Genomic DNA, 123,726 nt, shown 5'->3' with positions numbered 1-123,726 from the left:
CTTCCTGTAAAAAAAAATATCCCGTGTGCTTACGTAAGCTAGAACCAACCAATTTCAACCAATCAATCTGCAACATTTAGCCACAGAGCACCAAGAACGCTCGTCAGTTAGCTAGCTACTGCGCTGTGGAGAACGTCTGTCTACGCCCACTTCTCAACGATCAAATCAAATCCCTCCAATGATATGTCCCGCCTGCACGTCCTGTTTCACTCGGAAATACGTCACGATACGGAAGCTAGATACTCTGGAGATGCTGTTTCATCTCGACTTTAAAAAAGAACAGTAGCACAGTAGCAACCTGCCAATCACATGCAGCCACGCCCTCTGTTTTCCCCTAAATTAGACCATAATATGCAAAATGAACATCATGCTGTATTGAAGGAAATGTGAAATAAAAGTGATTGAGACCATCAACCTATCAGGAAAATATACACTGGGGTATCAACGAGTGACAACAAGTGAGAAATATACTCTTTTAAACATACAAACAACTTGAACACCTTTTTGCAACCAGTGGAGTCGCCCCCTGCTGGCCAGAAAAAATAATATAGGTTTAAGGGACTTCACTTTCAGACCCAGAAATATGCAGTCAATGGTGCATTGTGCATTACACTGCAACATTTCCTCTCTGTTGAACAATTCGATCTTTGCTTGAAGCAAAACAAACAGTTAAACTCTGATAACTTTATTACATCCCATAAACGTTGAAAGTCTTGTTGCCCTACAAGCCACTAAATCATTTCCCCTCTGCATCCAGTGACCCTGCTGCCCACATAATGGCTTCATTTCAGCTCATCTCTGTATGCATCACATGAGCCAAAAAGTCACAAACATCCATCTCCGCTGTCATAGGGCAAATTAACATGGAAATTGGTGTGTTGCATTTTGGAACGAGGGAGTGGGGCTTTAAACGGCGCACTCCCCTCCCTTTCATCCGTCCTTTTCGATCTGTCTCTTTTCCTCTCCTCTCAGGCCGTCAGCCCTCTTCCTTCAGGCTCGGTGGGCGTTTCGGCCCTGACACCAGCCTAATGAATGAGGGGATGATTTATAGGTGAGGGAGAGGGAGAAGAAAGGAGGGATGCAGAGATGGAGGGGGGCATGGAAAGGGTAAGGGGTGTCGGGTCACACAGTAGAAGGTCAGTAACGTAAATCTTCTCATTGTCTTATCTGTTGTCCTTTGCTCTTTTCAACAAGCTGCCAACATAATGTGCATTATAATCTCTGTAGGGGCAGATGAGGACTTCACTGTCAACACTGCAGCTACTACAAGGAAAAACATGTTTAAAAAGCTTTGACAGCCTCAGAGTGACATTTAAAGACCGAAAATATCAGACTGGATTTAGAGGAACATCTAATCTTGTCTTAAAGATAGTCATCACAGTCAGTGTCTTTTAGTCCCTTTAAACAATCTCATTTCAACATTTATTTTAAAGACAGCAGTGGAAGGAGTACTCTTATGTTCTGGCCATGCCATCAGTTGTTCCTCCTGTTTCTTTGTACCTCCCTGTTTTCCCCTGTCTGTCTGTCTGTCTGTCTGTCTGTGTCTGTGTCTGTGTGTGTGGGGCAGTGGCTTCCTCCAGTGACACTCTCAGACTCCCTCCTGATTGCTGCTCATGCAATCTACCTGGTCAAGCCTGCACACCTGCTCTCCATCTGCTCGTCAACCAAACAGTATCGGTGTGTCCGAAACCGCATACTATCATACTAATCATACTAATCATACAAACCGTGACCTAAAATTGTCACGTGTTCCCATCGCATAGTATGCAATTTTGTGTATGCGAGAAATGCCCGGATGTATACTAGATCAGTCCGGATATTTGAGTATGAGACGGGAGCTCACTGGTTGTACTCAACCGCCCCAAAATGCATTGCGGCTCTTCAGCTTCTAATATGGCGAAGATGGACCGGAGATCAGACCGGACATACGTAAACGATTAAGTCACGTGATACGGAGAAGACGGCTCTGAGTATGATGCCAACGGCATCCTAATAGTCAGGTTAGTAGGCAGTATGCAGTACTACTGTATGTAGTAGGCAGCACGTTAGTATGCGGTTTCAGACACAGCATCAATCTACCCTGGTTCTCCATCCACTCATCACCAGATCGTAGTTTCAGCTATTGCCGTAGACTACGACCATGTCCACATGTACACGGGTATTTTTCAAAACGTAGCTTTTTCTCTGCGTTCTGACTTTTCGTCCACACAAACGCCGTTTTATGTCACTGAAAGCAGATCTTTTATAAAAGTCCGGCCAGGGTGAAGACTTTTAGAAACTCTGTGTCGAGGGAGACGTGTAGACGGGGTAATGTACGGTGGCCCTGAAGTGCAAATCACAACGGCAAAACAGAAAACACAACGGCAAATCAGAAAACACATATCAGAAAACACGAATCAACAAATCAGTTGTGTTTTCTCTTTTGCCAGCAAAACATCCCTCATGGGGGTGATGTTGATAAATAGAGATGAGACTGGGTCAAACTGAACAGGTCACTTAAATCAAGCCAAATGAGAAGATGATGAAAATGTGAAAAGTCTCCAGAGATATGGTGGCTCAAAACATAAGCCTGTTTCTGCATCCCACAGGCTGGCTGTCGATTCATCATTCGACTGATAGAGCCCAGCCAGTATGACGAGCACCAAATACGGATGTAAATGTGTTTCATCCACTTCTCCCCGAAACCACGTCTTCCTTCTAGATTAGTAATTTCCAGAAGGATTTTCTGTATTGAATTGGGAATGATGAGCTCAGAAGCTGACTTGATGTCTGTGCCATGAGTCACTGCGATTCTGGTGCGACCTGGCACTGTCTGTATTATGTATTTTGCAGACAGTGTTGTCTGATGTATATTGGGAGACGAGGACCACTGTATTTCACCATTTTTTGACATGAATGTCTTGCTTGTAAGAAAAGGAATAGATATTTCCTTATCTGACAGTTTATAATCAGAATAATCTGAATCCGAATGGACCTCAAGATGGTCTTCATCTTCAGACACATCCTCGTCTATTTCACTATGTGCACATGTCTGCATGCGGGCGTGTGTGTGTGTGTGTGATTGGGTGAAATATGGTGGGAGTAGGAGATACCTTCTGTGTCACATTTGCAAAGATAGAAATGGTGTAAATTTGATACTTTGACCCCTTTTAGTCTCCACGCCAATGAGAGGCCAGCAGAAGAAGTTTCATACTGAAAAAATATATTTTTCCTACATTTTCAGACTAAAAAAGTCATTTTGACCCGAAACATAACAGGAGGGTTAAACAAGCCAAGAAAATGAATACAGATGGTGTGGTGGAGTTTTCTTTTCAATTCCACCACATACTCCCTCTGCTTTAGGACCCAGCTTTGGTTTATGTCCTCTGTTGGGAATCCTCTTACTGAATAGAGCTACTATTTCCACATAAGAGACATTGATGTATAAGAGAACAAACTAATATATTTATATTAAATATTATTTAACACTTACTTGGGCCATGTTTTTCAGCACCCACTACTTTTACTTCTAATCCTCATAGTCGATTTTGCTGATCACACACATGTAGTTTAAGTTAAGCAGGATTATAAATGATGCCTTTCACTTGTATTATCCACTGGTTATGATGGGATTTGTTGTGTGGGGGCTCTATGGTTTATGGGTTGCTGTGGGTGTACAATCTGATTAATACTGTTTGACAAACTGTTTTTAAAATATAACAAGATGAGACAATCCGCTGCAAACAGTCATTCGAAATATTGTTGTCTGCTTGAAAATAAACTCCAACACCAAAGAAGCTTCCTTATTGCTTCACTGGTTTCTAAACTAACCCTCTATAATAATACGTAGAAAATTCATGTATGCAAACACTTCATCCAAGTGAAAATCCCAATTCTGGACTATGGTGATGTTATTTATCAAAATGCAGACCTTGTTCTTCTTAACACAGCATACAATAAACTTTCTATTTAAATGTATTCACTTCAATTATCCTCCATAAACCCTTTTCCCACTGGTCAAAAAACCCGCTATCACTCGGCTTTTTTGCTTAGTGGGAAAGGCTACAATCAGCATTCAGTCAAATGACTCTGCAGTAGACCCGGGTAATTATCGCCTTGTCTCCGATTGACATTGATGGGAACACAAAACCCACGCCATCTTGACACACTACTCTCCGTCCCCTGTCTTCAAACATAAAATAATAAAGCTTTAAATAATAAAGCTGATAGTGTGTAAGATGTGCAAAGTTAAGCTTCCCATTATGACGTTAAATCTCATTCTCCTCCTGCCATCCCACAACCCTGACTTAATTTAACCCTTGTAGTATTGGAGTGATTTTCACATTGTTGAATCAGGCAGGGTGTTGCAAGAGCAAACACAGTACGCAGACAGACAGAGGAGATAAGGTGAGTTTAACATGGTTTATTATGCAGACTGGTAGATGCAGAATGACAGGCAGACTGAAATTGCACGAGGATAAGTTGAGGGGTTACACTCGGCGGGACTCCCTTATGTTACGTCAGGTTGTCTGTTTCGATGCAGAAATATAAGAAAACATACAAAAACTGACTCCAGAAGCTCTTGTAGTGTATTAATTCATATAGTTAGTTGGAAATATAATTACTAAATCATTTTCCAACACATTAATTCACTGGGGTCTCCAAGTTGCAAGTTGCTCTTTAAGTATAATGTAGGACAAAAGCCTTTCTCAACACAGTGTAAATATAATAACTATCCAAGGCTGTGGTGTATTAGAATAACAAAGTATTAGTGGTCGTTCTGTAAGCTGTCTCAGTATCAGACCCTGAAAAGGCCTGTCGTCTCAGTACATTCATCAGGTTCCTCTACATGTTCTTTTAAAGCTTCGGTTTTATGTTCTCACTCTGCTGCCACCTCCATCACCTCCATCTGTGAACCTCCACAAAGCTGTGCAGCAGCATCTGATCACAGAGCACTGAGAGGAGAAACACACCCGAGGCATTCACGTACATGTGTATCCGAGTGTGTGTCTGAGCCTGTGAGTTAGTGAGCTTGTGTATGCCCGGACACGGAGAGCATCTGCAGAGCACTGGAGGGTAATGCACGCCTCGTCTCAGGTGGACAGAGGGGAGAGGGAGTGTGTGTAGCTCTGTCAGAGGAGAGAGCGCAGCAATTTCATGCTCCTCGGCACATACAGCAGCACTCAGCCAGGTGCAATGCACTGTGAAGTTTGGGGAAGAATGAGGCAGAGGGGATTAAGAAACAAACAGAACTTCAGCAATAACGCTGTTTTTTATTTATTTATGAACTTCTGGAAACACACTCACACCTAACAGGTGAAGCCAACCTGCAGTCTTTCTAATGGCCGAAGGGGGGCGAAGTTAGTCCTCTCACAAGTTGATTTATTACCTCAGTAAACATTTTCCTAATTAGTTAATGGTCTCAAATGCCAGCTTCCTGTATTCATCAATACAGCAGGATGTTCGTTTTGTAAGTTATGGTCCCATTTAGAGTCAAATAGACGATAAAACAGGGGATGCTTTGGGCTCCCTGTGGTTGACAAGTCTCCACCATGGTGCCTTGTTATACATGATAGAGGCTGAGCGATGGGTATCCGTGCTCTCTTCCAAATACGGTCACTTGTGGCTCCAAAAAAGAAAATAAGATTTGGCCAAAATGCCAGAATGAAGGCTTCTAAACTGTAGTTCACAAACAAATGGGCGAAGTCATGGAAGGACAACGCTTCTTCGCCTCCTCTTATTGTAAAAAAAGAAGTCCAAATACCCCCTGTGCATTTGGAGCCAGAGACTGTGCAGTAGACTGTGCGGCTGTGGCCCAGTGGTAGAGTCGGTCGTCTTTCAATCGGAAGGTCGGAGGTTCGATCCCCAGCTCCGTCAGGCTACATGTCGAAGTGTCCTTGGGACACTGAACCCCAAATTGCTCCCGGTGGCATAGCCAACGGGTATGAATGTGATATCTGATTGACAGTTGGGCACTTTACGTAGCAGCCTCTGCCATCAGTGTGTGAATGTGATATGTAGTGTAAAAGCAGCTTTGAGTGGTCGCAAAGACTAGAAAAACGCTATATAAGTACAGTCCATTTACCATATCAGCTGATGGAGCCACGGTAATGACGTCCTGCCCCTCCCTCTACCCTAAACTTACCTTTACCTTATGGCCTTGACATGTTGGACCCTCAGGTGGGCTCAGTCTGCAGCAGAACAGCTTCTTGTGTCGGTCTGAAGCAGATATTCACGCTTATGGAAAGTTCAATGACTTTCGTGTTAGTGTTAGTTACGTCTTCTCTCGCCTCTTCCTCGCCGCTTCCTCTACTCTGCTACTCGGGAACAGAACACCCCCTTTTTACAGCATCAGATAACTAATTAAAAGCAAACGTATCAGGAAATTGAACACTGTGACATAAATCAGCATTCACTGGAAATCCTTGGATGACCTGCTTTCAAAAAGGTACAGGCACTTTGGGGTGAACCTGAAACGTGTCAGTGCATCTTCAAACATATGTGAAATTAAGCTTTTCATTAATGTTATAAGCAACACTTGCAAAAACCACCTGTACATGTATTTGTCACATTCTCTCTCTCTCTCTCTCTGACTCTCTCTCTCTGACTCTCTCTCTCTCTCTCTCTCTCTCTCTCTCTCTATCTCTGTCATATTAATGCAGCTCATTAACTCTGTATCTTCTGGTCCCATTAACATTACTAACCACATATCTTCCCGGGAGTTCTCGTGCTCCCTTGTCTTGAAGGTTCCTGAGGATCGTTGCTGCAGACCACCTGCTGCTGTGGACCTGCTCGACTGCAACAACTACTAACATCAGCCTTCCCCATAGTATCATTATTGTTGCTGCTAATGCTAATAGTAGACCTGTTGACTTCAACTGTTACAATTACGATTACCTCAGCCTTTATCATTACTCTGCTTCTCTCACTAATTTATTTATTTATTTAGCCAATCTTCACCCTAGTCTACCACTATTATTGGCATTGTAACCATAAGTATGTGTCTGTTGTTGTTCATGTAACAAGGACATATGTTGTTGTGGTAACAAGAACATATGTTGTTGTTGCTCTCTTTGCCTGTCTCTATCCTGCATCTCCTTCTATCCCATGTTCGGCCCATCCAGTCGAGGCAGATGGCTGTTCAACATGAGTCTGGTTCTGCTCGAGGTTTCTGCCTGTTAAAAGGAAGTTTTTCCTTGCCAATGTGCCGAATTGCTAAGTGCTACTCATGGTGGATTGATGTTGGGCCTCTCTTTTTTTTTTTTTTAAATAACTTAAAGAGTCGGTCTAGACCTGCTCTTTCTGTAAAGTGTCTCGAGATAACCCTGGTTATGATTTGGCGCTATACAAATAAAATTTGATTGATTGATTGATTGATTTAGTGATGTATGTGATACATCTGTATTTTGCCTTTGATTTGAAACACAGGTTCACATTTTGTATTTTGTTGCGAACACATTTTCCACATACTTGGCTGGGTGGAAGACATGGAGGAAAATCCCACAAGTCTGTTTTTCTCTTTAGTTAAACTGAAGTTAAACACCAGTTACTTAGTTTATCATTGTATTATTTTGTCTTCACCAGAGCTCATCAAATAAACATGTCGGAGGAAACAAAAAGGTGTAATTTCATCATAACACAGCACTGAGGATTTTGTTCCCCATTGCTTTCCCTGGAATCATGTTAGGAGCTCTCTTGACAGGAACCAGTACAGCAATGAGCAAAATTTCTGCAAGCACAAGGTCCATTCATGACAGTGTTGTTTCAACAGTGAGTTGAAAATGTGAACTTATTGTTTAAAATGTTTAAAAGACTTTGAAACGTTTTTGCATTCATTTCTCTCCTGCTAACTTTTATTTTGAATGAGCTTTTGCAGTATCAGTTGTTTAGGAAGTCAGTTTGTCAGATGTGTCCTCCAATATGAAATGCCAGATCCTCACTAAGATTCCAGTGTTGTCCTTGTAATGGCCACCAGATATTAAACAAATGTGCAAAATGTGGTTAAAATGTCAAAATAAAGCGTTCCAGTTAATGTTAATAATTTCGAGGTCGTCTTGACCATGTCTACATGCCTAAATTGTTGCTGAGTTGCTACCACGTGATTGGCTGATTAGATATTTGCGTTCAGGGGCAGTTAAACAGGTGTATATATATATACAGTATATGTTACCATATGTTACATTACTTTACAAAGGTAGGTTTTGTAGCTTAAAAATAAGGTTACAAAAATCATATATAAATATAAATAAGATATAAATAAGTCAACATCTTCTTAAAAGAAAGTGACATTGACAACTGGATTTTCACATGGGAATAGAAACCCTGTCTTCTGGATGAAATTCCTGCATTTCTCCAGCCACCCCAACCTGACTTTTGTGCTCTTTATATTACATCAATTGACTTTAACGCACATAAAAAAATAAGCTAGAGGACTGTTTCCAGTAATGATACTAGAAGGGTACCTACAGCATCATATCTGAGGCGTTGGGCCACTGACCGAGCTGCCTTATTTGACGAGTTGGGAGTGAGCACAGGCTGTAATGACAACAGGAAAAAGTTCTTGAAAGCTGCTAAAATGAAAAAAGAAGCTTGGATCAGCAAATGTATTTTATTTTACATTTACAAAACAACAAGAGTACAAAAAGGTCAGTCCACAGACATTTTTTCGTTTGTTTTGGAGGAGTATATGCAAATTTTATCTCACAACTGCAGCAAAGAGTTCCTCAGACGAACAAGGAGAGAGGGGCGGGAGGGGTTACAATCAAACTTTTATAAAGCCTGTCAGTCTGCTGGCACACGGGAACATTTCGCTGCAGAGAAACGGGAGGAAACATAGAAAAGTTTGACATTCTTCGCGGACTACATGGGCGCAGGGAGAACCCGCTCGTTTTGGCTTTTCCGACCAGCAAACACACTTTGTGCTTCATATTTTCTGTTGTTTTGCCATCACAACAAGAGAGTGCAACAGTAGGTAATGCTTTTCCAAAAGTATACATTTTGACAAAAAGGTTGGCACATTCAAGAAGACATGAGCGTTTTTATAATAACAGACTTTTTTTTTTTTTTTTAACATCGTTTTGTTTTTATCCTCATAAATACAATATACGTCTCTTTCCCTGTATCCAGAGCCCACAAAAGAAGAGTACAGACACAGGTATTTACAAATCAAGGAGAGCTCATAAATAATCATAGTAATACCAAAAACAGGATGTAAAGTCCGTCCTTTCTTTCACAGCATTGACACAGAGTCTTCCTCTTGTCCAGCTTATTGTGTCCACAGTGGGAGAATGGTGGATGATGGAGGCATCGAAGGTTCACTGACAGAGTCACGGGTGTCCTTATCTCATTTCCTGAGGAGACAGAAATATGTAAAAGATTAATGAATATTCAGAACATTGACTGATTTTTATAAACCAAGGCAGCAAGAGTCGGCTCATGCACTGAAGTTTTTAACAGATATACACGTCTTGGTCAGACAGTTGCTTCAGGACAAGAAGCATTACTCAGTCACCTTCTCTTCTTAGATGTTCACAGCCACTTCTGGGATTTTAATAATCTACATAAACATATCAGATTATGTAGGCGAAAGATCCTGGTGTCAATTCTGCTTTCTGTTTGTAGTTTAAGAAAAATACATTTGACCAACGGTCCACTTGGAGAGCAGAACAAGCGGTTAACATTGTTCATTGTCTGTAAAAGGTCATGTTGATTAAACATTTAATCCAAAAGGCTGGACTGGACTTGGTTGAAGGTCTTGAAGACGTTTCACCTCTAAACCGAATTGAACTGAAGAAGCCTTTCGGATGAGAGGGGAAACGTCTTCAAGAACTCCAACCAAGTCAAGTCCAGCCTTTTGGCGTAAGCTAAGAAGCACTGAACATAATGCAATATAATATAATGCTCTATAAACAGATTGAAACCAGTCGTGGACATCGTCACTCAACTCCAACTCAATTCTTGCATCTCAAGTTTGTTGTTCTGTAACCAATGATCAGCGAGCGGAAGAGGGAATCTTTGCCCCGAATATCCCATATGATTTAATTTGATATCCAATGCTGCACCGGAAACCAGGAAAAATAAGTCGTCAAACCCCAATGGGATTGATTGTCATCACGTTCATTAGGTTCTAAGACTGCTGACTTTCTGCTCCTGAGGTTTCTTGACATTCAGCACAAGAGGAGACAGATTCTGTCCCTGGTTTGGTGTCACAATGAGTAAAATGTGTCACAACTGTCAGTTTTGTTTAAAGCTCCTGTCAGGAGTTTCACAGCGAGAGATATGTTTGAATGTTAAAAGAAAGCAGAATGAGATTTCTGTTAAAAAACACTTTTTATACATGTACATGTCCTCGAGAGATAAGAGGTACCACTTTGTCCACAGGGGGCGCCAAAATCAACACAACCCAAAAGTTCCTCACAGGAGCTTTAACATGGATCAATAAGACTCTGAAGTCTGGGGTAAAACTTTAATCTATTTCCTCTCAATCTGGGCCTCGTCAATCTTTAAAAGTTTTACACCTGTTTCCCAAAGAAACACTTGAGAGAACGTGAGACACTGTTTGGTTTAGTTTTCCAGAGGACGCTGAAACATTTCAGTGTGGTGTAAGTTATGTAATATGTCGAATGTTGACGTTACAGAAAGTAAACTTTGGCTGTCGCTGTGGCATAAATTTGAGGATTACTATATATTTTTCTTTTAAATATTTTAAGGTAAAATAAAAAGTATAAAACCTTTTTGGATTGCTGCAGTAGATTGCTTCAGCTGGCAGCTTTGAGACAATCTGTAACGTCTGCAAATGAATCCCTCAGAGCAAATGTGTCCCAACAAAGTGTGTCCACTAAAAGCTCTTTTTACCACTGACAGGCTCAGATTGTTATTATTGGTATTAAGTGTCTGACAAAAATATGGAATTGATCCATACAGAGATAGACCTTTGTAAAAACTAAACAGCTGATGTCTTCAAAGCCACCAGATTCCACTGATAAAAACACTTATTTTACCCTGCAGTTTTTGTGACTTTTTAAGGGTTAACTCTCATAAAATAAACAACAAACACGCCTGTTGAGGCAATGTTAGACTCCCGTGCCCCCCCGGCTTGCCCCCTGGGTCAAAGAGACAGATAGCAGTCAGCAGCACCACAGGAAGTCAGGGAAACCTAATCCAGACTTCCTGTGGAAACACCTCAGACTTTATGGCTCAGGAGGTCGAGCTTTCATGTTCTCGTGAAGGCGTGAAAAGACCAGCACGGGTCAGGTAGGGTCAGTTTGGGGGGACCCTGACTTCTCCGCAGGGGGCTGACCTCAGAGGCGCAAGATTGCGAGATACAAGCGAGCTCTGTGTGTGTATGTGTTGTTGACAGCAAGAGAAAAGAGCAATTGTGTGTCTGTGTGTCACTTTTACTGGTTGCTTTGCTACATTCCCATGTCAGATGTGCGTCGAGGTCGGCATGGAGCGACCCGTGACAGTGCCATCCTTTATTTCTCTGCTTACACAGGCAGCTTTATGGGCTTGCCTCAGGTTACAGTGTTAAAACTTAACAACTACAGCACTAAAGGAAGCATCAAAGCTGCAACACTGTCCGTTTCTCATAAACACAAAACTCAATGTTATCTCACCTACAGTACAAGTACATTCTGATGCTTTACAATACATGTCAGAGAGATGCTATAACTCTAGTATATGTCAGCTGTACTAGACACTTAACAAATTCAGATTCTACACTTTATATTCTAACACATATTATAAGTATTGAAAGTTAAAAGTCTTGCTGCATACTATACTTTACTCAAACCAACCAGATATGAAACCCCAGGGCCAGATTGTGGGGTCTCTCCATTGCAGTGAGTCAATACTTTCGTTTTATAACTTGACCAACAGGGGACACTATTAAAAAATGGAGTACACTCATTCTCCAATTCACTGAGGGCAACAGATTTGCCAAGCAAAACCCTCACGTGCACATCAGGAAAAAGTAAGTATTGAAATGTCTCTAATAAAGGCAATAGCCCTTTTTATACTGCCAGTTCAGGACGGGATTATTACGCCTCTGTTTCGTCTCATCTTCTATGTAAAACGCACGGAGGTGGAATGGTGGGGCGAAGTTGTTCCTCCTCTGAGCCGGCATCGGAGGTAGTAACAGTGGCGAAATGGCAGAGCCGGCAGGGCAGAACAGCGCTGTGTGTGTATGTGGATGCAGTGTTCGTTTGAACTTTACACATCGTGCACGTTTTGCTTCCGCCACATCAGAACGCTGTGTAAAAACACACACTGGGGTGGCGTCGCTTGGTCCAATGTAAAATGGCAAAGGCGGCATAACGGTGGAGCTTCGTTACGGCGCTGAGGCGGAACTGCAGTGTAAAAAGGGCTAATGTGGATAATGTAACTTGTTTTCGAAGTATTTCTTGCATCTTTCTCGTATGAAGATGTTTAAGTACTATTTACTATGTGTATACACTTGCTTATTTCAAGACAATGGTACCAGCAGTAGTTAAATTTAAGCACATTTTACTCCATATTGAGAAAATACTTATTCAATGTTTTCTTTGTATCACACAAATGTGCTTCTTTGTACTAATTCTAAGTTACCCGAGGGTTCCTTGAAGATAGATACAGCTCTGGAAAAATTAACAGAGCACTCCAAATGCACATCTCTCTACATGTCATGAACAGCCCAATCAGATGTGAGCCATTGAAAACCTCCTGAATGTGATCAAGAGGAAGATGGATGGTCACAAGCCATCGAACAAAGAGCGGCCTAGCGTCACCCAACAGCACTGTGACAGACTGGTGGAGAGCAGGCAGAGATGCATGAAAGCTGTGATTAAAAAGCAGGTTATTCCACCAGATATTGATCTGTGAACTCTTCCTGAGTTAAAACGTTCTGTTGTTAAACATGAACGTGAACTTGTTTTCTTTGCATATTGGAGCTCTGAAAAACATCTTTTGGTTTCTTAAACTGGCGTCATTTTCTGCAAATAAAAGACCTCAATGAGAATATTTGATTTGGAAGAAGGAGACATGATGTCTGTTGGATAATTTAGCTTGTTTTATTTAATATCTTTCCTACTTTATGTCTTTTTCTTGTGATTGTAAGCTGAGTTTTGCAGCTTGTGGTTCAGTGTTCAGTCCCACATGCATGCAGAAAGAGCTAAGGGATCGACCTGCAAACCCTGTGATTATAAGCACTCTACCTCCTGAGTCACAGTTCTGCAAGCTCATGCACACTTTAAACAACTTTCTGTGTTTTCTTTCAGCTGCTGCCTCGGTCTACCTACAGTAACGTTGAGGGACACTCTTCATCAGTGTTGCCTCTCTCACTCTAATCCCCCGCAGAGCGTCCCATTCGGCTGGCTCACCTCGCTCTGCCATTAAAGACAGCAGCTCGTTGTGAGGGAGCCTGCGGGTGGTGCATTTAAAGGAGCGCTCCCACCGTGATGAGCGGCCTCTGAAGTGCATCGCAGAGAGAGAGAGAGAGAGAGAGCGGTGGGCGTGCACACTTAACATTGTTTCTTACTGTAAAAGCCATCCTGAGTAATGGCAGATCTGTATGTTGGTGTGTGTGTGGGCAACGAGGGAATGTGAAAGCTCTTTTCATGCACCCACACATATACGATTATGTGTGTTTTATGGAGCGCGGGTAATGATATGTAGATAAAACTAAACCACATGAACGTCTCCATGGCAGGCTTTGTTCCCCTGCCTCATAAATATCTAAAAGCATCAATTATTCAGCCCGTTTGAGGTGAAAAGAGAACGTTCTGCAGAAGTTATAAAATCATTAGAGTGCTGTAACCGTACCTCGTTGTGTTTTCTGGCTGAGTTGAGCCCTCGGGAGCCCGTCGAGCCTCTGGACGAGGAGCTTCCTGTGGTCGAGCAGTTGCTGGACATCTGACTCCTGGAGAGGTAAACGGCCTTACTGCTGCTGTACATCAAGTCCTCATCTTGGGAGGCAAGAGGGAAGGAAACAAGAAGGGGTTAAAAGTGAGTCTGTTTAAAAGGGAGCACCAGGTCTTTGAAGGAAAGCCAAGGTTGCTTGAGTTACATCCACCCTGCTCCTTTTTATGTTTGAGCCTCCCATCCACACTACTCCAGCATTTTAGAGCCCCTAAAACTGAGACATTTGGAGTCACTTCTGACTCTGTTTTCGTTTGAAACTCTGAGGTTGATTGAGGTTGAAAAAAACAACTTGACTTGCAGGGATTAAATCATCATAAATAACCAATAACAGGCTCTGCTGATCTTGTTGTCTATGCTAGCTGCTGTTGTGCAGTTAATGTCTGCATTTCATAATGCTACGACTTACTACATGTGTAGGAGGGAAGCTGTTACTGGAGCAATTTCCAGTATCCAGCAGTGTATTCAGCCCTACTGTACACAGAGTGCTGCTGTTCCGGTGCGGTAAAAAACAGATAAAGATTTTCATGTAAATAAATGTCTGTTCAGTCTCTATCTATCTATCACCCAATGAGGTAAAACAATGGTGATTGAGTCTATCAACACTGTCTGGACAACTGGGAAGTTTGCTCCCGCAATTACCGTTTATCGCCATAGCCGCGAAAGAGAACGAACCTGAGATCTTAAAGATTATAACTTTAATGTTGCTGTTGGGTACGGTCAAACGGTGTTATTTTCGGCTACAAGGAGACTTTGGGCATTTCTACGCCCCACCTTGTGTTCTTATTTACAGCAGCATCTTGTAACCTATGTGTTTGTAATGAGCTGTGTGTTATAAATGTTGTAGTCACTAAGAAGGAATGATCTGATTGTGCTCTAGCCAGTCCCTTTTTACTCTTGTGTGCAACACTGGAGGAGAAAGTACTGCAGTGCAGCAGTGGGGCATGATTCAGAATAAATGTTGGAAATCTCAGAGTGGTTACAAGAGTGAACTAAACTCCTCTCCACTCCTGTGAAATATACAAGAGTTGTCTTTTTCATTCCTACAAGGAGTGATGTATTTCAGGAGGAACCAGCTCTCTCTCTGCTGAATCTGATTTTGCTTCCTTTAAACTGAATTATGACAAACTACATTCTGCAAACTTACTGTCTGTGTGTCTCTGTCCCGATCCTTTCCGCTGGTGGCTGCTGCTGCTGTACTCGCTCCTCTCCAGGGAGGACACAGCTCCGTTCATAACATTACTGCCCTCCATGCTGCCTTGAGGGGCCCGCAACCTGTCGTCCTCTGGGGGAGGCTCCGGAGGTGGGGGGAGGTCTGAACAGACAGGAGTGGAGAAAAAGCATGCATGAAGAATTAGGTCATTTTTAGTGGCTTTTCAGCTGATGCGTTTTAGCTAATTTAAGTGTCAGGTTTCTGTTACATAACAGCGTCTAAAAAAAGATCTTTTTGTTTGTTTGTTTCTCTTCACATAAAATGACAAATTCTGTGATGCTACTCACAGTTCTCCTTCAGAAAACAGGGTGAATGAAATTAACACTTTCTGATCATAAAATGAGGGCTTTGATGAACGTGTCTATTATCTGGAACACAAGGCTCACATCTCTGTACCACAGCTGTAGATATTCAGTCACAGATTACTGTTGCAGAATATGTGTGGGTACAAACTGATTGATTATGGGGTGTATCTCCTCACTAACTGACAAAAGAGTACTGTATAGTTACATAATGTGAAATTACTGTGAACATGATTTTCTCTTTTGCAGTAGAGCTGCAAAAATCAGCTACTGAGAATGTCTGAGGTTCTACAGCAGAGATATTGTTACACGAAATGATAACTTTATCCCTTATAGTGATGTCTGCACTGGCTGTAATTAAGGACAAAAAGAAACGTAGATATCATTAACTGGATTTCACTCACCTCCTTGTATATCTCTTCTGTAGGCTGAACTCTTTGAGACCTTTTTCTTCACTCGTGATTTCTGGTTGGGAGGAGTGCATGAATCTGCCGGGGAGCGACTGTGGACTGTGTGAGGGAGGAGAGAAAACAGGAACATCAGGAAGTGTTTATTGTCTCAGTACTAAACAGCCATGTACGGAGTCCTAACAGTGCCATAAAAATAATTAAATCTGTAAAAAAAAAAAAAATAATAATAATTTTGAATTATGGATAGAATTAAGTTAATAAATAAACAATAACTAAAGATTAAATAGGTTAATGGACAAATAAAGATTAATATACAAAATGAATAAACGTAGAAATCTAAACATAAATAATAAAAAAAGAAAAGAGCATTTTCATTTGTTTTTATATGTATTTGTTTATTTATCTCTGTGTATATTTATCTATTTAAAATAATTAAAATAACATTTATTTATTTTATGCCTGTAAAAGTTAATTTAATCTATTTTTTCTTTTTATTTATTTAAATTTTTACATTAAATAAACAAATATTTTGTTACAAATCCTTATAATTCCAGCATGTTTTCTGCATATTCTTGTATTAAAAACTTTTTAGAAATTAAAATTACATTTTTTTAAAATTACATTTCCTTTTTTTTTATTTGTACTTATTTATTGTATAGCTTTTTTTTCTTTTTCTTTTACAGAATTATTCTGTTAATGCCACCCCTATGACTCCATACACATGGACCATTTCAGTGCATATAGATTATTTCCATTACAAACAGTAATTCAACACAATTGTTGGGTGAATGAATTCATTCTACTCAGCTTCATGATCTTGTTTACATGTATGAGTGTGTGTGCGTGTGTTCCATGTGCAGGTTTGTATGTGTGCAGACATGCTGCTGCAGTCTCTGTACCCGGTGTGGTGGCGCTGACGCTGTCTTCATTCAGAGCTGGCCCCGGGCCGTTGAGGCAGCGGTGAGCAGGACTTTGGCACTGCAGCGTGCCAACCTCTGATGAGCCGTGATGCTGTTGGCCCGAGAGGTTGGGGTTGGACTGGGTGAGCGGCGGGCTCGGCGCCTGGGGAACTGGCACTGGACCGCAGGGTAACCTTCTGCTGCGGGAAGTAAGGACAACATGTTACTGGAGAGGACAAACCGGAGGAATCGGAGGCTAAATCTGGTGCAGAGGGAGGTTTTGGAATCAAAATCAAAATAAATATTGTGCATTTATTTAATCCTCTGTTTGGGTGCTCTTGATCTTTTGCCTGTTATGATTTCTTCTAAATGGAATGTAAAATTGTTCACCATGTAGCAAAGGGATTAACAGTTTGGCTAACAATGGAGCATGTATAAAAATATAATCTGCAGATTAAACAATAACAAAAAAGTTAGTAGCATCCCTGGTTAGCTAACTGCAGCTAGTGGTCACACCAGACCAAGAGAGGCTGTGCCAGCAAAACCCATGAGTGTGTTGAATTGCCGATAATGTGTATTTTTGGATTTCACTTGTCATTTGTTAGAGAAATATGTTGTTATTTTGTCTTTCAGATTTGACATCAAGGTGTGTCCAACAGTGGAGAAAAATGTAAGTACACATACCGTGACAGCTGCTGGCTGTCGAGCTGGTTGAGGCGGGCGAGCTCGTGGGGGGCTCGGGTCTCCTCGTGGGGCGATGGGGTGAGTGTGGCTGTGGACTGGTGGCTGTAGGAGGTGGCTGGAGAGGAGGCGTTGTTCCTCTGCGGGGGAGGGGGTCCGTCCTCACATCCCTCCATCAGATAGGTTCTCTCTGGGAGGGGGGGGCACCACTCCTCATCCGAGCTGCACAGGTTTTCAGAAGAGACAAGTTATTAGATGAAACGGTGTAAAAGAGGGAGGAGGATCTTATCTGTGTGTGTTTTTCAAAGGAGGAGCAGCCTGTTGTCTCACTGCTGCCTTTAATTCCAGCTCGCTATGAGGCCACTAAAAGATTAATGCTGTTCTTTCAGGCTCCACTCGAGTTAGAGGGCCTTGCCGTTGGCAAAACTGCAGGAGGCTAAGCTTCCACTTGGGTGGCATCGCTGCTGTGATCCTGAATGATAGTTTGCTCTGAGGTTGCAGAGAGAGAGACTGGTGAGGAAGAACACAGCTAATTCTGTTCAAAGGGAAACTGCTAACTTGCTAAAGCAATTGACCGCGGCCACCAAAATCATTTGCTAAAGCCAGAGGCATAAAAGAGCAACACTGTGTTCGATACTCGATGTCCCTGCAGCAGAGTAAAATTAATTTAAAGAGAAGAGTGTGTGACTCACCCGATGTCCATGTCCTCCTGCTCGAGGGGCAGCTCATCCTGCTCACACTGATCCAGCTCTCCTACAGGGGGAGGAGGGGGCAACGACTCCATCCAGGTCAGAGACGGGGTCTTCACAGCCTTACCCATCGCCTTCTGCTTGGGCTTACCTGACAAACCAAAAGAGAAGCACAAAGGTTTACGTGAAGAAGACACTTTGATTCATTTAAGACTGAGTTTGATACATCTCCCTGCAGATTTATGAATATGGGTGTGAAAGAAGGACAAACAGAAGCAGCTTCATTAGATTAAATAAGAAAATATATTTTCATTTAATCCTTCAAGAAAAGCTCCTTCTTCCTCTGTGCAGTCAAGTCAACCAGACGAACAGAAATTGAAGTAGTTTGTAGAAAATAAGTAATGACAACTATACCAACAACTACTGATTATACTTTGTTCTCTTTTCATCTAATGGAAAATGAACTTTCCCTCAAGCCTCAGGTGACATCTTCAAATTGTTTGTCCTCATCCAAACTCTAAAAGTTCAGAATCAAACAAAACAAAGAGAAAGCAGAAAGTCTTCACATCTTGAGAGCAGAGACGAGGCAACTTATCAGCATTTTTGTAAGGTACCTAACGTAGCTTGAACATCATTTTCTACACCGCAACAGGAACACAAACTCAATTTCTCCCTCTAGAAGCTTTGCTGTAGTTCAACTTTTTTCACTGTTAAAGGAGCAATTTGTCCTGGAAAAAGCCACTGTCAGTCAAAGCTGGTGTTCTCTGTAATCGATAGAAGCAATAATATTTTTAATTGGCGCCATAGCTGTAAAGAAAGTTGTATAAACAGCTCGTGGTTTCGCCCATTCTACATTCCTACAACACCCGGAATGCATTGCGCCCCTCCCTCTGAAAGGAACGGCCCAGCGAGGGACGCTGAAGTGAAATACTACTGTTTTCACTGCAGGCTGAGAGCGGTACAGAATCTGAAATATGACGAGAATATACCGGTGGAACGTCTAAAAAATCTTACGGTCTGCAGTCTACATTTCAAACCTGACGATTTTGAGCGAGACATGACATCGGAGGCGGGCGTCCTAGATTGAGGAAGTGAGAAAGGCACAGAGCGAAACTGCATTTTTTGGGGGAGTTGAAAATTGGCCAACTGGCCCTTTAAGTAAAGCTAGCTAGCAAAGCGGGGATGAGGAGGATGGAGATGAAATTGCATTGTGTGAAAAAAAAAGCAAGCACTGCAGGCTGATAACTTAACACTGTCTGAACATACTATGTTGGTATTGCACAACAACAACAACAACAACAACAACAACAACAACAACAACAACAACAACAACAACAACAACAACAACCACATGTGGAGACCTTCCTCACCATTGCAGCGGTCCGGCTGGGCGTACTGAGCACCCGAGGGCCCCGGCTGGGTGATCCAGTGTCCGTCATCCTGCTGCTCTCCACTATGGGCCGACGTCTGCGTCTGGCTGGTGTAAGGCATAATGGAGGTGGAGGCGTAGGGGGTGGTGGAGGTGTGCTGGGCGTAGGTGAAGCTGTGCAGGTCCTCGCTGGTGGCGTCGATAGTGCTGTAGATTGGACCTTCGGTGGAGCCGCCAATGCTGTACTTCTCTGTCTGATTCAGGTAGTTGGAGATACCAGCATCTGCGCATGGAAGGAGGGGATATTTTTCATATTGTGTTGTTATAGTGTTTTGTTATACTGAATGTCCCTGCTTTGAAGACTTCCCCACAGGAGCTATTAAAGAAGCACAAAAATACAAAAACATGGAGCATACTGTTTAGTGTAAGCAGCATCCTACCGTTGTAGTATCTCTCTGCTGTGCTGTGGTTGGTGCTGCAGCAGTTCACCGCCTCTTTGCCGCTGTGGACCAGGTTGGTGGTGGGCCAAGAGTCTGCCAGCCACGGGTAGTTGCCCATGTTTCCTCCCAGCACGCCCGGCCTGCAGAGACATTCTGGCGTTAATTTAAAGCATGGAGGGACACGGTGCAAGAGCAAACAATAACCAGACGGAAAAACAAAATTCAGCAAAGAGATAAAGACTATTATCAGTCCATCATACTGCCATGCATGACTTTGAAAATTGTCAGTTGAACTGGATTTGGCTATTCAATATGAAGCTCCAACAAACCCCTATATCGGCCTTCATGAGTCTCATGTTTTACCTGTAGGACTCATATTAACTTAAAGAGTGGTTATTATGCTGTTTCACATTTTAAGACATATACTGTATGTATAATGTTACAATGTTGGATGTCCAGACTAAACATGGTCGAAGTTTCAAATCTGCAGGTAAAAGTATGTTGGAGTAATCCCCAGACTTCTCAGCTCAGTTTTTTCTACACACCGCACTTTGTGACGTCACAAAGTGCAGCCTCAGCAGGCTATGGAGAGCTGGACAATCAGAAGAAAGGGGGCTTGTAGGGGCGGGGTCTCTTAAAGGGACAGAGCTGACTGAGTCGTTTCAGGCAGAGTCTGGATGAGGGCCTGCACAGAGCACCAGTGTGAGAAACATGGTGTTTTTTTAACTGTAAATTATGCTAAGCTACTTCACAGAGTTAAATATAAAGCTTGAAATTAGCATAATACCCTCCTTTAATTTCTGTAGGACATACATTTACATGCATTCTTAGCTTAACTGAAACTGAAGTCAAAGTTAGCAGTAGATCAGCTTGCAGCCCCTGAAGCTCCGCCTAAGATCGTTACAGAGACACTGATTTTAAGCATCATAGAGCTTTATTCAGTGTTTCTATGGGCTGTAATCACTGGGCTACATTTGTTTTGTAGAGGAGGAGGCCCCTGTGCATAACTTACCTCTCTGCAAAATATCATAAACGACAAATATGAGAAGAATCAAAACCTAAAACCAAGCTGAGCACGGTGATATATGTTAGCGGCAGCGCGACGTCCAGCGTCTGCCAGAGAAAGGTGTCGGAAAAACAGATGTATAACGTGAAACAGCTTTATTCAGTGTTTTTTAACCAATTTTTAATGACCAGGTCTGTTGTTGTTTAGAGATGATAACATGCATTGTTAAGGATAAACACTCGGAGGTAATTATGAGACTGTAAATTCCTAGTCCTGCCTATGCATGATTGTGAATTTAGACATCATGCAGACACATAAAAGAATAAGGTTATGGCTTCAATATAGAAAATGTTATTACCTTCCATTGAGTCCTGATGCCTCTCCGTGAGGGAAACCCACTGCAGAAGATAGACACAGAGAGAGAGAGTGATGAGGAGGCGTGAACTGACTGAAGGATGTTACATTTTAATGCCCTACTTGGTGATGATCCTTACATTATCCATCAGCTGTACCCATTTCAATACAAGGCCAATACTGCCTGTTACAGTAGCGCCAGTGTTAAGCAGAGAAAACACAGCTTAATCATGCATCTATGTTGCTTTGGGCAACAATCTGAATATGGCTTTACTGTAAGGTATCATATAAGACAGCACCCATATAGAGCCTCAGGTAACCAACAACACATCTCTTCACATCTTCATCCCTCATCCTCACCTGCTGGTGTGTAGGCAAAGGAGGCGGTGTAGTGGCTCAGCTCCTTCCTCTTCTTGCGCCGGCAGTAGATCCAGACGCTGAAGCCCATGAGGATCACCCAGCAGGCTCCGCCGATGCCTGCGATGAACGCCGGCTGTTTGACAACATCGGTGATCTGCTCGGCCAGGCTCACGCTGCTCTCCTCGCCGCTGTCGCTGGTGCCACCGCTGCCTCCGCTGCCCGGCACAGAGGGCTGTTCAGCTGGCAACTCTGGAGGGACAAAACGGGAGGGATGAGGGCACTGTTAGATTAACTGAGGAGAAGTACAGATCATTAAAAACCACTGTATTTGTTTGACTGTTTCATCCATCCAGTGTGTTTCATACAGCTTTAAAGTGATAATGTTGAAGATTTTAATTTAAATAAATCTCTGTTAAGTCTCTATCTATCATCAAATGAGGTAACACAATGGTGATTGAGCTTATTGACCCACTGATGAATGCCTTTGCGTTTGCAGTATTACAGACTGGGTGTTCAGTGCGACTTTCAAAAATCCCAAGAGGCGCCCAGTTAGTGACGCGTTTTCCATCACCCAGCAGTGGTTGGTCTGCCAGAGAGGGTAGGCGGAGCTAAGCGGCCACTCTGCAAATGTTGCGAGTAAACAGTAATCTACTATGGCTGAACAAACAAAGAAAAGATGGATGACTACAGATACAACTTCAACAAGAAGTGAAAATCCAGAGAAAAAGAAACAAATTCGACGCTCAGATGAAGCAAACAGTCTGAAAAGGAAAGCGACCGTCAGCCAGGAAAATCAAGAGTTACAACCGGAGCCAACCGTGGACATCACACATGCAGCACTGTCTGGATATCTGGGAAGTGTGCTCCTGCAATCACCGGTTATCACCATAGGTGCCGCCATTGAGAACGAAACTGAGATCTTCAAATTGCTAGAGCTTTATCCTGGTTGTCAGGTCGCCTATATAGAGACTAGTTAATCACAAGGTAGCCACGCTCTAAATCATACCCTGCTGAGACGATAAGTCTCTTTGACTCTAAATGGGACCATAATTAACAGCGTAAACATCATGCTGTACTGATGAAGACTTGTCCATGATTTGACCCCATAATGGTGCTATATGAAAGGACGCATCCTCTGGGCAGCGTGTCAGTTTGTCTTCAGCACATGTGCATCTTGTCCCGCTCTGTTTTTGTCACTGTAGACTTACTGAAGAGGACGGACACCGGCTGGCTGCGAGTGCCGACACCGGCACTGGTCACCGCTGCCACCTCCACCTGATAGAGCACGGCAGGCATCAGACCCTTCAACACCGTGGACAGCGTGATCCCGTCCACCGTCTTGTTGATGTAGTATCGAGTCTGGTTGTCTCCGCCGCCGCTGCCCACACACCAAACCTGGTCGGGAGACACACAGATGAATTTATTATGCAGATGATTTCGTTCCCTGGTGTGATACTTTAGATACTTGTCAGTCTATACTCCTTGTTAGAGAGGGAATTTGCATTTTCATTCACTGATGAAATAGTCAACTATAGGCTGCAATATCTGATCTGTTGGAAACGACATCAAAGCTCAGGCCGATATTCCCTGAGCTGAATGTACAGTCGTCATTGAACTTGGCCGCTAACCAAAGTGCTGTACTCTCTGTTTGAAGTCTTACAAACACAGCCTTTAGATTTATTTTTCAGACGAGGATTTATTTTTGCATGAACACTGAATGAACAAAATATGAGGGTCATGTTCCTGCACTTTCATTGCAGCCTCTTTTGAGCCGTCCTTAATAACCACCCGCTTTCCTTCAATCAAAAGGTGATTTTGTGAGTATACGTTTGAATTTAATTAGAGAAATGTTATTTTTATTTACATTTTACCAACTGAATGCACGTTCTGTGTGAATGGATGTTGAGGTCGAAGGATTTATCTACTCTGCCACTTTATTAACAAGACAAACATTTCATATTTACTTCACTCATAAACATTCACTCTTGAATCTGTAACACAACACATGCAGCTATTTGTTAACGATACAACGATACAACGATACGACGAACGATAAGACGAGAGATGTTTTTTACATTAGCCGGTTTAAATGTATCTGAACTAAAAACCATAATAGCTAGAGCATAATTTACAAAACTGTCATTATCTTACAGATTCGGTGTTAATTTCATGAATGAAAATTATGATAAAAAATGTTCGTCAACGCTCATTTTTCTGTGATGAAGACAAGACGTTGACGAGCTAAAAATACATCGTTGACAATGTAACTCTGTCGACACGTATGCTTTGTTCCCGTTAAAAAGACAAGATGAGACTAAAATGTTTGTGGTCGGCTGTTGAACATTCAAATCCATTATATTTTAAAGCTTCAAGCACCAGTTAGAGCTAACAAGTATCACAAAGGTGGTGATGAACTTTCTCTGTTAACTCAAGCTTTCTGCTTCAGGCTCTGTGTGCGCTCAAAGAAAGGATCCGTGTGTGCTGTGGTTCTGGTCTGTCACACGGCGCACACCCTACCCCATAGGAGGCGTTTCTGGACCGCAGCGCAGCGGAGTGCTGGCCCATTAAGTTTGCACCTCCATACCATAATACCATACTAAACTAGCAGTACGTACCGATTTGGCCAAAATGTAGTATGAATGAATTTGAAGAGCTCCTCCATACTACATACAGTACTACCACCGAACGCAGTATGCAGTATATATTATGTAGTATATAGTATGTAGTGTATAGTACAGCATTTTGAACACCATAAATTACCTGTTGTCCATGGCATAGAATAACCTCTGGGACCCTCAGACCGATTGATTGGCTTCTGGCCTCGAGCCACCAACGTAATGTTGATATTTTGATAGGATAAAAAAAAGGGAGTCTGTACATGGTGTTTTATTTTGAAGTGACCGGCTGCTCTCTGCTGTTTTGGAGTCTGACTTCCTATTTGGAACGATCTGCTCTGTTCAGCTTGACGCATGCTCGAAACGGCCCTCCGTCAAAAATAAGGCAGAGCGTGCTGTGGAAACACGAGCAACTAAACTGTTTTGAGTTGTCGTCGACTAAAACGTGACCAAAACTAAGAAGCATTTTCGTCCTAAGACTAAGACTAAATCTAAAATAGCTGCCAAATTAACACTGTACAGATTTTAAGGATGCAAAGCTGTAAAAAAAGGTTGCTTGAAAACTGTTACTGAAGCTCCAAGAAAGAACATCACACTAAGCAAAAACACCAACACCGGTGCATTTATTTCTATTGCAGAGTCAGCCTTTAAAAGGAAACTTGTGTGTGCGATTTGTGCTGTATCGTTTCCTCTCTGTGTTTTCTCTCAGTGTGCAGCTTCATGGTGTTTGCGCGAGTGTTCATTGCTTGTTGCCTCCAGATGAAACACTGTGACTCTGCTCATGTGTCAAACATGATGAGGTGTGTTTACCCGGTACTCCTGGATGACGCCGTTCTGCATCTCGCTGGGTGGAGGCTCCCAGGAGACGCTGATGCTGGAGCTGTTGCTGAGCTTCACTGTTGCCACTGTGACTCCTCTGGGTGGGGCGCTGGGGACTGAGGGTGATAGAGACAGCTTCCATGTCATTTCATCAACATACAAAGCATCTTAACTGCATAAAAGTCCCAAGGCAGTAAAATTGAGGTGAAGAAACATGAAAGTGAGCTGTAGCAGGATGGGATATTAAGATTTATTGAGTGCTCTAAAAAGTTAATGACTTTTTTTTTTCCAGGCTCAGCTACTCAGGCAGGTCGATTCGAAGTCTATAAGCGCTGATGGCAAAAAATAAATGTCTGCTCCCTTGTTTTTAATCTACAGTTTGGATCAACTGATATAAACCTGCTGAGAACCTCAGGCTGCCGGAGCCGCCGTGTGTGGAGGCTGAATTTTATGAAAACAGCAATCAATATAAATTAATGTTAAATCACAGAGGATATAAATTAACCCCAAAATTAGATAACGTTATTGAGATGCATGTGGTGTCAGACGGGCTAATGAAGATTTTCAAGGCCCCACAATGTCAAAGAAACTTATTAGAGAGGTTTTCTTTGAAGCTCTTACACTTCTTTTAGAGGTCAAATGATTTGTATACCTTCTTCTGGGGTTCGAACCAGTAATGTCCGGCTGTCTTTGCCCTGGAATTCATCAAAGTAGGGACGGATTTTAATCTCGTACTCGGTCCCTTTGAGCAGGCTGGTGAGGACGGTGTGGCGCTCAGAAGGGGAGTTGATGTCCTGGAGGAGCCAGTTTCCCCCGCTGGGCCGGTAGAAGAGACGGTAGCCCTGCACGTACTGAGACTGACGGTCCACCTGGAGGACAAGAAACACGGAGATGAAGTCAAAGAGTAAATTTCTCTATCACCGAGCCCTAACAGCATCTTCCCTAAATAAAACAGAGATGCACTCACAGTCCAGGACACTCGGATGGACGCTGTTGTTAGCGTGGCGGGCTCCTGCAGCTGCACTGCCACCTCTCCCAGCTCCCTCTGCACCTGCCTGTGGTCCACTCCCTGACCTGTAGGACTCACATCTGAAGAGGGAAAACACATATTTTCACTTCTCCTTTCGAGTGCTGCTGCTGCTAATGCATTAGCACGCCGTGGTGTTTATTTTTACAATAAAAGGATATGAGTCATGTTTTATTTGGTGTGTCGAGGTGCTGACTCACCTTGCGTTCTGACGGGCTCGGAGATAGGGCTTGGGTCGCTCAGGCCGTAGGCGTTGACGGCTCGGACGATGAAGAGGTAGATGGTGTTTGGTAGGAGGCTGGTGATGGTGTGGGTTTCTATCTTGACCATGTCGGCTACAGTCTGCCAGGTGCTGCCTGCTGATTGGCTGTAAAAGAATGAAGAAAACCCATTATTCAGTTTCTGACAGCAGTACAATATAGTACCAACCATACTTAATCCTCCCGTTCATTGGTGACTATAAATTGCCCGCAGGTGTGAATGTGAGCGTGAAAGGTTGTCTGTCTCTGTATGGCAGCCTTGTGATTGACTGCCGATCAGTCCAGGTATAACCCCGACTCTCGCCCAATGACAGCTGGGATAGGCTCCAGCCCCCCGCGACCCAGGAACAGGATAAGCGGTATAGATGATGGATGGATGGATGATTTGTGAATAGTACAGTTACCAAAAACCAGAGCCAAAGTCCAATCCTAACCAAGAGTAAGACGACACAAATAATCTCATTTTGTGTTTGTTAGCGAAAAAGTTACACTTATTGTAGCTATAGCTGCTAAAGAATTGTAGTAGTGGGGAAAAATGTGCAACGTTGGTCTCTGAAATCGAGTCTAACATAATGATGCACAAAGAAACATCTCTAATTTGTACTCAGGTACAACACTTGACTACATTTCATCACAGAAAGAGCACAGAGAAATGTGCATAAGTTTAATCCTGCATTCAGCAGATCTTTGCAATGCTGATTTGATGTGCAGCTACACAATTAACCAATGCATGAGAAAATCTCCAGGCGATAGGGATCTATTTTTAGCTTCCACTAATACGTCTTATCTGGTAAACAATAGCAGATGTGAGCAAAGTCACTCAGCTCAGAGAAGTTTGTGCTCACCACAAGATCTCCTCCAAATGAGACAATTTACGCTCCCGATGAATAATGTAATGAGGCTTGTATGAAGGCACAGCTGCCAACAGGAAACGAGGGCATGTTTTCAGCCTGGTGGCACTCCAAAAGATGCCTTACCTCTCAAACCCAGGTCTCTCTATACTGTCTGTTTACTGTCACCGTTGCAGAGCAGCAGTCACAAAGGCCTCCCCAACCATTTGTTTCACACTTTTAGATTCTTCCCAAGGGTACTGCGGGGGTTTGTAGTGAGCTTCAGCCCGAACATCATGAATACTCATCTCTTGTGTGTGTGAGTGCAGGCCGCCCGGTGCCAGCGCTACATTCAAGGTTGTGTAGGAGACGCTCAGAGGGAGTTCACACACTCACTCACGAGGCTGCGGCCTCAAAAAAGAGAAAATGAATTCAAGCTCCCCCGGAGAATGGAGAGCCTCCCTTTGTACATTAAATAAACACTATAACACTTTTCATACACACACAGCTCCTCTCTGTGCTCCCACAAACACCCCTCAGCACCTCAGGCAGGGAAATGTTATTGTAAACATCCCAGCGGTCCCCTCCAGCTGCTTTATACCGAATCAGTCTGCGTTACTTGGAAACGCTCGGCGGCTGCTCGGGGCCACAGTGGACGTCTGGATCTGATTAAACTCTGCCGGTGTTCTCCTCCTTATTGAATTGAAGGACACATTTCCCCAGAACACTGCCTGTCTTCATCTGGAGGCCTCCTTCAATCCAGTGAGCCGCCCGACCTGCTCAGCCAAATCTAGTTTTTACTCTTAATTAATCCAAGGTGGACTCTCTCAGGTGGCAGTGAAGCTGAAGGTCTCTGTTGAGGTGCATTCAGGTTCATGAAGGTCTAAATTAGCTACGAGGTTCAAGAAAGACACGAGTCCTTCATGTCTGTCACTATAACTACCCTTTTTTGTATATCATCCAAATGTTTGAATATTTTGCAGAGGTTACTTGACTGAAATTATACCCAAGTCAAAGTAAAAGTACTACTTTACATAAGTAAAAAATGACTCAAGTAAAAGTAAAAAGTAGTGGACTTAAAAAGTACTCAAAGTACAAGTTACTTAGTTATTTTCCCACCCCGCTGATCTTTATAATAAACACATGTTGCCATGGTTACCTTACACATGCATCCTATACAAATTAAATAAAATTAAACTATTATTTTCAAACCTGGGCCCTGTGAAAATCAACCGGCACCGCTATTTTGTTGCGATGCATGACACTTTGATCTGAATGGCTTGTTTTTGACTGGTTTCTGATCCAAGTCAGTTTTTCTTTCTATCTCAGAATATCCATAGATACATATTTTACTCAGTAACAGATGGATGTACAAATGTAGCAAGAGATTTCACTTAAAACATATTTAAAGTAATAATCTAACTCTGGCCCACTGATGAAAGCCTTTACATTTATACTGCATAGTATGCGGGAGCTAAGTGTGCTCCCGCAATTACTGTTTATCACCATAGGTGCCGCCAAAGAGAACGAAACTGAGATCTTCGAGATTACAACTTTTATGTAAAAGTAAAATTACTGGCTTTGAAAAATACTCAAAAAAGGACACAAAAAAGCTACTCAATTTACAGTAAGGTGAGTACTTGTGAGTCCACCTCTGTCACTTTGTACTTTGTTTGGCTTGTTATGACATTTATTCATGTGTAAAACCTGCATTATTTTCACCCATCTAGATTTTATCCATGGAGATGCTCTGTATGTTTTATTGCGAACTGAATCTGATTTTGTCTCATTATGACTTAATAAATGTGGTTACTTTAATCACTTTAAAGGTCTGCAAACCAAATTTCCAAGAAATTATTCTGTGATTTAGTGAAAGTGTTTTTACAGCCCTGAAATGTAAAGGTTTTTGCGATAAGAAAAATACAGATGCATTAAATTGCCAGATTTAATATATTAAATGGGAAAAAACAGCCTTGACTGCTCACAAAAGAAGAGTGATTATTTGTGACAAAAACCATTTAATAGAAAGCATGTAAAACGTAGTCCTATTAGACATTTGTGAGATATAGTCATAATTATCCTTTATATAATGGCTGAAAAATGTTTTTTAGAGTTCACATTGACATTTGACTAGCAAATTCTAGTCAGTTCATCAATGAGTCCAAGTGGAAGGACAACCTCTAAACCTCTCATTTGTCCTCGAGAAGCATGACGATGTTCTGAACTCAGGAGGAACAGGGCAAAGTGTTTGTCCACTCATGTTTTTTAGGTTCTGCAGAACTCACCTGAAGGCCTCGACGATGTAGGAGGTGACGGCGGCTCCTCCCTCGTGTGCGTTGGGTTGCCAGGTCAAAGAGACGCTGTTCTTTGACACGTCTGTGACGATGGGTTTATGTGGCGGACCAGGTAGCTGGAAGGGCTCTGTGGTCTGAGCTGCTGATGAGTCTGCGCTGTCTGGATGGTGAGGAGGATACAAAGATGGAGGGAGGAGGGAGAGAAATAAAAGCACATCAGATTAAACTGCAACATTTGCCTTAAGCACTAGTGTTTCATAATGTCCTCTGTGTAATCCCGCTAATGTTGACTGCACATTTGCATCACTGTCGCTTCAGGCTGACTTCCTCACTTCTAACAGAATCTAATCACAATTTAGTTTTTCAAGACAACTATTAGATCTTAACTAACCATTACAACACTAACAGTCTAATAACAAACCCTGGTGTCATCAGAGCAGCTTGTTAAGTCATTACTCCTTCATTTAAAGCCACTAATGAAATCTCTACAATGAGATATTTGATGCACTGATACCTGATGGGCTGTGGAGAAAATAAGAGGGCACAGCCTCACAAAGCACCGCGTGATACAATAGACTGCGTGCTTTGAGCTTTAGGCTGACGGTATGTCACGTTAGCAAGTTTTAACCTTTACTCATATTATTATAGAAGAGTGCATGGTCCTTTTAAACATCATGCTTCACATTCAGGCACTAACAGAGCCTGAAGTCTGCCTGGTAACAGCCTCAGGACCATAGACTCTATAAGAACTGGATGTAGCCAGCGTGACATCTCCCACTGGTTTGTGGACAACTGTTTTAAAGTGTCATGTTTGCCATTTTGACCATTGCCATGTTGTTTTTATTAGAGCCAGTAGTGGCCATATTTAGAAAAGAGGGTGGATACCTTTCTACACTTCTGTCCTGGTTGACAGGTTGCGCGTGGTAGTGACTTGTCAATCACTAGTAGACACTCCCTAAAGCATACCCTGTGCGAGGACTTCAACCCGTAATTTAATAATTTATTATGGTAATTGCCAAAATAAACTTCATTTTATTTTAGAGAGGGGGTATTATGCTGTTTCACATTTTAATACATGTATATATATATATATATATATATATATATATATATATAAAAATAATGTTACAATGTTGGATGTCCAGACTAAGCGTGGGTGAAGTTTCAAATCTGAAGGTAAAAGTATGTTGGAGTAATCCCCAGGCTTCTCAGCTTCCATTTGCACAACAAAGGATTGCACTTAATTTCGTTGTACCTGTTACAATGACAATAAAGATATTCTGATTCTGATTCTGATTCTCACTCTGCAGGCTGCTGTGAGCGCCAGGTTTCACACAGTTTATTCTTCCTGCTGCACTTTGTGACGTCACAGAGAGCTGGCCAATCAGAAGAAAGTGGGCTTGTGGGGGCGGGGTTTCTTAAAGGGACAGAGCTGACTGAGTTATTTCAGGCCTGTATGACGGCCCGCACAGCGCAGCAGTGTGAGAAAAATGTTTTTTGATGTGAGAAAAATAATACATTTTGTTAACTGTAAATTATGCTAAGCTACTCCACAGGTATCACAGAGTGAAATATGAAGCTTGCATTAGTACAATACGCCTCTTCAAAGAAGACTTGAAACTAGCTAACTAAACTAAATTCTCTGAGAAAAAGGTTTGTGTTCTTATTGACTAACATACAATAGGACTTCTTTTTTGACCAATGGCGTTAGCCCCTGCTGGACATTAGAAAGATTGCAGGTTTAAGCTACTTCGGCTTTACAAACAAAGACGATACATCTACTAAGAGACTGAGCTACTTATTTATAATTTGAGAAGTCAGTGAACACCAGAAATATCACCTTGTTAGACTTTTTAAGGAAAATGTACTTATTATGAATCACTTCTACTTTTTCTTATCTGCAGGTCACACTGTAATCTTGAACTGATAATTTCATGGTTGTTAACTAAGAACTTTTACCCAAAATGAATAGTAGTAAGAAATAGAAGTCTAACATCCAGGATTACTGTTTCAGATGCTCATTTTTCCAGCTCCATTTAGGCTGTTTTGTGATGATATATCCCTTTGTTCTTCCATGTTGCTTCATTTGCATGTTTTTAAATCACACAGAGACAATTTACCTTTAACTGTGAGCACTCCACTCCAACTTGTCTCTCCACTGGAGCTGGAAGCCAGGCAGGTGTAAACCCCAGAGTCCGTTTCCTGGCAACAGAAAAACATGTATCATTAGTTCAGTGTGTGTGTGTGTGTGAGCGGGACCCTGATACTATGTTAATGCACCCATTAGCAGTGATTGAGACTAAATGTCATATCTCTCACAGCAGAGTGTTTGTAGTGAGAACACAGAGCAGAGGGAGGTTCAGGTGGATGAAAGCCGGCAGAGCAGAGAGCTGTTATTCACACAAAGCCGCCCAAGTGACTCTTTACACTTTATCATCAGAGTAAGATTGGCTTTTTAGTATCAGTGCAGAGCAGATTGAAGCTCCCTTTTGAGGCAATTTAATATATTATATATTCTAAATAAAAAATGCCTCTTTAACGCTGTCAAAAGTCATTATATTCCTTTTTTGTAAGATTATAGAAATATATTTCAGACAAGCACCCCCTGACCAGCACATAATATTTTTGGTAGAAATAAAAGCCTATATAGAGAGGTTCAACATTGCTATGCACCGTCAGTTTCTGATGATTAAACAACCTTGTAGCTCAAAAACACTTCATGAGGTGCCCTAGCTTCATGCAACTGTTGGCTGAATTCTCCCCAAAACAAAGCAAACAAGCCTGGGGAGGGTTTAAAACAAGCATTAAAACGTATTCTGCCTGATGACGAGACTATTTTTTGTTTCTAATACTGAAGATTTGTTAAGTGCTTCGCTTTTATATATAAACATTTTTTTTTTTTTGCTGCCTGCAACATTTCAACCACAAATCCATTTTCTTCGTTTTAGTCATCCAAGAGCAAAAATGGCTTCTGCCCCAATCAGAAGAAAGCGGGGTTTCTGAGTTGTTTCAGGCAGAGGCTGTATGAGGGCCTGCACAGAGCACCAGAAAAATGAGGAGTTTTTTAACTATAAATTATGCTAAGCTACTCTACAGGTATCACAGAGTGAAATATGAAGCTTGAAATTAGCATAATACCCCCACTTTCAAACAGATTTATTGGATGTGAAGAGACATCATGTCATGTCATGATACTTTTCATGTAAATTTCAGCCTTGTTTTTTTTAAGTAAGATGCAATAAATTGGGCATGTTTATCTAAATCTGTTCATCATTATTCTTAAATAGTAATAAAATGCTTCTCTTGGGCATCAATTATTGTTAAATGCTGCATTTGTATTCTAATGACCTCACTATAACAACTGCTTTAATTAACTGCTTCTCCTGTGACATTTTGTTAATTGTAGTCATTTCAATGTTTTCTGTAAATGACATACTGTATTCTCAGTGGACTGACTTGAAGTCGGGGTAAAAGTGGAGATGGTGTCTTTCACGCTCTTCGTCTGATTCGTGCACGGAGGAGGAGGAGGAGGAGGAGGAGGAGGGGAGTTAAAGGATCAAAGCGCAGAATTTTAATGACCAGCTCGAGTCTGAAGTTTCTGAGGAGCCGGTCTTTATACTCAACAGCTACTTAGCATTCTGGACGGGCTACGAGCAGATGTAATTAAGGTGTGTGATAGATGTGCCTCTGTGTGTGTGTGTGTGTGTGTGTGTGTGTGTACGTGAGCGCTGGCTGTTAAATGTTTGGGGAGGCGAGCCAAAAGCGAGACGGGCTGTGAAATTGCCTACAACAGAGGAGATGTTGGGGGTCTCCACACAGGGGAATCTCTCAATGTGACACTGAGGAAGTAACACCTCGCTCTGAACAGCTTTCTGTTGCTTTAGCTTCATTGCTGCAGGTCGTTTTTGTTTCTGTTTCATTTCTCTCTTTCATTTTCAAGTTTAAAGAGGCGTTCAGAAAGACAGGGGCACCGTGTGTAAAATGTTACGTTTCACACGAAAGGCTGAACAAGGCTCTGATTTAGCTGCACGCAATGTCATTGAGGGGCTTCATTTGCTGATCAAATATGTGCATTCATTCATTCCTGTAGAATAACTACCATGATTCTTCACTTCATAATCATCCCAATGGTAACAAAGTAAGTTGGAAAAATCCACAGATTTTAACAGCTGGGCAGTGCCTACATGTCTGACCAGCCTTCAAAATCATTGATCACTGCAAACAGACTTAATGTCTCTCCGATCACCTGAATGCAAACAACCAAAGAGCCTGGAATGTTCTTCCTGAACGGTTGCTTTCAGTCTGATGTCAGCTAACATGCCAAGAAAGGTAACAATGCACGGACACGGAAGTCATACGCCCCAGCTGATTGAATCATCATTTCTTATCAGTAACACACCAATCACAGCCGCTTCTCACAACAAGCGGCCCATTTAAATGCAACTTCCTTCTCTCTGCTACATCGATGCTGCAAACACACTACTACTGCTGCTGCTGGCAATGCTTTGCCTTCAGCAACTCAGCCTCCTCCTCTTTATTGTCTAAAGCCTTTTGCCCATTCTAAAAACCCCAGGGCTTTGCGCTCCCTGGGAAGTCGTAGCATGCTGCTCGGCTAACCCAGGGAGCAACTTAAGAGCGAAGCCGAGCGCGCCAAGCATAACTGTATTTCCATTTGGCAATAAATGGTTAAATCCATGATGAGTGTTCCTGACTGAAAGAGTGGGGGAAGTGAAGTGCCACCCAATAAACACAGCAGGTGACAAAATATTCCTGAGAGCTGGCTCTTTAAGTTATTATAATCATCCTTGTTTGTTTGCTTACAATATAAATTTGAGGTTGTAAAACTTGCTTCACAACATTAAAAGCGTGGGATACATTGGCTGCATTTACAGATCATTGTGAGAGCAAAGACACCGACAGATACATTCACCTGTACGGGCTGCTGGCTCTCTGAAAAGTTATCTTGTTCTTGTTCTCTGTGTTTATGTGTTTATGTGCGTATGTTTGTGTGTGTGTGTGTGTGTGTGTGTGTGTGGTTGCACAGGTATGTGTGGGTGTGTTTGGGACATTTTAATTAGTTTTTAATCTCTTTTGCTGGAAGATGTTTCCCTCCTCTGTACTTCATCAATTTACACGCAAACACAATCTTCTCTTATTCTCTTATTCTGCGAGCACAGCCCACATTACTCCCTTTGAAAACCCCATGCATTATGCAGACGATGTGCAGAGCACAGCCTATCATGACTGATGCCTCGCTGAGCCGCTCGGCCATCCTCCTTTGCTGAGTCTGAGCCGGCTCATCAGTAACGCTGACAGAGGAATTACTCAGGACTAAGTGGCTTGTCAGAGCGTCCTGCAGGACAGGGGACAGGTGACTCTCCTCCCATTCAACATCCCGCGCTGCTCCTCCTCTCTCTCAATAGGCCCTGACCTTGAGTTGACCCATGGGCCGGGCTGATGGTGCGTCTGTCTGAGGGCTAGAAAGCAGGTCCCCAGATGGTGGCGTTTGATCGGTGGATGGGGAATCAGCACGGAGGGGGAGGTAAGGGGGGGTAAACAGCCGGGACACCTGACTATTAATCAAGGCCGGCAGCTTTGGGCGCTGTGAGAAACAGATTGCTAAAAATGGATGAGGGGAGAGGAAGAGGGAGAACAGGAGGGAGGAGCGAAAGACTTACCGAGGAAATCTAAGAATATTAAAATATTTATTTTGCTTTTGCAAGTCGCATGATCAAGACAGGTGTGGGATTGTTTGACTGGTGAGGGTTTTGCGGGCTTGTTCGGTTCCGCTCAGGATGCTGGGTATCCATTCAGTGAGGAACTTGAAGGGGTCTTCCTTTAGTCCCACAAGATGTACATATTAAGGTCTGCTGTGATTGTCCAGAACATTTGTATTTTTAACAAATTCATTGTCTTTCTGCTGTTGCTTTCTGTGAATCTCATTTACGTGTCCTCTGTATCACTTAAGCACTGCCCAGTGGCCTTGCTAGCAAGCCCTCTGTGGTTCATAAAGTGTCACTTTATCATCATCCATAGCATCCTCATGGGGGCTAGTGCTAGCTGACGCGTAACTAGCTAAGATATTCCTCTTCGCTCTTGCAGACTTTCAGATTTTGTTTTCCAAGCATCTTAGATTAAAACAGCCCAACGTGAAGTCCAATTCAGTGTTTTTATCAGGGATATTTCTGCACTTTACCTCCAAGAAATCATCTGCCAATCAAACAGAGTGATGTGACCTTTGGTGACTTTTCCTTCTCTTAGTCCAGCACCTGCTAACCACCCAGTTAGCACTGGGATCAGCTGTCTGCACAATAGACGCACACAGAGGGTTGTTAATGATGTCAGATCTTTTTTGGGAGGGTGTTTTGGGGAAATCTGATTACAGACTATAAAATGTGTTCACTGGGGTTTAAAGTCGACACATGAACTTGATTTCCTGCTTTAACCTGATTACTCACAGTAATCTGTTTTCTCTGGGCCATGCAGTCCTCCGGCTTTGTTTGGCCTCCTCTGTTTCCCAACTGTTCATCACCCTTGATTTTCTTTTTACCTTGCTGTATACACACATCCCCTGCCCCACGCCCACATCAACCGTTTAGCAGGACGGCAGCACGGACCTCTCTTTAACCCCCCGCCAGCAACACGCACACACATACACACACATTCATACACACACAGACTTCCCGTCTGTCCAGGACGTCTTGGCACCGGTGAGGGGCAGCGGCAGTGTGTGTGTGTGTCTGGCAGAGATCCCGGGGTAATGGCATCTCCTCACTGCCAGGGATGGAGGAACAAACAGACCATCTGTCCCCCTCCAGGGGCCCAGATGAGATCGACTTATTTAGATTGATAATTTCAGGGCTAAATGTGTTTCACGATGCTAATATCATTTATTTCCTGTCATGCAGAAGGAAGACTGTGGTCAGAGTTTTGTGCTCAGTGTGTTTCACACTCTCTTTTGGGATTATTCCATTACAGGGCTACAATGAAAGGATGTTTTGACGTTTTTAGAGATAAATCTGCTAGATTTTTCAAGAGAACATGTCAGGAAACAAACAAGGCAAAAACAAAAGCTTTAAATAGTTTGTTATAGTAATACATTTCTGATAATAATGACTTTGTTTATCTAAATAAAGAGTTTACATAAATAATCTCTAAATAGTTAGAAACTTTTTCACATGTTGGGGAAAGTTTTTTTTAATATTTTGAGATATTAAAATTATTTAGAGATATTGAGTCATTATTTTGAGACAATAAATTATTATTTTTAGATATCAACTCATTAGTTTGATATATTAACGCATTATTAGAGAAACTTATTTTGAGAAATGTTTTTTAAGATACTTATTTTGGGAAAGTCTCTCATTACTTTAAAAAACTTTTAAACCATAAAGAAGAGATAAGGTCTTTTTTTTAAATGCTGTCATTACATTGATACACTAACTCCTTCTTCTGAGAAGCTGTGCTCCAGTCAGTCTCAGTTTCGCTTGCATTTAGTGCTAGCGTTTTAATTGGGAACGTATTAGAAGATGAGAATGGAGCTCAAAGAATCAGTGTGCCAAGATACAGCCTCACAGGGTCATCAGCATGGCTTTCAACTGTTCGTCAGGTTTCCTCCAGCGTTACAGCTTACAGAAGGAAACACGTCAGTGTTACAGGGATAGTTTGGTTTGTTTGAAGTGGAGTTGTATGAGGTGCTTATCAATAGTAAATGTACTACGCACAGTAGAAAACAGTCAGCACAGATCCTGTTAGGATCATACACGGAAGCTAAGCTAAGCACGGGTGCAGACAGGGTCAGGAGTACCATTTACTTTAGCCACTTAAAAGAGTCGTACATATAAACTAACACTTCAGTTTAAGTGTACGCTATATTTTAGGCAAAAGAAAAGAAAATATTATGGAAACAACGAAATGCCGTTTACTTTAGTTCTTGATTGTTTGTTTTACAGTTGGACTCAAGTGTTCAGGTTCTGACAAGTTGGAAACTTAAGAGCAACAAAAAACCTTTTAAGGGAAGAAACATTTTCTACATGACATGTTGTGATCGCGTCTATGAAATCAAACGCCATAAACACCATGTTGTTGTTAGTTTGCTGTGAAACAAAAGCCCCACCATCACTGAGGGCATCTCTGCTCACTGTGCAGAATCAGATCAAACAGAAGCAGAGAAACTTCAACGTGCTGTTTGACAGCTTCAAATGGGCTCCAAAGCATGAGCACATCCAAGTCCTCAGCTGTCAGCTTCCTTTAATTCCCACATGAAGCAGAAAATGTACGTTAGGCCTCAGACTCCTGACTCTTTATCCTCAATCTACTCAGCCTCGTGCTCCTCCATCCCTCTCCCTCTCTCATTCATCCAGCCCTCACTCGCACTGATGTATCGAGGATTTAATTACAACTCTCAGCGATCGTTAATCATTGAGAACCCGCAATCAATTTATGTGCGGGCCTCCTCGACTCTCTCTGAGGCTGCGGTGACCTCAGGTGCTGCTTCGTACCCAGGAGGGAATTCTGGGTAGAAAGGGTTTCATTAGCAGAGAGTAAGATGGTGCTAACGACTGCTAATGGCCTTGCACGCTCATTATCATGGTGATCACGCCTCACAGATGCGGCTTTGCTACATTCCCCACCTCTCCTCCTCCTCTCATAAAGTCTAATCATTTGAGTCAACCGTGAAAATATCCTCTCTTTAAGTGCTCCATTCTTAACGTGTAATTAAAAAATGTGTTTTATCATGTTTATCTACTGTGGGCCGCGTGGTGTTTGATGTGCAAATAGTGAAACATGTTGATAGTGAAAACATTTTAATGAGTGCATTTGAATGTGTTCTGCGATGGAATGAAAATATACAATTAATTTACTAAAAGTTGAAGGTCAACTCAGAAAAACTGAGAATTAAAAGCAGTGAAATGGCAGGTATGAATAAAAAGTTCTAATTGGTTTAGGAATTCATCGACAACAGAGCTACTTTTGGCTCATATTTGTTTATTTATTCCTTCTTTCTTATTTTTCATGTTCAGATATACACTTTAAAATCATAACTTATTATTTCTGTGATATTAAACAAAACCAAACTTCCTGCTTCCTCCACACTTGGTCCAGCTCTCTGCCACTAATCCAGAAACCAGCTCTGACTCCTCTAGAGATGCACGATATTATCGTCACATTATCGGTATCTGCAGATTATGGCTTAAAAATAACATATCAGCACCGGCATATCAGCACCGGCAGATATGCCATTTTTCTGCCTTCATTTTTCCGCCGATAAAACAAGGCTTTAATTATGCTTGATGATTCCCAAAAAAAGCTTACCGTAATGACATTAACTCAGCTTGAGTGTGCGCACGTGCTGCCTGCACCACGCCCTCTTCAGTCAAGCATGAAGAAGGGTTCAAGATGTCTGCGTTACGGCAGTTTTTGGCCACTACAATAAGAGGAGGCATGATATCAATTCCACTACAGGGGAGAATTGATGTTCTCTGCAATTAGGTGGAAAAAAACTTACTTAATATATTAGTATTGAAATCTGCAGTTGACAAAAAATCCAATATCGTGCATCCCTAGACTCCTCCACTTTCGGTTACGCTTGTTGCTTCGAACCCGAACACTAACCTCAGAGACGTGACGTGAAATACCTCATAGTGAAGGAACACATTTCCATATAACACAGACGAGTTTCAAAATTTAGTCTACAAATGGACATGTGTGTGACCAAGCTGTGTTGTTTGCATGTACTCTATCCTTTCTACTTTTGCCTTTCTACTGATGTTACCGAGGCAAAACTCACGCAGCAAACAGATACAGCACCGGAAAGAATCAAGAGAGCACTCCAAATGTTCCTTAAATCAGCATCTTTCTCTACATGTCATGAACAGCCCAGTCCAGATGTGAGCCCCATTGAAAACCTCCTGAATGTGATCAAGAGGAAGATGGATGGTCACAAGCCATCGAACAAAGAGTGGCCGAACATTACCCAACAGCACTGTGACAGACTGGTGGAGAGCAGGCAGAGATGCATGAAAGCTGTGATTAAAAAGCAGGTTATTCCACCAGATATTTATCTGTGAACTCTTCCTGAGGTAAAACGTTAAAGTTCCTTTTACACAAACCTGTAAATGTTTTTTGCAGTGGTTTCTCCATTTTTTTCAGAGCTGTACACCTATATGCCAGCACAATCTCCAACTAGATCTGGATACTGAAAGTCTTGTGAGTTTGTTCTGTCTATTAAGCTCTCTTACATCAGGGCACAGAGCTGCCCCACGACACGGCATTTTGCCCCTGATAACATGTATACCTGCCTGTATACGCCTGCCTCGAGCATTCAGGTGACAGTTGCATGCATGTTTATAGTCAGGTGATACTCAGACTCTGCATAGACAGCAGACAATGTGCTCTGGTAAAGGAAGCACTTAATCAGTATATCAAACAACCAAAACAGGAAGAACAAGAATGAATTCTGTGATATCAGACAGACTTCTCTTGTAGATTAACTTTGGTCATGTAAAATGAGAACCCAGCAAGAATCCTTTTGGAATCAAGCAGCAAAAAGTTGTAGTGAAGAGTGTGAAATTGTAGACATTTGTGTCCTGCAATGTGACTATTGCAGGTACATGATTTTCTTATTCAAATACCTGGAGGTTAGTGATCTGGAAGGTGCCGTTGTCCATCAGGCTGATTCGACCATCGTTTCCCAGAATCCTCTGTCCGTCTTTCTCCCACTGGATGCTGGGGATGGGGTTCCCCATGATGTGACAGTGTAACTGGGTGGTGGAACCGGGAGCTAGAGTGTGATTGGCCGGTCCCTGACGTATGATGGGCGGGACGCGGTCTGAAGGCGCTGCAGGGACAATCGAGTCAGATGGTTCAAGATAGAAGACAATAACTGCGCTCCACGTCTTTAGAGAATCAGTTTTTCCCTTTTTGCAAAGAGATAATCAAGTCAGCGACCTCACAGTTTTACAGCTGGCCCCAGAGACACAGAGAACAATGACTGCAGGTGTATTATAATACTAAATACTTAACTTGGAGAGATACAGAGAAGGTTAAAAAAAGGACAAATTTACCCTTCAGTAATAAATCCGATGCATCCTTTCTACCTGATCTCTCTGGTTCTAACCTAACCCTACAGAACGTCACTAGAAGAGAACATTTGGTCCCAGCGGCTCTGAAGGACACCTCTCTGCGGTCCTGCCCCAGTTCAACATGCAAATCGATGACATAGATTCCTCTCAGGCAGGAAGATGTTGATACAGTTGTCTCCTGTCAGCGTGAGGGACCACTCAACAGGATATTGAGTGAGACCTCAAAGAATACAGTATCTAATATGTAAACGAGCTGAACGTGTCATTGCAACCCACACTATTCCTTTGGGGGAACATTGATAATTTTGGTATAAAACCCAACAGCTTCATACAGTCATGACTATAAATAAATCTGTCCTCCCTATCACATGTAGTCACTGAGATATTGAGGACTTTAACACATTTATATCCTGATTATTTACCATTTATCATGTCAAACATCCACAGCTTCTCTGCAAGGAGATCAAGGGATGTGTGTGTTAGCCTATGGAGTCATAGGAGGGCAATAAAAGAAAACACATTTAAAATAAATAAAAATGAAAATATAATAATAATAAAGAAAAAGAAAATATAAAAGTGAAAACACAGAGAAGAATACATAATAGATTAATTAAGTAAATAAAACATTGGTAAATAGGCTCAGCCTGGGAAGGAAGACCTGCCCACAGCCATTTGATTCCCCGCGTGGCCTTCAAGGTGTAGCATGGTAACAGGGATGAAGGTAGCAGTTTGGCAATTTGCCTTTATAATTCCTCTTTTATTTATTTTGTATTCATACCTCTTTATATTCCCACAGTTTATTTTCCATTCTTTCACAGATTCTTTTTTTTTTTATCGCACCCTTGTGACTCCATCAGCCCAGATAAATCATAACACACACGTTTTGGTAGCAGGGAATTGATTGCTGGCAGATCTTTGGCGAAACACTGAGGGTGAATAAGGACTAAACTTTGCTAAACACTTTGTGAAAGTTAACAAAAAGAATATTTTATGAAAGCACTTTAAATCGAGGATGTGTAAAAATGACAATTGTTGAATGCTCTGTTTATACCAGCTGCAGCACTGGGCCTCCCATCAGGGAAATAGGACGTGCAAAGAAACTTGAACAGCAATAAAAACATCCTTATTTGATGTGCAACTGCAGCTACTGCCTGTAAAGGAGTGGAGTAAGTGTTTCCTAGTGGCACATTTAAGCTTAGTTTGCAGAAGTCAAATAAACTCCTGCACATTCATAAAGGGGGGGAAAGATAAAGACTCTTTGTAACTGAAAGTCCTTGGATTTGTCTTCTTTGTTTCTCTCAAAGCTGTGACCGAGCAGTGACTGAGCAAAAATAGAACATTCACTGCATTCACCTTACTGTTTCATAGAAAGGTGAAACATGTCCTCATTATTATTCTGTGCTCTGATACTGTATCATCAGCTAACTGAAGCTAACTGAGAATGTGTAAAGTTTACTCCCTGAACGGGCGGCTGTGAGGAGGGGAGAGTATGTTGCAGCACGTTCTTTGCATACAACCATCACCAGGTGTCCTCTTTGATCACATCAGATCAGGACTCCTGCCGCTCGCTCATTTGGGGGAAGAAAATTTTAATTCAAGACGGAATTGAAGGGTTTTTCTAATTTGCATCGGCGCATGTGTGTGAGGGAGGGAGGAGGTTAAATCAGAAGATTGTGAGAAATTAATCAAATAAGAAAGAGAGTAGTTGTACTGTTGTTAAAATAAGGAAAGTTCAAGCACATAATTGGTGCATTCTCTTCATCTAGTTCACATGGGGCAATTTAACAATTGTTCTTTTGTCTTAACAAGAATAAAATCATAAAATGTGTTGTTACAAGTAGTCAAATATCATATCAATGTGTAATTGCATGTATTGTTGTGTTATTTACTTCTTATTTGGTGTAACATGTGCGGGACACCCACACCCCTCCTCCATGTTTTTGTGTGTGTATTACACTCACCACTTTCCACCTCCAGCAGGGCTTTGGTCAGGATGCTCCCGGCCACACTGATGGCCTGGCAGATGTAGTAGCCCGAGTCTTCCACCTGGACGTCTGTGATGGTCAGCTCACCACTCAGCGACACTGAGAAACGACCCGCCTGTGACGGCTCCTGGATGGGGAACAGCAAGATCTGCAGAAGAAGAACATCACACAGATTAGTCTTTTTATTTCTCTCCTTCATCATCATTTACTCGTCTTAAGCATAAAGTGAGATTACGCGATCTGTTTTGTGTTAACCATTTCTCATCATTAGCTTAATATTCACACATTTGTGTCAGTGCTTTTACTCAGCAGACTGAAAGAGAAAGAAACCCTTCAGTTCAAACATAAAGGAAGTTATTTCAGCTGCAGACAAAAGCTGCTCCGCTTGCAGCTTTATTAACACCCTGAAAACTCTTGAATGTTCAAGGATAAGGCATTTGTTCACGTGCTCAGCTGGAATAAAAAGATACTTTGGGTCTCTTGAAAATAAAGGCGCGGAAGACTTGGAAGTCGGATGATCAAAGAAAAGTATTCCAATTCAATGTAAAGAGGGAAAATGAGTGAGCAGCAGCTGACCACAGAAGATAGATGGATGAATAAAAGTAATTTAAATGGTGGACCTCAGTTCAACAAATTACTAGAACTTCATGTGCATATGAATGCTTGTCCTCATCTAAGATGATAACAACATGAGAGAGAAGTAGATGTTTGATGGAGGAACAGCAGTAAACAATGGTTTATCAATTGACCCTTCGCTAAGCCCCTCCCTTAAATGGCTACTGTTTATCCTACGTTAGCAACCGTAACTAGGCGCAGGACGCCTGTCAAGCTTTCAGAAGAAAGAGAAGTAAAACGGTGTGCATATGGAATCTGCAGGTCTGACAGCAGATATCCTCTAAGTTGAGAGGGGGGTGTCATATTTTTTTTCCTGAAGTAAAAACCTCGAGAGGAGAGATGTCAGACATCGATTAAAAATTGTGGAAGACAGTGAACTGGTCTTCGCTTGCGATCCTGTCTGGCCTTCACTACCAGCATCGGTGATATCAGCACAGCCTTTATTTGACCACCCCTTGGTTTGTGCCGTTGTTGTGGCGAACTTGTACATTTTGTTGGACTTTCCTGTTGAGCCTTAAGGAGATCCAGTGTTTGGATCAAGGCCACAATATGTGAGCAATATCCTGACACGCTTTCAACAAAATGAAAAAGTGGGATAATTTAGTTTTGCTGGCAATGGACTAAAACATTTTAGATAATGAAAGTGATGGAGAATCATAACTAAACTTAGCTTGCTGTGCAAGAACATTGTTGTTCCTTTATATGATCGTCCTTAACATGAATTGTCAAGAAGTAGGCTGCCTGATGCTTGCATTGAGACCAGTGAGCAAATTATATTCTGGATGTAGCTTTCAAATGCGTGTTGTCGTCCTTTCTGTCGACTTCTCGCTGATATTTGGGAATCAGAAATTTGCTATTATTTCCCTCGGAACATCTCTCACTGTTTTAGTTGAAAACGCCATAATATTTACATGCCGGTGCGAAAGCTTGACAGGCGTAGCAACAGTACCGAAGGGGGTGGTACCTAACAAAAAATAGCATCTAAAACCCCATTTTCAGTGTCAGTTTTCAGCGTGCATCGAAAAAAACAAAGAAGAAAGAGAAGAAAATAGTCGACAGAGCTTATTTAGAGCTTATTTCTTTATTACATCATGCACACCCTCCGCTGCTCTTTTCATCCGGTAAGTCAGAAGTTTACTCGTTTTCATACCAAATAATAATTTGTTAGCTTGCCTTTATCTGCAGGATCATTTGGGTTTATTGGATTTGTGAAAGCACAACCTGCAAATATTTCACCCTCCAGGTATGTGGTAAAACCAAACCCTGTCCTGGTTTATTAATTGATCCAGAGGCTAACAAAGCTTGTTTAATTTCACTGCTTTCTCCAGTAATGTGTCTTGATTAATTTTACTGCTGCAGGCTGAGCAGTACTCGGTTTAAAGCCTCAGTAAAGGCTGAGATCTGGCTTACTTCACTGAACCGGAAAATAAACTAATTTTGCTGTGATTTAATTGCAATAAACAGATTGAAAGGATGCTGAAATTAAAAGATGCATCCTGCTACAGACAGGTAACAAGTTTGACATCCTGCTTTGTCAGATCTGCTGGCAAAATGAGAATGTGTGAATTTCTCACACGAGTTAAAAAAAATTAAGTTTCACAAATGTGCAAATGACGGTTTGGAAAGCAGCTCGCCTTGTTTCTTTTTCTGTTCAGTTCTGCACACTTGGATTTCGTTTACAGAAGAAGAAACCATAACGAATGAAAGAACAATCTCTTCCCCTCCTCGCCCTGCAGCATCGCTCCTGTATATCCTGTTTTATCTGAACAATTTTTTGCACTCCATCCGCTACAGTTCGCTTGCTCACTGTACATCATGAGGAAGTGTTACCCCTAACCCGAACCATGGAGCTGAACAGATGAAATTGGCCTGTTGGATATCATCTCTCATGGGAGCTTCAACTGCATTAACTATTACCATGTATAACCCTTTTTCCACCTACTGTTCACCTGTACGCTGAAACCATTAACAAGCATTTGTACAAATGTTGTATTTGCTTTCACTTTCTAATACAATATAATGTCACCAAAAGCGTGTTTTCCCTCGAGCTGTTATCCCTGATCCTCTCTACTTTCCTTTTTCATTTCACAGTGTGAAATATGTTCCTCTTTCCTGGAGGTTTTTTCACAGAAAGCAAGCCACTATTCACAACATGCTACCCACATATATCCTCTCCCCTTCGTCGTCCTCCTCCATGCTTTCTCCTCTTTATCTCCCTCCTCTGCCCTTGTTCTCCTTCTCCCACACACCTTCTCCAGGCCTCTTTTTTCCACTCTCACTCTCCCCCCTCTAATCTGTACCTGGGAGCCATGCTAACGGCACCCACGCTCTCTCATCAGGCCTTTCAGTGCATTCCAACAGGCTGCAGTGCTTATCACACGCTCGCCTTTCCCTCACACACATACTTTATGCGTGCACAAACCCACACTGACACACACACTTCAGAAGACGTGTAGGCCTGTGCAGACTCACGCTTTGGTGAATAATACCCTGTGTGGATGATGGGAAAAATGAGGTGTGTATGAATGTGTTGTTGTGTGTGTGTGTGAGTCACCCTGGCACTGAACTGAAGCACACAGCAGTAGAAGCAAAGACGGCAGTCAAGAACATGACAGTAAGAAGAGATGCAGCCAGTCAGAATGGCATGTAAAGAAACTAGCTTAGCATAGCATTAGAATAGGGTACCTTTAAGGCTTATTTTTGACACCTGACCAAAGCATGTCCACTAAAGTGCTTATTTATGCCACTGACAGGCTCTGATTGTTATTCCAAGTGTCTGACAACATTACAGAAAGGAGATACACGTTTTTATGTATGAGGAAGATGCTTTTTCCAAACCAGAAACAGCCGTTACGTCCGTCTCCTCAACGCCACCAAAACCCATTGACAAAAACAGTAGTTTTAAATCCAAGAACAGGGGAGTTGTTACAATTGTTTGTTTGCAATCTCGTGTGACTTTTGTGTTTTAAAGGGTTGGTTCTGATGCAACCCAATAACACAACCAAACCAACCAGTGGAGGCATCAGTAGACCAGGTATACTCACATGTTCTGTGAGGTACAATTGTTATTTTTGTCAATAGAGTCTGGTGGCTTTGAATAGAGCGACATAAAATCTGTAAGCATTTTACTCTTTACCAAAAAGGTCTTACATATACAGTATATTCCTTCACTCTGGCCCATTTGTAAAATTACATAGCTTCACTATTCTAACTCCATTTTTGTGCCGGTACAGACTTTATTCACCAGTCGGAGCCCTGTTAACCACAAGCCCTGCCTGCCACTCAACACGGTTCTCCCGTACAGCCACTGTCAGACACAAATTGACCATGAAAGTGTGATGGATGCCTCAGAGGGCAGAACGACTGTCATCCTCTGTGAAAAAGAAGAGTTGACTTCAATACATGTCAGAATCTTCCTCACCTGGCTGCCTTCTCTCTGCCAAAACACGGCCGGCGGAGGGTTTCCTTTGGTGCCACAGAGGAACGTTACGGTGCGACCTGGAGCCGTAATCTGGTCCCGCGGCCGGACCACAATCTGAGGGGGCACTGCAACAAAGAGCAGAGAGAGAGAAATGGTTATCAGTCAGTTACATAGATGTCTTTGTCTGTCATTCTTTGTTTGTGGTGAGTGGGCTTAATACAGTGAGAAGGTGGCAGCAGTGGTGATGAGTGCGTTAAGCAACAACAGATCACCAGTGATGACAACAAGTCATCACTGACAACTCTCACTCAACCTCTCCAGGTCTCTTTATCTCTCTATTACATACACCTACACACCTACACACACACCTACACACACACACACAAACACACACCTACACACACACACACACACACACACACACACACACGCACACACACACACACACGTACACACACGCACACACACACACGCACACACACACACAGTCCCATAGTCACATACCTGTATCTCAGCAGATCTCAGCTGCCAATTAAAACCATATTTTATGACTGTGTTTGATCGGCTGTTAATTAACAATTTTCCATTGACATAGATAAAATACGGTCAAATATTAAATCAAGGTTACTAACCAATTATGTTTGATTATCCCTTCTTATCATAAGGTGTCAAAATGGGCCCTATTTAGACGGCGGAAGGTGCACAGTCGTATGGCGCTAAGTGATTCAGGGCGTGTCTGACGCACTTTTGCTCATTACGCGGCGCACAATCTGGGCACAAACCGAGGCGCAAGGCGCAAAGAGATTGGCTGAAGTCCCTGGCTTATTCATAGATGTGTTTTCGCCATAACATGAATCAAACCGATCAGAGTGTCAGCTGTCATTCTCTTTAAGAGCCCGGTGCGCATGCAGGCAGGCGTGTTGCTATTTACACAGCCGATTTCAGTCATTCTTATATGAACTGGGCTGGCATATTTTGCCGTCTCACAGTCCTCTGTCCCATAAACAATTTAATTTCACTGTATCTGCAAACACACTGCTTTTTCCTTATGAGTTTTCCTTAGTAGTAGTGCGTCCCTGTGTGAGTGACAAGCAGAGACTCATGTTGTGAACTCACCGATGTGTGTCCCTAATGCGCCCTCTAAATAGCAGAGATAGACTGCGGCGCAGTCATTTGCTGCCTTCTCAAGATCGCAACGCACTACCCGTTTGCCTGACCACACCTCATTTTAAGACCAACACGCCCGTAGGCGCTAACGTGGGCACAACATCACTCGCTGTTTACACAACGTGGGCGCTGGGCGTGAAAATGACGACTGAGACGGGTGGAAGATATAGCAATGACACACGCTGGGTGTACGATAAGGCCCAATGTGTGAAGGCCAGAACAGACAATTAATTATGTTTGATACTTTTTACTATTTTTTTAAGTCCACATACAGGGATGTTGTCTCACTGATGTTCTGAGGCTGCACAGAGAAAACAAAGAATCCCCTTTTAAGGATAAGACTTGGGTCAGACTCAGGTTCACGTTACTTCTCTCTTCCATAAACCAGATAATGAAATATTGTGAAGCGTGGATTGGGTTTGTATCTGCTGCACTGATCCCACCAAAGCAGAAAATACAAGTGCATCTCCATTAAAAGACACATTTAAGCATGAGGCAAAGAGGCCTTCAGGTGGAAGACGAGTTCCTGGTTCCTGACTCTAGTTCCTGTGGCTCCTTCATGCCTGGAATCACAGAGGCATACGGCTCTGCGTCTCTACCAGGACTAGGACTCAGAAAAGATTGCCCTTGACCTTGATTCATCTCGCTTTGAATGATAAGGCCGGCAATAGACGATTATTGATTAAGCTATAGGCCATGATAATCAATCTCCTCTGTTTAGGTGTGGAGCTCAGAACCCACAGGAGCACACAGTCAGGTTTGTGGGTCACCTTTCTGATCCCAGGCACCAGGCTAATCACAAGCCTTTGAACATAGATGGAAGGCAGGAGGGCGTGATTGTGACTCTACACACACACACTCACACAGCACACACCCAGAGACCTCTTTGATTTCTATTGATTCTGCAGCAAGTGACAGGCCTTTCTCCACAGAGGGGGGTGTGAATGCATAATCATGCCCTCCACCAGCAGTCCTAATTGATTTCTCATCTTCCCACCTGATCTCCTGCTTCTCTTTCATTCTCCGTCTCAATTAGCATCGAGACAAACAGAGAGAAAGAGAAAGACAGGAGGCGGAGAAGCTTCCTAAAGAATAGAAACAGGAAAACACTCACAGCGACAGCGAAAGAGAAAGTCGTGGAGAAGTGGAAGAAAATAAAGGGGAATTTCCAACCAGGTTTTTGATGCCAATTACATTTCTAAGGGTTTCTTACACAAATTACTTGATTGTGTGCCTTCCCTACAATATAATGTATTTGATGTAAAAAATATACATCATATAAATATCTTGAATTTTGCAAAGCTGACCCCAGTGACAGAAAGATGGAGCAAGACAACAAACAAACAAAAATAAACCATGGCAGGATGACGCACCTTTAAGCCTGGATTGTTTTTCTTTCAGTTCGACTGTTGCAGTTCAAACGCAACAAAACTTTGCCTCAAATTCAACCCAGAGCAATCACAGTTTGAGAAATGTTGCTGGGATAAGTGAGCTAAGAGGAGGCCGATTTGTCTTTCTTTTGGTTGCAAGGGTTAAAGATGGATTGAGTCCTCAATGAGGAGAAAACAGAATGGAAACCAAAGCTGTTTACACATATGAACTCATTCACACATGCACAACATAGCATGAGAGTGTCCATTTAAGACGGAGTTCTCAACTACTGGAAATACTAATTTGGTTTATGCCAGGGGAGGCAACTGGGTAGAGCATGCAGGAGGAGGAGGAGCTCCGTAATGGTTTTTTTTTTTATTATTGATATCATAACAACATGTATAAGGACGTATCTGCAATTCAAATGTAAGAGGTAACCGGAAGAGTATGAAGCTGAGAAACTCATGCAACATGAAGGACGTCATCAACACGTCCACTCGCTTGCAGTGAACGCTCTGGACAATTTAAAGTCTGTTTAATGTCAGGGTCAGCTGATTGGAACACGTGTGAAAGGTGCTTCAGATAAACAGAGGAAAGTTTGTCAGGAAAACAGGTCGGCACTGAGAAAGCAGATAACTGTGAAGTACTGAAAGTCTCTCTGATGTGACATGTCGGTGCAGTGACTGGATTAAGAGTCTCTGTCTGCACATCTCCAGCCCTCCTCTTTGTGACTCGCCCGCTGTAATCACTCACCTTAGACGAGTGTGCGAGCTTAATTTCATGCCCATCATCCACATTTTATTCTGCTGCCTCAGGGATTACGTTGCCTTTTGCTAACCTAAAGTCTGCTTCCACCACGGGCCCCTTCACACAGCGGGAGGGGATCCATGCGTCAGCAGCAGCATTAATCACAGCTAAAGGGGGCCTTGTGTGAGGTGGACAGGGTCATGTCCATGTAGACCCCAGCTAACCCTAAAGGTCAGAGCCCAAACATGCGCCGAGTGTTTTGCATTTGAAGCACAGAGTGAGATACGGTCCCTGCCTACACTTCCTAGATACCTTCAGGACTTCCTGATGAGACTGATGCAAGGCCTGAAATATGAAAGAAATGCAGTGTAATATGACGACTTCTTATGTAATGCGACTGCACATACAGCTGTGATAAACCCACTGGAGGAAGGACACATATCAGAACACACTGACAAGCAGGTAATTTGACAAACAGTTGTCAACACCTGAACATTTTCCCGCTGCGCCTGTAACAACGACATAACTCTGACCCAAATACAGCGACTTTCGGAATATTCAGGCTATTAAAATGCCGTTTTTGGCGCGCTACACAGCCTGTCTGGAGAATAACAATGTTTGATTTGAGGAGGCAAGTCGGCACATTGCCTCGGGCTGTAATAAATAATTAGCAATAATGGGTGCACTCGGCGCGACACTGAGCTTTAGATTTAGGGCAGGGAGGAACATTAGCATCCTCACATGGGACGGAAACAGGGAGATGGATTGCAACAAAGCAGCTGAAATATACATGACAAAAATCAGCGAACAATGCCTGCATGTCGCTCGTACAGTGGTTTAATATTCCGTGCTGCCGGCTCGTAGGTTTGACAGCCGCTTGAAGTGTCCTTTAAAAAAGAAAGAAACTATTTTTCTCTTTATCAAACACAGTGGCACCTCAATTTTCCTGCTTTATAAAGTATATAACCGGGTCTGCAGAAATGACGGCACATAAACCGATAACTGCGGGGAGGTGACAGCGAGGTAAATTGGGGAACGTCTAAATAAAGAATGAGACACTTGAGATAGGAATTCAAAGGACCCTGGAGACATCTTTTATATGCTGGATATTGCCGCAGCTGAAGAACACATAACAAGGCTAACATGCCAAGAGGGAGGCAAAAATAGACGAGGACTGCAAGTCGAATTTCCACAGCTTTACGATAAGAGCTGTCAGGTTGAAGGAGGAGAGTCTGCTCTGAGTGTGAAGAGTCTGAACTCTCTGAATGGTTCTGTGTGCTCTCCTGTAAAGTGAAGACACATGGTCAGTTCTGACTTTTTGGACTGGACCTTTAGGTTAAGGCTTCATGGGTGAGGTTAGAATATGTGGTGGGGGTTAGAATGACTTGCAATGCAATCAGACAACCCATTATCTATGTCCTTCCAGAAGGCTCTATGGCAGATTAGTTGGGCAGTCACTCAGCCAGAGAGAGTCCGAGTAAGATGTTTTGAGCCTCTATGTAGCAGGCTTCAGAAACATACCAGTCAAAGAGATCTTCTCTATAAACAGATATCAGCAGAAGAAGGAGGAATCTGTAGGCCAGGGATGGGATGTTTGAAATTAGAAATATTCTGTGATGTTTGAAGTCAGAGTAGTATTGATCAATCACATTTGAGCTGGCTTTGGTTTTATGCATGAAGACTGTGTGGAGGGCAAAAGAGGGGGATAGCAGCGGCCGAGATGTAATCCTGGAACTAGGGCTGGGCGATTAAACAATAACGATCATTATATCAATATAATTTTTCTCGATAGATAATAGATAGAGATAGATATATTTACACCACCCAAAGACCGGAAAAGAGGGGGCGCTAATGTGCCTTAAACGCTAGTTGCCACCTGCCATTTAAGAGAAGAAGAAGAACAGCCAATCATGTCGCAGGGATAGAGGTAGGCAGGCTTACAGCTAGACTTTTGGAGCGGAATGGAAAAAAGCAGCGCGAAAACATCATCGACAAGAAAGGCCACTCAGCTTCAGTAGTTTGGAGAATTTACAGTCCGACCCAAAACAGAGCAGCGTGCACGGCAAACTGTGCTGAAGACTTGCCAGCTATGACGGGCAACACCACAAACCCTTGCCATCATTTGAAACAATATCACCGGTTAGAACACACCGAAAGCAACATATTACAGTCCAAAACGAGTGTAAGTGTACGCTCAACAAGCACCGGGCCAGTAAGTGCGACTCCCCAGCAGCAAACTATCATATCAGGGTTTTTCAGCACCGTGCCTTACGATACAGCTTTAAAACCTGAGACTGCAGACAGACCTGCCTTTCTGGCCTGTAACCTGTAGGGTGATGGCTTTTTTTGTTTTATGACATTTTGACAGTTGTCATATTTATTTTGTGTATTTATTTTGTTTGTATTGTCAGGCAGCTCAACATTAAAAAATGTCTCTGCACTAAAGGGTTTGACATGTTTCTTTATAAAGACATATCTTCATAGGAGTGCAGATAACAATCCAGATGTAGATGTCGTCTTTCAACTCCAACTCCCCTCTCATCTCTCAAGTTGCTCAGATTGTAAACATGACTATTGGACAGGAGAGGGAGTCTTGATATCCGATATCAGTCATAACGGTACACTGAAGCCCTGAAATGTTGGATGCTTCCCAAAGAGGCTCCACTGTCGTCAGGCTATAGCTAATGGCTGTCCTGACTGGAAAAGAGAAGGAAACCATTCTGACATGCTAGCCTAGAAATCATCTTTGAGTATGACACAATTTGTGTGCCAAAACGTTCTATTGGCTGCCCCATGTGTTTTGAATTTAGCCATTTTTGGGACAACATCAGTGTTATTCCAGCCCAGTAGCTGGGGTTCATGTTTATAATGGACAATATTCTGTCAGTGCTAATACAGGAGTAGTGTGCTCCCTGTAGCAAGGTAGATGTAGAGGGAGTGAAGGTTGAGGTAGTGGATGGACATTCGACAAGTTTGACTTCCAAGCAATAGAAAGTTCTTTTAGTTGCCCGATCTTGGGGATTGGAAGAGGCCTAACCAACCAACAACAATGGAGGGGAATGGATGGAAAGATGGACTGAATCTTAAACATACCATGTTTGCCCGAAGCACCATCTTCTCTAATCTAAACCAAACCATGCTTGCCTCAAAACATTGACAATAAAGGTTATGCAACGCTCTGCGGAGCTGCCAATATTTATGTTCTGTTTAGTTGCTGATCCCAACTTTAGTTTGTTTTGGGAAGGAACATGATCAATGGAAAATCTCCATAAACAAAATAAAGTAGACAAATGTATCTCCCCGCTCAGCTCCTTACCCCATACTGTGCTCAGTGCGACACATCAGAGACTGATTTGTTCCACTGCCGCTGTATGTAAACAGCATGTTTTTCACTCACATAGCAAAGTTAGACAAAGTGCTTACAAGCAAAGCCTCTAACATCCTCCACTCCCCCATCTGCACTTGACAAGTGATTTGCACCAACATACTGAAGCTATCACACACGGGGGATGGGGGCACAAATACACACACACACATACCCGGCAGGAGGTCCTCGGGGGCCTCGATCTGACAGGCAGCTGTCACAGTCCCACGCTGATGCAGACAGCGAGTTTCACACACGTACACTCGAGTAAACACACTCACATCCTGCTGCGGCTGCATGAGTCTAGAGCTTCATCCTCTCACATCACATCCTCTCTGTCTCTACACTCAGTCTTATTCCTGCTGCTGTTTTCTTCTGCAGTGATGATTGAGGAGGAGGAGGTTGTTTCCTGGGCATAATGTATTACAGCTGAACCATAACTCAGCCATGCTTTTATTCAATTTGGAGGTGGACCTTTGTGCCCACATCTCCCGCCGCCTGTTTATCCAACATCCATTTATAAATTAGAGGGGTTGGTAGAGCTTAAAATAGACTGACAATAAGTTATAAAGGCAGCACTGTAATGCTTTGCCTTAATAATATCGAGCACCCTCAGGCTAGACAATGGAGTGAACCCCTCCTACAGGAGAAATGACACAGAAATTGAACTACAATTCAAAAGGACGGCCACCCTGCCTCCTGTCTGTAGATTTAGTACAACTACACAACTTATAGTTGTATAGTTGTACCCCCTACCCGACTAACCCCCAACCCCCCACTGCGAGAGCTTTGGCTTGCCCCAGTTTAATCACTGTCCTTTGCAAGCTTGATTTGTCCACACTGCTACATATTTAACTTTTCCATATAAAACCCTGTTTTTTAAAAACAACAGATAACACTGATAACTCTGCTGGAGATTCAAATCCCTTACATAATCATTTAAAGGGGCGTAATATGCTAGTAATTTCAAGCATCATATTTCACTCTGTGATACCTGTGGAGTAGCTCAGCATAATTTACAGTTTAAAAAACTGTGCAGGCCCTCATATAGCCTCTGCCTGAAACAACTCAGTCAGCTCTGTCCCTTTAAGAAACCCCGCCCCTACAAGCCCGCTTTCTTCTGATTGGTCAGCCCTCCAAAGCCTGCCGAGGGGCAGAACTCAGTGTTTGAGGCACGCTACCCTGTGGCCATGTTGTTGGCAAAAAGTTAACTTCACTTGTTCGATGTGAAATGAATGTCTGGAGCTCTCGTCCTTTGGAAAAGTAAACACTGATTTCCTTCCTTAGTAGACAAACAAACACTTTCTCCAACACATTCTTAACCAACCTGACGAGCAGAGTAGTGTGGGGAATTACGGGTCTTTGAAGGGAGCCAGATGTTATGGCTCTGTTCCTTTTCAAGAGCCGTTCAAAACTGCTCATCATTCTTTATGATACAACTCTGTATGACTACAGAGGTGTCAACAAAAAAAACCCCCAACAAACTTGGCGTAGGGTTATAATGTTGCTCAGCGTCGGCACTATATTGTGGTAATATGATTGTGCTGCACGTGACCTAGCATTGCGGAGTTGCAGTTGAAAAAAGCTGCCTGTGGTAATTCAGGATAAAGGGGAGTGGATCTCGTGCAGGCAGTGAAATTTGGGCACAACTATAAAAAGTACGGCAATCAACCACAGTGAAGAAACAATATTTGCACTTCTATGGTAAAAGGCCTTTTTCCTATTTTACACACTAAAGAATCCTAAAATGATATCGTAGCCGAGCTGCTTGCTCTTATATGACAGCTTTAATACTGCACTGCTCTGATTTCTGAGGAGGAAACACTGTTAATTTAGTTTTTTACAGAAGTGTAGAGGCACAGTTTTCCACAGAGGGAATTAAATTGTCAAAGCATGCGTGATTAATCAGTATCCAACTGCAGAACTCGTTTCTTTTATAGTGTTTAGGATGTTTAGGCTTTTATCGGCTGTACTTCTTTTTCATTATATGTTTTATGCATTCAGGAGGGTTTGTGGGCTAAATATCCCCAGTATTGATGAAAGCCGGGCTCTTCGTTGTAATGGAAACTCCACCTCGGAGTGCTAAAGCATGACTGGAAAATCAAAAGCTTCCTACTCCCGGTGCTTCCAGAGGTACTTAAATACTAATTGATTATCCTCTATTCCTAATCGGTAAAAAGAAACAGTGGTAGAGAGCGGGGTGGCCTCCAACATGGCTATCTTAAAGTCTGCATCAGTATGACTCACTGTCTCCGACGCACGTTCAGTCTCTCTCTTAAGCACACACACTGACACACACAGAGACACTCATATATACATGCAAAGATGGGATGAAATGGAATACTTACAGGATGGTCCGACTGCAGTGATGGGATGCAGAAAGGGATGAAAAAGAAAAGAGGACAAATAAACAATGAATGAGGACGAGATGATGAGCGCATGATGATACTGGTGGAAACATTTGAACAAGACAGAGTGAAACTTTAGAGCATCTCAGACACTCTGGTCAATTTAAATTGAATAATCTCAGAAGTTAACTGGATGTCAACGGAGTTAAGTGGAGTTTGCTATTTAAATGAAGTGCTCCCAGAGGAGGGGCGAGTGCAGGAGCAGGAGGAGAAATGATGTGCTGACATACAGGTGAAGATTGTGTTCTGATTGATCTGTGGTTTGGTGTAACACGGTGTGTGTTTGTGGGTGTGTGTTTGACTCCTATTATTCTTAATACTGCAGCTGCATGCACCAGCCCACAATCAATCTCTATTTGCCTTGAAGCCGCCGCTGGGAATGACTTCTCCATTATGCTGCAACATTTTGTGAGTGAAGCACAGCATTGCATGTTTGTATACGTGTGTTTTCTCTTGCACCAACAAATAGCCTGTGTCTGTTTGTGATTGTAAGCATATGTATGGTTACAGTATGCGAGTGTGTTGACAGATGTCAGAAGTGTCGGCGCAGACTGGAGGGCTCGCTCACAGAATCAACTCTTCCAAAGTCAAACTCTAAATATTCCCTTTTATCATCACAAATGACAGATTTCTCCTCAACACGCTGACTTTATTCTAATGCAATTTCACTGCTGTTTGATCTCGGCTCTCTCTCCACTGGGATGACGAGCGGAGGCTTGAAAGAAACTTAAAATCCATTTTTCACTTCTTCTTCTCCTACAGTTCCAGTGAGCAGCATGTAGCCAGTGGCATGATATAGAGGGTTTTAACCAGCCGCAGCGTCCACCCATCTCTCTCAACTCAGTGGTTTCCCTGACTTCTTATGGCTCAAATCTCCTCATTAAAACATGCTGGACATTAATGATAACATTCAAAATGTTCTTAAAGAGACTCGATATATTCCACAAAAGCTGCCAACTTTAATTTATTTCATCAAAAAGAAAGAAATGAGAACATGCTGGTGGGTGGGATGTTTTGTGATGCATCACAGCAAAACTGTCCATCTGTGCAAATTATTTTCTCATGTATTCAGTGCTACATCTTTTGACAGTGCACAATTTCCTCCTTTCACTTGTTAAATGATATCAAATTAAAACAAGCAGGATACGACTTAAAGTAATAATCTTTAAGATTTTCATGTAAATAAATGTCTGTTAAGTCTCTATCTATCGCTGAATGAGGTGACACAATGGTGATTGAGTCTATGGCCCACTGATGAAAGCCTTTGCATTTGCAGTATCACAGACTGGGTGTCTGTGGCGACTTTGGCGGAAAAAATCACAAGCGGCGCCCAGTTAGTGACGTGTTTTCCATCAGCCAGCAGTGGTTGGTCTGCCAGAGAGGGTGGGCGGAGCTAAGCGGCTGCTTTTCCGGTCTCTGCAAGTGTTGCGAGTAAACAGTAATCTACTATGGCTGAAAGAAAACAAAGAAAGATGGATGACTACAGATACAACTTCAAAAAGAAGTGAAAATCCAAAGAAAAAGAAACTCGACGCTCAGATGAAGCAAACAGTCTGAAAAGGAAAGCGACCGTCAGCCAGGAAAATCAAGAGTTACAACCAGAGCCAACCGTGGACGTCACACATGCAACACTGTCTGGATATCTGGGAAGTGTGCACCCGTAATTACCGTTTATCACCATAGGTGCCGCCAAAGAGAACGAAACTGAGATCTTTGCGTAAACAAGTTTAAGTTAGAGGACAGATTTTCTATTGTTGAGAAAATTGCTTTTTTGTTTTTTACCTTATACAAACTATGTGCTAAATTAAATGGTAAAACGCCACATTTGACTAAAGTATGTTTTGACGCATGTATTTGCAGTTTGCTTGTGTGTGTGTTTGTGTAGTGATGACTGAGGCAGTGAGTAGCCGATGTCTCACCGTGCACTTGCAGGGTCCCCGACGCCTCTGCTTTGCCCACACTGTTCTCTGACACACAGGTGTAGGTGCCCTCATCTTCCCCTCTCACCTGGGTCAGACGCAGGCTGTTGTCACTGCGGATCTCAAACCTGTAAAGACACCGTCACACAAAATTTACTTTACCTTTACTTCAATGTTGAGTTATCTGCTCCCATAATCCTTTGAAAACTGCAACTGCGTGGCACAAAATGTCGAGCTATCAGGCTGTTTTTCTTTCTTACTGGCAGGTGATGTAATGGAGGTGACAATATGAGACTTTTATTTGATTGGTAAATCTCATATAAGTGTCTACATTTTAACAGATGTGAAAAGAAGAAGTAAAGAAGGTGTTTTAAAAAGAAAAAGTGTATATAATCCAAATTTTCACACACACACAAAGACATGCATGTGAAGGCAGAAAAGCTTCCTGGAACGCAAAAACAAGATCTGTGTAGATCTGATCGAGCTGACAACAAGGGAACATTTTACTTGATTTCCCCTGGGGGATCATTAAAAGTTTCATCCAATCTAATCACAGTAGCGGACTCTCACAGTCGCACAGTTTTATCCGGTACTATAACTGGCAGCAGAGAAAGTACAGACACAGTCTTAAAAGGCACGCAGCTTATTCGAGGGCTGTTTATTTATTGAGTTGCTTTTTATTTTAGCAAGTTTCTATTGAAATACAAAATCTTTTTATCATGAGAGTCCCGGCCAAGACAGGAGCATAAAAAGAGTTTCACATTAAAGAATGAAAAACAGATAGAAATGAAATCAAAGAATGAAGAAGTTCAGCAACAGGACAACGTGCCTGTTTGAATAATTGTCTCTGTACTGTTCATGTCACTTACACAAGCTGCTGAGCCACATGAAGCACAAATCTGATGTCTGCAATCACTTTGTATCCTTGAACAGCATTTATATAAACATTACTTCACTTACTTGTTGATGTAGACATTAAAGCAATCGTTATGTCATTGGGAGCTGGAATTTACTTCAATTTGTTGCCCATTACACCTCCAAAACATCTTGCACTTAAAAACTTCTGCAGAGTGGAAATACAGCCACTTGATCATCTTGCCTATCTTAGCGCTGATGGAAACATAATCAGGATAATCAAAGAGGCAGACAGTAGTTCTTTAAACAGCTCGTATCCAGACATGTTAAAGGTTGCATAAGTAGTAACTAACACTGTGGCACCCAGCACATCTTGTTGATATAATCACAGCAGGGTGGCACTGACGCATTGTGCTGTTCCAACACACACTACATTGGAGTCATTTCTGTCCTACCTGCCCCGGGGCAGCTCTCCCTCCTCTCTCCGCCAGCGGACAGTCGGAGTCGGGTCCCCGTGCACCTCGCAGAAGAAGTCCACCGTGTCGTCTGCCAACACCACCTGGTTCACTGGCTGTTTGGTGAACACCGGCCGCTCTGAAATCAGAGACAGACAGAATGGAGAGAGGATGATGAATGGATGGGGTACTACTCCTTAATTGCAGATTGACTTTACACAGTTTTCATCAACACATAAGCCTAGGAGACTAATTCTGCTTGATATAATACTTTTGATACAAAGTCCAAACTTTAGGGTTTCTAATTTATCTTAAATGCTCTTTGTAAAACTTGGTATCGAAGAACCAAAGTAAGCCAGAGAGAGATGTGGGAGTAATGAGATAAAAGCTGGGAAAAAAGAAGGGAGTAATGGAGCAGAAGAGCAGGAGGTGAAGGGTTGGAGGGGTTAAGCATGCTGTGGAAGGCTGTGCAGGAGAGCTGCATTGCACCAGAGCTCACTTTGAGTCTGAATATTTGATCCGAGTGCCAACTGAGCCAAGAGATTTCTGGCCAAACTTTCACCAACACAAAACATTTCAGGATCAAGCTGCAAAAACGTGCAGGTACAGATGGTGAATCTTTAATGGCAGATTAGAAGAAATGAGTTTCAACTTAAATGACCCCTCCAGGCTTATCAGACTGTTTCAGCAGCTGAGGATGAGAATAACAAGTGACCGACAAAGATATTCATTGTGAAAGCTAAAACCAAGCCACCACAAGTGAACATAATCAAAAAAGAAGATTTCATGATTACTGATAGAGTTACAAGCCTGGTGCAGGTGAATACAACATTAGGTGGAAGAATCAATACACCAGGGACATATGTGCACAGAGATAAATATGCATTGTAAGCTCTTATCATGGTCATAAGCTGTGATAGCCGAGAAATGAGTGCAGATGTGCACCACCTATTATGTTGCAAATTTCACAGATGGCAGTAATATCAAATATAATGGAAAGTGTCAGGCCATGCATTTTCAGCAACCATAAATTGATTAATTAGGTGTTTTATACACTGAGTTAAGGTTTAATATTGCAACACAGTGTGCAGAAGGAGCAGCATCTGGGCTGCAGTGAGGATTGAAAAGAAAATATCAATTTTCTATCTGTTTCCTGGAATCAATACACGCTTTGAGAACGCTTATTCTGCCGCTCTGCTAGGAGAAAAGCAGATAGTCAGAGAGAAGGGAAGGATCAGAGAGGTCAGAGAGCAACGCAGAGGGCAGCTGAAAGGAAACATTCATCTTCTGCTACAACATCAGCTTACGAAGGAAAGCGAAGCCCAAGAGAACAGATACCCAGAGGGAGACAGAAACCACACGTTACTTTCAAACCTGGGCTCTTTTATTACATATATTAGGGTCCAGACAATCTCAAATCACATCAGCTATAATCTGACAGCGATGTAGCCTCTGGGCACAAAGGTGAACATGGCTGGGCATGTAGCAGGCAGTTAGCGATAAACGACTTCCTTTTCTGCTGCATTGTTTTTCTTGTGATTGACTTTAACGGCTCTTACCTTTGCTGAAATTTCAACATGATGATGCAGATAAGCGAAAAGTCAAGATGAAGCTTTGTCGGGTCTGTCCTCAAGAGGAGAGTAAACCTAGTTTAAAATGCTTGTTTGTTGCACAGAGGTCGGATCCATCATTTCTGATGCATTCAAGGAAGTCGGGAAATCTGGACGGCTTTTGTGACACAGCGTCAGGGAATTTATAATTATTATTATTATTATTTAAGTTGAGTTTTTGATCTAGAACAGATTGTTAGCTGTTAGCATGCAGGTGTTTGTTTATAGAGGTTAACAAGAAGCTAAATTGTCATCAGATCACGCTGATGGGAGCCAGGATGTCATCACGGCACATTACGTTCTGCCTGCTTTTGCTCTCCACGCGGACTGTTCTTCCTGCATACGCCGCAGCCTGCTGATACGTGATTGGTCAATATTACTCGGACTACAGCGTAATGTTAAGCGTACTACAAACGGAAACCAGAACACTTGCCGTCCCGGAAATCCACGTCCCTGCCTACTGTAAATAGAGATTAGGGTCCATATGTCTAATAAGTACAAAACGTTTTGGAATTGTTCCAAAATATTGCTTCAACCAGACCGGTAGCAATGTTATCTAACTTAAATAAGTGTTTGACAACATTATAGAAAGGATCCCATATAAAAAAGACCTTTCTGTAAGATGCTTTTTTAACCAGAAATAGCTGCTTCATTTCTCTCTTGAAAACCTTTTGTACCCATTAGTCATTTAGACCATAATATATGTAAAAGAAAAGGGCCCGGGATTAAATTCCAATGCATTTTACAAGGTCCATTAGATAAATGATTACCTTCACCTTGGACAATGCACAGTGTAACTCAAATATCTTTTATCACAGTTTACTGCATTTTAATGATGCAGTTTGTAATAATCCTTTCATTGGGGTTTTTGATTCGTGGAATGTGTTTCATTTCCTGAACAGTATTTGCAAACTGACTATAATGATGAAATACAATGCAGTAAAAATAACTCACCAAACACCACCAGTTCAGCAGGATCACTGTCTTTCTCTCCAACCATGTTGGTTCCAACACAAACGTACATGCCAGCATCACTTTTCCTGGTGTTGGAAATCATCAACTTGCCTCCTCGAATCTGAAAATGAAGAGTTAAGGGAGGAGCAGAAGGGTGAGGAGAGGAGAGGGAAAGGCACAGAAGGACATGGATGAAATGGTAAGAAGAGGAGGATGACGGTGAGGAAGATAGGGAGGAGGAGGGGGAGCAAAAGTGGGGGTGAAGGAGAAAGAAAATAGATGGAGAACAGTTAGAAACAGGATATTGAGGCATGTTAGGCAAGAGAGAAGACACTTTGTCATTTTCAGTGTGTCATGACAGATGGCTCCTCTGCTAGTTCTTACACTGTTTGACGATGGGTCTAGCTCCAGGCCAATCGTCATAGTAACATCTTCCATCGCTCAGTTTGTAATAGATGCTGGCATATTGTGCACAGATACTAACATGCTCCTGGTACATGACTGGTTTTATTGTCTTCTTGAGTCTGATGGCCTTATACTTCTGGAAGAAGTGTTCTGATCAATATGTTTGACCTTTGATCAACCTGTGGTTGTTTTATTCTGTTGTTGGCTTTTACCCAGTGCTTTTTTGTTAAGTGTGTTGGGACCAAGCTGCATGATGATTCTGCACTTTGATTGATTGATTGATTGATTGAATGATTGATTGGTTGAAGAATTCAATTAAACAAAAACAGTACTGTTCAATAGCAATGTTTGTCAACACTGATAGAATTGGTCTGACTCTTAATCAGGGGCTTCCCATGAATAATCAAAACTTCAAATGATTGATTGGTAGGTGGTTGTTGTGAAAAAAAGGAAGGTCACTCAAAAAATGAGTCAAATGTTCTTCTATGAATATAAATATTACAACGAAAAATCCAAATGAAGTAGACTAATAACATTTTTCTCAGAATAAGGGGGAAGGAATCAGTCAATAACACGTTTTATATTCAAAATACTTCAACTTGTCAATACAAAGCATTCCAGTGAAGTAGCAGCAGACTTACGGTGATCCTCTCATCACGGTCATTGACCCGGATGTTGTTTCTCTTCCAAGAGATGGTTGGCTCTGGGTGGCCTCTGGGTGGGATACACTCCATGACGGCCGGCTCGCCTGCTGCTACCACCACGTCACTAGGTGTTTGGCGGAAGTCGTCTCTCAGAACTGGGAAAAAGAGAGAAGATGTAGAGGCACGATTAGACCCTGTGTAAACTTCTTTGCAGATACTGCCATGATTTATCTGACATAGCCAATTGTCTAACTTTTTGCTAGTATTAAGCTTGTTAATGATACTTTATTTTATCTGATCAGGCATACCTAGAGCTCTTTTGTTTTTTTACAGGAGCCTGACCAATAAATCCGTCAGCCAATATCACCAAGGCAATATGGGCTGATATATCATTATCAACAAACGTTTTGTCATTTTACAGAACATATCTTACAGAAATAAAGAATGTTTGAGGTGATATAGAAATGTTTTTATCACAGTCTGTCCAGCAGAGCACAGATTAGCCAGGTAGCTGCTCTACCTGTTTGGCTGTTTGGAGTTTAATAACGCGAAGCAGAACAGGACATTGGTTTAGACTGTGCGACTGTAAATCAAACATGGTGTTCACGTGTCCCGATGGTCTTCATTGACTCTCTGTGTCATGTGTGCTAGCACATCAATAATGAAGGCTCCTGTAGCTGACACACACACAGTAAATTAATTATTCAATCTGACTCACACACACGCACCATTCGCTTAAGCACGTGCATAAACACACGTGGATACATGAAAAAACAAGTCACCATTCAAACAAGTACATCAACAACATCAACTGCAGAAGGCCTCTTTGAATAAGACATCAAGAATATGACTACCCCTCTTTTTGTTGCTTTCTCTCAGCCTGTTCATAAAACATTTGTCTTCCAGTCATCCAAGCCCCTTTCTTTCCAAATCCATCCCCCTGCAGTCGACATATTGTGCCTGTTACCTGAAGGCATTGGGATTTTCTCTCTCACTTAAGTCCCTAGAGCTCTGTGACCTCTCCGATTACAGGTTTGGAGGATGCTTTTGTAGCGTAGGATGATGAGCTGACATGACCAGACGAGGAGGAAGAGGCCAAAGCCATGCAGGCCTACAGGCAAGAAGTTTGGCCTCAAGTCAAGCAGCAGCCCTTTCAACATAGCACTGAAGAGTTAGCATATTTCTACCCGCAAATTTTCCACTAAGTTATCTTTGAAGCTATGGGTATGGATGTGAGATTTGGACATCAAGGAGTTGGTGGATGATTAACTAATGCAAGGGGATAGCTTAAATTATAGCAACCTCATTGATGATATCAATAAGTCATATCAATATAATAACATTCCACTCATGCTCTGACTCAAGTCTCTCCTGAATGTGCTGAGATCTGCAGGGAGACTGCCATAAAGATGAGAGGAGAGAACCCAAAGAGTGCAGGTCATGTCAGAAACCGGTGCAATAATTTGCACCTTTCACACACTTTTGAGCATCCCTACTAAAAAAGCTGTCGAGCAAATCACGTATCTGTCAAACCACACGCTTCTACATAAGACCCTTATATAGAAGCGTGTCAGACTGTCAGAGAAGTTTGTCATGTGTGGGGAAAAATAGATCTTATCGTGTTGTCTTAATACAACATAATGTGTATGTCTGTAATAGCTTGTAACTTCTGATTCAATCAAACAGGGCATTGCAGGTTGAAGTGCAATTTGATGGCAGCAGTAATATTAGCAGCATTTCCACCTCTGGGAACACTGTGGAAATTAAGTTCCCTGCACATTATTCAATACCCACAAACCTCTGCTCTGGGGTGCAGTACTTTATAAAAGTGAAGGAACTCAAAGGGTGGGACTTGCAGAGCTGAAGGTTTTATTTCAGCATTGTATTGTCCGTCTTCTTGTGTCAACAGAAGTAGTTTCTACATGAGTTATACGTACAAATTAGACAAGTAATAGCGCTGCTTCTTTTACGTAATATAACTCTTTCCAACCACATTGAAGACTGAGTAAAAAAAGACCAAAATCACTGGTTCTCCCTGTAAAGCCAAATGTATTTGTCATATATTTGGTTGACCTTTTTTGACATTTGTAACAGGTAAACTCAAGAAGTGTTCTGTTAATTAAAATAGTATGTTAGCTGTTGGCTAACTGTCCATCCATAAGAGTTTATGTTCATGGAAAGCAGCACGTGTTATTGTTGTCCAGGCAGATTGTCCTTGGTATCAATCAATGCTGAATGGATCATTGGAACGTGTGCAATTCACGTGTTCCTGTATATTTCATGAATGCATGTATATCTTTATACAAGGATGGGTATGCACGTCGTGTGCATGTGTGATAAACAGCACCAATGTCGCTGTAATGTCACAGGCCAGCAGGGGAGGGTCACTGCCTCATCTGATTAATGACACACCTCCCCATAATGACAGCACCGACAGGCCAACAAAGCCCCAGGACATTACCATTATCATCACCTCCATATATCTATGAGTCCGTCCATCCATCTATCCCTATGAACTCAATTTCATTTAGACTGATATCATTTATTTATCTGAAATAGCTGGGTCTGTGTGAGAAATACTTGGTATCTCAATGTCAGACTGTTCGCTAAGAACGCTCATTTTTCTTGCTGTCAAGATAGCGTGGCGTCCTCTTTGACTGAGGGTGAGCATGAGGAGATAAATCAGCCTGTTTTGTTTGTAATCAAGGTCATGGGAGACGGGCACATCAGTGTTTAAGGATAAAAGGAGGATATTTTTCATTTCCTCATTAGCTAACAGAGCCTGTGTTGCCTTTGCTCTGATAAAATACAATTCATTGTGGGCTCTTGAACCACTATGTTGCTATCTGTTTTTATCTGTGTCTCTTAGAAGGATCAGATCGCCACTTATGGCTTTAGCTGGACCTATATCCTGACGGCCAATTACTTAGCCATGGAGCATTTGGGGCTCTCCAAATCCCATTGGCCACTTCATCGTGGAATGATATGCCAAACCACACCCCTGACCCTATCTATACCTGCTGCTGACATCTCCCCCAATCACTATTCACGGCAGATTACAGAACCTTGACTAAATTGTTCAGGAACCTGTCCAATCACGCAAAGCGAGGAGGGAAGTCGGACAGATTGTTGCACCCGGGGTCTGAATTACCATGCCATGGGGTTAAAGGACCACCGTGATGACCTGTCACACACTATTCTAAGATCATGGCTCCAGGGGCCCCTGATCTTTCCCATTCTGTCTCTGCAGATCTGAGCGGAAAAGAGGGTATCTAGAAGTTTATTAGGCACTAGCAATTACCCACAAGGCCCTTTGGGGCCCATATTAAGTGGGTGCACTTTGACCCTTTCTTTAAACCCCTTCAACAAAGCCAGAGTAATCCCCACCACTGGGCCTGAACGGTGTGCTTTAATCAGAGCACGGACACACAGTTACACACAGTTACACACAGTTACACACAGGCAGAAAGATAAGTGCATATATTTGAAATATAGATGTCTGATTGGAAATGAAACAGAAATGGGGTAGCGTAACATCCATGTTTTTCCGACTCTGATACTTATAACTAGAGTCAAACGCAACACATTCGGATTTGCTAAGGATTTTTTACACCTTTTTTTGATGATTTTCAAATCACAGAGAATAATCAAAGCATCATCTCGTTGGCCTGTCATTTTAACAGATATGTTCATTTTGGTCGATGCAGATATCGAATTTAACAGATGTAGTGCCAATATTATCATATTTCTGTGGACATATAATCTGTAATTGTCATGTGTCAGCAAAAAATACGCAGAACATTTTCTGGTTATAGCATCTTTAGTACGGTTTCTTTGTCTTATAATAGTGCTATGGCTATCTTTGGCTTTAAACTGTTGGTTGAATCATCCATGCTACCTTTACAGATCATCTTAGGCTGTGGGAAATTTCCACAGGCATTATCAGACGTTTTATAAACAAACAAAAGAATAATCAGGAAAATAATCATCACAAGCTCTTTAGTTTCACGGCCTGAGTCAGATTTCTGTCAGTCTGTATCTTTACACAATGACCAACACATTAGTCACACAAACACCAATAAATGACACTCGTCTGCATGTAGCATTAATCAGCTTGTGTTGCTCGGTACATTGATGGATGTGCGAATTGCAAATTACACTGAATCATTACAAAAATTGAAAAACACCCACAAGTTAATCTATTCTGTGCCAAACACAGTGTGTGGTTGTATGGAAGTAATATTCATCTGTGACTGCTAGACTTGTGTGATTTACCACAAATGCAAAGTATCAGGACCCCGGCTGTATCTCAGGGCATCATTTGAGCATTTAATTGGACATAAAAAACACCTTTGGGGCAACTCGGGCTCACTTTTAATTAAATGGCTTTATCGCTGTCGTTAATGTTCAAAGGACTGTGTGTGTGCGTGTGTGTGTGTGTGTGCGTCTGTGAGAGTGTGACAGCTCCCCCTCAAGAATAAATATTCAGATGGCAGAGAGAGAATGACGGATGGTCCCTCTGCTGTCAGAGCAAACAGAGGGATGGAGGGAGGGGAAATCATGGAAAGCATCCTCGGGTTCAGGCTCTGTTGTGCAGACTGAGCTGGTCATCTGTCCGTGCAATCAGCTGACACCTTGTCTTGACATAAAGCAATATGCTCAGGACTGACCCTTTGTGCCCTCAGGGTCTGAAAAGTGTATCCAATGTGGAAGTGCCTTAAACCTGCATCCTTTCTGGCCTGCAGGGGGCGACTAGTATAATACCAGATCAGAAAATGAGACTACTTCTTTGTTTGTTGCTACCTCTGTGAACATTTCCCCAACGAGTTCCCACTAACTAGCTTTAAGTCTAAAGTTCAATACAGCATGATCTTCATTTTGTAAAAGATGGTCCCATCTTGCAAACAAAGCTAGCGTTAGCTTTAGCTAATAACTAAGTGTTTGCTTACTCCTTGGTTCATCTGAATATAGTCACTTCTGGCTTCAAAAAACAAAAGATAGAGGCAGCCAATTTGTCAAACCGGCCGTCCACAAACCAACAAGGAGTGCCACGGTGGCTACGTCCACTTCTTATGCAGTGTATGTTTTGAACACACACACACAAAAACACAATGATCTGCTCTTTCGACCTGGAACATTCATCATACTTATCCCTTTATCAAACCTGCTTAGACGTACACATAAAACACTTTCTCTTCTCTCTATAGGTGTTGCCTGATCTCCAAGGAAATAGTAGTCCACACCCTTGGGCCCTGCTGAGGCCCCCAATCAGAAGCCACCTTCCATGAGTCACTCTCATTACCCAGAGTGGATCCCCTCCGATCCCTATCAGCCACCCTGAAACAGCTTGCACAGGATATTGGTGTGTGATTGTGTGTTTTCAGTGGTGATAGCAGGGTCTGCAGAGAATGGAGGGGAGGTGGGGAACTCACAGTCGGAGACAGATGTCGGGGCTACGTCTGAGCACCCACCGCCTCCCAACCCCACCCAATACAAACACAGACACTTGGGCAGATACGCAGCACAGCAGCTGTAGCAGCAAATAAAACAGAACACTGTCTGCATCCAATATGACTACCTAAGCCCAATATATAGACCGACTGGAGATTGTAACAGCCCCCTCATACACACGCGCACACACACACACACACACACACACACACAGTCAAGAAGCCCTTACCTTTCCTTTATCAACATTTTCTGACAGCTGACCTAAAACGTCCCCCCTTCTAAAAAACGACATGCTTTAAAAAGTAATTCCATTTTTCTCATGGTGCTGCTGTCATTTGGCTCTTTGGCCTGAGAGTATTTTATGGCCTTGAGTAAATGACATAACATGGTTTAGCTCTCTGGAAATGCTCATATAGCCAGCAGCTAAATGGACCCGGCGCTAAAGCTGAATGAATGGAAATCGCTGCAGCGACGAGGCATTTCAATTACTCCTTCCATGAGTCCAGAGGGGTCACCTTCTTCTTCCTCCCAAGCGTTACTGCCTGCCCTATACTTCAAGCACACAATCACACACACATATAACCTGTTCATCAACGTCTGATGTATTTTTCCTCTCTAATTTACTCCCTCCATTTTCTTTTGTCCCTCAGCAGGTCAGCTGGAGAAGCCATTTAGGCCACCATCGCTGCTGCTGCTTAGTCCCCCTAAGCTGAGTCCATTTAGCAGTCGCAACAGCTGCCCCCCGACCCCACCCATACACCCACAGCAGCCCCAACCAATGGTGCCAACAAACCTGGGCTGATGGTTTAAAAGCAGCTGGTGTCACTAGTCATGAGTCATGTTTGAGAAAATCTTCTAGATTGTGTTTGTGTTTAGATTGCTAGGGAGAAGATCAGGCAGTAAAATGAAAACAATCAACTTCATATAGCACTTGAATGTAGCGCGACTATAGGCCTACTAGTTGGCTAATATTATCGGATCTATATGGGCCTTTCACATATGTATTGGCATATATGTTATCTGATATGCGTATGATAAAATTTGCAGAAAATAATGCTTGAATGGATTAAGAAATGATTTCATCAATGTTAAATATTGTATTCTATTTAGTGAATGAGCAGCCTTTCGATGACCATTGCTTATTCAAGGTCTCGTTTCATTAGAAAACCAATTATTCGCCGCTGGCCTCAGATGACACTGAAATGAAACCAACAAGTCAGCGTGATGCATTACAGGCTGATCATAAACCTGGTATTAGCATAGATAAACCTCTTCTTACAACATAATCAAATGGCCGACCAAAGAAAATCATATTCAATTTAATATTTATGCCGTCCTCTGATGCAGTTTTACGATGTGTAATAAAATAATAAAATGTGTTGTCACTGCCGCTTCATGCCCAAAATTGAATCAAGTGATAAAATATGACTCGTCCCTATCACCCCACCAGTGCTGCTAAGACAAAAGCGATGAGGTTATCTGTCAAGGTGCAACATTTCACGCCTTTTTAAGCACTCATAAATGCCGGGCCTGGCCCCTCCACAGTGTCTTGTCACACCCACACGTGCTGCACGGGGGGGGGTTGGATGAGGAGCAAGCAGAAGGGGGGGGACTAATACTTGGCAGAGGTGCAGCCAATATGACCGTGGGCCCCACATGCAGCAGGGGGACGGCACAGGAGGCCCTCATTAAGAGCCACACAGACACTAACGGGGAAGAGGGGCGCTCATATGGTTAGTGGCTTTTCTATGTGTGTGTGTGTGTGCATGAGGGTGTGTTATAATGAAGCACATGGCCCGTAACATGCTGAGGAACAAAGGTGGAGGATGATCAGGCCAACTAGCAGACACCCTGTTAGCATGGAGCAACAATCATGTGACAACAAGATTACAGGTTTAAGCTGCTTCATGCTTTACATGGGACTGTATGAAGCACAGCACATGTGGGAAAAATTATGTAAGTGCTAGAAAACCGACTGGGAACTAGGGAGGCTTAAAGGGTTGTGCACGAATGTGTATGATACAGATATCTTGTTGTCAATGGTTGTAATCTACTGCATAATTATCCAATCATTTTTTTGGTGGAGATTTACTGAAGTCATTCAAAATGAAAGGAAAGTATAGCCTTGTAATGTCTGCGATAAGTGATACAGTGTGTGTAAATTGTGATAAGAGATGCTCAACTCAATATATTCAGTGTTCAACTACTACAGGTGCCAATGAAGAGCATGCGCTGGGAGAATAGAATAGGACCAAGGATTGAACCCTGGGGTACACCACACATAAGCCAAGCATTGCAATGTGATACTATGTTAAATTTCATAGTTCTAAATATTGTTTATAGAATCTAAAAACTTTGCACTCTCTGGATGAAAACCACCTCATTCCAACAATCCTACTGTAGGGGTCAAGCATCCAGGTTTCCTTTAATTTGTCACCATCAGTAGTTCTGCAGAGATGCATTTAAAGTGTGAAATCCAACACTGAACTTTAAACTCCCTTCAACCCCTTGCTTCAAGCATACATCCAGCTACTAAAAGGGGCACATTACTGCCTGCACTGGCTCAGAGTTTGGCACTGGATGTATATCATGCCCGGGAGAAGTGTCCAATAACAACAGGATTCCTATGGATTCTGGGCTGCACCCAAGATTTTCTCAGGGAGAAAATATTTTATTACTTTGGCTGTGCAGGAAGAAATGAGGGCAAAACAAGCCGCTGCCAACATGTGTTTACTTCTCCTAAATTCACCATCAGTCACTGCATTAGGTAATGTGTGCTACTTCATCTGGTTCATCCTGATAGTTCTGTTAAGAAAAACTTTATAGTTAAAATGTTAATGGTATTTGAAATGATTAATGAGTACATGACTTTGTGCATATTTGTGTATCTCTAGAGAGCTATTAACGGCCTTAGCTAACCTCCAGCCCCTCCAACTGGATCTACATTCCCTCATTATCCATGAATGTATATTCACACATATATGTGCACACATTTCACACAGACCGGTCACAGCCTAAGGCACAGCAGGCTCATTTGATCAAAATAGCCCTAGTTCAAATAGAGAGAGTGTATTAAAATACTACTTGGCAGGGGAAATCTTCTCACATCAAATCCCCTGCACCTCGCATTACCTTTGTGCACACACACCAAGAAAGCCAATCTAGTGTAAACACAAATGGGTGTGAATCCATACACACAGAGACTCAAATCCAGGCAAACTTTTGCTCGTTTGCGTGTAAATCCTTCCAATCTCCCGGCTTGGGGAGTGTTCACCTATGTATGTCTCAGCAGCAGGTTCCCATCCCATGTTTGAGCGGGTGCTGCTGCTCAGGCTGTGCTCACCCATCCAGCAACCTTGAGGTTAATCCACCACAAACCTCCTCTGGCATGCCCTGCTGGTGTGTGTGTGTGTGTGTGTGTGTGTGTGTGTGTGTATGCGCGTGTGAGAGAGAGAGAGAAAAACGAGAGAGCTGATGTGTTTTCTGCCAATTTTTCATCTATGTGTTTCATCTCTGCAATTTCTGATGGGCTTCACATACGACTCCCGCAACCAATGACGACCTGCAGACCAAACCCAGCAGAGTATGGACTCTGTAATTCTCTGGGAATTAAAGTAACACTGTGGCTGCCCAGCTCTGGGATTTTCCTCCAAGAACGTAAAAGTAGGGCTGTATCCAACTCAGAGTTTTGTCAGTCACATTAGATTTGCCTGTCCAATATAAAGCTTTGAATATTAACGACATGAGTAGCATGTTTGAAACTCTCTCTTACTGGCGGTAAGACAGACGTCCCTGTCAGTGCCACAAACACGCAGCATGCTGCAGTTTCCTTGGAAAGATGGTGATTTGTTTCCTTCTCCAGGGCGCCGTCGGGTAGCTGACCCTGACTTCTGACCTCATGCAGTGAGGAGTTTGGATCAATGTTATCACATTATCAAAAAGCTGTGTTTAAGATTTATTACTCCCTTCCTATAGTCTCTTAATGGAAACGGATTATAAAGTGTAAAGGCTGCTGACCTCGGAGGACGGAAGACATGTTGGATGGAGTACAGTGAATGGTTGTTTCATGTTCACATGTCAAATCCATCAACTAAATGAACCTGTGTGCTTATATTTTCACAAGTGGAAGCTTTCGGTACAAACATTTATACGTTTCATGACAAAAGAAATGGCCTAAATGTTATGAACCGGCCAGCTGGATTGTCCTCTTTAATTGAAACTGGCACATATTCTTCAGGGAGCCTGCAATGATGCATCCAAAAGCACCACAACTCTGTGTTTCAAAAGCAAATGAATGCACTTCTCATGGACACCATGATGTAAATGACAGAGATAGAGACATAACCAAGCTATTCATGAAAAATTCAAACTCTTTGACAATACTTAATTCCGCCTCAGTGGCAGCCCACTCCTCATAAAGCTGAATAAATAACCAGGTGAAGCTGTTAGCGCTTGATTGACAGGCTTGCAAAAACAGCTTATGCCCTTTTGACAAAGAAAGATCTGTCACAAAAAACACACTGACACTTTGAAGCAGATTTTAAAGGACCACTTTTGCTTTACTTGGAAATGAGCCATGCCTTTAGAAACTGAGGAGAAGAGGAGATGAAACAACATTTGGATGGGAGTCTTTGGCAAGAACAAGCCAGTGGAGAGATTCAGAGAAAAATAATCTGGACCGCATGCTAAGAGGGGAGGAGAAGGGGAGGGGGTCTGCAAACCTGCACATCCATACGTGCACCTAACTGATTGAAATTGATGCCATATGTCACATTTTATGCATTACAGTGTGAGGTATTACCATCCCAGTGAAAGATGTGAGGTGTATTCTATAAATATTGTACACATTTTTGTACTTTATTTAATAAAAAGTGTATCAAAGTATATTATAGCGTGTATATTGTTTTTTTATTCTTATACCTATTGGTGTATTTTCTTGTTATCCTGTTTTTCAATGGCTGGTGGAAAGAGTTAAACAAGGAGAAGTAAAGCAGAAGTAATGTATGCATGACACTGCTGAGGAGAGCTGAAAAAAACAACAACAATACTCCACCCGCCTCCCTCCACCAATGACACCCACCTCGGGACCCCGAGGGCCCCCTACAACAATACCATTTCAGAGGTGGTCAGACTTCTGTGTGTGTGGTCAGCTAATAAAGCAATTGTCTGGCCCTGAAAGAGGATTACTTTAATCTAGTAATGGCTGACGTTGTGCGGCCTATAGCAGCGGGGTAAGAGGGTCACTGAGAATTGCTGAGAAGCCCATTGTCAGGCAACTGAAGCCCCCCACCCTTCATGACCCTCCAACCGCCTGCCCCAAACTGCCCTCAGCTGACCCTTCGGCCCAATCCAGGCTACTGTAGTTCACCCATCTGGAACACCAGAAACACTCTTTAACCCGACCTCGAGGGGATCGGGTCGGAAAGGTGGCTATGGACAATGGGTGCCCCCACCCAACACTCACATGGACTATTAATTATTGACCACCTTCAAGAATCCCATTCAACAATAAGGCAATTTAAAGGAGGTTTTAACAGGGTGATTTAGACAAGACACACTTTTACCCCTTTCCCACCGAAATTAGTGTGTTGATGTGGGTTTTTCAGACCGGGAAGACCCGCTTATAGATGCCCATTGTCTCTTTTCCCATTGCCAGTGAAGTACACTCCTGTCAGTCTCTTTTCTACTGCGTCATTGTCTGACGTCACAAACGTGCTGTAGACAGGGTTAGTAAACAGTGAAGATGTTACGGTGGTTAGGTCTTTATTGTATCTATTACTCATTCAGTCTATCTATCAAACTCAGGACTGACAAATTTGGAACGATGCTCGAGCGCTGCTTGAACGGAGACGGGCGGAATTTGTAGCAGAGAAGACATGGAGTCACAGAAGTTACCGACGGAGCATAGCATCGCGCCAGAAAGGGGGTGAAGAATAGCCACCCGGGTTTTGTGTTCCCATCAATGCTGATCGGAGCAGAGGCGATAATTACCCGGGTCTACTGCAGAGTTATTTGACCCAGGTCTGAATGCCAATTGTAGCCTTTCCCATTAAGCAAAAAAGCCGGGTGTTGTCAGGTTTTTTGACCAATGGCAAAGTGGCTTAAGGCACTATGTCATAATGTCCAACCCTTCACTTGCATAAAAAAAACTGGGTGGGTATTCACAAATGACGACACCTGGTACCATTTAAATCTCATAATCATTGGAAATGATTGGAATACATTTGCAAAACCTGGTGTCGTAGTGTTCAAAGTCCTGGTTCATTGTTTTGGGATCTGTTAAACAACATTATGTAACTTTCTTACCTTAAAATAACAGCTTCACAATCTTTTTATTGGTGACTTGTAATGTAAGAATGGAGCTTCTAGTATTTGCACTTTGTTCTGATTTCCTTTTCTTGCACTGTGAAAGTTGAACAACACGGCTTTCTGATCATTACTTCTTCCTGTCTTAGCTAAGTATTCTCAGAGTGGACAACATTGCAGGGGCGTCAAATGGTTAAAAAAATACCAAACTAAAAGCCAAATACAGAGCGGGAAAACTGCCAAGCAATGCTCTCTCAACATCTTGTAACGACTCTCAATTTTCTCAGCAGGATAAGGTTAGGTCACCATTTCTGACACTTTCCACCTACTCCAGCGCCTTGAAAGGTGAAGAAGGTGAGTGGTCTCTCCGACATCAGCGTCTTCCTGCTGGAGGTGAGATAACAGATGACCCTTCAGCTGTCCCTGTCTGCTAACACAAGTTATGGCGGAAGTCCAACCGATGCTGCAGTACTTTTTGTAACATACGAATGTGTTCACATGGCTGGAGCAGATGGTCAGGCCTTGTATCCTGCCTCGTGCCCAGCACACTTTTTATCCATGCATGTTCATACCCCTGCACCGAGAGGGGAGGAGGTGGAGGTGGTGTGACTGGGGGAGGGAAGAGCAACAGTTCCAATTTTCCACCCTGTCAACAAACTCCAAAAACAGATGGATCTTGGAGCAGAAATCCATTTAGCTCCACTTGAATGACTTAAGCCCCTGCTTGCTGACCTTTTCTAACTCTGAGGTTGGAGCGTGTCTTAAGGAGAAATGAATCTTGCACAAATACACACGAGTGGAAATCAATAAGCATTCTCTACAGCTGTTCGCCCTCATATTTACCATTTGCAGACAGGTCAAATACACCTAAATACCTTTTTTAGAACAGAAAGCTTTGAACCAGTATTAATTGAATCATAACACACTCAAAGGTGAATGCATCTGATTGTACCAAAGGTCCAAAGGCTCATTTTAAATCAGAATCTATCTTTAAACAGTGGATTTTAAAGGTTGAAGTTAAACTGTGACACAACTGAAAAAACAAGTACAAACTAAAAGATCGTCAAACAAGGCCGACATTACAGATCAAGCAACAGATCTCTATTGTTAGACACGATCTCATTGCTCGAGAGGATGCTCTTGATATGACAGCAGCAAACAGTCCTGAACACACACAAAGGAACAACATAAGCCGCTTATTGATATGCAGAAGGGGAACTGTGTCGATTAACATAATGCTTATCTAACATTTACCTCCTGAAATTTGGAATAGACTGATATTTTCCGCCACTCGAATATTAATCCTTCACCAAGAGATTACTCGTTGTTGCTTTGGATTTGAAAATATTGCTCAAAATGTCTCTCAATAGAAACCACATCCTTTATCAAATTACACCAAGATTAAGCACCAGGGAGGCCACAAGAAAATGTCCAATTACTGGATTGAGTTGTCCTGCAAGTAAAGAATCGACCCTGAAGTAGTGTCCAACTTCGAACAGCTCCATCAGTCACTTTATACACTGTCTGGCTAAAGTGAGAACTGATGACACAATAACTACAAAGAGTTTCCCACTAATTGGAATTTGTCGTCTAAATGTTTCCAATTCCCAGAATAGCTTGGCACGTATTAATTGCACAGGTCTTCGACTAAATGAAGTTGTCCACAGTGATAACAACAAAATGTTCAGTTAGCCCCGCAGCCACATGTGGTGGTGCTACTGTACGCTGAGCGGTGTGTTCAATATATGAGCTCATAAATCAACTAAACTACACGATCATTTTTCTGTTAATGCCACTGATTGGTTCAATGATTACAACATGTTTTCAAACGACTTCTACAGATTAAATGGAGATCATTTTGATTCATAGTAAAGTCCCCTTCACTGCTTCAACAATCCATTTCTATACTGCTTTTCCTTCTTAGTAACAAAACTGACAGCACGCTTGTTCCTCTGTTGCTATAATGTCCTCCCGTTTTATCAGCTCAGTAATGACGCTCTGATTGTGTTCAATTGATTCGTTTGAACCACGTATTGATCGTGTTGCCCCCTCATTCTCACTGTCTGTCATTAATGATGCCTGGAAGTCCCCAGATGTATCCTGCTTCACAGGTTTTAGTGATGAATTGATGGATTGTTTCTGAGCTATCCTGTGCAAATTTAAATTTCTTATGTCCTATTGTATATTTGGCACCACTGTTGAATTTCCTACCTGATCTCATCACATTGAAGTTTAGTCTGTTGTTCTCTCTGGTTTCAGGTTAATGCCCCCTCATGCCCCCTACAGGTGCATTCAGTCCAACATTTACAATTCATTAAAAAACAGGCTCCTCAGTCAAACCTAGAACTCTGCAACACAAACAGTCCACCATCATGTCTTGGAGCATCTTCAAATGCCTTTACACCTGGAATCTGTATGGCTTGGTTATATAAGTAATATGTTTTGTTCTCAATATTTCAGTTTTTATTTTAGATAAATCTAATGAGGATTACACAAACTACAATCTCCTCCAGCCTGATCGCGGTTGTCCACCTACTTCCTGCTTCCTACTTAGCGTTACATAATGGTGTCATTAATAAACGTATGACTCAAAAAAGAAAAGGGAAGTCTCAGCTCTCTGTTGATAAAGGAATGGATGCTCTAGCTAAAGTTTGTATCTAAGATCAATTCAAACAGGATTATGCAAAACAATCTCCTGCAGCTCCTTCAGCTGCTGCAGAGGGTTGTATCTGTTAATACAGAGCAGACTGATCAACTGCATGTTAGCACAAATTACATCTGGACTAACTTGTTGCATGTTTAGCTGACAAACACTGAGACAGAGGAGCAAATCATGTCCACTGTGAACAGAGTACTGAGTGTTGTGGAGAGTCTTTGTGTGTGATAAGGCTTCAAACCGGACTCAGTTCATATTTCCTTCTCTTAATCTCCACCCTGAAGCAAGGCACCAACACCAAACAGCCCAGAGGGCTACTGTTGGCCTCAATGAGCCCAAGCAGGGGGTCATTTGCATCCTATAAGACCATGACAAATGACTCTCAATTAATCATGTTCTTAATCACTTATATCCTAGGCTTACTGCGTATTTCAAATTATATTCCATATATTAAGATTGTATTTGTTTTAATGTCCTTAAAACACATTATAAGACAAAATGGTTCAATAGAAATGTTTTAGTCTCTGTAGATCACATTAAAGTGATCAGAAACAAAATCTTACAACAAATAAAATTATATTTACAACGAGTGGGGGCAATGCGATCATTTCTTGTTGCAATCAATGGTGAATCCACACTGTGTATCTTCTCAGCCCAGCCTTCCCAAATTGTATGGAGCAACAAGTTAATTTAATTCTACCTCGCTGCTGCAACAAACACTTATTTCATCATCTATTGATCTACTTCTTAGTCTAACCTCTTATTTAAACAGTCAATCAAGCATAAGTTTGGTATATAAATGTCAAAAAAAAGGATGAAAAACGCCCAATGTGAGGTCCTCAAATTGCTTCTTTTGTCAGGCACAGAGTGATTTTTTATTTACCATCATAACTGGCAAAGAAAAAACACATCCAAGAAGCAGGATTCTGAAGATGTTAGAAACGTTGATAATCACGACATCCTTTCGGTCATTTTTCAAACAGTATGCAATTCACTTTTCTTACAGTTGACGAGGCTAATCGTTGCAGACTGACACCGACAGACACCACAGACTGCTGCAACTAAAATGGCATAGGAGCTGAATCACCACTTTGACACAGTCTTAGTAAAAATTCAAGCGCACAATTGGAGCCTTTATTGTTCTCTGCTGTCGTTAAACTGTCTAGGAGGGGTGGGGGGATGTTGGGGCTCTTCCTCACACCACCTGTTGTCATCGCCTCACCCCGCCCAACCCCCTCTTCCTTCTTCTTTTGTCCCACTGACCCTTTATGACACACACACACACACGCTCTTGTATGGTCTAATTAATTCATGGTTATCCTCTGGAGAGGGTTTGGCTGCTGGGGTCTGGCTCGATGACCAGCAGACGGCCGGATCATACAGAGGGGGTTAAGCCAGGGGCCCGTGGCCTCACTCCGGCCATCTGATCCCCCTCTTTTAAGACCAGAATGGCCACCGGCTCCATCCACCACAAGGCCGGGACCTGCAATCCCATTAGTGCAGCTTGAGCACACCTCAGAGCTCAGATAGATACACACACACACACACACACACACACACACACACACACACACACACACAGAGAGGAGAGCTCGTTATCACGAAGGAGCTGAGAAGGTCACTGTGGAGAGTTCAGTGTGAGAGGTGGTGCTGTTACTGTATCACACACACTGATTCATGGTTAGCATGATGACACACATACATATCTGAAGTCCAGCTGGTTTAAAGGTAAAATCATGCCGAGCTGAGCAGGTAATTGGACAATAAGTCTGGACAGTATCTGAACTGACAAACAATCTGATGAACAAAGTGCTTCAGACAGCTGGAGGAAAACATCATCATGCTACCGGGGACGCACAGGAAGACGCACGCAGGGCTGAATGTCAGTTTCATAACAGCACAATGTGACTCATACACCACCACAGACTAACATCCAAAAACATCTTTCTTTTCACATCAGCTTATCATGGAGTTAGCTAGTGGTGACCATGTTTATTCCGATGTGGTTACTGGGTAATTGTGTTACATCTATCAATTAGAGCTTGCTAAATAACGTGATAAGGTCCAGCTGTTGTTACTAGTTGTTTCATCTTTTATTTTGCAGTCTTTGCCTTCTGTTGTTCTGCAAACTACCTATCTGGGAAGAAACAATATGAGTGCAGAGACGAGAGGCCAGGTCGAGGCAGGATTATTACGCCTCTGATACGTTCCGTCATCTATGTAAAACGCACAGAGGCATAACGTTGGGGCGAAGTCGTTCCGCCTCTGAGCCGGCATCGGAGGTAGTAACAGAGGCGAAACAGCATCTGTGTAAACAGCGGAGCCGGCAGGGAGGATCAGGGCCATGTGTGTGTGTTGTTTACACCTTTTACACTTTTTGGTTCTGCAACGCCAGAACGCTGTGTAAAAACACACACTGGGGCGGCTTAATGCAGTCGTTGCATGGTCCAATGTAAAATGGCAAAGGCTGCATGAGGGCGGAGCTTCGTTACCGTGCTGAGGCGGAGCCGCAGTGTAAAAAGGGCTGAGCATACTTTTTGCAGGGACTGACTCAAATATTCATCTGAATTTTTTAACCACAGTAGAGGGCTGTAGCGCTGCAGGGCAAGTCTGCATCTCCTCACCTCTAATGCATCTTGGCAAATGTAGGAATAACTGCACCTTAGATCTCTTGAACTTTTGGAATGTCATACACTTAATTTTCAACAAACCTTGTCTCGGCCACAGACAAAGAGCACTCTGGATTATATGTGTTTAGACTGGTCGATGTGTGGGATATCACTAAATTGCAATAAAGGGGAGTTTTAATTTGTTTTCTGCAGGTGATTTTATGTGAATGTGGGTCAGATTAATTTAAGAAGTGCTGATAGTTTGTATGTTCCACATATTATTTTAATTGTGTCATGCATATATTTTGGGATATTTCAGCTGTTGATAGTGTTTCTTATTAGGGGCGGCTGCGGCTCAGTGGAAGAGCCGGTCGTCTCTCAGTCGGAAGGTTGGTGGTTCGATCCCTGATTGCTACAGTCACATGTCGAAGTGTCCCTGGGCAAGACACTGAACCCCAAATTGCTCCTGGTGGCATAGATTGGGTCTTGGGCATAGACTGATCTCAATCCTCAGGTCTTGGTCATGTCTCGCTCTTGATTCAGACTAGTCTTTGTTATGACTTGGTCTCATTTAAGGTGGTCTTATGACAACACTTTATGCAGGTAACCTCGGCAATGACTAAGCGGGAGAGCTTTCTTGATATATAGCACCGACTGAGGAAGTTATTGCTTCAATTGACTTAATTTACCATCAACACTGATAGCACATTCCAACAAAATAGAACTAATATAAATACCTACCTATAGCTTTCCTATCCTGCCAAAATTAATAACATTGGTAAATACGAATACTGGTAATGCAGGGCAGCTCATTGGTGTCATCTAGAATCAACCGAACAGCCAAAAAACCAACAGATACAATCAGCTGTCTCATTAGAGTGTAACAGCAGACAGGAACTTATTCAAAAAAGGCCAACAGATAAAAGCAGCTCATTCAGATTCGGGTAACAGAAAATAACTGTAGAAAACAGCACAAAACAGTTATTCAAAGCAGATTTGAATAAACAAAACACATTCAGTCTGGGGAAATGGGAACAGCCTCGTTTTATGGTGCACAGAACGTAAGATTTAAGGCCTATATCCCCTTTATTTCAAGGGTTAGGGCTAGAGTTATTATTATTACATCAGTGTTTTGGACTTTATTCAAAAACAACATACATGGTTGTAAACGCAGCACTGCCCTGAGTCACACCCCAGCCGTTTATTATGCTAACAGGTGCACAGAAGCTGAGAGCAGGTCAGTGTTCCCTGCAGGTTGTTGTACCGTGTGTTTGGATGTACAGATCAGTGTGACTGCTCTCACTGTGTACGACAGCATGCACCACGGAGCACCAATCACAGCGCATATGGCTGCAGACCACTGGGGTTAATAACAGGGACAGAGGGCAGCTCGAGCAGGACAGAACAGGAAGGGAGGGAGGAAGTAAAGGTGGGAGGGGTCCCTTTATCTCTTTCATCAGAGCCCCCCAGCTACACTTCTCTCCCACTATAACTCTCTCCTAACGCCAAAACCCCCAAATCCTTTTTCCCGCATTTTCCAAATCCACCAACCCTGAAATCCATTTTCCTGCACAGGGGTCTCAGTGATCAAAAACAGTGTGACAGGTGTGTCTAAGTGTGTGTGTGCGCTCGTGAATGTGTGTCTGTGTGCAGGAGACTGAAAGAGAAAGGAGGATCCAAGTGGTGACAGAGCTGTTCAGCTGTTTCTCCCACACTGGTGTCTGGGATTACTACGGGTGAGAAAGTTGGCCCAGGCTACCGTTACAGAGGCTTAAAGATGCACACACACACACACACACACACACACACACACACACACACACACACACACACACACACACACACACACACACACACACACACAGGAGCTGATTCACACAAAGGCAGAAGAGGAAGCAAGAAGTGTCATCACATCTTCACCTGTTCATTCCCCAAATTCCACACTGCAGCTGCCATCTTGAACCTCGAAGGCTTGACCTCCAAACAACCTTAAAAAAGGGGTGGGATTAGTGTCTTGGGGAGGTATAAACCCCTTAGAGGTTACCCAGTATTATTTGAAATGCCTCTTACTCCGCCCCCAGCACCCTAGGAAAAGCCCCCCTTCCCCTCCTGTTAGCGTGAATATTCATGAGCCATAAAGACAGGCGAAGCCGGCGTAATAAAAACGTCAGAGGTATAAAACACTCAAAGAAACCGCCGCCAGGAGCTCGGGCAAGTCACTCTGAATGTCAAACCCCCACCCAGGGGTGTCTGGCCCGTTAGCTCTATTGTGCTTGACTGACTTTTATGCATCTGACATGAATTGGCCTCTGCTCTTGGCGCGCAACTTTGAGAGCCACATTTTCAGGATCAAAGAATCTGTTTGGAAGCGTGAAATCGGATCGGACCAGGCCGCAAAAAAACACACATTTATCAGGAATTATTCCGTCAAGTGGTATAGGATCTATTTTTAATGCAAGATAATGGGATGTACAGTTTGAAAAAGCGTTAATGAAGGGATTTATAAGGCTTATTGCCGGATGACAGCTATACTTACAGCACATATAAGACTTTGCGCCTCATGGAGCTGTAGAAATGTGTGTTTCTCTCTCGGCAGAACATTTCCTTTTGATCCTACATTTCTTTTTATAGCTCTCTGAGTTAATACAAACCTATGCACACATACTATTTAATGCACATCAGTGTGAGCTACCAGCTGCATCGTATATGAGGTTAAGCTACACCTACTGAAACTCTCAAAGACTTGTAGTTCATGCATCAAACCTCCATTCATCAAACATGTCATTAATAATAAGTGGGACCTGTTACAGAGTTAACTGAGCAGAACCTTCTCTAATGAGTTATTGAGTGCCTAATTGTCAGTAGGAAAAAGGTCTGCACACACTTGAGAAATAATGAGTAACAATTATTGTACCCATCCAGAATGAAGCACAACCAGTGACTGTAAAAGCAAGATTTTGAAACTTCCCTGAGCGCCTTGTTCATGTTTCAGATAAAGTCCAGCTCTTATAATGAGTTATTATCAAGCATCAACAACAGATCAAAATTAACCCTTTGGAAACATTTAAAGGACATGATAACATAGCCGACAGAATCTGCATCCATGTTACACCATCACACTTTGGCTACATGCACACTGACGTATCTCCACTCTGCTGTTAGGACCCTAAAACTGAAACTTCTGTAAATGCTGCTGACACTGTTGTATTTTGAAAACTCCAGGGATTAAAGGAGCAGTTTGCCCCTGGAAAAAGCCGCTGTCAGTCAAAGCTGGTGTTCTCTGTAATCAATAGAAGCAATAATATTTGAAATTGGCGCCATAGCTGTGGAGAAAGTTGTACAAACAGCTCATGATTTCGCCCATTCTACATTCCTACAACACCCAGCGTGCATTGCGGCCCTCCCTCTGAAAGGAACAGCCCAGCGAGAGACGCTGGAGTGAAATGCTAATGTTTCTTTGCAGGCAATGGCTCAGAGCGGGACAGAATCCGAAATACAACGAGAATATACCGGTGGGTCATCTAAAAAATCTTCGGGTCTGCAGTCTACATTTCAAACCTGACGATTTTAAACGAGACATGACATCGGAGGCGGGCGTCCTAGATTGAGGAAGTGTAGTTTAGCGAGCTCCCTGGCCTTGGTTTTCCAGGGCCCATTGGAGAAGCGGATAGCGTCCTCCAAAGGCACAGAGCCAAACTGCATTTTTTTTCCTACCATAACGGCATTAGCTTCCCATAATAGCATGATAGGACTGAGGTTGAAAATCGATGAACTGGCCCTTTAATGTGCATCTTTGACATTGTTACCTATACTAACTCTTACTGTGCAGTAAAAATTAGTGTCACTACGGCCCAATACGAAGGCGAGCTACAGTACGAGCGATCACGTGTCCAGCAGTGTCATCAGCCCTACACGGAGCTGAAGGAGGAGATGGAGCCAAAACACTCGTCTGGATTGAGGTGTTTTCTTTTAAAATAAAGTTAGTAGCGTGGACGTAGCCTCTGATGACCAGTGCCATACAAGTGAAATGTGTGAAAATATTAACTACTGCAGGGTTTTGTTAAGTACATGTTGATATCTTTTCTAAAAAAGTACAAGAGTCTGAATCAGACTGCAGCAGATGTTCTCTGTCACTGAGGAATCTACAAACATTTTACAGTCACCTCTGAAGCCTGAAGCGCCTGTTTGATCTTTAAAGACAGCTTTCGGGTGGAGTATCACTTTAAAGCTGAAATCCATAACTTTGAAACAGTTTGAACTAACAGCTCAGATGATGGAGTGTCTCATGTTACATTTGTTTGACCTCTGAGGACTCATTTATCAACTTCCTCCTCAATGAGAAAGCGTCTAGACGAGCCGTGTGAAGTAAAAGCTCCTCCTGTCCCCTTCGGCGTACACAAAGAGATGAACAAATGTCATGAAATTCTTCCAGTTCATTCTCATGCAGCTCCGTGTTCATCATCACCGTGCCTGCTCCTCCGCCTGCAGCAGATGGACTGTGAGGGGTTAAACCTCCTGAACCTTCCTCTCTTCCCACTGTGTTGGCTTCTACCCTGATACCAAATATACACACAGACACACAGTGCAGCTCCCTCTCAGTGTTTGCCCCCAGTGTTTCCAAGTCACAGTCTGGGAAGCAGAGTGACACCGTGCCACAGAGAGCCATCCTGCTCCTCTCTGCTGCCACGCTGAGCCCCCAGCAGCTCCGGGCGAGCTCCTGCGCCTGTGGCCTTATCTCCGGCCCCGCTGGTGCCACGCTGAGGGGAGCGGCAGAAGCTGGCACTGGATTAGCTTTGGCATTTGGACGCTGTTTGTTCTATTTTACCTCTCTCTCTCTCTCTCTCTCTCTCTCTCTCTCTCTCTCTCTCTCTCTCCCTCTCTCTCTGGAGGCAATGCAATGGAAGAGTATTAGGGCAAGGCATAAGCACAAACATGAGAGGAAGGACATTCTTTTGTTGTCCTTCATTTGGAGAATAATGTTGACGAAATGTTGACAATAGAGTCCAACTTTCAGTATGCCTGATTTCTAAATCAGAAGAGGAAGATTTTTTTCACATTTTAACTAAAAATGCAAAATGCCTACTCCTCTGATTTATTTCCTCTAATGGCAGGCACCAATAATGAAAGTTTCCACTTTTTCCTCAACATTTCGACTCTTGAAATGTCTGATTAAAGTTATACTTTCAGGAACCGGGCGTAAAGAAAACAAATCAAGGAGGAAGATTTTCTGAGATTTTGACTCAAAATTTTCACTCTTCCTTTTCTAAGGCCCCGCATTAATACTTTAAAGGGCAGCTCCAGTCATGTTTTAAGACATATAAAATGCTCTGCTTGAAATAATTAATTGTGTCTGACACGTTTTTTCTGCAAAATATGTTTAATTACCTTGTAAAAACCCTCCTAAGGCATCTCCTCCTTCTCCCTCATTAAATAATCTGCATAGGCCCCGCCCACTATGCAAATCTCCAACCGCCCCCTCCGTCTCAAAAAAAAAACCACGTCCCTGCCATCGTGTAGTGGCAGATTGTTGAAACTTAGCTAGCTTGAAATGTAGTCATTAGTAGTAGTAACGGTAACATTAGCAGTCAGTAGTGAGTTTGCAAAATTTACGATGACGGTTACACCTGGCTCGTACATCGCTAAAGTGGTTGCTATAGGTAACACCCCGACCATTAACGGGATTGGCCTCTTAGGTTTGTGACGTCTCAAACCGGTAAACGTGTTGTTCAGCCTGTCCTTGGTACACTGCAGTTTAAAAGCAGACAGGCCCAGCCATGGAGATGATGCTGATGTTGTCCCTGATATGTCTTGTAGCACATGAAGAACACCACATGGAGATGTTTACAAGGTTAAACACTGGATTTTCACTGGAGGGGGGCTTTAAGTTCTTCATTATTTTAATTTGAGCCTTTAATCTTATGCCTGGCCCATATTCTCTTCCATAAAACGCTCCAAAAGTAGAAGAGGAACAAGCAAAACCCACACCTACAGTTTCTCCTCTATACCACAATGGATTACACATTGTTATCTGTGCAGCTGCTGAGCGGCAGGTTGTATCCCTTCACAAGAGTTCACTTGCAGACGGCTGCAAAGAATGTTACCTCCATAAGGACCGACACATTAGATAAAGAATCAGCAGAAAGCTACAGGAAAAACAGTCAGACAGACAGACAGTATCAGGATACACAACAAGCTCTTCTGACCATGCACTACCCGCAGAGAGCCTTGTTGTTTATCTGTTTATATCGGCCTGCAACAGAACCAAGACTCTCTTTTTACCTTCAGGAGCTGCCAGAAATATCTCAAGGATGCTGACAAAAGTAGTAATAAGAAGAGTTTGTATTTGTCCTTGGTTCTCCTAATGTGATGAATTAGGAAAAGCAAAGACAACTTCTTTAACACTCAGAGGGAAAGCTGTATCATAACAAATCACAGTGCAAAGAAAGGGTAGAGAAAACAGTGGGGATTATTCACAGTGAGGGAGACACTGTAGAATTTGAAGTTGCTTTTTCATAAGCAGCTCTGTGAGAAGTGATTCATAAACACCTCCACCTTCTCTGCTCGCTCTGTTTCCATACGAGGCGTATTTCACAAATATCCTGCAGCATCTGATGTTGACACCCAAACAGAGCGAGAGGTATCTCTTTGCACTGTTTGTAGAACGCTTTTAGCGAAGGTGACGGACAAACTGCACAGATCTGTGCTCTTTTTCCCGTGGAGGCAGTCAGGGGAAATTCAGCCGGATTATTAAGTTAGTGGCCGGAGCCTTTCAGGAACATATGATCCCACACAGCAAGGTGTTCGACAGGAGTCTAGAGTTTCACTGATTTTTTGTGCGAATGGGGTTCAGTTAACTGTGTTCAGCTGGTTCATGTTAGTGCGATGAGGAATTCCTGAGATGGTTTCTGTTTTAAAAGGTGGAGGACGTTAGGAAAAGCTGCAGTGAAGGAATTAGTGTTTTAATCTTCTCGGGTGTTTCTGCAAAGCTTTGAGCAAGAGTCATGTCAAGACTCATTTATGTCTGAATTATGCTTATAGTACTGCGGACCTTGGAAAGACTTTGAAAAACTTAGGAAAGACTCAAGTCTGACACTGTGCTTTGTGTTTTTTGCACTGATTGAGGTTGAACGTTACCTGGTTTAGCATTACAAGCTAGCAGACCGCTAGCAAAGATTTTCCTTCCTCTCTACTACAAATTTGCAGCAGAACTAACACCAAGGGGGGAATTCACTAAAGGACTGTGCAGCTTTTGTGCCCTCTAAACCCGCGCAAATGACACAAAATACTGTCGAAGCACATGAAGAGGGTTGAATGCACCCAAAAGTGTGCTGCAGAGCAAACTCTGTGCTCCGGAGCCGTTTGCGCGTATTTCATGTTATGCAAACATTTGGGGCAAATTAGGCCCCTTTCATTAGAGTGAAAAAATTACCATCTGCAGAGAGCTGGTGGTAACTGCAGCGCAGAATTATAAGGGCTGTTAGTATTGAGTTTCCAGTGATCACGATGACTGTTCCACCTTTTGTGTGATAAAAAATGTATTTGTCTGTGAAAACAATCTTTCAAATATATTGTCATTATTGCACAGATCTGCAAACCTTTATGGGCGTGTTTGCGCTTGAATATCATCAGTGCAATCTGCTTTGTGAATCAGACCCTGAGACGGAGCAGATAGCGGGGGCAAATGATGTGCAATTTATGGAGCTATCAGCGGCTGCAATTCATTCTTAGTTAATTCCCCCCACCATCTAAACAGCAGACAAGTTTCAACCTATGGCATCACAGTAAGAACCAATTACATCCTTCCAGGAGTCCCCTCCATGATTACCATCTAACTGGTTTGCTGCTTCCCGATTGGTGCTGAGAGAACGCCTATTGGCTGTCAACAATGTTCAGAAACTAGCTGTGTGACACGGCTCTAACATACATATAGTGTCAATAATTGTATTCATAATGTAAGTAAATAAGCAGCACTTGGTTTTGTAGTCAGTTCTGAAAACACAGATGATGCAGCAACAACTTTATTTGTATTCATATAAATGCTCTAAAATGTATCCGCTGCTGCTGTCAAAACATAGTTAGACTCTGCAGTTAAGTTTCAACTCTGAAGGAAAGGGCCGACTCGAACAGCAAAGATTTAATTGGCCTCTCTGCATTTCATTAAAGTGCCACTGCTAAGAAGAAAAAAAAATCAAGAGGTGTCTGTTAGTACCCTATTTTAAGGGAGCTAACATCTGCTGGTGAGGAGCTGCCAACCAACAGTGGCCTCTCCTCCTCCTCCTCCTCCTCCTCCTCCTCCTCCTCCTCCTCCTCCTCCTCCTCCTCCTCCCTGAGAGGAACTTTTTTTTAGCTTTCCTGTCCAGTGGCGACAACTGTTATCTTTTCGCAGGAGCTAGCTGTCATCCATCTACATTAACAGGCCCGGCCGCAGAGGCCCGGTCACAACACGACAGAGGCCAGGATCTCTGGAGCGCGAGGAGATAGGATTGGATGTCTGAGGCTGGAGAGGAGGACGAGGTGGGGGGAGATGAGGGGACCTCGGGGTGCGAGCTGCCAGGAGATCTGACACCGAGGTCAGGGGTGGCGTCTTAAACTAACTCAGCCGAGTGATGGTGATGATACGAGAGCGGAGAGGGCTTTATCTGAAGCTGCCTCTACACTGCTCTGCTTTCATAGTGCAGCTAACAGTGAAACCTATATGTGGTTTACTTTGTTTCATATTACTGGAACTAAATGAAGTCCTGGACTGTAACAGCTATCTTTACTTGGCTTTACAAAGTCTTGAATTGTAGTACACAAAATGTAATCTTGTGTTTGATTATTATGTGATTTTCTCTTTAGGTTCCTTATTTCTAGGTATACTGTAGCATCAAATGTAATCTGACCTCCACATTCTCCAAGAAGAACGTTCGCTTTCTTTTGGTTCAATCCACCCTAACACAAGGCCACACGCACACGCACACACACACACACACACCTGAGCTCTCAAGCCAGAAAAAACAAAGTCACTTACTTGCCACCTCCAGCGATGCATTGCGGCTGACGGCCTCGCCCAGGTAGTTTCTCGCCACGCACACGTACACGCCTTCGTCCGGTTTGCTCCTCCTTCCGTGCACGATTCTCAGGAAGAAGAGGGAGCCGCTGGGTAAGAGCATCCGGTGGGATCGAGGGTCCTCTCGGTCCGTCTCGACGCGCTCGCCGTCCTTGTACCATTCCACCATCGGCGTCGGCCGTCCCTCTGCTTTACAGTTGAGCGTGGCCGGCTCGCCCTTTGACACGATCAGATCAGACGGGTGTTCTACGATCCGAGGAGCAGCATCCTCGAGCCTGGGCCGGGATCCTGCAGGAAGGAGAACGACATGTAATTATGAGGTTGTGTTTAAAGGTCATTTTTTGCCGTTTTTGGAAAGTTTGGAGGAGAAGCATGGGGCTATTTAATGAACATGATATACATTTTGACCTTGCTCAGACTCTGGATGTAAAGGGTGTGTAGGAAGAGTAAGGTCTATAATAAACACAGAACATTAAAATCCTCTGCCTTATTTTCACATTCAGGCCTCGGCCAAACAGGAGGCAAAACTTTCAGTGGCCGTCCCTCCAAATCTCTCGAGCTGAGCGAGAACGCGGCCATGTGAAACGAGCATGTAATGTAATTGCTCAGCAGTTGCTTTCACAGTATAAATCAAGAGGACGTGTGAAATTACAAGCTCTAAATTCTGCATCTATCAAACCAAACAAATTTCCCCGGCAGAGGAGGGGAACCATGAGGGAATTGAATGTAGCGGAGCTGTGGTAATCAGAAGCTCATGGGAAAGCAGGCTGACCGAAATACTAAATTATATACAACATGAAAAGTGGACAACCAACTGCAGTAAATACGTCAGTCTATATGATTTACATGTGAAATCTTTACAATTGGTTTTTCAATTAAATAAATTCATGATGACGCAATGACTCATCCATGTAAACGTATTGTGTTTCCGGTCAGCATGCTTGCCGCCTGCAGCCTCTCCTGCTTCCTTTTTAAAGTCTGATTGAAAGAAATAAATGAAGACAGAGGCTGAGATGGAAGCGAGGTTATTCCCACCGGTTTTCACAGGCTCTGAAATTGCTTTTTTCTCCCCTCTGTCTTTCCTCTTCCTCCTTTAATTTGAATGACAGCATGTTGGCGGTTACAATTATGTATGAAAAGCAATAACACAAACTCAAGCACCACGAGGCACGAGTGAAATTTCCCCTGGAGAGCGACTGAAAGGATGACAACAGGAGGTGCGTCTTGCCAGGGAATAACAGAGTTTTGTTCCAGCAATGATTGCTGCAGCAGTCATTATTTCCAACAGGGTATTTTTGATTTTACTAACCACTCAGCCAGCTGAGTATTGCATGCTTAATCCCAGACATATAGCAGGATATTAGACAACATTGTGTTTTCAGAGCGTTCACAGCGAGAGATTGGGAGGAGAGGTTGTGCATACGGCTGCAACTAAAGATCGTTTTGAGCCAAAGACTAATCTGCCCATTCTTATTACAATTATTCCATAATTTCCGAGTCCAAAGTTTTGAAAAATGGGAATCACAACTTCCCAGGGCCCAAAGTAACATTAAAACGGCTCCTTTTTTCAACAGTTTTAACAAAAGGAGCAAAAAGCAGCAAATCCTCACTTTTAAGAAGCGGGAACTACAAATGTTTTACATTTTTGCATGAATATCAAAACATATGTTGACACATTTTTGTTTAAACGACTTATCAGTCAGTAGTTGCAGCTATAATCATGCAAGAAACAGAAAGTTAGATGTTCCTACTCGTATGATGCTTCTCTTTCGTAAAAAACTCTTTGCTCAGTTTAATTTTAAACACATGATGTTAAAATGGACTAAACAGAACTCAGGGTAACAGTGACGTTGAATTCATGTGTAGTTTAAAAAGTAAAGAAGAAGACGGAGTCATCAGACAAACAGCCAAAGAGGCTGATACAGTTTGGATTATTCTCAAACCTCCAGGAGGAAAACAAGATAGCAACTTGTTTCCTCTTGTGCAGGGATAACTGATCATGTGCCTACAGCACCGATGGAAACAGTGTAATCTGTTCCAACGTAATAAGGGTAGGGTCCGAATGGTTCTTCTTACAGGTGCATGAATGTGGAGGAGTTCAAAGGTTCAGACTCTCCTGATAACAGCAGATAAGAGAAGCAGTCAAAATTCCTGCCCTCGAAGTGACAAATCCTCTGGAAAGTTTTGGAGGGATTAAGAACTCTGCTAAAGTGCTTTTTACTGATCTGAATATAGAGCGCAGACTGATGGTCCCGCTCTCACTGCAATTACACTCACAGAAATAGAGAAATAGGAGGCTGTGAATCGGAGGAAATGGTGTTGAGGCTTTGAAGTTTCTTCGAGTTAGAATCAAATAGCAGCCGGGCTTCTGTCTGACGTCGGCTTTAGAGCACTGAAAGCAGCAGAATGTGATCAGGTGTACCTCTTAAGGTTTTATTTCACAGCCGTTAATGGAAAATACACATTACCGCAATTTCCTTTCTCGGTCTCTTTCGTTCATAATGTGAACTTTTACGGTATTCTGTCTTGCGTTTCTGGTGTGCAGAAGTTTAAAGGCAGATGAGTCATATAGGCTGCTGAACATTTTCAAAAGCAGCACATTCATTATCAAACTGAAAACTTCAAGAATCTCAAGTAAAGTTCAAGTAAAGTTGCCCAGTTTGTTCATCATCATTCTCCTATAACACCTCTGATGTGCTTTTTGGCTTCACATATAAATGTGATTTTCATAACAAAGAAGTGGAGACGAACTAATGCTGGAAAATAGTTTGTTTTAGGAAATTATGAATCAACTGTGAGCTACTACATTAATGCAGCTAGAGTATAGTGGGTGTTGGTCTCTACTCTATCTATTTTATTTTTTTATACTTATAATTTATAGTTTTTATTGTATTATGGGTTTATTTATTTATATGTACTCATATCTGTCTTTGTGCTGCTGTGACACATGAATTCATAGTTTGTTTTGTCTTCTCTTTTAAACGGTAGATTTGATCTTTTCCGCCTGGGATAACCTGATAAAGCATTTGATGTGATATCTTTGTAAAATGAAAAAATAAAACTAAAAGGCAATATTTTTACAAGGTTCCTCTCTTGTGGAATAAAACGGTTATATTTTAAGAGCCTGCCCCTCAGGGCCTCTGAGCATTAAATAGAGACCGTACATTTAACAGCTTTGTGGTAGCGTATGTATCGTGGCTGAACTGACTCTGGGGGGGGTTGTCTGTGGTGGGAGCTCAGCAGGACAGCGCCTTTAAGAGCTGACTCATAAATTTTACAGTGAAGGTTGGTTGGCACAAGCCGTGTGGAAATTTTGACAGGCTTTTCAAGAGATAGAGACCAATGACTGTTACCGAGCTAAAGATCGTCAAGAGAAGTGTCAACCGCTAAACACCAGCTCTTTAAGATGATACGCCCATCAGTGGGTTGGTATATCTCTGGCTTAGCGCTGAGTTAGCTTAACTTCTATTTTTCTAATCGGCCTGAAAATCATCATCATTCACAGCAGACATCACATGTGGGGTACCCCAGGGCTCAATGCTTGGCCCCCTTCCTTTCTCTCTCTACGTGCTTCCACTGGAATTTGTTTTTCTACCTATGCTGACGACACACAGCTCTATCTACTGTTAAGACATATTGATACATAATGATCTCAATCACTGTCTCAAGGACTTACAAAACCCTGTTACAAAACTTCCGTCTGTTGAAAGAAAGAAAAGTAGTAACTGAAGTTTTTGCCCATCCAAACACCAGCAATCAAATTTAAATGATCTAGAGTTATGTTTTACAGTAACCTTAACTTTGATGAGCAGGGTAAGATATTTTTTGTCACAAAAATTAAATAATTATAAGTATTCTAATTATGGATCATCCAAGGAAAAGTAAGGACATGATTTTGAGCTACTGCCTCCTAGAAAAAGAAAACCTCTGCCCTTTTTACTCTGCGCTTTCACAAATGCAGCTCAGTTTGGGTGAAACAAAACTAACTGTGACTGCATGTAAGATGATAACACATCGTGGTAATCTACGCTGACATCACTGTTATGATGGTGATCTTGACAAAAGCTTATTGTGTGCAGCTGCAGGCTGTACATTAGTATCACACTCGATGGCTCAGATCTGCATGTAGATATAGAGACTGACTGCGCCACCACACAACTCAAGGATATTTGAATTTCTAAGCTTGGTGGTATTCCCCTGCTGCATCGCTCACAGTCAGTGTAGATGTATGTAAGAGATAAGGGCGAGGCTGGAAGAGATGAACTCAAATCAGGTTAAATGGACAGCTGGAGCCTGAAGAGGATGACTGCTTGTCTCGAGAAGGGTGTCTAATAGGAAAGTCTGGACCCTCTAAGGGCCCATTAGCTCCTGACCAGGGTGTACTACAGCGACTCTCTGAGCTACAAGTGAGCTAATGAAACCACAGGGAGGCTGAAGGAGTCCAGCCTGCGAGAGTCAGAGTGTGTTTGACAGGAGGGGAGTGAGGAGAGGAGATAAATTAGTCTAAACTGCCAGGCCAAAAGAGAGCTGTAGTTCACTTGAAGGATGTGTGATTTCCCTTGTAGATCTGATGGCTGTCAGTCGGAGTGAAATGTTTTTATATATTTCCTCTAGAGGCACAAAATGTATATTATCAGGTTACACTTTCAAATTAGAGCGGTCAAATAAGGGATGATGTCAAGTTAGACTTTCAAAATAAAGTTTCTTGATGCAGATTTCTCACTTTATCAGGTTGGTTAGCAACAATAATTATCACGAGGTTAATGCTGCAAAACTGTTGCAATTTGGTAATATTAGGCACCAAAACCAAACTACTTGTTTAAGTAAACAAAGGAAAAAGATCATGTTTAGGTTTAAATAAGTTCAAACACAACATACGTGTCTGAAGCCCCTTTCCCACTGGTCAAAAAACCCACTAACACCCATTAACACCCGGCCCTTTTGCTTAATGGGAAAGGTTACAATCGACGTTCAGACCTGGTTTCCGGCGCATTTTTTGACGTCAGACGGAAGACAGAAAGGAGACCGACAGGAGTGTACTTCCATGGCAATGGGAACAGAGACAATCTGCATTTATCAGTGGGTCTTCCCAGGTCTGAAACACCCGCGTCAAAGCACTAATTCCGGTGTGAAAGGGATATACAATAACCAGCTATTCCAATCAGAGTGTGAATGATGAACAGTATTTCTTCATCTTAAATAACACACACTTAAATATATCTAGTGAATTACATGGTTGGTTAATCCATTTTAATTCATTCCATTCAGCATGATCATGTCTGGAATGACAAGATCAAAAGGCTCACATGTCGCACTTGTATATAGAATATATTTAAACATCAGGACACATTCACTGAGTAAAATACTGTCACTAAACTTCAAAGTAGTACTCTTAAAAAAGGAGGTGGAAAGAATAAAGCCTGAGAGGGTGACAGAGAAATAATGCTTAAGACGAAAGCACACAAAAAAAAATGAAGGACAGAAATTGGAACAAAACAGCCACGGGGAGCACAAACTCCTGCTGCAATGTCCTGTCTATAATGGAGGATGGCAAAGTGCTGAGGCACGAGCTTTTCTCATCTGGTACGAGAACAAGTGGCTCGATGTTTCCTGCTGATATCAAACAAGAACAGAGGACCACTGCCAAGGATCTACAGCGGATCCCCTCCCCCGCTCTGCCATCTCCACTGCCTTATTTCACCCAACACAAGTGGCCTTTCATCCCCGAGCAGATTTACTTCCTCTGAAAGGCACAAACAGCAGAACAACAGCCAGTAAGTCACACGTCGCCCCAGCACTCACAAGTGAAGAATGGGGGGTGAAGACTCATTTGCATACGGGGGTCGGACAGTTCGCAACAGTCAGGAGTTGAAGAAGTGATACCAACATATTTGACTTTGAGTATTAACAGCTTGAAAGTCTTAAAATAAAGAAGCTTTTCTATTTTGATACCAAATTGTAAGTTCATTAAGAGTCACTTTGACTGACATTGAGACGATAATGCCGCTTCTTCTTCTTCCATAAAAATATTTCCGTTCCATTTCATCCAGAAATAATCCCCTGCTAATAAGTCACAGGTCAAATGAGTGACTGTCATCTTGTTTCAAGCATGTGATGAGACGTGCGCTCGCTGTAAAGCTGTTGACAAAAAGACCTGGACAGTTAATCTTGAAAAAAGGAAGTCTGAGGCTAACAGAGAAAGAAAGCAATCTAATAGAAAGTTGTGAGGTAGGTGGAGGATGTCGGCTCATGTAGATCTTCTGATTCAGGATGTGGAGAGCTGTGAAAAGTTCACTTCTACATAATGTTACTTGACAAGTTCTACGCTTTAGGTGACAGGCTGTTAAACCTTTTTCAGCACTTCTATACTCTGTATGCAAATAAGCACCCGCCCCTGCATCTATGCCAGACTGCATTTCACAGACTCAGAAATTATTTCCCAACGCAGATGGTCTACTGCTCACAGATGATGGTCTGACTCATAGAAGAAATCCATGAGAGGTGCTCTGATATTTGTACAAGGCTCAAATCGAAGGTCGACAGAAATCCTCACACCCACTTACCAACATGCCACCCAAACCAGAGCAAACCCTTCTAGTGAAGACAGTGTAAAGCCTTTTTCGCACATGCACTCCGCATAATTTCCCATAAAAATGTGAAGACAGTTTGCCCCTGAAATGTTGCCTTTTCACGCATGTCCCTCACAGCAGGAGATTGTCCCTATTGCTGCGGAAAGTCCCTAGCGACCTGGTTGGCCCTCGCAGCTTGAAGCTCCCGAATCTGTTCATCTCTCCAGTTTGCAGACAACTTTATCGTCTTCTTCAGCCTCAGGTGTTTTTAATCATCCTGTTGTGTGCTGCTCTTCTGGTTTCACACCAGTTGCATGATATAAACGTCATCGCCCCGCTCACTTGCTTATAGTGGATGTTCCTGAGTATTACCTGCTGCGTTCACACATTGGCCCAACCCGACTTCTTGCGGACATTTTACTAGGCGGCTGTAAAAATCCGTTTTACGCAGCCTACCAGGCAAACTGGGAAGTTTTCAGGAGTGCAGTGCATGTGTGAAAGGGGCTTCAGTGTCTTCCACACAGGACCAGACATTAGGGCTGTTACCAGATCAGAATTGTGTTCTTTGTTTCAGTTCAGTACAGCATCAAACCCCCATATCAGCCTACACAAGTCTCATGTTTTACCTGGAAGACGCATGTTTATCAGAGTTTTCCATAAGTCGACTACTTCCTTATTGATTCTCGTCATCCTACAGTAGTTTTTAACAACATCATAGGACTGAGTGAAGGTTTTTAGTCAGCTAGTGAGCCTAAGTCAGTCGCAGCTTGGCTTGAAACTGTAAAACTAAAAAGAAATTAATGTGAAACTGCTTGATTCCAGGTTTTTACCAGATTTAATCACCAGTTGCTTTTGTTCTGAAGAGGAGGAGAACTCAGTTTGGCCCTCATGTTTGATGCTCCTTTGTTTATCATGATGCAGCATAAAAAAGTGCAGAGATACGGGCCTAATTTTTGGTCCCATCTGTGATGACACACACACTTTCTATGAGCTAGTACGGCTCACTCCGCGTTGTGTAGCATGCTTATAATTCTTTAAAAATAATTAACAAAACACTTAGGGGTCATTCTGAGACTGTGCCCACAGCCTGCCATGCTGTTGCTCCTGCGTTGCTCTGTGCACAATGACGCAGCTAAAAAACAAAAAGTGCAGACACTCGACTGACAGAATGCGATCTGACTCAGAGTCCTCTCAACGGCCCTGCAGAGAAAAGGACATAAAGCATGCTTGGCACTTCAGTCCGATCAAGTCTTCCAGGCAGACAGGGTGAGAAATGAATTTCATTTCGGCCTGAAGGACTTTAAAGTAAATCAGAATACTGCAATATATCAAAAAGCTGGCAGTCCTTATCACTTTGTGGTGAGTGGTGGTAAAAAGAAAGATTAAGCCATGCTCTGGTTTAGCAACTAAAATTAAGGCTAAGCTGAGCTCACGCTGCACTCAAGATAACCCATCCTGCCCACCCAATTCTAATTTCAAAGAGACAGAGCTGTTTAAGGCTAAGAAAAGTCTTTTTAAGCTGAAGTTCCAGAACAACAGTGATAAAAGTACGTGCCGCTGGCCAGAACGAGCTTCATACTCTTTAAAAAAGAGACAGAGGAGAGAGGGGCAGGGCAACAACTCTCCTATTCCTATCTCTCCCTCATCTGCATTTCTTTTCAGCAGCCCGGCTTCCCTCTACCAGAATTTGCTGTTTTACAGCTTTGTTGCCTCCTCCTCATTCTCTCGATTTGCACCAAAGCCGCAGGAATTGATTTGCAAATGTGCATTCAAAGTTAAATTGGCAGCAGTGAGGGAGGGGGGCAGGCTGGGGTGCTTTTCTCTCCAGCCTCCTACTCTTTGACCCTGTGGGGACAACAAAATGAGGCACTTGCATGAGAATACAAAGTGCCAGCCATAAAGATACAGCCTCCTTAATTGAGCCTGTGTTGATGCTAAGCAGCTAAATGGGCAGGGTCAACTTTGCAAAAGGAAATTGGGTGTTTTTATCTTGTCTCTCTTGAGGCCATGAACAGATTCATGAGGGGCTCGAGCAGCTCTTCTTTCAGAGAAGGAAATTGTGGAAATTGGGAGCAAAAAAGGCTCCAAACCCCCACAGCAGCTCCACAAATGCCCTTTCCACTAACAACCCTGTTTCATGCTCCCTCCGAGTGTGGCCTCTTGTGCTGGCAAAGCAGTCGATATCAATTTTGGCGAGATGTTTGGGCAAGTTGACAAGGCAGGAGCAGCTTGCCCTAGATAGAGAGCAAACAGCGGTGTCTTTTCTGGTCCGACAGGAACAGACAGTTGAGCCTAAAAGACTGTTATTATACCAGAAGTTACTCATGGTTAAACATGGCTGAGAGGCTGGGGAGCTGAATAAGCTTTGGGTCAGTTTCAAAGTACAAAAAACATCTCTGAGGGGGCAACAAAACGTCCCTTAACTTGGACATTTAAACAATGTGTTACCATCAACTTTCTGCAAAATAACAGTATTGACTTCTGCACCATCAAGTTGATAATGCAGAGGATGATTCATCTAGACTCTTGTTAAACACTCAGAGAATTGTGCATAGAACTTGGAGAAGCATTACAAATGAGCAGTCCTGAGGACAAAAGTACAAACAGTCCAACATCATTCAAGTTATCACAATTCCTGCCAACAGTTGTCAGTTTGAGTTCCAGCAGCCCGCCAGTAACAAACATTGATTTTCTCCACTCAGTCCACTGAGGGGTTTTTGGATCGGGATTTGAAAGAACAAGAGAGCAGATACTGTTTGTGGCATATACACTCTCAGGCTTCACTCGACTTTGCTCTAAGTGCTGAATGTGATGAGACCAAGAAGAGACAAGAGGAGAAAACACCCAAGCCAGGGAGAGAAGAGTTCATACTGGCTGCAGTTAACCAGACTGTATGTCGACGACTGCATGATTTCTTATCACCAATTATCAGTCCATTAGAGTTCCAATAAAGGCATGGGAGTGTTTTGGCTCTCTCACTTAGTGAGAAAATCCTCGAGGGGTCCCAGGACAGGCACCAAACTGGTTGCGGGTGGCCTCACACAGCTGCGGGGAAATGCCATTGGTTTCCTGTCCCACAGCAGCATATTTCAAGATTAGCTTCTATTAGATCTGTCTCCGCTTTCAAACACATACACACAGGCTGACTGCTAACTGCCCCTGTCTGTCTGGCCATGTATAGATCACACAAGTCACTCTGAGGGAGGAAAGGGTTGAGACGGGGACTTCCTGAACTTCATAGCTCAAAAGAAAACAACCAAGATACCATAAGAAAACAAGCTGTGGGGGTTGTGTCTAATTTTGTATTAACTGATAGCCGCAAGAGTTAGCAACATATGTCTGAGTTTACAAAAAGTCAGGTAAATTTAAGTCTGATTTTTTATTCTTAAATCAAAGGACAAATTATCTACATGAGGAGACCTGTCATTGGAGTTTAAGAGTTCAACAGTGAATGATGATGAAGAGTTCTGAAAGCTAAGCTGCGTAACCACCACAGGAACTTTTCCCAGGGACTAGTGACCCTTGGAGGAACTATGTGCATTCCCACAGAAAGACTTTACCCCTTAGAAAGTCCCTTTAAAGGGGGCTGAGGCTTTAAGTGCTGAATATTTCTGATTGTGGATTGCTTGAAGCCTCTCGAAGATGGAGTAGTAACTGGTTTGACCGTCTGGATGCGCTGTAGGTTACAGCGGGACTACCCTATTTTTCCATGCCGGAGGGTACAGAAATATCTGTCAGTTGAATCACACAGCCTATACCCCTTTCCCACCGAAATTAGCGCATTGACACAGGTTTTTCAGACCCAGGAAGAACTGTTTATAGATGCCATTGCGAGTGGAGTATACTGCCTTCGGTGTCTTTTCTGCTGCGTCACCATCTGACATCACAAACGCGCTGGAGACAGGGTTAGTAAACAGTGAAGATGTTACAGTGGTTAGGTCCTTGTTGTATCTATTACTTATTCAGTTTGTGCATCAAAACCCGTCGCTGACAAATTTGGAACGATGTTCGAGCGCTGCTCGGACGGAGACGGGGGGAATTTGTAGTTGAGATGACAAGGAGTCGCAGAAGTGACCAACGGAGCATAGCATTGCGCCGGAGAGGGGGCGGAGATTAGCATGCCGACACAGCTGCATACTGCAGAGTCATTTGACCGGGGTCTGAATGTCAATTGTAGCCTTTCCCACCAAGCAAAAACGCTGCGTGTTAGCAGGTTTTTTGACCAGTGGGAAAAGGGCACTACAGGATCATTGTTAACTGTCATGCTCTTGTTACCCTAGCCATAAGCTAATGTTAGCTTCATGCTAATGCTAAGCCTAATTTGGTGTTTGTATGGGAAGGGTTGGCTATATATCGATGGTACAAAATACTTTTGCAGACAAAACCTAAGATTTATGCTATGCAGATTTAATGTCGAGCACACTGAACAGAGATCTTTTCCCATGCCAGCAGACTCATTTGTCGAATCATCACAGTTGTTTAGACTGCAGACAACAACTTGCTGATGGATTCTTTTAGTTCCTTGAAGAGTAACTCCTCCTAGCGCTAAAAGTTCTGGGTACTTTTGGTTGATTCCCAGCTACAGCAATCTCTCTAGCTTATTGACACTGTGCTCTCTACTCTGTTTAAGTTAATGAATAAGTACAGTATGCCTGCACTTAATAATATTGATCTTTCGTCTCGATGATACACTGCTTGTACTGTGAGGAGACTAGATTATGATACTTTGATACTGATGAGCTCTGAACATATTTGAAAGAGCTCTCCGTTATAAGTTGTGATAGCATTATGATGTCAGAGAAGAGTGGATACATGGGCCCCTTACATAAAGTTGAAGAGATGCCAAGGAACATTGGTTCTGACTTATAATTAAGTCTTAAAGAGCAGGAGATGCATTCAAATCCAGCTGTCGATCACTTCTTTAAATGCAGTGGAATCTTTTGATGTTCTGTGGCGAGTTGCACTTAAGACTAACAAGTAGAGGAGGCACTCTAATTACCTCGCCACCCAAGTCACATTTCTCTAATAAGCGTTTCCCATCAATCATCTGCTACAGAGACACTCTAACTGCCTCCTATCCCCGAGTCACTTTTTGTGTATCAACACTGCCATCACAAAATAACAGCTACCCAGAGACTGTCACTCCTCAAAAAGAGCTGTCCCCGTCACTTCTAAAGCCAGCCATTAAATCATCGACAGCGGCTGTCATAATCCCTCCGCTACAGCACCACCTTGATACACTGGTACTGAAAATGATCCATTATCAGATGGCTCTTTCCCCACGCCGAGCTTTCAATGCCAGACTCTCAAACATATATCCAACCCGCTGACAGAGTCACGTTGGTGACAGCTGTAGCGTTACCCCGTGGGCTTTGCTTTTGACTCTGCAGCAGAGTTTTGTTGTGCACTCAGAGGAGAGTCTGTGGACAGAGAGGACGGGGTAAACACGAGGATCTGACGGACTGTCTCGCCAGTCAAACTTGATGAAAACCATATGCTCTTGTTAGACGGTTGTCCAGACACTGTAGACACAAGAGGACGGGATATTGGTGAGGGGTAAAAAGAGAACAAAAACCCTGCTGGAACATCATCAGGGTTTGCTAGAATCTCCATGGTTTTTAGCAGCAGCTACACCACCCGTCCATAGTGTTCTGTACTGTAATGACTTATTTTATGCGTTTACACTATACAACAACACCTGTGTGGAAGCCCATCTGGTCAAACATCTGGGATTTACTATTAAATGACTGTGATGAATTATGGCCTTCTACAAACCTCTGTTCAAGTGTGTTAGCCCAATTTAAGTGAAATTATTTGCCATTATACTTTATAAAGCTTTAATAGGGCTCTACCTGAGTCTGAGGTGTGTCAATCACATCAGATTTGGCTGCTGATTATTCGTTTTCTTTGTTTGTTTCTTTGTTTTACCTCAGCATGCACTGCACTGGGTTTTATGTGCAGATTCAAATGACAAAATGCAAGTTGAATTTACAATCTTAGAGGGCATCCTTCCACAAAGCCTTAAGTTACGTGCACAAAATCACAAATACACCCCAAATTCATCGAAACACATTGTGTTGTATAATGCAAACAGTGCCTCAGCTCAGTTGCTATCTATATTTTGTATACCACGACAGACGCAGTACATTTATACCACAGCGCTCTCTCACACACACAAAAGACGGCCGCTTTGAAAGCAATGAATGACATTACGGATGCAACCCATTTCTGTGGGCATAGAGGATGCTGGGAAGGAAGCAGTCTCTCTGGAGATGAAGTTGGCAGATCGGTGCAGACTGTGTTTGATGGGGACATTTTGACACAGCGCGTGAATTTATGCGCGTCACTCTTTTTTTTTTCATTCGCTTTAATCCCTCGCCAGTGACGGAGAGGAAAATGTCTCTACTTGGAGAGCTGATCCTGAAACTGTGCATGCAACACTAAACACTCCACCTGTATTCTGCAATTAGGAGCTGTATTATTACTTAATTGCACTACAATAGCCTCCACATGGCAACACTAAATCCTTCGTGTCAATCCATGTGTAATTCAGTAATGTGAGCAGTGATGGAGAGGTCAGCCGCCCTAAAACCACTGGGACTAATGTTGGGGGCCATCCATCTGTCTGCAGCCTGAGGGGGGGGCGGGGGGCTCAGGCAGGATTGTGTCGGGGCCCCTCAGGCAGTCACACTTTAGACCTTTAAGCAGAGAGGATAGCTGACTTGTCCTGTCAGCGCACACTGCTAAAGAGAATTCAGTTTAGTCCCGTTCTTTGATGGTCGATGGAAAAGTCTCTGAGTGTTTATTTTGGCCCTCTGTGGCAGGAACGTGCAGGGTAGATATAAAGCATTACCATTAAGAGACGGAGAGCAACCCTTGGTTTTTAGATGGAGTTTAAAGCTGTGAAAAACACCCTGTGGCTACATTTGGAAAAGGAAAATGACATGGCATGTTTATTCTTTCATTTTCTACAGTTGAATGCACAAATAACTTGTTAATTATGCATCATAGGATCGTCTAACTGCTGTTTAATGAATGAATGGGACTGTGAGATTCTATTATCATGAGTATATGTGTGATAAATATCTGTTCAGCTTAGCTTCATAAATCAAAGTTTCTTAGTTCTAAATGTAGCAAAGCAGGAGCTTTGTAAAACATAGCAGGAACCAGGCGAGGGAGCTTCAAACAGCAGTTTGAGAGCGTGATTATTGCTGCTGATTCTGTGATGACAGGAAGAGGATGTTTGGTTCCTCGCCCTGCCTTTTTCTGTGTTATTTTACAGACAACGTAAATTTAGGATCCGCTTGTACCAGGAGATGCAGCTCATTTCAATGTATCATACCAAAGCTCGCAGAGCTATCGACTGCCTAATTGATCTGTGGAGAACAGATGGGCAGGCAGGTGGGGGAGGGGGAAGGTGCACTCGCTGTTTGTGACTACAAAGCTTTTTTTATGTCTGCAGAAAAAACACAGACATGTTGTCAATATGCCAATAGAAAAAACACGAGTTATTTTTTGTTGCATTGCTGAGCTGTTATGAGTCATCCAGAGTTCTGCTGTTACAAGTCGGTTACACCCACAACGTGGTGCTGGTCAAAGACTGGGACTGTTGGAGCCCCTATTGATAGAATATGTAGTGCTTGTGAAATGAGAAAGTAAATCTGTGTTAACACTCTGTAGAATGGATTATTAGTCGAGTGCAAGAGTTAGTAAGATCAGGGCCTTTGTCCAATAACAGCGCCTATTTTCTACAGAAAACCAATGCAGTGTAGTGTTTGCAGTGCTCTGCGTCCTCAGCGCAGAAATGCCCTCGACGTCAACTGTCTTTTGTCGCTGCGCTCACGGAGCTCTCAGTTGAAGATAGTTCAACTTTTGGAACACCCTCAACAACCAATCAAAATCAAAGAAGGGCGGGACTTCAGATATCAACTTTGTCAACAACAGTGACGGAGGAGAAGCTAATCTCTTGTTTTTCCGAGGGTACAATTTCCAGTTGTAGTGCTGCTGCTAATGCAAGGACACGATTCTTTTCCACTATTTTCTTTGTAAAATTCCCTGCATACAGAGCAATTAATTGACTTAACAGTCACTAACGAGGGAAGCGGAAGTGCGGCCAGACAACTTTCGTATCCTAGCAACAGTGAACACCGACGAGAAGTTCTCTGAAAATAAGGTTGTGGGCACTGCTAGTGCAAAAACACTGTTAGTGGACGCAGGCCCTCAATCGTGCAGATCAAAAAAACATGTTAATATCTCACTGTCCTCCATAAGGGGTGTAAGAAAATATCAATACACTGGAGTATTGCAATATTACATTTTGGGATTCTGTATTTATTCTCCAAAACACCATCGATTTTAATTAATAATCAACATACAAAAATACATTGCAGTGGTTCATCTTGTGTTGTGTTTAAATCATCAACAACTAGACAGCAGTCTCCTTATCCAGCTTCATGTATATGACATGTCTTGCCCATATTCAGCACAAACCTCTTAAGAGTTAAAGAAAATGTCTTTATTTTTGCAATTTGGAGGAAGTGAACATCTAACTTGCTAATGTATTTTGTATTTTAGGACCAAAAAACTCTCATAGCCGTCACTGTTGGTAGATTGTCACAGATTAAATCCCAGCAGCAGCCATAACTCCTGTCAAACTGTCCTTGACCAGCCCTCCCTCCCTCTTAGTCACTGCGGATGACAGCGTGTCTGAAATACCTCATGTGAGAACGCTCATTAACCAAAGAAAGGACTCTGAACAATGAGACATATTGGTAATTGTGCTATTCCAGCCACGTCGCACCCCACCACACTTCCCTCCCTGGAGGAAACGGAGTTGTTCGCTCGGGCTGTAATTACTGCAGTGTGGGTATCGAGGTTTGGTGCGGCCTGTTTGATCTGGCTCCTGCTCTGTTTGGGGACATTCATGAGACAACAAGGCAGCTGCACTGCCTTCCACTCACTTCAATAAGAGCATGGCAAACACATGGCCCACTGACGAGCTGCCGGTGTTGACTGATGGTGACAGAGATGACTGACAATAACAGCTCAGACTGCAGTGTCACCTTACTGACCAAACAGTCTGAAGACCAGAGCCTGAAACGTGACTCTGGGGCTCAGAGAGGATGACTCTTATCGTATAAAGCTCCTTATTTTATCATTTTTCTAACATATCTGCGCTCGTACTGATCTGAAGCTCCCTTTCATCTAAGCAGCTCTGCAGAAAAGTGTCAGAATTTGACACAAATGAGTATTTAAATGTAAATTTCCAAGACGTCTAAGGGCTAAAAACAGTGCAGGCGTTTTATTAAAGTCGCAGTTTGTTTGCTAAAGTGAAAATAAAGTCGCTTTAATCCAGCCTTTGTAGTCCCCGTGGAGCATCTGGAGTCACTGAAGGAGCACTTTCACAGATGCTGAGTTCATATGCTGCGGGTTCATAGCCAATGTTTACAGCCGTGTAAAAAGGAGCCTCAGCAGTGGGTCCCGGCCCCAAAGACACCATGCTGTCACAAACTATAACATCACGCTCGCGTCAAGAAAAAATGAGCTTTTGTACAACACAGTGGGGGGGTGTTTGTGTGGAGAACACAAAGACATAGGTATGCTGACAAAGAGCCTGTAGTTACTGGTTGTAGCAGCTTAACATGACTGATGGAGGGAGGATCTGTGGATCTACATGCAGCCTCTTTACGCAGGTTTTCATCATCCCAGAGATGACTCATGCTACAAGTGAGAGTCATATTCTGGTTTAACATAGCAAAAATTATCTTATTGCAGCTTAAGGTGTGTTATGTTGAAAGTTTAGCTCTCAGTTTGAAAGGATAGTTGTATGAATTTTGCAGAGATCTGAGTCAGGCAAAGATGTTTTCTTAACTCTGCAGGGTACGGTAAGTGGGCCAGGACATCTCTGTTTCATGACAGCATTAATTTTAACTAGTGTTTGACACATTTTGCCCTTAAAAGTATTGTGCCTCCTGCAACTGAGAGGCTCAGCTGACGAACTGCGCACTTTTGCTGGAGTTACGTTAACTTGTTCAGCTCTAATCCATTCATTTATGCAATAATGCTCTTTCTTTATAATGTCTATATGTTTAATATCTCAATGGTTGTGCAATATTTTACTCATCCTTCTCGTCTTTGTTATGTAGAATTTGTCATTATGTCTTAATGTACTTTCAGACTCTTTCAGTTATGAATCGTATGAAGAGAACACAGATGCAGCTCTACTGCCCAAGGCCATTTTCCCCTCAGAGACAATGATAAATTATCTTATCTTACACAGTCAAATGTGAGAGCAACCAGAATTAAAGGCACTGTATGCATGCATTTGCATAAAGCCATTACTGAAGACAATCATATATGCAGCCTTAAAAATAAGACTCTATAGATTTGTTGGAGGCTAAACTCAAGAAAACCTTCCACCAGGACTGCATGCATGATCTGTCTGCTCAATGCAACCATAACCTACATCCACACAATACAAACACACGAGCTCAACATCAACATGCAGCAGCTGGTGAAGGCTTTTATCCATCACAGGAGAAAGAAATCATACATTTTTTAGTAGGAGGAAATCAAACTCCCAACCCTGCCATGCTCACTGTGCAGTCTGCATTAGTGCATTTAAACTCCACTGTACCAGGCTGTTTTAATACTGCATCTTACAGAGGAGGATTAGTCTTTATCTAATGGGCCTTATAATAATAGAGATAAATGAGCAGGCGAGGATCACACTAGAGCCGGTTCTCTGCTGGGAGCAGATGCTGGTGTGAATCTGAGGTCCCCTGGGCAGGGCACGCAGGAAAGCTGCATATGGGCTACTCTCATGTCTGCTGGTTTAAGTGGCCTTTTAAATGACATCATCCAGCAGGATTAACCACAAGCACACACACTGACTTATACTATATAAGCCCACAATTTTACATTTGAAAGCCTGGTTGGCCATAAAAGTGTTTTCTGTATGAATGAGATTTCTGAGTGTCTTCTGGCTTACATGGCAAAAATACAGCCCTACACTGTGTGGTTTTTGCAATAAAAACATTTAAATGGTCTGTTTCTTTTGATAGTGTACATGACAGGGTTGCTGAATTTGTTTAAATTAGGACATACAATAGGCCTGAAACTTTGCATGAGTACGTTTACTGCAGCTTTTTGATCTAATTTACAAGTGGGACCCCCTTTAGAGCCTCCATGGGGGTCTGGGATCCAGTTTAGGAGCGACTCATGTGAAACATAGAGGCTCCATGTGTGCAAATACAAGCCAAAACAACCATGCCCGCTTAAACTTACCATGTGCCAAAGTTGTGTGAGCAAATAAAACCAGAAGAGGAACCAAAGTGTGGCGGTACTCCATCATAAACTCTGCTTTCTCATAGGTAGACACGGTTGGTCACAGTTTGTGAGACAGGCTGTCCGTCCAGCAGCAGCAGCAGCAGTGATAAATCCAAACAGAAATGATTTCCAGTCTATGGGATTAAATCTCTGCAAACACCTTCAAACTCCTCACGCAGCATCTCAGCCGCTGCACAATCAAATCAGAGATTCAAACATCCTCACACAGGAACTTTTTCCGCCCGCTCCAAGTCTGCTACTGATAATCCCAGCGGAGAGTCCGTGAAAGGCAAGCCGCAGGTGATGAGAGGAGAGGCGGCTGTGAGTGGCAGGCAGCGCCCGGTCAGTCCCGTTTTTACATTAAAATCACAACAGAGGAAAAATATTCAAAGCAGCTTCCTCTGAGCGTCAAATAGTCCCAAAGTGCATGAAGTCACATCGCTGAGAGGAAAAAGTCCACTTTGTTAAACACACAGCTTCATCCCTCCTGTACACTGACTCTGCCCATCTCCGCTGCCAGGAATGAATTACTACAGCAGCCTCATCACACAACAACACGGCCCCACAGCGGAAAGCACACTGTGGTGTAAATAAACAGCGACAGAGAGATCGTTTCCGGTCCCGCTTCCAAAATAAAAGTCTGATTTACCAACGTAGTGCACCGCTCGTGAGAAATTTAGCATCAACGTAAATAAATAGAAAATAAATAAAATAATTACTTTATTAATAAATAACTTTATTAATAAATAAATATAGAGCAGTGGTTCACACATCTTAATTCTAAACTACGAAAAATTAGACCACCGACCTTTTTTTTAGTTTGTCTAAAGGTCCCCGATAAGAGCGGTTTGTATTACCGTGTTATTTAACATAAGATACATTTAAAAACAAATTAGTCATAGGGCCTACATTGTGTTACAGTGTCACTTAAGATCGATGGAACTTCATAGAAAGAATGGATCCATGGGGATCCCTAGATGCCACCTGAAGAGCTCATGTAGATAACATTTATAGACTACATTTCCCACACGGTCAGTATCAGTTTGTGACTCAACACAGAGCGGACTTCAGGGACCTAGTTTAATGGTCTAAAAATAATAATTTAAGATAAATGTAGGTAATTAAGTGTTCTCCGTGTACTGTTTTAGCCTTATAATACCCCACATTCCCTTGGTAAGGTTTTGTAAGTGATATTTCCAGACACTGATTGAATGTAATATACTATGTATTTTTGTTATTTTGTTTTTATTTTAATGATTCCACAAAATTGAATCTGTTGTTCCTCTCTCAATGCTCGCTTCATATTGTTTTAATTATGAAAAATCGTATTGCTACTATACGTACTTTGTGTTGAAGGCGTCCTCAAGGAGCTTCCGGTTTGCTCGTCCTTATTTTTGCTAACTTTACGCCTCTCTCTTAAAGGGCCAGTGCACTCAGTTTGGATGCACATGATTTGATTTGAGAGCCACTAACTGGCTACACCAGGAAAACTGGTCACTTATCTTTACGATTATCTTTTATTTTCTAATATAATACAAAATAAAAAGGATTTAATATAATTAATTATGTCATGTAATCCTAGAATAACCTATATGAATCTAAGGTAACCTAGACCCATAAATAAATTAGAATATGTTGATTTATGAATAGATTTATTGATTTATCTATTTTATTTTGGTAACTTGTTAACAGCAATCTGGTGGTTAATGGGTTTCAATATGTATATAAGAAGTGGACGAAGCCACACAGACGTCAGCCATTGGTTTGGGGACTTCTATTTTAAAGAGACATTTTGGCCATCGCCATCTTCATTTTTGGAGCAGGCAGCCAAGTCCAAATGTTTTGGTCTATCTTACTCTAAATGGGACAGTAATTTACAAAATGAACATCATGCTGTGTTGAAGAAGATTCAAAGCTAGTGATTGAGACCATAAACTTGTTTGGGAAATATTTACAGAGGTACTAAACAAACTGAGAGGCAGGCTCATTTTCTGGTAGACTTCTGTACAGTCAGACCTCATTTTGCAGCCAGTTTAGTCGCCCCCTGCTTGCCATTAGAAATAAAGCAGGTTTATGTTGCACTAGTATTCTGTCATGCATTTAACATCTTGTAAAGGCTTGTAGAGGAGACTAAAGTCTCAACATCATCAAAGACTATAACAGCATTCCTTAACCTCAAATCATTAGCAGTGTTCATATGAATATGTTCACAGGATGGCAGGGTGTCCAGGAGATGTGAAAGGTATCTGAGGACATCTGACTTGCTTTATAACCTTACAGATTCTACTTGGATAAAATCCATTTAGCAACAACCTTTTTTTCTGATTGAAGTCAAATTACCCAATGTGGTGCAAATGTCAACATTTATCTCAAAGCTGTTATCGAGCCACAGAGGCATAAATAACGTTGGCAGTGGAATGAGACCAAATGCAAATTTGTCTTACATGTGAAAGACCTTTGATCGTGCCGACTGCGGTGCTGTGTGTACAAATCAGGCGATGGAAATGACTCAGGCACTGAGAGACACAAACAAACCTCACACACCACTGCAAAATGTCACTATTTATCTGAGCGCTGGCTTTGCCTGCACTTGATGGGAAGCGAAAAGCAATATTACATGTGCCAGGAGATACGGCAAACTGCAGCCAATGAGACTTGACATACTGAGAGCCTCGATTCTGCAAAGAAGCAATAAGGAATGATTGGGCAGAGTCGAGCTGAATAAATATTAGGGGTCAGGCAGACCTGGTAAACACACAGCTCTTGACATTTATAGAAATGCATTGGATGGTGGTCGGCGTCGAGCGGTGCATACAAAGATGAGCTTGCACACGTTCTGTCACAGAGCGTTTTAATATTAAATGGAATAATTCCACATCACTAAAGTCACAGTCGGTTGTAGACAACTGAGAAAAATACCCTCTCTCTTTTGGGAAGCTGTGAGAAACACGCCGAGCTTAAACACCCCTGATATTTCTTTCATGTTTTATGCATGTACATGTTTAATTTAATTGCAGAAACTGATTAATTGAGCATCGCTCTGTGATTGAATAAAACATGATGAGGCCCTCCACTAAATGCATTTCCGCTCGCCTGTGACTGATGCTGCTACTTTGGTGCCTTCGTCAAACATTTGGCCGAGCTGTCAGAGGAATCAAGCACTCCATGAATTTAGACTAATTATCCACATTAGGTGGAGAATTACAGCGACAGCCCATCAGTGAGGTTTGAAGCTGTTTCTGCACACTGGCAGCTGAGCCATACATCATAAAATTATGCCCTCTCCACACACAAAGGCGTGGATGTATGAGGTGATTGTAAAGGCCTTCAGAGGCAGCTTTCGGGAAATGCCAGCATTAAAACATTTCCTGGAAGCACCGTGAAAAGACAGCCTCTATGATCTATAGAGTCTGATTAATCAGAGAGGTTTGGGTGGTCAGTGAGTTTCCTCATCTTTTATAGATCAGTGTTTAAAGTGAAATGCTGGAATTTACGGATGATAAATCTAACCTGGCTGTTTCATATCGAAGTGTCAGAATATCACGTTTTTTAGCTGAAACAATGAGGGGGAAAAAGAATAATTCCACTAAATGCTTTTACTATTTATTCCACTGCACTGAGACAGCAGAGATGTAACACACAGAGATCAAGACGTATCATCGTTTTCAGCTCAAACTTGTGTCCCTTGCATAATGCATTAGTCAGCTGTGCTTGTGTTCATAAATAAAGTAATGACTTTAAGTGAATTGAGACTATGATGTATGCCTGACCTCTGCAGTGCTTTTTTCTTTTTGCAGAGCCGTGCTGCCACTACAAGCAATTTCATTATTCCACAGTGTTTAGAGTTGATGAAATGCTTTCATAAAAAGAGAGAGCGATATCAAGTGTCCGAGTTTTCCTCAGAAATCAAACTTCATTTGCCGAGGGGGAGAAATGAGCAGCTCAGAATGCCATTTGGAGTTATTGCACACATCTCGCTTTGCATGTCAGCTCCAAAAATGATTAGAGAAAAGTGAGTGGTTGCAGAAGTGTTATTAATTCAAAATGAGGCGGCAATCAGTTTGTATAACCGCACAGTCATTTCCCACTTGCTCATGCAGAAGCCACGCTAATACTCTATCATTTTCAGAGGGATGAATGTCTCGAAGTCATCAGCATAAAAGATTTCCAAGAAACAGCTTCCAGCACGACAATGACTCATTCTTGAAGACGTGTTTCTCTATTTGCACGGTCCTCGCAGCATTTATGCTTTTAGAGCCCGACACATTTTCCATTTCAAATAAATGATTTCACTTTTCCAACTCATTAACTTGTAAACTTGTCAGACACTTAGAATAACAATCTGAGCCTGTCAGTGGACCTACTGTGATTGGGCACATTTGCCCTAAAGGATTATGTTGCAGCCACAAAAGCCAGTCTTGCAGCTGCAGACTCGAGCGATCTACTGGTGCAATACCACAAACCTTTTGTACCTCTTAGTCAGTGAGACCCAAAAATATTTTTAAAAATACCAGAATTCACCTTCAAACGTGGAAAGAAAAAATAATATACAATATCTTAATCAAGAGTAGACTTGACCAAAATAAACAATGCTCCAATTCTAGGCATAAACTTGCAAAGACCATAATGTAAATTCATAATATAAGGAGGGAATCTGCGACATGACCAAACCCTTGCAATGAAATACCCTCAGATCTCCAAAAACAAGGGTCGTCTTGTTCATGCAGGAAGCCCAACAAGGTTCCTTTGTCCTCAAACACCATGTGAAGTTATAAAGTGTTCAACCCACAAATACATGGCAAACTTCCTTTACCAGAAACACTTCCTTCCTGGGTTTAAATCACCATTTACATGTATGAACAGCGATGGCAGCTCTGATGTTGTCAGGAATAATCAAGCAGTAATTTTGCATGCTTACAATTAGAGCTGAGGAAACTGAGGGCCCACAGAAAAGTGCACACATGGCTGCTGATGTTTAAGATGAGCTTTATATTAATTTTCTTTGAGCTCGTTTTTACACCTCAAACTCTGCTGGTGTTGTTCATCTTTACAGCCCCTGCTCGGCTGACTGCGATGAACGTTTGTTGTGTGCTTATAGCCACTGCAACATCGCTGCTGAAGCTTGGAGCAGAAAATAAGAGTATACAGTTTTAAGATAGCATCAACAGCAGTTGCAGTCGAATGCATGTGTCCCTGTATCGGATGATGCAGCAGAGCGTGGATAATAAGTCATTAGGCTGACCTATTCATGGTGAAAACATAAGCACTGTTTCCTAGAAATGCCATTAAATGCGTATCACCTGTATCTATATCTGCAGTTCCCCCGCCCCATTACGAGTAATGAGACCCTGATATGTCCGCACCTATTCTGACCCAGAGCTGGTAATGGGAGGACGGGCCCTTTAAGACGCTCTACTGAATGAATTCTATTATAGATTAATTGATTAAGAGGGTGGCGCAGAGAGATGACAATATATCTCTTTATTGATCTGCCTCTCAATGAGATTGGCTGTTACCCAGCCTCCCTGAGGGACGGAGGGAGAACAGAGGAAGAAATAAGAGGGGGAGAAGGTAAAGGCAGGGCTGCTATTAAGGGGGCAACTAATTTCCTGTTTCTCCTGCCGGCTTCTCGCCGCTTGGATTCAGTCCCGCAGTCTGAGTGTGAGGCAATATGAGCGGTCCGCTGTGCTGCAATCAGGCTGCAGTTCTCTTTCACATACATCATCTTATTCCTCTCCTCTGGTCTCATTATATAAGAATCCACCTCTCCTGCTCTCCCCTCTGTCAGTGAGACCTCTTTGTCTTACCCGTTTCTCCATAATGAGGGGCCCCCTATTAATTTAGGGGCTGTGAAGCGAGACGTGCCCTCTGTTCCCCCCACGCTCCCTGCAAATCTAAGAATTGATAAGGCTGTATGAAGATGGAGTGGGCCGGGGGCGTCGCCGTCTGTTTGCCACCACACATCACGACCAGAGGGGCAGATTGGAGTGTCAAAGGCGACATTAACCTCTTGTCTATCTGCTGGGGTTTAAACGTTCAACTGGTTTCATACTCTGATTGTGTTTTGTAATGAGTGGGGATTACGCTTGGCACGCACACTGTAAGCTGTATGGATCTGTCTCTGAAGACAGCAGCGGAGTGGGCTGCCAATAATGGAGATCGGTTCAGGAAGGGAACTGGTTATTTTGAGTGTCTAACCGGAGTATTGCACCTTATGTCTGAGGTGTCTCTTGAGTTTTGCAACATGAAGGAATCCTGAATGCAGCACGGAGCCACGGGAGCTTCAGTACATATGCACATATGCTGTTATAATGTCATACTGCTGTGTGCCTGGTTGAAAGTCATAAAATGCTTCTCAATTGATGAGCTCAATGAAAGCAATGACTTGGAGGTATATCAGACCATATTTCAATTAAAACAACATATTTGATAACCAATTAGCTACATTTAGACAACAGCTAACATTAGCATTTAGCCATTTCCTGGCTAAAATAACTTTGATATTGTTTTCATGAGAGAAAAGGTATCAATGTATTAATTTCTGAAATATTAATGTGGCAAGGGTGGTGGGAACAGTAAGAGGCAATGCACCCCAGGAAGTACTTTGCAAAACTTTAATTACTAATCTTACTAATGAATGAAGCACACAGATTAGTAACTTAGGAGGCAGAGGAGCGTGTTGAGGCGGTGATGGGCCCTGGTGGGTGGCCTTCCCCTTCCTGACGCATCTGTCGATTCTCAGCTTGCAGCTGCGCGACCAAGCCCTTTTAACTGAGCGATTTCTTCCTCCATGAGAAAGCAGAGCAGAAGAGATCAACAGTACCAGGGTGCAGTCCAGGGATCCGTCCAGGACCTGCTGCTGTTTTGCCCCCACAAACAAAATTCTATACAGTACAAATAAGCCTTTATCCTGCCACCAACGCCAAGAATGTGGCAAGGGTGGTGGGAACACGTCCGCAGGTGGCGTTGCCGACCTTTTACTGTTCCCACCACCCACGCAACATTAACATTGACACATTATTTTTAAGCATGGACGTAACAGACACAAAACCTATCCTATCGTATCTTGTAGCACTTTCAAGTGTTAACATTAGCTGGGAAGTGGTTGGATGCTAATGTTAGCTGTTATTAAATTTGTTATGCCTCTGAGTGACTGGCCATCTGGATTTTCACTGTCCAATGTCTTTTCAGGTGTTGGTCAATCAAGAAGCTGTGAAATTATAATAATTTATATGATTCTCAATCTTAATATATGACTTACAAACTGGAACAAAGCAGTACGACATCCGTAACAGCGCTTGAGCTTCTCATCCTGAGCATGACGTCACAGAAGGATGGCCGCCGTGTCTATAAAGCGAATGACCATGATCGTATCCTAAACTTAGGACGAGCAGTTTTGGTGCCTAAACATAACAACAAATTGTTGGTTTGGTCGTGTTTAGCACCAAAACTCCTTTGTTAAGTGTAAAGAAGACAGTAGTTTCAGTAAGAAAAGGGTTCAAAGGAAGACAGTAAAGTCACAAGATTTACATTTTGTGACTTATATCCATTAAAATAATAGCACTTTAAATTTTCAGTCTCCTTGATGCAAGTCTTAGGTTTGTATTCATCGTCCTTGTCCACTAACCCCCAACAGACTTAAGTTAGAAGCATGAAATATACTGTAACGTGAAATACATTACAGTTGTATTGACGGACAGGGAAAAAGGGGGAGTGTGTGTCCTTGTACCAAAGACTATGATTTTATTTTCATGCTTATTTCAAGAACTGCCGTGAGAGCGTGTTTGTCTTTGAAGCACCAGCCTGTGTTAGAGAGGTGTTATTCAGCCCCATGGTTATTTCTAAGGCAACAGGTTGTAGTTATCATTGCTTCCTTGTTGTTAACTGTTGGACACCTAAACCACACACATCAAAGAGCACAAAACAGGGAGGAATCGTCTCTAACTCATCAGAGAACAATATGATCTTCACAGAGGTATTTATTGCATGGCGGTTGTATTGGATTGCCTGGTGTTGTACAGGATGTCGTGTTATTGTGTCCGCCACCTGTAGTTTCTGGCAGACGATGTGCGTCTCGTCTGAAACAGCCTCTTCTCAGGCTCGAGTGGTGTCAGCACAGAGGGTCAGAGTACACCACCGGCTGCCGCTCCGCGCTGCTCTGTAATTCAGCTTCCTCTGCTTCCCCACCCCACAGAGCTCCCATACGTTCATTTCCTCACAGATGAAATGGCTCTTCCAATTCTCCCAGTCTGCAGCGGGGCTCAGGGGAGGAGGAGTGGCAGCAGCAATTACATCCTCCCTCCCCTCGGACACACACTCAGACAAAGCTGCTGAGAGCCTGGACAAAATTGTCTCTGCTCTGCAGACCAGCTCCCTCCTGCTCTCACCTGGCGTTAACAGGCAGTTGTCCAACAACCTTTCATGGTGTGTGACAGGAGCCGTTCAAGCCTGCAGTCAGCCGCCCTCACTGAGATGACTTATTTCAGTAAGAATGCATGGAAGGCCACTGATGCACAGGTTTTTACAAATGGTGAACGCATTTTTATTTTAATAGTATGTATAACATGCAAAGAGTTTATTCACCTTCAGCCTCGTCAAACAGGACTGCTTTTAAAGCCACTAAAGCCTACGCAACTATGTATTTAAAGTTCTTACAATAGTGAGCACCTTCAAAGAATTAGCATTAAGTTTCAACCCAAATCGGAAATTTAATCTAATCTAAAAATTAAATCTTATATCGGGTTTAATTTGGGCGTAGTTATACCTAGATATTTATTACGTACTTAACTCTGCGATCCAGTCAGTAGAAATATTACACGGCAGATGTACAGCTTTTTACACCCAGCGTTAGCTGCGTCTGTGGGTCACAGGTGTAGAAGGTCACCCGTGGTTGTCGTTTATAGATTGTGGGAGTTTAGTTTTGATCGTTTATGAGCTACTTTTTGGCGGTGGGTGTTGAGCCCGTTGGGGGGAGTTTAACTCTGTAATAGAGCAGCAGCTCACGCAAAATGGTCGTGATGTGTGCTAACTGCTAACTATTCTATCATTTAGCATTTATTAACTTATCATTTATTATACAACAGATATTTCCAACCAAGTAATCTGATTGGACAAGAATCACTCCATGAGTGCTGATATAGAGAGCAACATCACTGGGACGTTTCACTCTGTGTATCACTCCGCCTCAGCCAGGTGTTCTGATACTGTTAATTAACATCACAGCAGACCGTGTATGTCTACATTGATCAAGCTGATACCTTTGAATCACACAGCAGACTCTTACTTCACTGGTTGATGATAAATTAAAACAAACAGATAAATGTACATGATAATAACAGCTGATCTGTGGTAACCTGGAGACAGAGTGCAGGGGAATGTTTGGGTTACTTACCAACGTCCAGTTTCAGTTAAGTTGTGGAACTTGTTGAGTTGGTGGAGCAAAAAATAATGTGTTGTTGATTATTGCCACTTGTTTAACTGTTATACAAAAGCAACATCACACTCGAGGTCGTGATGTTAAACTGAACATCATCATGGCTGTGATTCAGTTGGAGGCACGAGGCTGAGTGCCGAGTGCTGCAGATAATCACAGTCGTGATGATATTCAGTAGCCTACAACATTACGACCTCATATGTGTTATGCTCAAGTGACTGATGATGAAATTATTTTTCTAGTAGTTTTCAAGGTTCCTGCTTCCTCATCTGATCAAGACAACTCAAACACATGAAACGCCACATGTGCCGTGGTTTTGTGCAAAACCAGGGAGATGTCAATCAAAACATGATCTGCCCCGCCTCCACAGTCTTGATAAATGTTGAAAACAGCAAACGAGCATTCTTTTTACATCTAGGTTTTCCAATCGTTATGAGCATTTATTTTCACTCAGATTTTTGTGGATGCTTAACAAGACTTTAACTTTAATATCACATTTTGTATGTCAAGCCAAATATTTAAAGACTTTTCCTATGAAGGGATATAAAGGGACCTGCAGCAGGCTCACTGCCTTCCTCTGGCTGTGATGAGAAAGCTTCATGAAATAAGAAAACAAAGAAAAGATGTGTGTTTGAAATAATACAAAAAAGAGTTTGCAGCCTGATAGCGTTCTACATTTCCTTTCTTTGTTTCATCATATCCATTTCCAGGGAGCAATTATCCCGCACATACCCAGATCAGACAACCGCATGTTTTACACATTGATTGCAAACAGAAAATGCCAGCAGCCTTTGTCTCCTGTATCAAATCTGACCTCATCTCATTGGACTCCTGCTGAGAGGTAAGCTAATATTCGGTTATTACTTTAGCTGTGTTCGATGCAAAACAGCCCATTATACTTCCAGGACAGAGCTGTTGTGTCTGGCAAATTGGAAATGGAAAGTAATTACACTATAAATATACACAGCCAGCTCATTTGTACTGTTGGAAATGGATCTAATAAAGCAAAATTACACTCACAAAGAGAAGCTCTCATTTTAATAGGAGATGGCATCACATAGGGATGCCTGCTTGTAATACTGCAGTAGTTGTTGAGACCTTTAGCATCAGAAACGACCGGCATGTGACAAGAACCATGGTGCAATAAAAAGCATGGATATTCATGAACGCATATCTGTAATTAGGAGGAAAGGTCACAGCACTTTGGTTCAGATCGCAGCGCTCACAGCTGCTTTTGGTCTTTATAGGACATTTCTTCAAGCAAATGAATTTTATTGCTTTTTTGAACAAATATATTTTTGAAAGTGTTTGACCTTTATTCTGATTCCAATTTTTTCATTGGTATGCAACGCTGTAGTAACTAAAAACTGCATGTTAGGTCACCACACTCAATGCTTATGCAGATGACACACAACTGTATATCTCCACACGACTACAGTCCCTTACACTCACTAAATAAGTGTATTGCAGGAATCAATGAGGGGATGTGCCAGAATTTCTTACAGCTAAATAAAGAAAAAAAACTGGAATAATTGTCTTTGCCCCTTTATAATGTTACCTACTGCAGCTTTAATATTTACTTTTATTCAAGAAATATTTACTATGGAAACATAAAAACGTAAATGAATGTAGCTGGAGCTCTAAACCTGCAATTTGTACCCTCGAAAAAAGGAAAGGATTAGCTTCTCCTCCACCATTGTTGTTGACAAAGTTGATATTGAGATATAGAAGTACTGCCCCTTCTTGATTTTGATCGGTAAGGGGAGTACCTGAGGAACAAGCTACCAGAGTACCTGTGGAACAAGCAACAAGAGTGCCTGAGGAACAAGCTACCAGAGTACCTGTGGAACAAGCTACCAGAGTACCTGTAGAACAAGCTACAAGAGTACCTGTGGAACAAGCTACCAGAGTACCTGTGGAATAAGCTACCAGAGTACCTGTGGAACAAGCTACCAGAGTACCTGAGGAACAAGCTACCAGAGTACCTGTGGAATAAGCTACCAGAGTACCTGAGGAACAAGCTACCAGAGTACCTGTGGAACAAGCTACCAGAGTACCTGTAGAACAAGCTACAAGAGTACCTGTGGAACAAGCTACCAGAGTACCTGTGGAATAAGCTACCAGAGTACCTGTGGAACAAGCTACCAGAGTACCTGTGGAACAAGCTACGAAAGTACCTGAGGAACAAGCTACAAGAGTACCTGTGGAACAAGCTACCAGAGTACCTGTGGAAGCAGCTACCAGAGTACCTGAGGAACAAGCTACCAGAGTACCTGAGGAACAAGCTACCGAGGACCTGAGGAATAAGCTACCAGAGTACCTGTGGAACAAGCTACCAGAGTACCTGAGGAATAAGCTACCAGAGTACCTGTGGAACAAGCTACCAGAGTACCTGAGGAACAAGCTACCAGAGTACCTGTGGAATAAGCTACCAGAGCACCTGAGGAACAAGCTACCAGAGTACCTGAGGAACAAGCTACCAGAGTACCTGTGGAACAAGCTACCAGAGTACCTGTGGAACAAGCTACCAGAGTACCTGTGGAAGTTCTTTTCTACTTGTACTTAATATTTTAATTTAGTCGCTATTCATCTACTTGTTTTTTGATCTTATATATGTTCTATATTTTAATGTCTTATTTTGGCTTCATGTCATTTTTCTTCAATGCTTTATAAAAGAAATGGCCTTGCCTTAATCTTCTTGCACACTTTTTGCAATTAGTTTTGACTCTTTTTTCATTTAGCATGCATATTTTAAAAAACACTTGAAAACAATCTTTGTTCTCTCGATTTCACATGACAGATGAGCTTGTGTTATGGTCAGTGGTTAAGAGTGCAGGTTTTGGTCCTGATTTTTGTCTTTTGTCCATCGCCTTGCTCTCAACAAAACTTTAAAACCTCGAAATGGTTCAGTTTTGCTTAAATGTTAAAAACATTAGGATGTTGCTACTGTAGTTTCTGGCCTCTTTTTAACAATAGTGCTTCGTTAGCCTATTTTGTGCTGGGTATTTAACCTGTACTTGACACAATAATAAATTCAAATCACGTTTCAGCCCAAAACGAGCCACGAAAGTTAACAAACATTAGAAAGAATGGTTTTGCATTGCAGGGGGGAGGTTTTTTAAGGCTTGACACCCTAAGCTCAGTTTTGACATAAAATCACAGCATGTTAAGGCTGAAATGAAGTCTCTGTCATGTGGTAGCAGCATTGTTCACACAGGGGTCTTAAGGCATGAAGAAGCAATGAACTGATTTGTGGTGTTGTGGGGTTTCTTTATGATCAGCTGTGTGAGACCCCGAGCTTTGTGAGCGTCCATAAGATGAACAAGCAGCAGCGCTGCAAACCACCGATGCAGTGTCATTCCTCATCAGTCCTGCACAACCAGAGTCTGAAAGAGCCCTGAAGGTCCCTCAAGGAGCTTTCTCTTTTTACACAGATCTCCATTCCATGCCTCTCGGCGCTCTGCTCCGCTGTCTGCTGAGCGAATGTAAAGAGTCCAGTGAAAAGTGGCACTGGCTTTCCTCGTCAGCCCTCTTCACAGGCTGTCAGGGTTAAGCCTCACTAGCTCAAGGGGAAAATGTGAGAAGATGGGTAAAAGCCAAGTCCAAACACTCGCAGAGGTCGGGGAAAGGGGCGAGATACATTCCACAAGGCTGAGTTACACCCCAGAGAGAGAGAGAGAGATACCTGAGGCCACGGGGACAGAGATCAATGTCAATGAGAGGGAGGTTACACTGAGTAAATTGGCCTGGACAGCCGTGGTAAACAGTAGATAATGTGGAGAACGTCTGTCATGGGAGGCTGATGTAAAACCTGTTCTTTGTGTGTTTATTTTAACCTTCCTTTTCCTACTCACTTCTTGTATTGGTTGTATCGTAAAGCACAGCTAGGTCTCAGTCAAAGCACCTTTATAGGTCAAAGAACATTTAAGTAATAATTAAGATAAAGACAGGGCTGAGTGATATTGATCAAAATCCATATTTCCCGCAATATATAATTTGCTAATGCTGCCAGTTTGATGGGTATCATAATGATGATTAAAGTTTATAACTGTCTGGTTTCTTCAAGCCTCTAAGACTGAGTTTATAAAGTTGTCTCAGGAGGGGCTGCACAGAAATGAAAGCCTGAATTTTGCACTTTCATGTTAAAAATCGGTGTTTATCCATCGCTCAGGGGACGCAGGATTTCAGAATGGGGTGCTAGCTGAGCTGCTGCTAAAGATGTTAGCTCGATCAGTCTCGAGGTTTAGATTCCTTTAGCGTTCATGAAAATATTTTTTTCGCAGAGGTATCCTCCTGTCATTAAATCTGTAGGAAGTTTGGACGGGCTGCAAGTTGAGCTGCAGCTGAACATAAGCTTGATCAGTCTTTAGGTTTGGATTCCTCAAAGACCAGCTCCAGTCATGTCCAGTCAAGACATATAAAATGCTGTGCTTGAAATACTAAATTGTGTCTGATATGCAACTCCTCCTTCTGCCTCATTAAAAATTCCTGAATCTGCATAGTCCCTGTCCACTATGCACATTTCCAACTGCCCCCTTGTCGTGAAAACAAATCACTTCTCTGCCATCGTTTAGTGGCAACTTGTTGAAACTTAGCTAGCTTGAAATTTAGAAGTAGTAATGTTAATGTCATTGGTCAGCAGTGAGTTTGACAGCTGACGGTTGCAGCTGGCTCGCGCATCGCCGAAGTGGTTGCCATAAGTTACACATAATGATATGCATAGCGTCACCCCGTACTTTGACAGGATTGGCTCCTTAGGTTTGTGACGTCTCAAACCTGCCAATCTGAAAACGTGTTGTTCAGCCTGTCCTTGGTACACTGCAGTTTAAAAGCAGACAGGCCCAGTCATGGAGATGATGCTGATGTTGTCCCTGATATGTCTTGTAGCACATGAAGAACACCACATGGAGATGTTTACAAGGTTAAACACTGGATTTTCACTGGAGGGGGTCTTTAAGTGTTCATTTTTCACAAGGATTTAATCAGGAGCCGAGTTAGTTGTAAAACAAACAGTTCAATGTTAAAAATCAGTGTTTCTTTGGCAGGCCTTCGAGGGCTGTGAGCTGAGCTACCAATAACTTTAGCTCAGCTCGTTTCTCTCTTTATTTCAACACCTAAGATAACTAAATCCTTCAACTGGTTAGAGGATAAAGCGGAAACAGTAAGAAAAGTAGTCGGCTGTAAATGTTTAAGTGTCCAACGTGCAACAAAAACAACTGGAAACTGGTGTATCTCCGGTGTGTGATAGGCAGTTAGATTCGATTAATTAAATCCGTGCGATGCTTTTACTCCTGCATCTCGTTTTGGGGGGATTTATAATTGTGTTTGTGGTTGGTATGGCAATGGACCTGCAGTGAGGCACACAAAGACACAAAGACAAAAATGTTCAACTATTCAGCCATCACCACACACACACACACACACACACACACACACACACACACACACACACACACTGTCCTGTTCCTTTCATCACAGCCTCTCTTCAGCCTCTTCCCTCTCCATCAGCGATTCCTTTTCCCCTCCATTGTACGAGATGGCTTTATCCCTGTGAATGCAAGGACATTGCTTGGCTGTAGGCTAGGCAGCGCTGCCCTAGAAGAAAGCCCTTTGCAGATGATTTCGGCTCTCTCCCTCCTGACGGGGTAGAAATCAAAATCCCTTGTTCGCTGGAAATTATTGCTGGATTACCTTTGTCTCCCAGCGGCAGTGCTGTCAGACCTGAACCTCGGCGGCATGGATTTATGAGCATGTGCGGGCGTGCGAGTGACGCAGAAAGCACGAGAGGGACTACACATGTTTTAATGTTTTTTCATCATACATGTCTGTGAGTGTGTATCCCCCTTGTCCCCCCCTTCCTCCCACGCCTCCTCATCATCCCATCCTGCCTTTGTCTCCCACGCTCCCTAATGATGACAGGAATGGCCAGGTTCCCACTTTAATGTCTCCTTGCCTTTCTCCCTAGCTCTCGGCTCAGGTTTCGCCCCTCCCCTGCCCTCTGATTTACAACGTCCCCGCTGGCCGACGGGGGAGAAGAGGGACAGAGCTGGGAGCGGGAGAAAAGGGGGGGATTCATTGTTCTCTTTTCTCTCTCCACTGTCTCTTTATTTATGACATCTCCAGCATGACCGGGGCCGTGGCATGACCGCAGGGGGAACGTGCGGCCTGTAGTACAACTGGTGAAAGTGAGTCCCAAAGCTGATCACAAAACACCCCCTCTGCCCTCCTGACCATCCCTCTGAGGGAGTCAGCTGGGGTGAAGTTTGGCTGAATGACGGCTATCACAGGTTCACATGCAAGGTTGGACTATGAGGGGGGTTTAATGGTTATATTCTGGAGGGCCGGGGGGAGTGGGAGGTTTAAGGAATTAGGTGTAACAATGAGAGTTCTGATGTCATCTGACATCGTCCCCCAGGGAGGTGTCACATGATTGGTTTTGTTGTCCAGTGTTGTTGTAAACACTGATGCTTCTGTAACACACACCGGACAGTTTGAGGGTTGCCTGTTTGGATCATCCTGGACGATCTTACCAACACATTCATCATTTGAACAGATGTACAGTCATGAAGCATTATGTTTCACAGCCTGCGGCTCTCTTTGACTCCATTCAAAGCTCTGTTCTGACTCATCAGCAGTGATGTATGTAACTGTCTCATCAACAGATAAAACTGAGGTCTAAAATTAACCTTTGACCATCTTGTTGTCTTCCAATTCCCATTTTTTAAAAACATTTAAAATGTATTTTAGTTTTGAGTATGCATCATGTTTGTTGAGTTAACAAGAGTAGACATATGCCTGATTTATACTTGTGCGTTGAATCTACGTAGGGCCCCATGTCGTAGCCTATGTAGGTGACAGCAGTCTGTTTTTGGGGGTATCCCAGAGGGAAAAGGTTTTCTATAGCTATTTATTAATAAAATCTCGTACACAAGTTATTTCAACTCTGTTTCAATTCATTTTTCACTTTAAACACCTTCAAAACACACACAAGTTACAGCGTACCATTTCTTCGCCATGTCGAGCTTGCAATCCTGCTAGCTAGCGGTGCTGTAGCTAGCAATAGCTGGCAGCCTACGGTAGCGTTGATTGTTGTGAGAGTGGCGGCGATCATGACGGTGCATGTCTATGACGAAGCGTTAGCAACAATCTAGTTAGTTGCTTAAAACAGCGAGACAAACAGCACTGAGGCATGTTGTAAACAGGAGACGTCGCAGCGGCCCAGAAACAGTTCAATGTGGAGATGTAACGTCACCGAAACTGGACAGCGCCATCGTCTAGGTGAAATACCATAACACAATAACGTACCTCTCTCTGCATTTTCTACTGGTATACTGGTCGCACCAGTGTACGCAGCCCATTTTTTAGATGAAAAAAATCTCCAAAAATCTTATACACCAAATTTTACAGTACTTCAGAAATGGTGACAGAAGTAATATTCGAGTTCAAGCCGATAAATGTTAATCAAAAGTTATATTTACTAAAATTACAGCAATGCAGAAAAATACACACACACACAATATGTCTACTGACATTGAGGCCGGCGATCACCACAATTTTGACTTCATGAGGAACTCAAAAGGCTTCAGCAGCTGATTACAAACTAGTCAAACACATTCTAACCGTGGTTTCATTTGCTAACTAGCACTAAACAAAACATACAGCCGAGACTGATGGGAAGTATTTGGTGTTGGACAAAATGAAATGTTTGTGCTGATGATGGTGCTAGAGGAAAAGTATTTAAGGTCATTCGACGGGAGACATTAATGTGTCGACCAAATTTCATAATCCATTAAATGATGAGAAGTTAAAGTCAAGCCAACGTTGTGAACTTCATGGAGGCACTGAATGAAAAGGCAGGGGATCAGCAAAGTCATTTGGATT

General features: G+C 42.6%; 1 protein-coding gene across 2 annotated transcripts; it reads right to left on the bottom strand.

The window, feature by feature from the left end:
• Window positions 1-8,615: 8,615 nt before the first annotated feature.
• On the bottom strand, window positions 8,616-106,476 carry robo3 (roundabout, axon guidance receptor, homolog 3 (Drosophila)). 2 transcript variants are annotated; one of them, XM_069666872.1, is made up of 27 exons: window positions 106,371-106,476; window positions 88,477-88,803; window positions 62,442-62,599; window positions 61,396-61,516; window positions 58,832-58,970; window positions 57,522-57,649; window positions 46,546-46,670; window positions 42,486-42,657; window positions 40,075-40,280; window positions 31,561-31,642; window positions 29,432-29,600; window positions 26,257-26,423; window positions 25,997-26,118; window positions 25,682-25,898; window positions 25,021-25,145; window positions 22,804-22,990; window positions 21,596-21,844; window positions 21,240-21,279; window positions 19,876-20,015; window positions 19,437-19,718; window positions 18,070-18,217; window positions 17,381-17,599; window positions 16,697-16,896; window positions 15,792-15,896; window positions 15,020-15,187; window positions 13,777-13,919; window positions 8,616-9,329 (listed from the first exon to the last, which is right to left on the bottom strand). In XM_069666872.1, exons 1-27 carry the CDS (start codon window positions 106,435-106,437, stop codon window positions 9,318-9,320), a joined length of 4,218 nt encoding a protein of 1,405 aa, XP_069522973.1. In that variant the 5' UTR covers window positions 106,438-106,476; the 3' UTR covers window positions 8,616-9,317. The 2 variants fall into 2 exon arrangements, with proteins under 2 accessions (XP_069522973.1, XP_069522983.1); XM_069666882.1 differs by having other exon boundaries at window positions 16,697-16,893.
• Between the last annotated feature and the right edge of the window lie 17,250 nt (window positions 106,477-123,726).

Source organism: Semicossyphus pulcher, unplaced genomic scaffold (assembly GCF_022749685.1).
Source record: "Semicossyphus pulcher isolate SPU_LCO1_2020_fin unplaced genomic scaffold, fSemPul1.0.p SCAF_10, whole genome shotgun sequence".
Taxonomy (NCBI): domain Eukaryota; kingdom Metazoa; phylum Chordata; class Actinopteri; order Labriformes; family Labridae; genus Semicossyphus; species Semicossyphus pulcher.
Note: the sequence above shows the minus strand (reverse complement) of the source record. Positions and strands in the feature narration are given on the sequence as shown.

Excerpts from the sequence above, each read along its gene's own strand:
- robo3 (XM_069666872.1), bottom strand. The coding sequence starts at position 106,437 with ATGATGGAGTACCGCCACACTTTGGTTCCTCTTCTGGTTTTATTTGCT. Across the intron at positions 29,601-31,560 it reads TGGAGTGCTCACAGTTAAAG|ACAGCGCAGACTCATCAGCA; the intron begins GTAAATTGTCTC and ends CTCACCATCCAG. Across the intron at positions 19,719-19,875 it reads AGCAGAGAGATACTACAACG|ATGCTGGTATCTCCAACTAC; the intron begins GTAGGATGCTGC and ends TTCCATGCGCAG.